This window comes from Tachysurus vachellii, chromosome 3 (genome assembly GCF_030014155.1).
Source record: "Tachysurus vachellii isolate PV-2020 chromosome 3, HZAU_Pvac_v1, whole genome shotgun sequence".
NCBI lineage: Eukaryota > Metazoa > Chordata > Actinopteri > Siluriformes > Bagridae > Tachysurus > Tachysurus vachellii.
Genome location: NC_083462.1, coordinates 3275241 through 3412740, shown reverse-complemented (window position 1 = coordinate 3412740; position 137500 = coordinate 3275241). Strand labels below are relative to the sequence as shown.

At 40.2% G+C, this 137500-nt stretch overlaps 3 protein-coding genes across 6 annotated transcripts; 2 read left to right on the top strand and 1 right to left on the bottom strand.

Moving 5' to 3' along the window:
- Positions 1–63155: 63155 nt before the first annotated feature.
- LOC132842587 (uncharacterized) lies at positions 63156–115152 on the bottom strand. 4 transcript variants are annotated; one of them, XM_060865326.1, is made up of 18 exons: positions 114995–115152; positions 112694–113087; positions 110890–112528; positions 109599–109868; positions 106795–107052; positions 95960–96397; positions 95338–95766; positions 93956–94363; positions 69433–69861; positions 68069–68494; positions 67271–67531; positions 66897–67154; positions 66577–66822; positions 65417–65674; positions 64985–65287; positions 64473–64742; positions 64268–64351; positions 63156–64151 (listed from the first exon to the last, which is right to left on the bottom strand). In XM_060865326.1, the coding sequence occupies exons 2-18, from the start codon at positions 113046–113048 to the stop codon at positions 64085–64087; spliced, it is 6399 nt and encodes a 2132-aa protein (XP_060721309.1). In that variant the 5' UTR covers positions 113049–113087; positions 114995–115152; the 3' UTR covers positions 63156–64084. The 4 variants fall into 4 exon arrangements, with proteins under 4 accessions (XP_060721309.1, XP_060721312.1, XP_060721310.1 ...); XM_060865329.1 differs by lacking the exon at positions 95338–95766 and having other exon boundaries at positions 114995–115151; XM_060865327.1 differs by lacking the exon at positions 106795–107052 and having other exon boundaries at positions 114995–115151.
- A 1030-nt stretch (positions 115153–116182) lies between these two features.
- Positions 116183–123745, top strand: LOC132842586 (ectonucleotide pyrophosphatase/phosphodiesterase family member 7-like). The gene is made up of 7 exons (XM_060865325.1): positions 116183–116469; positions 117651–117778; positions 120907–121052; positions 121507–122139; positions 122356–122590; positions 122758–122890; positions 123413–123745. Exons 1-7 carry the CDS (start codon positions 116351–116353, stop codon positions 123465–123467), a joined length of 1449 nt encoding a protein of 482 aa, XP_060721308.1. The 5' UTR covers positions 116183–116350; the 3' UTR covers positions 123468–123745.
- Positions 123746–128859: 5114 nt separating this feature from the next.
- cbx2 (chromobox homolog 2 (Drosophila Pc class)) lies at positions 128860–134961 on the top strand. The gene is made up of 5 exons (XM_060864822.1): positions 128860–129014; positions 129145–129188; positions 131051–131116; positions 133011–133080; positions 133219–134961. Exons 1-5 carry the CDS (start codon positions 128943–128945, stop codon positions 134518–134520), a joined length of 1554 nt encoding a protein of 517 aa, XP_060720805.1. The 5' UTR covers positions 128860–128942; the 3' UTR covers positions 134521–134961.
- Positions 134962–137500: the final 2539 nt, after the last annotated feature.

Sequence of the window (137500 nt, the reverse complement as noted above, 5' to 3'; positions counted from 1 at the left end):
TGTCTGAGGACTGAAGGGCTCTCATTAAAGTGTATGTATGTGTGTGTGTGTGTGTGTGTGTGTGTGTGTGTGTGTGTGTGTGTGTGTGTGTGTGTGTGTGTGTGTTTCCCTCGTGGGCCCCACTGGGCACTGGACAGCCCACTTAATTATCTCAGTAAGTCATTAGTGAACACACAGAACTCACTTCTGCACTGGGACATCGCTAGACAAGACAAAGAGAGAGAGATGTTGAAGAGAGAGAGAGAGAGAGAGAGAGAGAGAGAGAGAGAGTCTGGAGCCTTGATTAGACACTGCACACTACAAGCTGCTGGACCTCCTGGTGTTTTTTAACACGATTCTAAACACATGAATGTTCCCACAGTGCCACATTAAAAACAGGAAAGACGTGAATAAGCCTGTGTCTGTCTAGTGGAGGACGTCCACCAACACACACACACACACACACACACACACACACACACAGGGTGTAGAGATCACAAGGTAATCTCCATACGATACACTAGCAGCACCATGCTTCACAGCAGCTCTAGTGAGGTGATCTCATGGTGTTGGGTTTCTGTCAAAACACAAAGCAGGAAATCTCATCAAAACCATTTTCCACATGTCTCCAGAACATCATCCAGCTCAGTAGTGTTCCATCAGGTCCAGTCATCACCGTCCTGTGAAGAGCTTCTCCACATCTGACCTGTCGATGTCTCCAGCTCCTCTACAGTCAGAAGATCAGTGAAGCATGGTAGCATCATGCTTGTAGAATGGAGGAAACCATCATTCTGTTCTTCTCCAAAACGTCCAGTGATTTTCACATCATAAACTTCATGTTCTTTCAGTACCATCATCTTTATCCAAGCCAATAACCTAAGAGAAAGGAAAAGATCTCTTTATGATTGAAAATGTAATCCAAAATAAACAGCCTTTTTTTTTAAAGTCTAACTCCAGGCAGTCTCACATGCCTCGTGTTGAACGAAAGTCATCTGAGAATAAGTGAATGCTCTAAAGTTGCTGAAGGTGAGGACATGAAGTTAAAAGGTCAAGACACTGAAGAAACACCTGGAAATAACGCTGGCTTTTAATACAACATTATTTTTCTCTGTGTGGAAAGGACACCCAGTCATGAGTCACCCTGCATTGCTCATCTGTCCTCTCTGCTTTTTGGGCACTTAAGCTGAAAGCAGACGCTAAAAAGAAATCGATTGGTGATGTGTTGGAGGCTCTGTATGTGAAATGAAGCCGGTGACACTTTTCTCCAACATCTCTTGTTTTGTTTTGTCTTTCAGAAGGATTACAACTGTAGCTTCTACGGATTTGGGTTTGAATTCATGAAGCAGATGTTGGGTATTAAACTAGAGCAGTTCAGGAAGGAACAGGCTGCAGTCAGAAGATGTGCAGATCCTTTCCATCTGGATGCTGAAACTGTTCCTGCTGGATTTCTGTTGGAGATAATTGAACTCCGGGGCTCTGCAGGGATGAGGAGAGCTCAGAGACACAACGCTTCCAGAATGTCATCCGTTTCTGTTCCTCAGGACGGCTCCATGTTCCGAGCACTTCATCCTTTAAAACTCCTGCATGCTACTGTACATGTCGCAGCCTGGGAACTAAAATATGTTTCTCATTGGAATGAAATCTGTCTCCATCACAGAAAGTAACAGGAGAACTAAAACTCTGGGCATTGCAGAGTCACTGTTATGACCACGACGTTGATTATTTTCAACTAACCACTTGCCCCTTAGCATTGTTTAAAAACAAGAAGTGATGAGTTTTATCCATTCAAGTTCCTGCTAAGTTCCTCGCTTACACTGTAGCAACAATAAACATCATTCCCTCATCTTGTTCTTCTTTATCTTGAATTTCACTTCAGCATACGATGCTATAACTGACACTTTCCAAGCAGTAACAAGCCGACGTTCAACTGATGTCAGATGGTCCGTGGAAACCTCTCAAGGTTCTGAAGGTCTCTTTTGAAAGATCGTTAAAGATAACAAATATATCAATGTGTAGAAAGTCTACAGCCGTTTCCTCTTTTAGATAATGGTCGATTATTACGCGCGGGTGTAATATTCCACACGTGTGATCCATCAGAATGGGTTATGCAGCTCACGTCTGTCCAACAGACCACGAGCGGGCAGCTTCTGCTTCCTGCTGCAGGTTTTATTCCTTCTCAAAGCCGATGGTTTATTCATGAAGACGTATGCAATAATAAGAGACAATCATAGAACAGCTGCATAGTTTTAATATTGTTTCATTAAAAATGGATTGTGTTTGATTGACCATTGGGCAAATTCCTCAGCTGTAACTGTGAGCTGCTGTAAAACCTGCCCATGTTTTAAATAAAGTAAATCAGCGTATTAACATGCGGTCGACTAAAACTTAGTACAGAAATGATATAGAAAATATTTCATTTCTAGCCACCTCTAGCCCTAACGATTAAGTTTAAAGTCAAGCATTACATCTTTCATCTATACGCTCAACACGAACTCTCTACCAAAAGTACTGGAACATCAGGAAGGTCGAATCTTCTGTGATTTTGGTTCGACACTGATGACCTTTGGGTTTGAATCCAAACCTGAATATGAGACGATAGATGCGAATTTCAGCTTTCATTCCCTTATAATTACATCTTACCTGTCAAGGTGAGCAAAAGTATTGGTACAAATAGTCTAACATGAAGACTATAACACTTCACTTTAGTTTAGTTGTGATAACTACATTCTTCTTCTGTGAAGCTTTGCCAGGTTTGTATCACAGCTTTGTGCAACCAAGGTGTTGTGTGTTTTGTTCAGTCTCAGTCTCCTCTTAAGGAGGTGAAATGTTGCTCAGGTTGGTGATTGGCCAGTTTAAAACTTTTCCCACTTTTCCCCTGATGAAGTCCCCTTTGCTGAGTTGGCAGTGTGTTCTGGATCACCATCTCGCCATATGATGAACTTCCTCCCAATTAGCCTGGATTCATTTCTCTGTAAATTGCCAGACATAATGTTTCTGTTGAATTCTGATTTCCTTCTGCTAATTCCATCGTCAGTAAAGATTAGTGAGAATGTTCCAGAAGCAGCTATTCAAGCCCAAGCCTTGGCACTAGCACCACCATGTTCCACAGATGAGCTTGTATGTCTTGGATCATGAGCAGAGCCATACTTTATCCACACGTTGGCCTTTCCATAACTTCGGAAGAGGTTCATGCTGGTTACAGAACTTCTGTGGCTCATTTCTGTACTTCTTTGTGAATTCTAATCTGTTCTTTTGATTCTTCCTGCTGATGAGAGGTTTGGTTCTCATGGTGTGGCCTCTAACTCTCGGCTCTCAAAGTCTTCTTCAACCTTTAGCTCTGCCTTGTGGAGGTTGTTGGTGATGTCACTGACTGCCGCTTTGCTAATTTGCAAACATGAGTGCATGTAGCCATGATAACACTTTGTAGGAATTGAAACAAGAGATTTTTTTCTTTGTTATTTATTCGGTGAAGTAAGAAAAGCAACAATGAGCCATGTTTGGATATCTATAGTAGCAGAAGACTTTGCACACCTTTATTAATGAAGACATTCTGTACAGACCACATCCTCTGGAATACTGAAGCTCACAGCAAGACCACAGCAGTGATGTACCTTGACCAGTCACAGAGGTAAACTCAAGCATGATGATGATCCTCTTTCAAATTAGCCACTGCTTATTGCTGGTAACTCATCACTAGAGGAGGTTAAGTGCCCTCAGATCCTGCTTCACCTCCCACCCAGGCCAAGACAAGTCCATGTGTTATTCACATTAGATCTAAACCCTTTAATTAAAGTAAAGAGCTACTTTTAAGAAATGTCAAGCAATAAATAATAGACCACTGAAAGACATGCAGAACCACTGAATATATCACAAAGAAGAAACTGTGTGATGACGAACTGTAATTCAATAATAGAAAGAAACAAAATCATTTCAAAAACATTTTGCACCAAGAAGACAGTCATCTGTGTGTCATCTTTATAAATAATCAGGCCTGCGAATGGAAATGACTCACATTGTCAAGGCTAAGGCTAAAGCTAACACTAGGAATGGAAGGAGTTTTGGTGGAGTTTTTATACCTTGAATGTTTAACTTCAGGTGTCTGAATAAACAAATTGTGTGTCTGGTGTGTGGATGGAAGTGAATATTGTTGAAAACATTACACTTTCCATCTCAGGGGAATGTCGACATATCAAGAACTCATCAGCATATTGGGCAAGTGGAAGCTGCAGTGAATGGGCTAACAAGTGGTCACTAATGTACTTAAATAATGTATGGCATGCTAGTTCGCTAGTTATGTGCGTTAATTCACATAAATAAGAAGCAACTGTCCGCTCAAATCTGCTAGCATCTTTCCTTTATCTTGACCAGTTTAACTTTGAGGTGACCGTCTGCAGAAAGCTGGGAGTTATATCAAGGTTTTGATGTGTTTGTGGTGCAAGTGGCAGATTCTCAGCTGATTATTCTCAGCAGCATCGATACGCTTCACACAAGCAGGATGTGAATTCAGTTTAAACATATAAACTAAAGCTAAAGAGCTTCGGCTGAAGGTGTGTTGCGATGACGTCTCAAGATCTCTAAGTCTGCAGAAAATCTACGGCCATTTGGAAAAATGTCCTCCAAATATTGTGAAGTTTGTTTGATTTTGTGTTGAATTTCAGTGATCGTGAACTCCTGGAGGAACTGATGAACAGTCTGGATAAATAAGAAGGCAGCAGCTGAGACACTGGTTTGTAAACAGTGCTTCTTGATATCCTTCCTGTCATTATTACTGGTGACCACAGTAAGATGCACTTAGTTATACATCCTGGTCTATCTACAGTAAGAAGCAGCTTGATCATGCTGAACTTTACCATTTCATACAATAATGCCCCAAAAATAAGCAGCTTCTCTGTCTTGGTACAAGGAGGAACCTTCAGAAACGGAGGATCAGGTATGCCAAGAGCATTGGGGGTGAAATTAGAAATGGAAATGCTGTTTGCTGATACGCACAACATTACTGACCCCACAAGCCTTTTTCCCCCTGTGTTTACAGTTAGCCACAGCAAACGGCAATAATACATTATTCATAGGCCTATGATGAGAACATTTTCTTACTGAATTACTTTCCTGGTCTCAAATTGTTCATTTTGTAGGTCGTGTCTCACATTTTGAACAGTGGCTTGCTTGTTTTGTGACACCACCATCACCTTTTCCTTGCACAGTCTCCGTCTCACTTTAAAAGCGGTTCATTTCACTGCATTTATCTAAATGCTTAATCTTGACCTTTAAGAATCTAAAAATTCTCTCTCTCTCTCTCTCTCTCTCTCTCTCTCTCTCTCTCTCTCTCTCTCTCTCTCTCTCTCTCATGTCTTCCCCATCTCCTAAAGCCACTTGAGCGTGACAAGGATTTTACTGCAGCCGCCTCAAAGTCGTCTCTCCATTGTGCTTTTTGCATCAGTCACTCAAAGGAAACTGCTCATCTTCAGCTGTCTGATTATATCCTCCTCGTCTCTCTGCCTTGATCTCCTTAATCTCTTCCTTGTGTTTTCTGGATCTGAGCTCCCTCAAGTGTTACTCATCTGATAGACTGCCAGCTTGAAGCAAGAGTCATTTTTCTGGCTGTGTCTCATGCTGACGCAGAACAAGGGCGCACCACAAGGCTCTCCGTTTGGCCCATTTTCATTCTCTCCGTAATGTGAAATTATATATTAAGGCGATCTAATGATACTTAATGTGTTAAACGACAACTGTTGCTAATACTGAGGCTCATTCATCAAACTGCATACGAATTCATTTATCTGAGTATTCACACAAGAAATGTGCTGGTCATGAAAATCCTATTATATAAACTCATCAGGGCTTTTCATATGTGAAATATTTCCCCTTGGTCCTAGTAAACGCTGTGTAAAGGGAATCCTGGGTTTATGTAGTATAAGGTTTCACACTGTCCATAAACCATTCTGGAACCTTCTTCCCACTTGTATATTTGCATATCAACATCCCTGATTGGATAAATACAGCATATGACCTCTTTATAACGGCTCGTTTTAGGCTTTCTGGTCTGTGTTTCTGCACCTGAGCAAATTCTGTTATCTTTCACAGCTTTCTCATCTTTTTTGTTCTTGTTAAGTTTGTCCTGTAATCGACCAGGTGTTTGTTTGGCTCTGGGTTGTTGATCGGAAGATCGGGGTTCAAGGCCCAGCACAGCCAAGCTGCCACTGCTGGGACCTTGAGCAAGGCCCTCAACCCTCCCTGCTCCAGGGGTGCTGTATCATAGATGCCCCTGCACTCTGACCCCAACCTCCTCAGTTCGGGTATGTGAAGAAAGAATTCCACTGTGCTGTAATGTATATGTGGCAATAATAAAGGCTTTGATGCCCATTATATTATATCTAGTGTGTCTTTACCAGACTTTTATGACCATAACTCTAAAAATAAAACAATCTGATTGACATTTTTGTTCCCCCTGAACCGCAGAAGCTAATGTTTACATGACACTCAGTGTTACTGAACTACACAAAGCATGTGATATGAGGCTGAAGCGCAGTTCTGTTTCTGATTGGGTTTCTGTTGCTAAGCAACTAGCTGTAACATTGTAAGATCGCATCGTTTCACACTGTCTATGTTTGTCACGGCATTAATAACCCTGCTTCTAAATGACAGGTATGAATCCTTCCTCCACCCGGGGTTTATACACAGGGTTCACAGCGAGTGTTAAGTGCAGTGTGTAAAACTCTTCTGTGCACGTTTTCTGCTTTAATTCGGCTCATGGTGAATGATTCTTGGTGTAATTTAAAGGTAAGACCCTCATTTACACCCCAGAAGACTCCTCCAGCTTACACTAACTTACCTCTAATATCTCCACTGATGATAGCATGATTATTTCTCTAATTATTTCTCTCTTTTTAACCCCTCAGGAAGCATTACTTTGAAGAAGAAGAAAAAAAGAAAGAAATCTACCCCCGGTCTAACACGCCTAGGGTTTCTGCATCATTAACACTTTTAATTTACTTAATACTTGCATTAAATGATTTATTCGCTTGCCTCTTAATTGTGTCTCTGCCATTATTTACGCTTATAAGTCAGTGATAGAGATGAGCAGGGTGTGGTGTGTGCGTGTGTGTGTGTGTGTGTGTATGTGTGTGTGTGTGTGTATTTAGGCTGAATTTTAATTCTAGCTCCAAACGGCTGATTATACTGTAAGTGCTGTGAGCTCTGCAGTGGTCCGTCTTCTACTGCTGCTGAAAGTAATTAAAGACAGGATCAGGTGCAGTGGAGTGATAACAACACGACTAAACGCAGAGCTTACAGGATGTTTATGCTGACATACAGCCAACACTCTCACACCATATTGTCTCTCCATGATGTCTCTCCTCTCCATGATGTCTCTCCTTGATGTCTCTCCTCTTTATGATGTCTCTCCTCTTTATGATGTCTCTCCTCTCCATGATGTCTCTCCTATTTATCATGTCTCTGCTGTCTCTCCTCTTTATGATGTCTCTCCTCTTTATCATGTCTCTCCTCTCCATGATGTCTCTCCTCTTTATGATGTCTCTCCTCTCCATGGTGTCTCTCCTCTTTATGATGTCTCTCCATGATGTCTCTCCTCTTTATCATGTCTCTCCTCTCCATGATGTCTCTCCTCTCCATGATGTCTCTCATGATGAGGAACATGAACTTGTTTTATATATTAATTGGAACAAAATGGATAAAAACGGGTGAAATTTCCTGTTCTTTAATATAAACACATCGTTGTAACTGACGGCACGTTGCAGGACTTGAGGAAGTACGATGCAGATCCTGATTATTATTGACATCTTACATAACGCCGTTTAAAAGGTTCATCCGCGTCATTATTCCAGCAGCCATTAGAGTAGAACAAGTTCTTTAACCCACAGAATCCAGTGTGTGTGTGTGAATGTGCACGGATTGTGAAGTACTTCATGGCTCCTTACCTGCCAGAGTAGCTGTGTTTTAGCCAAGGACAGAGTGTCAGATCCGGTCAAAACATTACATTTCTCTCTTTCTTCCAGGGTGAAAGAGTGAAAGGAAACAGCAAATTGTCTCCTGTAGCCCCTGCTTTTGTCTCAGGCCTTTAATAGGATGTTTGGCATTCAGTCGAGCTCCGGTGTGGATCCTTTCAGACGAGCTCTTCAGGTGTGTGAAGGTCGAGCTTTTATATTCCCCGGTGTAATTCCATTTCTGCTGCTCTCTAAAGGAATATCATGCTTTTTTTTTCCTGGCCGGTCTGCACGCAGTGTTAAAATTTAATGGGCGCTCACATAATATTTGACCTCCTCAACGGAGTGTCGGTGTTCATGGTGGTTATGGGGTAAAAAAGTAAAATAAAAAAATCTCTCCATCGCACACAGCTTTCATAAAAGGCCATCAAAATGCAGAGGAACGGAGACAAAGGCAGCAGAATAGCGGCTGCCAACTTTTCAATTTCAGAAGGATATTCGGTGCTCATTTGGAAAGCGCGATTGTCAGGCGAACGTCTCGCTCCGTCCTGCCTGATCGTGTTGGAAAGCTCCTGCATAGACGTGTGAGGGAGTGTTGTGGAGGATTTGGCTGTGCAGTGATACGTTTGTACGCTGTCATAGAAAGACTTTGCATAACGGAGAGGCGGTGGGTGTCCTGGAGGAAGAGATGTTTTGCCATCATATTATGACTTTTTCAGAGGCTGATTTGGATCAGCAACGCAAACAGGAGCCGGAGTTGACTGTAAATTTAGAGGCGGTTGGTTGTCCATGTTGCTGGTTTGGTCAGACGGAGCGTAGAGACGGCAGACATGAGCTCATGCTCAGATTTAGCCAAACACACAGAAGACACATGATTCATACTGTATGAGAAGTTATGTGAGGGATTTGAAGGCAGGACACATCTCTCTGTGTCTCCTGTTATGTTACTTTAGGTTTGAATACAAAGTTCACATTGTTTAAAGAATATCATCATTTTTTATTTAATGATTTTGAATATCGTTGCTGTCGGGCAGAATCCTCATATCTCCAAAACCATTATTTTTCAGGAAATTAAAAAAAATAAAGTTAAAGTTGTTATTATACCTTATATTGCTATCATATACTGTTGTGTACCAACATTAACACAACATTTTCCCAAAGTCACGTTTTATCTGAGATACAAGCTTTATGACTTGGGAGCAGGGAGATACGAGATTATGATGTCATTGATAAGAACGGTACGGACACAGACGTCGCTGCTGCCAGCAGTGTTCAATAAAGTCTGTGGTCACGTTGAGCCTTTTGACGAGAGAAAAGGCTTCAATAGTTAACTAAAGCTAATGACTGTAGTTACATACATCTTCATAAACTCTATTTTAAAGGTTTAAGAGCTATAAGTGATGCAATACAAAACATGATAAGGTGATTAGGCTGTCTAATAGGTGGAGATTAGTCTAATCTGCTCGCAAACTTACCTTCGTGGCTCACGGGTTTCTTTCTGCACAGAAGCATTACAGCTATCGATTTTTAACAAAACAGACCTACTCAAGTGTATCTAACCTATAACTATTTTTACTTGTTAGTGTCCAAAAAACAGTGTTTTACATGCACAGTGCCAAGAGAGGCATTGTCTATAAGTAGGCTGACTTAAAGTAAAATAATAATAAAAACAATAATTTAATAGTGGTATCCAAAACATTCAATTTAATTCAAATATATTATAAAAAAAACATTTTAAAACGTCAATGAACATGTATAATAAGCAGTAATAAATAGTAATGAATAGATATTTAAAATACATCAATAACACAGATAAACATAGATAAAATCATAGTTAAAGGTATAGTTCACCCAAAAAATAAAATTAATGAAGGTCAAATTATCGTTTCACTACGTTATATGGCATGTTTACGTATAATAACGAGGCAAAAAGCCAGCCAGCTTGCTTAAAGTGATGAGCATGACGGTTGAACATAACGGTTTGCCTTGACACTGTAAGATACAATCCTATCTTATCTGCAGTGCACAGGGTTTAGTCCGCGTTGCAGTGGATTGTCTTGCGCTAAATTCCTGTCCTCAGACGAGCACCAGAACTAGCGGGGGTCAAGATTTTTTTTCTTTGAGCCCCACGAAAATCCCTTTAGATTTCACTTTAAGACGTGTTGATTCGTTGCGACTCTTAATCTTGAGGAGAGATATGTCGTGAAGCTCTCCTGCGGAGTGAAGAAGAGGTGGAGTTACAAGATTTCTCAGACAGTTGAAGTGTCCAATGGAGTTAAGAGATTTGCACTCAAGCTATTTTCAAGACTTTAGATTGGTTAATATCTTGTAAAAATAACAGACCCACGTGGGGACTGACCAATAGCATCGATATGTGAAAAAATATGAAATTGACAAAATTTGGACGTACGAGGTTTCCGCCCGACAGCGGAGATATGTGCATGTTAGTTACAGTTCTCTATAATTCCAGTATGTTTGAGTATAGCGCTGTATACAGAAGTTAATAAAGTGCTCTTTATGATCATGACAATGAACCTGAAAGCCAACAATCATCGTGGATTAAGTCAGTTTTGTTGACCAGGACCAGTCAGTGTTAACACAGAGGGAGCCTTCATCAGAATAAAGGAGAACAAGCCAGGGTCAGAATCAGGCAGCGTTATGAGGAAGAAAGAAGAGGAGCAGATTAGGATTGTTGATGCGAGACAGGACTAGGACAGGAATAAAAGCACACTTCCTGTGTCCATCTGTTGTAACTTTGGGTTCTTCGTTTGCTTCTGGCTGTCTGAAAACCTACCTGTAGGTGTACTGGCTGAAGATAAAGTACCATTAGGTGTGTGTGTGTGTGTGTGTATGTCTGTATGTTAGTGTACTGTATTCCTGCCTCTTGCTCAGCTGGTTGAACCTCACACTGTGCTTAAACTGATAAAGTCTAAGATAATTAAGTCCCTGAAGGAAGGAAGCTACTAATCGTGCCTTGCCTTAGATCTGTAATGGAGGCTGTAGTCATGTACACTCCTTTAGCATTAGCGTTAGCGTTATGCCTGGAAACAGACATCACTGCTAATAGACTGACACTGAAGACCTTCACACACACACAAACACACACACACTCCTCTAACCTCCATCCTCTCAGATACAAACACAATGGAAGCTACATATCTTCAGAGACCGATCATCTGTCCGTCTCACACTCACATATTAGCTACATATACTTCCTAAATAGGCCATTGATCGCTCCAGCTATTGATCGTTAGCAGCAGTGTTTCCGCTGTGCTTGTAAAGGACCAAACACACACAGCTGACCTCAGCACTTTGATTATTGGTTGGAGATCAGATCGCACAGGACGGATGTATGCTCCCGATGCATTGACTATGCTCTGTTTGTACTGGATGATCAGGATCACCATGTCGTTCTCTTCATCCTGTTCTTGTCTCATGATCAGTGATCTTTTGGTTGTATTATTGAATCCATTCTTCTTGTTTGGCGCTTGTAAGGAATGTAATATTTTAATGCACCGGACGCAATTTGGATGAAAAGCATTTTCACCGATCAGCCATATCATTAAAACCACTTGTCTGATATTGTGTAGGTCTCCAAAAAAGTTCTGACTCATCAAAGCCTGGACTCCACACAACCTGCGAAGGTGTGTCGTGGAATCTGGAACCAAGATAGAAGCTGATCCTTTACGCCCTGTAGGTTGTGAGGTGGAGCCTCCATGGATCGGACAGGTTTCTCCAAAACATCCCACAGATGCTCCATGATGTAAAAGAAAATGTGAGGCCTCCTTCGTCCAACTGTCCAACATGATTGTTCTGAGGTTCTGATGCTCACATGTCTATTGTAGGAGCTTCCAGCGGTGTCCTGGAGTCAGCATGGTGACTCTGAGGCTGTGAAGCTGTGATGCTTGGTGTGATCTGACTCATTTCTCTCCTTCATTCCTCACACATCAGTGAGTCTCGGGTGTCCATGACCTTGTCTCTGGGTCACCGGTTGTTCTTCCCGGGATCACATCTGAAGAGACTCAACATCACAGTCTGGCTCTCGGATCCTTACCATTTTTCTCATATCCAACACATCAACCTGAAGAACTGAGTATTCACTTACTATGTAATATATCACACCTCATGACAGGTGACAGGGTAACGAGACAATCAGTGTTATTCACTTCACCTGTCAGTGAGATTAATGTTAGGGCTGATCAGTGTAACATATTTTTATTGAATCTGTCTGAAATGTATTCAGTATTCCTCTCTCGCTCTGTTCTAACATCATGCCAGAGTTTATGCACAAGGACTGAGGTAAGCTTTATTCTATATGGAAATATGAATTACATTTATCCTTCTCTTACCCCTGGTTTCTCATCGCTCTATACCCCACCATTACCCCTGCTCTTACCTCTGGGTTCTCATCTAAACCCCACTCTAACCCTCTAAACTCCACTCTAACCCTATAAACCCCACTCTTACCCCTGGGGTCTCATCGCTCTAAACCTCTCTTACCCCTGGGTTCTCATCGCTCTAAACCTGACACTTACCCCTGGGTTCTCATCGCTCTAAACCTGACTCTTACCCCTGGGTTCTCATCGCTCTAAACCTGACACTTACCCCTGGGTTCTCGTCGCTCTAAACCTGACTCTTACCCCTGGGTTCTCGTCACTCTAAACCCCACTCTTACCCCTGGGTTCTCATTGCTCTAAACCTCTCTTACTCCTGGGTTCTCATCGCTCTAAACCACACTCTTACCCCTGGGTTCTCGTCGCTCTAAACCTGACACTTACCCCTGGGTTCTCGTCGCTCTAAACCTGACTCTTACCCCTGGGTTCTCATCGCTCTAAACCTGACTCTTACCCCTGGGTTCTCGTTGCTCTAAACCCCACTCTTACCCCTGGGTTCTTGTCGCTCTAAACCTGACTCTTACCCCTGGGTTCTCATTGCTCTAAACTTGACTCTTACCCCTGGGTTCTCATCGCTCTAAACCTGACTCTTACCCCTGGGTTCTTGTCGCTCTAAACCTGACTCTTACCCCTGGGTTCTCATTGCTCTAAACTTGACTCTTACCCCTGGGTTCTCATCGCTCTAAACCTGACTCTTACCCCTGGGTTCTCGTTGCTCTAAACCTGACTCTTACCCCTGGGTTCTCATCGCTCTAAACCCCACTCTTACCCCTGGGTTCTTGTCGCTCTAAACCCCACTCTTACCCCTGGTTTCTCGTCGCTCTAAACCCCACTCTTACCCCTGGGTTCTCATTGCTCTAAACCTCTCTTACTCCTGGGTTCTCATCGCTCTAAACCTGACTCTTACCCCTGGGTTCTCGTCGCTCTAAAACTGACTCTTACCCCTGGGTTCTCATCGCTCTAAACCTGACTCTTACCCCTGGGTTCTCGTCGCTCTAAACCCCACTCTTACCCCTGGGTTCTTGTCGCTCTAAACCCCACTCTTACCCCTGGTTTCTCGTCGCTCTAAACCCCACTCTTACCCCTGGGTTCTCATTGCTCTAAACCTCTCTTACTCCTGGGTTCTCATCGCTCTAAACCTGACTCTTACCCCTGGGTTCTCGTCGCTCTAAAACTGACTCTTACCCCTGGGTTCTCGTCACTCTAAACCTGACTCTTACCCCTGGGTTCTCGTCGCTCTAAAACTGACTCTTACCCCACAGAGGTGTGCTGCTGTAGGGAGGAGGAAATACAAGATGCTGACAAATGAGCAGAAGTCAGATATCGAGAAACAAACGTGTGACTTAGTTAAAAACTTCAAAAGAACTAAAAAGATAACAAACCTGCTCGAGTGCAGAGACACAGAGCTGAACTTTTTTCCTCACTGATGTAAAACGAGCCGTTATAAAGAGGTCGTACGCTGGATTTATCCAATCACGGATGTTAATTCGCAAATATGCAAATAAGAAGAAGGTTCCGGAAGGTTTATGGACAGTGTGAAACCTCATACTACATAAACCCAGGATTCCCTTTACACAGAGTTTACTAGGACCCAGGGGAAATATTTCACATATGAAAAGCCCTGATGAGTTTATAGAACAATTGGATTTAGATCAGTTCCTATACAGACACATCGCTCAGTAAAATCCATACCAATGACCGGAACAATCACTGCTAATCATCACTATTAGGGTTAGCGCTAATATTAGAACCAACCTGCTGCAGAGACAGATTAATTAATTGTGTCATTAATTAATACAAAATAGTAATCATTAGTAATCACTGCTGTTCTATAAGAACAAAATACTATAATAAAAAATAATCTCCAGGAACTTAATCACTCAGGGCAAAATCCACGGCTACAAAATGCTAACGCCAACCCTGAGTGCAAGTTTTATTAGCGTATAATAGCATTAATAAAGCAATGACTGGCAGTCTGCTGGGACCAAGAGAGCCCTTGAGAGGCAAATGTGAGCATGTGTGTGTGTGTGTGTGTGAGGACGGCTATGAGAAAAGGTGTCTCCAGGGCAACAATGAGTAATTAGCAGCAATTAATAGCAGTGATCAAGCAGAGTCTCACAGAGAGGGAAGGAGAAACGAAACCCCCGGAGAAACATGCTGCATGTTAAACAGCGCAGACCTGCACCTCGGTAAGCCTCAATGTCACACACACACACACACACACACACACAGTCACACACACACACACACATACACACACAGATTTAGCTCATAAACTTCAACTCAAAAGCATAAAGTAAAAGTTTAAGAACATGCTATCACACTTGTTCAGCAGACTGTAATCAGCCACTGATCATGAAAACAGTAAAAACATCTGAACACACCCAGAATAAGTGAAGACTAAAATGTAGAGTGTGTCACGTGTCCTTCACATTGGTGCTTGAGCTCTGAGGCTGCAGTTATGAATTCGGTCTGTTCACGATCGTGGTTTAAACAGGTTCAAATCCCAGTTATGAATCTGATCTGTGTTTAATGGGAACATTGATAATGGCACTATAAACTTTACAGTCATGGCTCCTCTGGTGGATTTTACCTCATGATGCCTCAGGGATTCACCAGTATAACAATCAACGTCTGCTTTGTGATGATGTTAAAAGTGACATCATGTGCAAAAATGGTGAAAAACAGTAATATATATATTAAAAAAATTAATAATTGATCTTGATGGCAGAAACGACTGGTTTTTACTGAGGGACTGAAGGGTTATTGGACTCTCAGGGAGACGGCGGTCAGTAAACACATGTCATGTGCTTTAAGATCTTTATCACGTCTCTCTCAGTCTGTTTCATTTTGCTGTAGGATACGATAATGTTAGTCATCATTTCCACAGGTGCTGTTTTTTGTGCCATAAACATGACACTTAATTTAATGCATCTGTACAATAAATGTGTAAACTAATACTGTGTATTATATTACACTGTTAAACTCACTTACACATTATTTCTGGGGATTTTTTACGTTACTGAGGGTTTGGAGTCCGGAGTCTGACACACTGGACTGCAAGCGTCTTTAAGATAAAGACCAAACCTGCAGCTATGTCGAGTCACACTGTAGGTCTTTTGTTTGTTTGTCCTTGTAGATACTTGATGATTTGCCCCTCATTGCCTGTATGAACCAGTCACTAATCAGTGAATAAGTGCTGAAGTGTAAGTGTCCACACTCTACACACAGCTCAGAATCCTACACTGAAGCTCTTCATCATGACCCACATGAAGATCAGTAGCATGTCACGCTTCTCTTTTACTGCACAGACGACTCCCTAACGACCCTGGCTCATCCAGCTCGGACTTTACACAACGTTTTATCTTCTAAAGTTAAAAAAGAAATAAATAAAATACTGCTTTCTGTGTTTTTTTTCCTGCCTCAGCCCCATTTCTCTCTCTCTCTCTCTCTCTCTCTCTCTCTCTCTCTCTCTCTCTCTCTCTCTCTCTCTCTCTCTCTCTCTCAGTATGTCTGCTTGTTTAGAACGCCTGAAATGTTTCACACAGGTGCTAGCACTACCATCCTTTCCCTGACCTTTATGCTACAAAGCATCTAGGAAGCCTTGAATCGCAAGTGTGTGTGTGTGAGTGTGTGTGTGTGTATGTGTGTGTGCACTGCTGTGCTTGTGATGATAAACGACAGCCAATGAAAAAAAAACTTTGGGCACAGATCTCATTTCCAATCAAAATAATATCTAAACAATTCTAAAAAATTCAAAAATCTCTCTCTCTTACACACACACACACACACACACACACACACACGCACACACACAGTACTGCTGTTCTGTGAGTGTTGACCTTAGTGCTAATAGCATTGAGCGCCACAAGCTAGCTGCAGAGCAAACACATAGCAATCCTTCATGTATTTTATTCACTGCTTTTGTAGCTCAAACGTTCGATGTTCTGACCTCCAGAAATTCCTGGTGCTAACTGCTGACTTATCTGCTTTATTAGCTTCTAACCACAAACGACCCTCAAGCTTACAACTAATCAATAATGACTTATAGTCATTATATTATAGTTAATAATGATAACTAGATTAAAACACTGAATCTCTGGAAGTCGAGTCACTTGGATTTGAAAGTAATTAACAGCTAATTGTAGTACAGCAATTAAGCGCACCACTAGCATGCTAACTTCATGCTAACAGCCTCGACTCGGATGTGTTAGCGTTCATACACTGTTACTCACGTGTTGGGTAAATGTTCTGTTTGTGTGTTTATTTTTAAGAGAAAGTAGTTTATATCTGATTAAAGGAAGGAGCTAAATGACTATAATGAGGTAAAATCACCTGTTAGTCTACAGATGATCGAGATCTTCCAGTGATCTCGTGATGTTTTAGTTTCTTCCTCAAACAACTTTTCACATTCCAGTGGTTGTTAGCCATGTTAGCAAAAATAAACCTGTTCATGTCATCATTTAAAACACAGACACAGAAAAGTTATACCAAACTCCTGTGAACAGGAATCGAGAGCAGGTTCACCAAACACGGACAGACAGACGGACACACAGACAAACATACAGACGGACAGAACAATCTGGTCCTCTGCCGGGACGCATAGCTTTTAGATCTTTTCTGGACTTTTCTACACAACACCGCACTCCTCCCCCACTTTTCAGTCTGGTTCCTTGTCGCACTTTGTGCAGTTGTGTATTCACTTGAATGAGAAGGTTTGAATTGGTGTAAACAAGTGGAGCAGTAAACGTGTGGCGCTCTGGTCAGTGTGCAGCGTGTTGATGTGTCCGTGGTGGAAGAGGATGAAGATGAAAGGCTCTGTGGGAGGTGGAAGTGTGTGTTGTTTGTCAGTGTGTGATCTGTACTGTAACATGTGCTACACAACATCATTAGCAGCCACTCGGGAGGCGGCATGTGAGACTCTGTACCCCGGGGTGATCAGACACACTACTGGAAATCAGCCCCGAAATAACAAAATCCAAAGCTCAATGATTTCTTCTGTATTTTTATATGCTGGCGATTTCAGTCAGTCGGAGCTCAACTTTATTACATTTTATTTCAGTCGTAAATGAACAATTTATATAGTATCAATTATATAGTATTAATTACAATTATATATATATATATATATATATATATATATATATATATATATATATATACATATATATACATATGTTCATTCATTCATTCATCTTCTACCGCTTATCCGAACTACCTCGGGTCACGGGGAGCCTGTGTCTATCTCAGGCGTCATCGGGCATCAAGGCAGGATACACCCTGGATGGAGTGCCAACCCATCACAGGGCACACACACACTCTCATTCACTCACGCAATCACACACTACGGACAATTTTCCAGAGATGCCAATCAACCTACCATGCATGTCTTTGCACCGGGGGAGGAAACCGGAGTACCCGGAGGAAACCCCCGAGGCACGGGGAGAACATGCAAACTCCACACACACAAGGCGGAGGCGGGAATCGAACCCCGACCCTGGAGGTGTGAGGCGAACGTGCTAACCACTAAGCCAACGTGCCCCCTTATATTTATTTATTTATTTATATATAAAATATAATATAAAATATTTCATACTAAAACATACTAATAATAATCAGAGTTAATGTTTTCAGTGATGTCACAATAAACTCCTCCCATTTGATTGCTTGTTTTTCTTTTGTTTTACTAATAGGCATTCACTAAATTCCAGGGGTTTCGTTACCACGACGTAAAGTCTTTTAAGTTTTTTAAGTCTCTTTAAAAAAAAAGAGCAAACGAAGGAATGAAGGACAAAACAGTCATACAGGTAGATTTTATATTTTATATCTATTATGCTTTATTATCTTACACTTAAGCTATTTTCAAAAACAAATAAACAACCAACAACTAAGGTTAGGATTAGGGTTAGATTATCAAATAGGCCACGCCTACCTGATGACGCAATATCTGTTATGCTGTTCTGAATATAACTGGCAATTAGTGCATATCGTACTAATGTACCTCTGTTTTAGTTCCTGTTCAGTCTCCGCCCCTCTTTCACCTCTGATTTATTTCCTCTTCTGTGTTCATCCTGTGATTCGTTGGGTTATTGATTCCTCGTTGTTTGCTTTCTCTTTGTAAAGTCTTGCCAGTCAGACTGTGTTGTGTTTCTGGAGCATTGTGTTGTGTTTCTGGAGCGTTGTGTTGTTTTGTGTTGTGTTTCTGGAGTGTTATGTTGTTTTGTGTTGGGTTTCTGGAGCATTGTGTTGTATTTCTGGTTTACTGGTGACATCCTGTGTTGTGTTGGAGTTTTTGTGATATTCCCTCTGATCTCTCTCACGCTGCCTCCTGCATTAATCTACTGTATGACACCAGACACTAAATGAAACACCTCGATCATGGCTCTGTGTCGTAGCTTTCAGCTCTGATGCTTTCTATGAGGCCTCAGAGAGGGAATTACCCACCATTCTCTCTCTCTCTCTCTCTCTCTCTCTCTCTCTCTCACACACACACACACACACAATATGATCAAATCATTTACTAAATGATAAATCTCCAGACACTCAGACAAACACTAACAGGACGACAGAATTACATCCTCTACTCCATTAAATCAAATGAATCCATAAAGCTGCAGCGTTCAACAGACTCTATCACCTGATGTAACCTGCACTAATCAGCGGTGTAAAGCCTTATTAACACTGTGGTCCTGCTGTTTTACGCCGTCGCGCTGCATTCGCTTTCATTTTTCTATTTTCCTTTGTAACAGAATCAGTGAGCTGGGAGAGAGAAAGTATTAACTGATGGGTCACTGTGATAATCTGTAACCTTAACAAGCACACACACACACACACACGCACACACACACACACACACACACACACACACACACTGTTTGTTTGTTTACTCATTTATTGCAGAATTTCTTATAAAGTAGAGATATTTGTTTATTTCTAATAAAACAGACAGTTACAGAAATTCGTGTTATTTTGTATGACATTATCTTGGGGTTTCTGTAGTTAACAAAAGGCCCAGACGTCTCACCTGGTATCAGAACTTTTCAGCATTGTGATGGATGTGTCAGTTTTTACATATTAAATTTTCTTTGTGTGTGTCTCAGTGTCTGAGTTTCTCAATGTCAGTGTATGTGTCTTGGTGTCTTAGTATCTCAGTGTCTTAGTGTCTGTTTCCCAGTGTCCCGGTATCTCAGTGTCTGTGTCTCTGTGTCTTGGTGTTTCATTATCTCATTGTCAGTGTCTGTGTCTTAGTGTCTCAGTCCAGGTATCTCAGTGTCTGTGGCTCGATGTCTCAGTCTAAGTGTCTCAGTATCAGTGTCTCTGTGTCTGTGTCTCAGTCTCTGTGTCTCAGTGTTTCAGCACTGAGATCATGAACACTGAGGTAATTTAAGTTCAGAATGATGTCCCAGTGCCAGTGGGGATATTTAAAGACTGTTAAATCAAGCACTTCTGGTGTTGTCAAGCATCAGAATAAACTCTTCTACACTCCTTCCTGCAGGTGGCAGGAATTTTTATTCCTTGTGAGATTTTAATGCACCTTCACGGTCTTTAAGTCATTAAGTCCAGCTGTGTTCATCCTCTAATCCTCTAGTCCCTCTACTCCCCTACAGTACTTGTAGATTTGGGTGACTGTTACAGCTGCTACCTGCCTGATGCTTCATGTCATGTTCTTGTTTCTGTAGCTAGTTCTTGATTTGCTCAGTTTATGAAACTTTCCATGATGGTGTTTGGATTTCTCTGTATTTTATTTCATAAACAAAAGATTGCACTTGAGTTTGATTCATCTGTTATCGGTTTGGCTTGAAATCATCAAAGAGTCAGTTGGTAATATCACAAAATAAATACAAATAAAATCAAATTTAATTAAGTATGGCTTATCTGGAGGAGGTGAAAGACTGGAGAACTGGTGCCAGAAGAACAACCTACTCTAGAAGGAGATTAAGGAGTTGAAGGTAGACTGCAGCACCTGAGGATCAAAAGGATCCCAGTGAGGAGAGAGGACAGTTTCAGGTACCTGGATGTTCACATCACACAAGATCTCTCATGGTTCTGTTACATCAACACTAAGATGAAGAAGAACCCTAAGAGTCTGCACCAGCCTAGACACCTCAGAGATCTGACACTGCGCTCTAAGTTTATGCTTTTCATGCAGGCAAGTGTCAGTCTCTGTGTCTCAGTGTCTCAGTGTCATTGTCTGTGTTTTGTTGTTTTAGTATCTCAGTCCCAGTATCTCAGTGACCCGGTGTCTCAGTGTCAGTGTCAGTGTTTTGGTGTTTTAGTATCTCAGTGTCTCAGGGTCTCAGTGTCTCGGGGTCTCAGTGTCAGTGTCTGTGTTTTGTTGTTTTAGTATCTCGGTGTCTTGGGGTCTCAGTGTCTTGGGGTCTCAGCACTGAGATCATGAACACTGAGGTAATTTAAGTTCAGAATGATGTCCCGGTGCCAGTGGGGATATTTAAAGACTGTTAAATCAAGCACTTCTTATTTTTATGATCTACAGATGATGATGATGATGATGATGATGATGATGAATTGAAAGACAGGAAATGAGGAAACAGTGGAATATAAACAGAAGAATGTTATTTTATCTTCCTTTAATGAAAACACGTAACATAAAGCGCAGATTAAAGCTCAGATTAGCAGATGACACTGAAGAAAACTGATGAAACCGTATATATGAAAATAACAATGTCTTAGCTTGAGGATTGTTTGTTGTTTGTTTTCTTTTCTGACTTAGAGACTGGCTTTTACAACTCATTAAAATACATTTAATTCACTTGTCAAGATGCAAGATACAATTCAGGACCTCAACAGGGACAACACTCGTCTACTAACACTTAGAACCTGGACTCGTTCTGGACTACTCAGTTTGTCTACTCAACAAAACACCAGGAACACACATGAACAAAATAAACACAGATAATCAGGAACACAAAGATTCAGCAAAGAAACATACAGCAGATGCTGAATGAGCAGTCAGGAGAACATGAGGAACATGTGTGTATAGAAGGAGCAGTCAGGAGAACATGAGGAACAGGTGTGTATAGAAGGAGCAGTAAAGAGAACATGAGGAACGTGTGTATAGAAGGAGCAGTCAGGAGAACAATATCTCCAGACAGATAAAAGACACTGATTTCACCGAACATTCGTAGAACGATTGGTTTGGGAAAGGTTCTGTTGGTGAAGGAGAGAACCCCAGTGTTCAATATAGAACCTAAAGGAACCTCTGTTTTCTTTAAGTAGCTGATTATGTGTTGTTAAACCAGGGAAAATGGCTCCAGGGTCGTTCTTCGGAGGCATGATGAGAAAGTTCTCCAGCTTGTTGTTGTGGTTGTTTGTTGTGGTAGCTGCTGACAGCACAGCTTGACCCTGAGAACCTTCTTATTCTTACTAATGCTCAAAAGGTTTCTGTTTAATGAACTGACTCGCTCTGTGTAGTCACTTTAAATCAGGGACAATACAGAGACCGAGAGAATGTTATTACACAGCCGAGGTTCGACTCTGTCAATCTACAGAGAATGGCATTGTTCATGGAAAGCTGTTGATTATACAATTTATATCCATCCAAGCAGATTATACAGAGGTTTGTGTCTATGAAACGTAAAGGAATTTAAAATGAATTTCTGCCTTAAACTGTATCTTTTTTACAAAAGTGGGTGGAGTCAATGCAAATAGACTTATGAATTCATATACATTATTAGAATATGGATATTTCTACCAGGATGGTGTGACAGAGCTACTGTTCCCTGTAACAGGAAGGTCTCCTGAAGCGTTGATTCTTCTACCACAATAAATCTTTGTCCTGAAGATGAGCTGAAAGTTCTGACACTGGAGACTCCTTCCATTAAACATTAATAAAGTTCTCCTCGTGTTAAAACTTATACCAACTGTAACACACCAGGGCCTGTGTGAAGGAGGCGTTAATGCAGTAATACACACCTGAGCGTTGACGTTTGTTGTGTAAATGTCACAGTAACTGAATTCAGTAAATCTTCAACTCTTATTACAACTCGTAGAACTCCACGGCATCATGCTTTCAGTTTCAGTACAATTCTCTCCAAAACGGTGAGGATGTGGAGACGGAGAGAGGGAAAGATAGAGACGTAGGAGGAGGAGTGAAAAAAGAGACAGAAATACAGAGACTGACAGAGAGAGAGAGAGAGAGAGAGAGAGAGAGAGAGAGAGAGAGACGATTGCAAGGCAGAATGAAGGGTCATAAAGACGGCGAGCGATCATTGTTCGGCGTTTCCATGGAGACGGCTCTCTGGGGTGGGGGGAGAAGGGGGATTCTGTGCTTGGCAAGGAGGAGAGTGGCATTTTGGAATGAATGTGAGTTCCCACAGGGCAGGTAATAGCACACCTGAACAATGGAGGCCAGAACAACAGCGCCGGCCACACAAAAGGACGACTTCACCTCCGCAGAGCGAAACAAATCCCCACTTACCGCATCGACCTTCTGGGACACGAGAGCTTTATCATGCAAAGCAAAGTTGATGGAGGTGGAAAAGATGGCCAGCTGAGCGGGAAAATGGCTCTCCGCTCGATGTTAAACACCCGCACCAATGGGATAAAGGCGTGTGCACAGAGGAACGATACACCATCGACACAGTCCTCTGGGAATAAAAGACAAACGAACAAACACAAATAACCAGAGACACATTTATCACCACAATAACACCTCGAGAGACAGGAAGCTAAGATTTAATATCATAACATTTCAAACACATATCCTATCAGTGGCTAAATAAAAATCACACACACACACACAAGAAGATGAATTAATTTAATTAATTAATTCATTCATTCATTCATTCATTCATCTTCTACCGCTTATCCGAACTACCTCGGGTCACGGGGAGCCTGTGCCTATCTCAGGTGTCATTGGGCATCAAGGCAGGATACACCCTGGACGGAGTGCCAACCCATCACAGGGCACACACACACTCTCATTCACTCACACAATCACACACTACGGACAATTTTCCAGAGATGCCAATCAACCTACCATGCATGTCTTTGGACGGGGGAGGAAACCGGAGTACCCGGAGGAAACCCCCGAGGCACGGGGAGAACATGTAAACTCCACACACACAAGGTGGGGGCGGGAATCGAACCCCCAACCCTGGAGGTGTGAGGCGAACGTGCTGACCACTAAGCCACCGAGCCCCCTTTGTCTACTTTAAGTTGTTCATTTAAGTGTTGTAGATCCAGGGGGTGTGTTCACGTGTGTAATCACATGACACATATGTTACTGATTGGCTGAAAGAATCTACTCTCTGGGAGAGACAGAAATCAGCCCTAGATTCACTTCTCACTTCTTCGTGTGTGTGTGTGTGTGTGTGTGTGTGTGCGTGTGTGTGTGTAAATGTTCCGATATAGATGCCAGAAATAAAACCTTTTACTGAGGGACAGACAGAGGAGAGGAGGCGGGGCTTCATACCTCCCACATGTGTAGATCAGACTTTCCCTCAGCCTGAACACACCAGTGGTCTTTAGGAAGAGCTTAATAAAGGAGCTAATGAGCTGAACTGAGTGCTTTTGGTTGTTTCCACATCGACCAGATTGAGCCTTGGAAACAAGCTCAAAAAAAAAGCCCTGGCACTGAGAGATGTGACTTTACCATCCTGGAGGAGACAAAGAGCTCTGTACAGCACAAGGAGGTGTAAAAATGTTAATAATTACATCTCAAAAATGCAGCAAATTTAAAACAAATCATGAGATGTTACTGTAAAGTAATTTGATTCCTAAAATGATTCAATAAAGCTGGAGTTTGATTCATTATTCACAGGGAAATGATATAGAACCGAAATGAATCGACTCTTTCAGTACATCTCCACAACATACGGATTATTGTACCGTTGCCCAGTGGTGAGATGAAGCAGCACACAGTTGATGGTTTTCCTCTAACATCACATCCCAATGTGATTCCTTCATGTTCTTTTAGTAAATAAGACAAAATATCACAGTTAGACGCTGGAGATTAATTCAATACCTGTGACACCAACAGATTTCTCCTGACAGGAAACTTCACCACACCGTATCAACGATACTCAGTCTGCTGTACACGTCACAATGAATGAGCTGTTGCTATAGTAACCGTAACGTATTCGAACGAGCGCATTGATGTAAACCTGCACTAGTGTCAGAGCTGCTGCGATGGAAAACTAACCAATACCTTCTGACCAATCACAGTCCAGAACTTGCTTATGTTTTATTTTTTAGTGAGACGGCCAGCTTTCAGCTCTTCTCACACAGTCACACAAGAGATCATCTTCATTCAGAGAGAGAGAGAGAGAGAGAGAGAGAGAGAGAGAGAGAGAGAGAGAGAGAGAGAGAGAGAGAGAAGATACACTATCCAGACTGACTGACACATCAAACCTTTCCCTCTGAAGAGCCTGGCGCTCTCTTCCCTATGTCTCCTGCCAATTTAGCCCTGTCCTGAGGGAAGCCCTGGTACATACCTCACACACACACACAAACACACACACACACACAGAGAGAAAGAATCAATCTGTGATTAGCCCACAGGCCTGAGCAGGGTGACTGGGAGAAAGATGGAGAACATGAAGGAGAGAGAGATACAGAGCTGAATCCCTCCTTCTCAAAGAAAATAGAAAAAAAAAGGAAAAAAGAAAATAAAAAGAGTCTGAGGAGAGGCTGGCAACGTGTCCATTCGTTTTCCTTTAGCTTTAGATGTGTGTGTGTGTGTGTGTGTGTGTGTGTGTGTGTTTAGAATACATATGAAGTACACAGAGATTAGCTGTATGTAGTAAATGTTGTGGTATATGAGGATTTCCTGTCTTGCTGTTACAGGAAACTAAACAACTCTGTTTCATCACTGATTATTCATTCATTCATTTATTCATTCATTGTTTCCTTTATCCCTTATACAGTACATCTCTGTCCACATCTTCTCATCCACATGCTGTAGAAGTCACACTGGGTTTCTAACTGGATCTGGACACTCGTCATGTGTTGAAGAAAAACTTCCAAAAAAAAAAAACAGTTTCCAAACTGTTCTTTTATAATTGCAAATGACTCAGATTTCACACACACACACACACACACTCGTCATGTCGTGTTTCTCTGCTTGCTCTGAACGTGGACGCTCGGGTGATTTCGGTGATTTACACTTCGTGCGTGGTCGTTAAAAACTGTAATGGAACTCAGAAATGCTTCAGTAAACTAAGAAGCTTCACCAGGTCACAGTGTACACTATAAAACCCTGGCTTTATCTCACACACACACTCACACACACACACACACACACACACACGGTCCCCAGTGCAGACCAACCATTCACACACACTTACAGCTCTCCTTTTCCCTAATTACACACCATCATTACAGAGCCAAGCTGTCAAATTAAAAACTTTCTGACTTCCACTTCCCGAGTCTGTGCTCCTTCTCCCAGCATGCACTGCAGGATAATTGAGGGTATTAACAGACAGGCTGGTGAGCATGAAGGGAGACAGTGACAGCTCTCTGCCTCTCTTTCCTGTCTTTCTCACACCGTCCGAGCACTGGCACAGACTCTCATGTGTGTGTGTGTTTGTGTGATTATCTGAGATCTTCAGCAGGAATTTAAAGCTCTTTACCTTCAGCATGGCTCGATCTCCTCAGAGCTGTAGTTTATCACGCTCTCAGTTTCGTTCCTGTTCTCACTCACATTATACGTCTGTTCCTCCACCAGCCTTTAAAAAAAGACACAGAGCTTGTCGTGTTACCAAGAACTTAATGTTCCAGCTTCACCTCTTAATGTTACGAAGCTCTGACACTGGAGACTCCTTCACACTCCTGTGTGTGAGACATAATAATAATAATAATAATAATAATAATAATAATAATAATAATAATGGGGTCACGGTGGCTTAGTGGTTAGCACGTTCGCCTCACACCTCCAGGGTTGGAGGTTCGATTCCCACCTCCACCTTGTGTGTGTGGAGTTTGCATGTTCTCCCCGTGCCTCGGGGGTTTCCTCCGGGTACTCCGGTTTCCTCGCCCGGTCCAAAGACATGCATGGTAGGTTGATTGGCATCTCTGGAAAATTGTCCGTAGTGTGTGATTGCGTGAGTGAATGAGTGTGTGTGTGTGTGTGTGCCCTGTGATGGGTTGGCACTCCGTCCAGGGTGTATCCTGCCTTGATGCCCGATGACGCCTGAGATAGGCACAGGCTCCCCGTGACTCGAGGTAGTTCGGATAAGTGGTAGAAAATGAATGAATGAATGAATAATAATAATAATAATATATATATATTTATATATATATATATATAAATAATAATTGTAGTGAGGTGATCAGTGCATGAGAGAGGTAACGAATCCACTACATGATGCGTGTCAGGAAACATTTACTGAGGTTTATTAAATATGGAGTCGTAAACAACATCCAAGCATAAATCGAGAAACCAAGACAACAAACAATTCCAAAGCAGAGAAAACGAACCATCAGCTGGTGAGCTGGAGAAGTGACGATACTGAACAACATGGTTAACAGGAAACTGGTTTAAATGTCAGGAAGTGGATTGTGGAAACAGGAAGTGGATTGTAATCAGAATTAAAGTGATGGCTCCCTCTGGTGGAGGGATGAGTGATCCATGAAGTGAGACGTCACAAGAGTAAACAGAGCAAAAGGTAAAGATATAAACCAAGTAACCAGAAGAGGAATGATGAGATAAAGACTCGGTGTCATCAGGAGAGAAACATCTCACACTGCACTGGAGGAACGTGGACCCTTTCAGACGGATGAAGTCCAGCTGTGTGTATCATGTAGGCAGTGGCTGTTAGACTGCTGTGTGTGAGGCCACTGAGGTTTGGGATCAAAACACTGCTTTCTATTTATCACTGAAAGACAGAAGCACACTTTTAATCTCTGTCCTTCAGTTAGACTCATTTTTACATAGTCAGTGCTGAAGGAACGTTCATGTTCATGCTCTGGTGAAATACACCACAGTTCTCCACAGGCTCAGTCCCTAAATGTCCTGCAGCATCATGTTGGTCTTTTATGTCAAGTTTGTAAACAGACACATCTCTCTCTCTCTCTCTCTCTCTCTCTCTCTCTCTCTCTCTCTCTCTCACTCTGACTCTTTCTGTCTCTTTCTATCTCTCTCTCTCTCTCTCTCTCTCTCTCTCTCTCTCTCTCTCTCTCTCTCTCTCTCTCTCTCACTCTGACTCTTTCTGTCTCTTTCTATCTCTGTCTTTCTCTCTCTCTCTCTCTCTCTCTCTCTCTCTCTCTCTCTCACTCTGACTCTTTCTGTCTCTTTCTATCTCTGTCTTTCTCTCTCTCTCTCTCTCTCTCTCTCTCTCTCTCTCTCTCTCTCTCTCTCTCTCTGACTCTTTCTGTCTCTTTCTATCTCTGTCTTTCTCTCTCTCTCTCTCTCTCTCTCTCTCTCTCTCTCTCTCTCTCTCTCTCTCTCACTCTGCCTCTTTCTGTCTCTTTCTATCTCTGTCTCTCTTTCTCTCTCTCCGTCTCTCTCTCTCTCTCTCTCTCTCTCTCTCTCTCTCTCTCTCTCTCTCTCACTCTGACTCTTTCTGTCTCTCTCTCTCTCTCTCTCTCTCTCTCTCTCTCTCACTCTGACTCTTTCTGTCTCTTTCTATCTCTGTCTTTCTCTCTCTCTCTCTCTCTCTCTCTCTCTCTCTCTCTCTCTCTCACTGACTCTTTCTGTCTCTTTCTATCTCTGTCTTTCTCTCTCTCTCTCGCTCTCTCTCTCTCTCTCTCTCTCTCTGACTCTCTCTGTCTCTCCCTCTGACTGTCTCTCTCTCTGTCTCTCTCTCTGACTCTGTATGTACTGACTCTTTCTGTCTCTTTCTATCCCTCTCTCTCTCTCTCTCTCTCTCTCTCTGACTCTCTCTGTCTCTTTCTATCCCTCTCTCTCTTTCTTTCTCTCTCTCTCTCTCTCTCTCTCTCTCTCTCTCTCTCTCTCTCTCTCTCTGACTCTCTCTCGCACTCTTTCTGTCTCTTTCTATCCCTCTGTCTCTCTGTCTCTCTCTCTCTCTCTCTGACTCTCTCTATCTCTCCCTCTGACTGTCTCTCTCTCTGTCTTTCTCTCTGACTCTGTATGTCTCTCTCTCTCTCTCTCTCTCTCTCTCTCTCTCTCTCTCTCTCTCTCTCTCCCTCGCTCATGTCAGAGCGTGGTGGTGTGTGGTTCAAATATTCTTTTGAAATGCTGAACACTTGTAAATACCCCTGGTGTTTAATCACTAGGGTAATATTGGGTTTCTTCTAGGTGAGGGTTGGGGTTAAGGCTAATGTGGTAATGTGTTTAGACTTAAAAGTTTAATCTAGTTGTGGAGCACAGAATTGTACTCAGAAATGAGAGAACAATTGTTTTCCCTTTATGATTCTGAAAAACATTGAGGAAAAGCTAAATGTTGCGATAAAGTTTAAAGTGGACAACTTTGAATACACAATAGTTGCAAGCCAAGTACAAGAAGACAGGCAACACAAATAGGAGCAGTGTTTCAGGATGAGACAGCAGCTACAAATCAGGACGAGGCAGCAGTTCAGGTTAGAGCTGAAACATAGCAAGTGATGGTGACTGAGGTCGGGGCGGAAACTGAAGTGATAGAGGAGAATGTTGAGGGCTCACAGCCACCAGTTAGAATAACTAATGAAGTTAGTCAGTTCAGTATAGATATGCGACAAATTGAAAAAGAGATTAATAAACTGTGTGATGACAGTATTATGGTGCAGGAAGACGGCGCTTTGTTTAAAATGCCACAGACCAAAAGGAAATCAAAACGAGGCGCAAATTCAGGAAAAGCAAAAAAGTGTCTGCTAAATCGGTTGGAAAGGAAAGTTGTGTTTAAGTTTTAAGTTCACACAGTGAGTGTGAATCCTCTGCTTCCTCTGAGAAAGAAGGACTATAGTCTAGAGCATGGAGTTTATGAAGGGGACAAGGATGGGTCCTATGATGTCAACAGCTTTTTTCAAAATCCTGGCAGGAACAGAGTCTAGAGGGCAGGTGGTGGGCTTCAACTCGTGGACAGCTTTTTTGAGGTCCACCAGAGTAACTGCATCAAAGTTCTCTAGCACACATTGTGCCGCACGAGTAGACATGGCAACAACGGGGACTTGTGTAACGGTTTGTCTAACAGACAAAAACTTGTCCAAAAAAAAAAATATATATATTTATAGAATCTGCAAAACATTTGGTGAGACAACAGGGAGTGGATGGACTTCTGCTAACAAAAGTGCAAAGACTGAAGTCACAATATAGCAACCACATGGAAAATTAATAAGCACCCAAAGTGTGATATACCGGTGCTTATAATCCTTCTAATCCTGTTTTTTTTTTCATTTTCTCATGAGTAGCTTTAGGATTGCATCTTTAAACCTTAATGGTGCAAGGGATATAAAAAAAGAGTAGTTTTTTTTATGAAACCATAGAAACAAAGTGTATTGACATTGCTTTTGTGCAGGAAACACACTCGACCAAAGACATAGAGATGGAATGGCAAAGGCAATGGCAAGGAAAGATAATTTACAGTCATAAAATCTCACTCAGTGCACGAGAAGCAATTCTGTTTTCAAAGAATTTTTCCAGATTTCTTTCACATATCGTCGCTGTCACGCGGAATCCTCGTATCTCCAAAACCGTTATTTTTCAGGAAATTAAAAAAACACCGTACCTTATCTGCAGTGCACAGGGTTTAGTCCACATTGCAGTGGATTGTCTTGCGCTAAATTCCTGTCCTCAGACGAGCACCAGAACTAGCGGGGGTCAAGATTTTTTTTCTTTGAGCCCAGTGTTTTGAAGACATTTACCTCAGAAGACGTGTTGATTCGTTGCGACTCTTCTTGAGGAGAAATATGCCGTGAAGCTCTCCCGCGGAGTGAGGAAGAGGTGGACAGTTGAAGTGTCCAATGGAGTTATGAGATTTGCGCTCAATCTATTTTCAAGACTTTAGATTGGTTAATAACTTGTAAAAATAACAGACCCACGTGGGGACTGACCAATAGCATCGATATGTGAAAAAATATGAAATTGACCATATTTGGACATACGAGGTTTCCGCCCGACAGCGAAGATATGAAGAAATTGTTGAAGGTTGTTTACTCAAAGTTTATGCAAAATATGAAAAAGCAAATTTAGTTCTTCTCAATGTTTAAGTGCCAGTTTTACCAAGAGAAAGATGTATTTATTTATTTTTTTTAGAAAAATTAGAGAATTCAGACTCAGGATGTGCTTCCTCTGATTTTTTTTAATAATGGATGGAGACTTTAATTGTACTGTAGAAGATATTGATAGAAATCATCTTGAGCCTCATGTCTACTCAAGAAAACTAATGAAATGTAATATTCAGACTTAGAAACGTATTATTGAGAATGAGCAGATTTCTAGCGATCTAAACACAATAAAGCGAGACAATACTCATGGGCACATGCAGTACTAAAGATAACTTCATTTCATTAGCAGGGCTAGATAGATTTTACTGTTTTCAGCAACAACTTCAGTTTTTTTAAGCATGCTAGTTGTCTTTTCTGATCATTCCTTGTTGACTGGCCAGGTTTTTATAAATGGAATAAAACAAAAAAGTGCATATTGGCATTTCATTTAGAAAATGTTTTAGGCTTTTTTTTGGGAAACATGGCGGGTGAAGAAAGAACATTACAACAGTGGTGGGATGTGGGGAAAATCCAAATTCAGCAATTCTGGAATCAGTACAACCTCAATGTGACTAAAGACATCGACAGATTAATCGAGGAGCTAGGGACTTCAGGTTTTGTTTGAATCCACAGGTGATTGAGGCCACATTCAGGCACTCAAAGACAAAAAAAGGTGGCTTTGGTCAGGTCAAGGTTTCAATACACAACAGAAATGGACACATCCTCCAAGTTCTTCTTCAGTTTGGAAAAGAGGAACGGTCAGAGCAGGCTCACCCATTGTCTTCTCAGCGCTGATGGACAGGAACTGAGTGGTCTGCAGCAGATGATGAAAAGAGCAGTGGACTTCTTTTCAGAACTCTGCGTGTCTGAGTACAACATAGACCTGTCGGCCAAACAACAGATTCTCATTGGACTAACACAAGTTTCACAGGAAGCAATTGAGGAACAAATGACATCACAAAAGCTGGAGGCAGCACTGCAAGAAATATCGAATGGAAAGTCTCCAGGCATCGATGGTCTTCCAGAAGAGTTTTATAAGGCATTCTGGCCCATCCTAGGAGAGGATCTTCTAACTGTGATCAACAACAGCATGACCAGAGAAACATTGCCTGTAAGCTGCAGGAGGGCGGTGCTGACGCTGCTACCAGAATTCTGGTATCTGTGCAAAGTAAAGAACTGGAGACTAGTAAGTCTTCTGTGTACTGATGTGTATAAACTCTTGTCAAAGACGCTGGCAAATAGACTAAGAAATATAATTGACCAAGTGGTGCACAGCAAACAATCATACTGTATTCCTGCCAGATCAATTATGCACAATATTTCATTGATTCGAGACTATTTAGACATCTCCGGTTCTTTGGACATAAAGTATGGTCTGATTTCTCTAGACCAAGAAAAGGAACTTGATCGAGTGGAACACCAATACCTGTGGAATGTTCTTCAGGGTTTTGGGTTCTCCCCTGGTTTCAGGGTTCTTTATTGTGATAATAAGAGTGTACTGAAAATCAACTGTGGTTTAAGTGCACCTTTTTCTGTAAAATGTGGAATAAGGCAAGGCTGTGCAATGTCTGGTATGCTGTACTCTTTGGCAGTAAGAGCCCATGTTATGTCAATTAAGAAAACAGTCAACAGGTGTGAAGCTAGCTAAAGATCTTTTACCCTTACACCTCTCAGCTTATGCTGATGACATCATGGTGGCAATAGATGGAAACAGTGCTGTACAAAAGCTTAAAACATTGTGGGTTGTTTTGGAAAAATCTCATCTTCAAAAGTAAACTGGGTAAAAAGCAATGCATTGTTGGTAGGCAAGTGGGATGGGCGAGAACCAAGTCTACCTGGGGTTCTTAACTGGGCTAGAGATGGCATCAAGTATCTAGGAGTTGTCCTAGGGAATGACCTGACTGTAAAAAGAAATTGGGAAGGAATAGTGGAAAAAACTGAAGGAACTTTAGGAAAATGTCATATAGAGGACATTTATTATTAACAACTTGGTAGCATCAGTTTTATGGCATCGTCTTATGGCTCTAGAGCCTCCAGTAGGTCTTTTACCAAAGTTACAGAGCACTATTCTATTTCTTTTGGGACAGATAGCATTGGTTACCCCAGAGTGTTCTACAGTATATGTACCAAAAGAAGAAGGAGTGCAAGGGGTAACTCATCTGGTGAGCAGAAAAGCTGCTTTTAGACTACAGTTTATACAAAATGTACTGTTGGGTTCATCATCCGTTGTAACTTGGAAACAGGTTGCAGAGTTTATTCTTGGAAAAGTGGGGAACATGAATCTTGGAAGGGACATTTTTAATGTTGATGTATCAGTTTTTAATTCACACTGTATACCATCTGTGTACTAAATGTATGGGCCACAATGGCAAAGAGCAGTCCAGACCTGAGTACCTCTGTCCACTGGCTTTTAAAGGAACCAATTCTAAAGGGTGCACGAATAGAGTTCTCTTTACCTTTGAACATCTTACTACATAAGAAAGTGATCAGGGAACAAAACCTAGTCTTGTGGGGAGCAACTTGGACAACTCGTTGACATTGGCAAGTGTTGCAAATTCGATCTGTTCATATAGTAGAGCAGGTTCTGAGAAGATTCTTGCTGGGCTTTAACAGAAAGAGAAATAGAAATCCTAAAGAAGTGGTCCAATGGACAGGTAACACCTGATGAGCCTGATACTTTTCCCAAACTGTATATCAAACCTAGGATAACAGATAACGAAGGGTTCGTCACATCACTGGGCTTGGGAAATAACAGAGCTTGGACAGAATTGGAATCTGCCCAAGGAAAGAATCTTTACATGTCATGTGTCCAAGCAATAAACCATGAAAAAGTAAAATAATAAACCAGACACACCTTGGAGAGATTATTTTAAGATGGACTCAACAGTAAGTCCAGCATGGGGACTGCTCTATAAACCACCGTAGACAAAGAATGCTGGTGATTTACATTGGAGATTCTGCATGATGTTCTTACAGTGAATGTTTTTGTGTCAATCCTTAACCCCACAGTCTCAGATAAATGCCTTTTCTGTTCATTGAGAGTAACTATTTTTCATTGTTTTCTAAACTGTGGGAGATTGAAGAAATTGTTTGATATCGTCGCTGTCGGGCGGAAACCTCGTATGTCCAAATTTGGTCAATTTCATATTTTTTCACATATCGATGCTATTGGTCAGTCCCCACTTGGGTCTGTTATTTTTACAAGTTATTAACCAATCTAAAGTCTTGAAAATAGCTTGAGCGCAAATCTCATAACTCCATTGGACACTTCAACTGTCCACCTCTTCCTCACTCCGCGGGAGAGCTTCACGGCATATTTCTCCTCAAGAAGAGTCGCAACGAATCAACACGTCTTCTGAGGTAAATGTCTTCAAAACACTGGGCTCAAAGAAAAAAAAATCTTGACCCCCGCTAGTTCTGGTGCTCGTCTGAGGACAGGAATTTAGCGCAAGACAATCCACTGCAACGCGGACTAAACCCTGTGTACTGCAGATAAGGTACGGCGTTTTTTTAATTTCCTGAAAAGTAACGGTTTTGGAGATACGAGGATTCTGCCTGACAGTGATGATATGCTGTATACCTTATCATCTTTTCATTAACATTTTAGTCAACAGATTTTTATTTTTGTTTTTTCATATGGGAAATTGAAAAAGTACAAAGGCCTGTTAATTAATTTTCTCTTTGGACGGCAAACCTGGCTATTTATTTCAGCAGAAAGTAAAAGAAATTTCAAGCTGTGACTGTCAATTTTCAAGTGTTTGGTAAAAGCAAGGATGATGTTGGAATATAAATACTATGGTAAAAGAACGTGGAACGTGAAGAATGTGGAATCATTTACAAATGTATGGGACTTTAATGATGCTTTATTCTCCTTAACTAACGGAGAAATAATCTTTGCAGATATTTTTGTATAAAGATGAGGAAAGAATGCAATAAACTTAGAAAAAACTTTATTAGAAAAATGGTTCTAATAAAGTAATTTTTTAAATCAATCAATCAATCAATCAATCAACCAATCTCTCTCTCTCTCTCTCTCTCTCTCTCTCTCTCTCTCTCTGACGACTCCTCGTATCCAGCCTGGTGTATTTCACGACATAATGTAATTTAACACGGCTAATAAAAGACAGAAAATAAATAAATCCTGACTGGCCGTGTGATTACTCCATTTGTTAGCAGGATATAAATGTCCGGGTCCAGCGTTCACTGAGCCACACCGCAGATGTATGAGGCAGTGTAAGTAGGTGGAGATGCGAGTGTACGATCACTGAGCTCCTGATGACCTCTGCACTGTGAGAGAGCGAACGGAGGGCTGCTGTGCGATCGATAGCAGATGCTATCACAGCTCCCCCCACGGTAAGCTGATCTAATAGAGGTCACATGGCAGGACTGCTCTATTTATTTTACACAGCGGAATGCAGCATGACATCGTTCTAATCAACTGACAAGAGGATCAGATAACCACCAGTCTCTCTCTCTCTCTCTCTCTATGTGTGCGTGTGCTTGTCTCACTTTCATCCTCATTTCTTTCTTTTCTTCCTTCCTTCCATCCCTCCTTCTCTCACCTTTCCCACCAGCAGTGCCCAGGGGTCCTGATCTCCACAGGGTCGTCAGCAAGTTATTTTGATGTCAAACAGACAGAGTCACAGGGTCAGGATCTGAAACCTGTAAAATGGAGCTAGAAAAGTGGATACAAAACCCACTGTTGTTGTGTTCGTGAACCGACGCCAAGTGAGACGACATAATTTAAAAGAATAACAACAGATAAACTCTTGGAGTGTGACTTTATCAATATGATGGATCTAATCACGCTCCACAAGCCTTTACCTGATCTATTTCTATTCTGGCCTCGTTCCACTTCACACCCGTGATGATAAAATCGAACTTTAATCCGTGTTTTGTAATTAATTATTTACACCTGTCTCCAACTTCCCGCTCTGTTGTCAGGATGTGTGGAGCGCCGAGTTCCGATGTTGTGAGCTGGAGTGTTTGATAAAGCATTCTGTTGAGGAGAAGTCAGCAGTTATTAAGGTTCTCTCTCGACGCGGTGGTGGCGGGCTGCACACTGTGCTTGGAGCGAGCTCTCTCTGAGGACGAGTTCAAACACGGCACCTCGACATAAGCTCTCCGACACACAAAAAGAACCTTTCATCTGCTTCCCGAGCAGCTCCTCGTCTCCTCTTTGTGTCTGAGATTTCACAGAGTGCCTCGACTTTGTTTAACCTCAGCCAGGAGGATTCCATTCGACTCGACATCATGCAGAACGATTCGTGATTCTAATATGCGAGAGGGATCTGGGTGATTTTTGTAGATATCTGAGAACCAGAAGAATGACACCTCATATGTATCTCCTTTCCTTCCATTTGGGACACTGTGTCTTTTAGCATGTTAGCATGACTTTGCGTTTTTGATTGTCAGCGCTAACTGGAAGGTTACTGGTAGGTTTCTTTTTTTTTTAAGATTTCTGAACCGGTTTTCTGTCGGAATGGAGAACACGAACGTCAGTAAGACAATTATTGACATGATTAATGAAAATCAGCACCTAAAACATCAGAGATAAGGGACAATGTTGATGAGAAAATGAGACGGAGAGAAGAAAGAAGGTGACCGTCATTTCAGGTGTTCAGAAGTCTCGACAAACACACGGTGATGGCTGATGGTAATTGTGTGGTGTAAATCCTGCCAGGAGACACGGTCCACCAGCGAGGTCGATTACTCAGGCATTAAACTCAATCTGAGCAGGACCTTGAAGGGGAGATTTTCATTATGAGACCAAGAGCATCTGCAGATGAGGACCACAGCAGCAAGGCCAAGCTCTTTACACCTTTTCACACTTTCCACAGCTGCTCCAAGCCTCTGCACAGAGACGGCACACACACACGGCGACGTATTCATCCTCCTCTTTCCTTATATACTTTTATCAGAAAGGCTGAGAAACGACAAGAGAGGGATGAGCTGTAGTCCAGAAATCGAGCAGCGCCGGCCTTGGGAGAGATTTAGAACCAGAGGGAACGGTTTTCTAAAACTCCAGCAGAATGTGGAGGTGTTTGTTGGTGCAGGACCAAGAATACCAGGAACAGGCTCTTCTGACTACACCTACGTATTCATCATGGGGTTTCCATCCACCGGTCTTCATGCAGATTTTGTAAAGACCTCCTACATATCACAGGGTTTTCTGTTTGGCAGAGGTGGAAATGTTGGCGTAGAAATCAAAGAAATTGTGATTCATTTGTGTAGAAAGCAGAATTGACTTAATATTAACCTGTGAATAACGTGTGTCTTCATTCTCCTCAAAGCTGTGATTATCATGTCACACCACAGGGCTGAGGAACCCTGCCTTCTGATTGGACGGAAAGGCGTCGATTTGTTTCATAGAACATGAACTTTCCATCTGATGCTTTATGGTTTCTAACAGCAGCTTATTGGCAGGAAGAGCCGACGACACAAACCTACACAGCTGAACAGACCACGAGGATTACAGCTGAACAGACCACGAGCAAAATACACAAAAGTGTGTAAAAATTAAAAAAAGGGAAGAAGGGAATTTTCTTTATTTGATGATTTTATCCCTCATCTGATGTGTAAATGAGAGGAATCTTGCTGTAAAGGCATCTGTCTAATGTCTTAAATGTACAGGCTCGTGTGTGTCAGTGTACAGTGTGACGTTCAGTTAATTCATGTGTAAAATGTTTATTGTGTGGTGTTAGAGGACTAAAGCACTGTGTCTGATGATATTCCTGATATATTCCTTATGAATTTGCTAATTTGATCTCATACAGCATTGAGCTGCAGTGCTGCGAAGAAAAAAGAAAGAAGCATATTTATTTCTGTGTATATTGATTTTTTCCCCATATACAGTGATTTTGCAGCGTATTTAGCAACAGAGCGTTGTGCCTAATGAACTCCGCTGAGTCTAGACGGGTTTGGAGATGACAGAACTTTGAGTGGGATGTTCATGAAAGTGCACAGGTCACCCAGTTCACACGGAAAAGTTTTGAAACTTTTCTCTCACCGGTTTTAACGATCACACGATGGCAGATTCGCAGGAAACACGCAGGCTGATAAGGAAAGTTTGTTTTCCCCGCAGCTCTGTGCTGATTGGACGATGAGTATAGATCTGCCTCTGAATCTCTGTGATCTGACCCCTGCCTCAAACCCCGACTGCTGCCTTAGACAGAATAAATAAAGTAGCTGTGTGTGTGTGTGTGTGTGTGTGTGTGTGTGTGTGTGTGTGTGTGTGTGTTCCATCTCCCAGTGTGATTAAAAATAGCTCAGAAGGTGGGAAAACACCCAATTTGGCAACACTGAAAGGAAAGTGAACAGATGCTTGCATAGAAATCCTCCAACAGAGACACTGTGTGTGTGTGTGTGTGTGTGTGTGTGTGTGTGTGTGTGTGTGTGTGTGTGTGTGTGTTCTGTCTCCCAGCAGATGGTTGTTAGCATCCACCACTACAGCCATTTAGCTGATTACTCTGTGACTTTGGCTTAATTTAAATAAAAAAAGTTTTCTACTTGAGAATATTCGGTTTTGTAACATTAATATTAATGTGTGTAACTGTAGCTGTAGTGAGACGTCTCTTAATGCTGGAATTGTTGAACTTCCTACATATTTATGAGTTTCAGACATTAACTTGGTAGCATTAAATCACATCTGAAATAAAAAATTGATTTCTCGTGTACTTTTACTTTGTAGCTGATACACTAGACTACAGTAGAAAAGCTGTCCAGTGTTTCTGGATTATTTCTGCTAAGTAATACAAAGCAAATCGTCATTTTCTCGCATTGTGTCATTTTTCTTCCTTTTTTTTAGGTGTTTAACATCTTTAAGAGCTTTTTACAAATTTACAAATAAAAAATTAAAAATTAAAAAAAATTTTTAAAAATTAAAAAAAATTAAAAACATATTTAAGTAAAAAAAAAAACAGGCTTTTAATTCTAAAGAATAATCTAGTTTTCAGCAAACTAAAATAAAGTCATAAAAACATTTAGCCATCTTTAGCCAATGCTTTGGTTTTTCATCAGTCCAATGTTTTTATTTTTACACTTTTCATAAAAACAATTTAAAAAAAGAAGAGCTCTTTGTCCTCATATGTTTTGATCACTTCTGCTTTTTTTTCTTCTTTTCCAAAAATACAAATGAAATAAATAAATAAATAAATAAAGCGGTGAGGAGACGAGTGAGGGAAATGGTGTGGGGGGTGGGGGAGGAAGGCGTCTGGGGAAAAATGAAAGGATGATGTGTCAGTGTTTTGTGATATTGTGCTGTCAGACGTTCGGGTGCTCTCATTTCCTGCAGCAGAGATGATGAGCGAGCTCGCTGACAGACGAACAGATTAGAGAGTCGATCTCTCTTTTCCTCCTGACCGCCATTTCATCTGATTCCAACTGACGTTTATATATTTAATAATGCAGCGATAATTTGGTGTCAAATGACAATTGACAGATGCTGTGACCCGGTGACAGACACAGGAGAGAGAGAGACAGAGAGAGACAAAAAGAGAGAGAGGGACAGAGAGAGAGAGAAAGAGAGTGAGAGAAAGAGACAGAGAGAGACAGAAAGAGAGTGAAAGAAAGAGGGACAGAGAGAGAGAGGGAGAGAAAAACAGAAAGAGAGATAGGGACAGAAAGAGACAAAAAGAGAGAGAGGGACAGAGAGAGAGAAAGAGAGAGAGAGACAGAGAGACAAAAAGAGAGAGAGAAAGAGAGAGAAAGAGACAAAGACAGAGAGAGACAGAAAGAGAGAGAGACAGAGAGAGAGAGAGAGAGAGAGAGGTAGAAAGGCCTTCAGCCGAAGTTTTTACTGCAGCTCTCTTTAAGTTTATTACCCGAGACCTGATTTAAATCACTCGCTCACTCACTGGGGGCGGGGTTTGAGTAACAGGGGGCGGGGATTGAGTAACAGTGGGCGTGTCTCCACTGTGTACATCAGGACTGTGCACCTTATATGATGATGTCTATGTAAAATGTCAGGCTTTATGTTTTGGCTATAAAAACTCGGCTGGATCTCATTTGAGTCCAAGATTAAATACAGAAATACGACATTATTCATTCAATAATATCATCATCATCATCATCATCCACACAAACAGACTAAAGTGCAGCTTCTGATCTCCTTGTGTTTACACCACCTAGCGGTCCAGCCCTCCTGCCCTCCTGACTCTCATATGACCCAATATATGATTCCTGAATCAATCTGAACAAACTACATGTGAATCTTATACACGTGTGTGTTACAGTAAGTGTAGCAGACGACTCGCTTAGCTCATCCCTCATATCATCAGTGTGTACACAACAAAATCACTCCTTATTTTATTAATACTACAAATGAAGAGGAGCACATTAAAAGAGGGATGAAATTCATTACATCCTGCTCACATTGTGCTCGTTCTGTACTACATCCATCTGACTGTCATGTGGATGTGTGGCGTTAATCAGTTCACTCGAAACACTTACAGACAATATTCTGCTCTCGTTTTCTACTCGCTCTCAAAGTTCATCTTTAAATATCAGAGCCACAAAGTCAGAAGGTGAAAGTTGTGATAAAGATAAACAGGCTGATTAGAAAAGACACACACACACACACACACACACACACACACACACACAGAGGTGCATCAATTAGTCCTGATTAGTGCTTAATACAGAACAGGTGGAAATCAGTAGGTGGGAGGAGCCAATCGGCAGGGGGAGCAAAGACAGGTTTGTACCTGTATGAGTTATGTGCTGAGAATTTTCTGCCATCTGAGACTCTGTGTGTGTGTGTGTGTGTGTGTGTGTGTGTGTGTGTGTGTTATAGAAAATGCCAAACAGGAGTCACTTAAACTACAGGATCACATTTCAGCCAGAACGCTGCTAGAAACCTAAAGCTGTGGTTTTATATTTCTGAGCATATAGTAATGTACAGTATAGTAAAGCAAACACACACACACACACACACAAGAACGCACACACACACAGTCCCCGGGATGCCACTCTCCGCCCTCCTCACTTCACCAAATTCAATTAAAACTAGAAATTGTCAATTAGAGTTGTGTTATGATCCTGGAACAATGATCTAATCAGTGATTCATGGGCTGGAGCTTCCACAGGGAGTCTGGAATCTACCTGCGATTTAAAGCTGCACGACTGTCAGAGCTGCTGTTACTGAATAGTCATCAACATCTACTGACCAATCAGAACCCAGAACTCAACAGTGCTGAGGTGTAAAGAATAGGATCAGTGTGTATAATGTCATCGTTACTGTCATCGTTACCTTACTGCATTCTTCAGGAAATAAACTAACTGCAGTACGAACTGTGTGTATGAACATGTGATAAACATGTGGAGGTTTTGTTTCACAAAGACACACACACACACACACATACACGCACCTTGAAATTCAACTCCTTTACTCTGGCCTGTGGCAAGAACACAATGAACTGATACACTTTATGTCTCTCTCTCTCTCTCTCTCTCTCTCACTCTCTCTCTCACAAAACCACACTCACACACAAATATTCAATATGCATTAGCCTCTATTGGTGTATATACAGTCCAAACACACACACACAGGTGCTTAGATGCCCTCGGGCCGATAGTCCACTCTGTAATTCAATTAGTGGGGTTCTGTCTCATTAAGAGAATATTCGTGTGTGTGTGTGTGTGTGTGTATGTGTGTGTGAGAGAGAGAGAGAGAGAGAGAGAGAGAGAGAGAGAGTTTGTTTCAGCTCTGCCCCAGGCACATACTCACATTGAGCAGGGACGGAGAGGTGAATCTGCAGACTGGGAATAACAGTCACTCACAGCAATTTGTCACACATGCGTACACACACACACACACACACACACACACACACACACACACACACACTAAATGAATCACTCCATAAAATGAATCATTCTGTAAACCACACTGTAAGGGAGTCATGGTGTAAATGTAAATGAATCTCATTATAACTAAATTACATTGTGAATCAACTTGTAAACGAATCACACTGTAACGAATCACAGGGTAAATGAATCCCGAAGACAATGTAAAATACGAATGGGTAATAAATAATGTAAATGAGTCATACTGTAAATGAATATCATTGAAACTGAATCATGCAGTAACTGAATTATGTTTAAATAAATAATGCTGCATGACAATGACACTGTCAGTGAATCACATCTAAAATAACTTACACTGTAACTGAATTCAATTTAGATAAATTGATAAAGATACGGGTGGTTAGCACGTTCGCCTCACACTTCCAGGGTTGGGGGTTCGATTCCCGCCTCCACCTTGTGTGTGTGGAGTTTGCATGTTCTCCCCATGCCTCGTGGTTTCCTCTGGGTACTCCGGTTTCCTCCCCCGGTCCAAAGACATGCATGGTAGGTTGATTGGCATCTCTGGAAAATTGTCCGTAGTGTGTGATTGTGTGAGTGAATGAGTGTGTGTGTGTGTGTGTGTGTGTGTGTGTGTGCCCTGCGATGGGTTGGCACTCCGTCCAGGGTGTATCCTGCCTTGATGCCCGATGATGCCTGAGATAGGCACAGGCTCCCCGTGACCCGAGGTAGTTCGGATAAGCGGTAGAAAATGAATGAATGAATGAGAAAGATACACAAATGAACACAGAACGTAATGCTGCACACTGTCAGTTGTGTAAATAAATAAATCACCCTGTAAATGAATCATGCATCAACAAACCTGTATAAATCATTCACACTGTGAAGGAGTCATGTAAATGATTCACACTGTGAAGGAGTCATGTAAATGATTCACACTGTGAAGGAGTCATGTAAATGAATCACTGTAAAACATATGAATTGTTTTTTTGGTTGTGTCATAATAAAAATTGTGATTTTTGAAGGAATTAGACATGGTTGCAATTTAGACTCACAGCTGACATAAAACTAAACAATATCCAGAGTGTGAACTGTATTAATTTGTTGTTTTATGGACTTTGATTTGAAATGAATGAAACTCTGAGGATCTACCAGGGTGAGATCTCAAGGCTCACTCATGGAGCATTTGTGATATAATTATGGAGGAGAGCTCAGTGAGGCCTGGAGCAGTAACCAGGCACTGTCTATACACACACACACACACACACACACACACACACACAGCAGCAGAACACAAACTTTCAGTGTCTCTATTGCTCTGCATTTTTCACTGCACAGACGATGGAACGAGCTGAACTCAGGATTCAGGTTCATCTTCCACCAGCTTGAGATACGGTCGCTATGACAACTGTAAAAGTGACTGCTGCATCCATGACACCGCGGTCAAGTCCAACGTGGAAGAAGTGCTCAGATTAACACTGTTTCTTTGTCTGATTGCTTGTATCACGACTCAGTTTCTTGCAGCAAGACTCAGAGAGAAAGGATTTGGACCATATGAGTCGAGGGGAATAAGACACACGAGACAACACAGAACTAGCTCATGTTTTTATTCTGATAGAGATTTCTTTCCTGGGATTTATAGATAGAAAAGAAAACATGAATTATAAAATAAACGGTGATGCTGAGCTGAAACTGACTCGAGACCACTGTGTGTGAGTGAATCTGTACATTTACTCACTAGATCTCACAGAAAACACAAAACACTGCAGCACAAGTTCACTAGTAGCAGAACTAGAACAGAGAAACACAAAAGAGGGTTAGACTGCCATACGTCTGATAAGAGTCAGTGAGCTTAATTTTAATGTATATGCACAAAGCTGAACTGACTGGAACTCGAGTCTCACTGAGCTTTACAACATCTACTGGGGCTGGTGTCACTTACACCAAAAATACAGTCTAACTATACAACTGTATTCACCAAACATCAACACCAGACAATCAGAATGCTCCATTTTTTAAATTTTTTTCTTAACCAGTAAACCTGTCTGTCTCGCACTCAGTCTGTCTGCCTGTCTCACTCTCAGTCTGTCTGCCTGTCCCACTGTTTGTCTGTCTGTCTGTTTGTCTGTCTCAATCTCAGCCCCTGACTCACTCTCAGTCCTTTTGTCTGCCTGTCTCACTGTCAGTACCTCTGTCTGTCTGTCTCACTCTCAGCGCCTGTCTCACTTTCACTCCCTCTGTCTGCCTGTTTCACTGTCAGTCCCTCTGTCTGTCTGTCTGTCTCACTCTCATTCCCTCTGTCTGTCTCACTTTCAGCCCTTGTCTCACTCTCAGTCCCTCTGTCTGCCTGTTTCACTGTCAGTCCCTCTGTCTGTCTCACTCTCAGCTCCTGTCTCACTATCAGTCCCTCTGTCTGTCTGTCTCACTCTCAGCCCGTCTCACTATCAGTCCCTCTGTCTGCATGTCTGTCTCACTCTCATCCCTGTCTCACTTTCAGTCCCTCTGTCTCACTCTCAGTCCCTCTCTCTGTCTTTTATCTGAATGAATATTTTTGTTTCCTTTATTCATATTTTTGCTATTTTTTATTTCTCTCTCCGTCTGTAAAAGTAAAGTTCTAAGTGGACGCGTCTCACAGGTTCCCTCTCTATCTAATTACTGCCTGTTCTTCTCTGTCCTCTCCATGTATAAAGAGACATCACACTTAAAGGCAGACGTTTGAAGCGGTCTTCAATAAGCTGAGCAAGGCTGAGTCAGTGAAAAAGCTCTCAGACTCTATTCATTACTCTGCAGCAGGCCGATCGGGCAGAGACAAGACGAGATGAGACGAAACTCGTTCACTTTCCTATTCTTCCTCTGAACAGAGACGGAGTGAGAAATAACACAAATCCTGATTGATAGGAGAGTGACACAGATGTAACACAAAGCCACTATCTCTATATTTATTATTGTATTCAGATTTAAGTGGGCGGGGCCTATATCAGAAGGGTTTTATTTATATCCAGTGTGAGTTCTGGCTCTTCATCCACCACTACATCACTTCCCTCTCACGTCTTTGTGTTTATCACATACCTACAATAGCCATAACAAATTTAGTTGGTTTTGTTTTCTCACAGTAATAACAAACCACTATCTTAATTAAACCACCATGATCCTGACCAGGCAGTTGGTGCATCACACAGTTGGGATGTTGGTGCATCACACAGCACACCACATGGTCTCTTATCGTTCCATGAGCTTCATATGCGATGCTCATGAATTTAAAAACCTCCTAAAAGCCTCCTGTGATTCCTGTCTGCTCAGCCTGATGCCCCGTGGGGGAAATCTGTCTTCTCTGCAGCTCTTATTCATTTTTGTATCTATTTTGTTTAACTATTTCTTCTAAACAATGTATTTGAACATGAAAATATCCAGTGATGAGGGATGATGCTGTCTAAGAGCTTCTGAATACACTGTGTGGTGTAAAATGCTACAAGATTTCTGTCTTTCAGTTTATACATTTGATGACACATACAGGAGAATTTCTTTCATTTATTCAACTCTGGTTGAATATGTCACTATATCACACACACACACACACACACACACACAAACACACACACACACACACAAACACACACAAACACACACACACACAAACACACACCTACCTACCTACCTACCTACCTACCTACCTACCAGCAAGGATTCATGATGTGGGTGAGAACCAGAGAACCCAGAGGAAACCCACACAGGCATTAGGAACAGTGGACTATGAATCTGCCCGCTGCCCCATCATGGCATCATGCTTTAATAAGAAACCTGTTCAAGAACCTCCTAATTTCACAAAAAGCCAAACACAAAAACAAGACATTATTGCATTATTCTGTAAACTTTCTCTCTCTCTCTCTCTCTCTCTCTCTCTCTCTCTCTCTCTCTCTCTCTCTCTCTCTCTCTCTCTCTCTCACACACACACACACACACACACACACACACAGGTCTCTTAAGACTCTTTCTCAGCAGACACAGAGGTGGCACAAAAGGCATGTGTGCATTATTTGTCAAGTGCTCTCATACACTGGAAAACCACACAGAGTGACATTTAGAGTGTGTGTGTGTGTGTGTGTGTGTATGTGTGTGTGTGAAAGAGAGAGAGAGAAATAAAGACTGAAGTTCCCTGTCTCTCTCAGAGGAAACAGTATGAGATGTCCACCTGCTCCCCCTGCAGGATACACAGCAGCAATGCAGCAAAATGTATTAACTTTGTTCTGTAAAAAATAAAAAAGCATGTGTTGCAGTTATGGTGTTGATTAGTTTCCTGGTTCCAAGATTTGTGTGTTTTTTTTTTTTATACCACAGCAATTTGCCAACGATTCTAATTAATTACAGAATGACACCTGAGAGTAAGATGTGTGTAATGTTGTGTAGTGTCTGTAAAACACGTCAGTCCCTGTTCTCTTTTACACTACAGCAGCTTCTCTTGTCTTTTCTTAAACTTAATGAGATAAAACACAGATGATCGTGTTACAGAGAACCACAAAGCATAAACTCCTCTGTCCTGAAAATGTCAGAAAAGTTATAGCGTTAGACTGTTATAAAGCAATGAGAGTGAAGGGTGTATTTGTGTGTGTGTGCCAAGGTCAGGAGGAAGAGCAAGGCTAACGAGGTGTAAAGGAAAGAGCGTGTCTTCAGCACCTGGGGACACACAGCCCTCTCCTCTACCTCTCACACACACACACACACACACACACACACACACTCACACACACACATTCACAATGAATGAAAATGGTGTATGACTTATGATCATGTAATTCTTGTTACTGAAAATAATAAAGTAATTAGAGTCTATAGCATAAGAGGGGCATAAATAGAAAAATAAATATTTACAATAATTTTATTATTATTGTGGAAAACTGTCCTCTTGATAGGAGACCAACACATTTGTCAATTATAAATAATACAGATAATGAATAAATGCTGCATATTAGAAAAGTGCAGATTTTTAAAGACAGAAAGGTTTCACCCTGTAATAGATAATAAATATTCCAGTTGCCTCATCACCTACATACATAAATATACTGTAAGCTGTTGTACATGTAGGACTAATTCTAGTTACTAACGTTATGTTTTAAGCTCTATTCTGGCATGATTTATTTTGCATGTGGAGGTGTAGAGGTAGGTTGATTTCAGTCCTGTCCGTGTGCACATGTCTAGAAAGATTCCTCTGTATTTCACCTTTCTATAAAGTTCACAGTAATTGACATGGAGGTAAAGATATGCTCAGTATAAAGATAGCCCACCTTTACAGGATGTGCCATACCTACATACAGTTATCTAATCGACCAATCATGTGGCAGTGGCACAATACATATCATCATAAATAATTTTGGGACGTTGTGTCACAGCCACATGATTGGCTAATTAGATAACTGCATGAATGTGCTGGTGTTCCTAATAAAGTGGAAAGTGAGTGTATATATTATGGTCATGTCACCTAGTAATGATCAACTTGTACACCCATGCAAACATGAGCGAGACGTTTCCACAGCCAGTAATATGAATATATTAGTAACTGAAAGTGATTACTGATGCAGTAAAACTACAACACAGTACATTACACTTTTACTTTCTCCTCTTGTTACATTTGTGTTCTCCAGAAACATTCAGCCATGCACTTAATCCTACTAGTGAACTCACAGTTTTATGACCCCAATCAGGGTTCAGGTGAGAAAAGCTCCATCCACATGCCAGCAGTATGAATTTCCATAACCAGTGTAGCGTGCAGGCCATTTTGGAGCTGTGAATGATTGACAGATTGTGAGCGCAGGCATATTGTGAGTGATTAGACACAGGTAAGCAGTTCTGGTGATGAATATTCAGCAGCACCTGTTACGAACCAAGCTCTGTCTTAGAAAAAGGTACATGAATGAAGCTCAGAGAGACAGCGAGAGAGAGACAGAGGAAGCAAAGAGAATCCCAGTATTTTTTCCCAGAAGAGCAGTCAGACACAGGAAACAATCTGTCTGAGAGAAGCTCTCTGATGTACCACATTCATCTGGTCTTCAGCAATTGCCTTTTGTCTAATCACTCCATCTCCCTCTGCAAGGCTGCTGCTGCTGGTGATGGTGATGATGATGATGATGATGATGATGATGATTTTCCTCTGCTGCCATTCTCAGTTTGAAACTGGTGTAATATTTGAAGATAGATGACACCTGAAGAACTCAGAACGAGTTTCATTTCCTAACATTCAAAATTGTCTTTTTTTTTGTTTCAAAACCGAAGGAAATATTTTTAATAATTTCTATATAGCAGAGTGAAGCGTTCATTCTAAAATATTGTTTCCATAGTAACATCTCATTTACAGGGAATAGTACAGCAGGAGCGCAACATAAACCAAAGTTGTTATGGTGAAGTTTCCTTTCTGCAAGGTTTGAGAATCATGTCTGGAAGGAGTCTCCAGTGTCAGCACTTTGGAACAGTCACAAGTTTGTGTGCAAACTGAGACAATCGTGTTTCTTCAGTTCACTCAGTACAGAAATACATTAGTCCTTTTCCCCCTGGCAGCCTCATCCTTCTGTTCTCTGCCTTTCTTTATTACCCATTTTTCCTCCTTCTTTCACGATTTAAGTTTTTTAACATCTTTATCAAGCTTTCTAATTTTTCGAATCCGTTTGGCTTTGTATTTCTCTATCCATGTTTTTTATCCTTACTCTCTCTCTCTCTCTCTCTCTCTCTCTCTCTCTCTCTATTGACTTTTGTATGGTCTCTGAGTGCTGTAATAGAGTCTGGCAGCCACAGGGTTACGTTTCCAAATGAACATGCTCTGAGAATGAAGTGTTCCTGTTTTTTTTGAGCAAAAACTCTGGCAGTTTATTATCTCCATATTGTAATCCAATATGTTTGAAATATTTTGTGCCTATTTCAGTTTGCTATTTAATTAAAGGTCTGGAGGGGGAAACAGACCTAAACACGGTGCTGAAATTAGCACACGTCTAATAAAAGGCTCCTTTAGAGGCCAAATTAGGAACATTGTTATCCAAGACACAGATCACATACTCTTACTCTCTAGTGCTTCCAACAGTATAGATTTATTACATATTAAAGTATTTTAAGATTATTAATCTAGCCACAGGGGTTGCAAGCCTTGATTTCTGTGCTGGTTCCAAGCTCAAATAAATAGAGAGGGTTGCGTCAGGAAAGACATCATGCGTAAAACATGCCAAACTTGAACATGTGAGTCGTCAGTGTGAATTGCATACAGGATCTGTCGAGGCCCTGGTTTACAACGACAGCCACCAGCACTGTCGACCTACAGGGTGCTGGTGGAAATTGGGCTACTGTTGTTTGAGGATGGAGAGGAGGGAGAAGGGTTCGTAGACAGAGAGAAGAGGAAAGACAGGAGTATAGTTCTGAGAATAGGGACTGTTATCTTTGGTACAAAGTTTTGTAGCTGTCCTCTTATCGGTCGCAGGGATTCTTTTGCACTTTTCCTGCCCCCCTCACCACAGCGTGCACGCTTGCTATCCATAACAAACGCGGTGCTGAACCATCGATGTCCGTTCAGCACCGCCGCAGTAGTAGTAGGACAAGAAGCAGAAAATAGCTGTTGTAAGGTGGTGTTCTGGGCCGTGCAGTCACAAGGGGTAATGTTTAATGTTGTCAATGGTTATGCTGCTCAAGTAGGCTGTGAAGTTAGAAGAGAAGGAGAGATTCTGTAGTCAGTTAGATGAGGTGATGGAGAGTATTCCCAAATGGGAGAGAGAATTTATTGGAGCAGACTTCAACAGGCATGGGGAACAGAGGTGATGGGCAGGTTTAGTGTTAAGGAAAGGAGCCTAGAAGGACAGATGGTGGTTGATGTTGCTAAGCGGATAGAAATGGCTTATTCCCAGCAAAAGTAAGAAACATAGAGTCACATATAAGAGTGCAGGTAGGAGTACGCAGGTAGACTAAATTCTATATAGATGAGGAAATCTGAGATGGATTAGTGATTGCAAAGAGGTGGTAGGAGATAGTGTAGTCCAGACAGCGTCGCATAGTGATGTGTAAGATGTCTCTGGTGGTCAGGAAGAAGAGGAAAGGAAAGGTAAAATGACCAAGTGGTGGAAGTTGAAAAAGGAAGAATGTTGTGAGGAATACTGACAAAAGCTGAGACAGGCATTGGGTGGTCAGGAAGAGATTCCAGATGACTGGAAATCTACAGCAGAAGTGATCAGGGAGACAGGTAGGAGGGTGCTAAGAGTGTCATCTGGAAGGAGAAAAGAAGATAAGGAAACATGGTGGTGGAACAAGGAAGTACAGGACAGCATTCAGAGGAAGAGGCTAGCTAAAAATAAGTGAGACATAGAAAGGACTGAAGAAAGTAGACAGGATTACAAGGAATAGCAGAGTGAAGAGGGACGTGGCAAAGGCCAAACAGAAAGCATATGATGAGTTATACACCAGGTTAGACATGAGGGAAGGCAAGGACTTGTACAGATTAGCAGAGAGATAGAGAGGGGAAGGATGTGCAACAGATAAGGGTGAGTAAAGATAGAGAGGGAAAGGTGCTAACAGGCAAGGAGAGTGTGCAGAGAAGATGGAAGGTGTATTTTGATTAGCTGATGAATGAGAAAAATGAGGGAAAGATGGGAGGAAGAGATGAAAATTGTAGAGCAGGAACTAGCAAAGATTAGAAAGGATAAGGTGAGGAAGAATCTGAGGAGAATCAAGAGTGTAAAGGCTGTTGGTCCAGATGACATAACTGTGGAAGTGTCTAGAAGAGACAGCAGTGGAGTTTCTATCTAGATTGTTTAAAAAAACAGGATTTTAAAGCGTGAGAAGATGCCTGAGGAATGGAGCAGTGTTCTAGTGCTGATCTTTAAGAACAAGGGTGATGTGCTGAGTTGTACAGAGGTGATGTGCTGAGTTGTACAACTACAGCGGTGTAAAGTCGATGAGCCACACAATGAAGCTATGAGAAAGAGTAGTTAAGCTAGGCTAAGAAAGGAAGTGGATATTTGTGAGCAGCAGTATTGCTTCATGCCCACAAAGAGCACAACCAATGCTATTTATGATCAGAATGAGCTGCACTGCGTCTTTGTGGATTTAGAGAAACCGTATGACAGGGTGATGAGAGAGGAGGTATGGTACTGTATGAGGGTGTCAGGAGTGGTAGAGAAGTATGTCAGAGTAGTTCAGGATATTTATGAGAGGAGTATCACAGCAGTGAGATGTGCTGTAGGTCAGAGAGAGGAGGTGAAGGTGGAGGTGGGGATACATCAAGGATCGGCTTTAAGTCCCTTCTTGTTTGCTATTTTGATGGACAGGTACTTTGATGTCCAAAATCAGACAGGAATCTTCATGGACAATGATGTTTGCAGATGACATTGTGATCTGTAGTGAAAGTAGGGAGCAGGTGGAGGGACATCTGGACCTGGAAAGGTGCTGTCCAGTGTGATGGTGAATGTGGAAAAGAGGTAAAGATGTGAGTGCAAGCGGGTTGTAGTGGGTGGAGAAAAGTGAAGTGTAAGCAAGAATCAAAGGAAAGGTGTAGAAGACAGTAGTGAGACCAGCTCTGCTTTATAGGTTAGAGACTGTAGCAGTGAGGAAAAGACATGAGGCAGAGATGGAGGTAGCAGAGATAAGGATGTTGAGGTTCTATTTAGGAGTGTTGAGGATGGACAGGATTAGGAAAGAGCACATCAGAGGGACAGCTCATGTTGGCTGTTTTGGGGACTAGAACAGAGGATAGATTGAGATAGTTTAGACATGCACAGAGGAGGGAGATGGTTATATTGATAGAAGGATGTTGGAGATGGAGCTGCCAGCTAAGTGGTCAAGAGGAAGGACAAAGAGGAGATGTATGGATGTGTTAAAGGAGGACATGAGTTAGGTGGAAACAGATGATTCGCTGTGGCAACCCCTAACTGGAAAAGCCGAAAGTAGAAGGAGAAAGTCTTTTAAGAAAAAAGAGACCAATAACATTAAGCTGATTGAATTCTATAACAGACAGTGTGATGTTTTCTCTCCATGTCAGATTATACAAAGATGATACTCTAACCATAGATCTGTAATTAAAGATAATTAGTCAGTGTGACCCGTAAGCCAAGTTTGCATAAACCTCCATTAGAGTGACCTTTTATGTCCATTATTCTTTATCATTAATAGTGTATTTGTATCTGTCCAGTGAGCTTGGCATCATTCTAGATTGACCTCCTGTTGGTTGCATGAGGATCATAGCAGAGCTCACACTCAGATTTTAATCAGAACTTTCTCACACTGCCAGAACTGTCAGAAACAAAAATTTGACTATAATGCCCTCCTGGCTGGCTCGCCACTTACTGTAGCCGGTAACACTATCAATAAGAATGCGGTTTTGGCCGCATTCCTCTGAGCTAGCTTGTAGCTCTCCTGAAGGTGAGCTTTTAATGACTGCACATATTGTGAATGGAACTTCACGGGACTGTCATGGTTCACTGTGGTGTTGAAAATCAAGTCTACTGGCAGTCTTGGCTGCCGTCCGAACATAAGTTCATATGGTGGGAAACCAGTTGTCTCGTGCTTCGTGCAGTTATAAGCATGCACAAGGGGTTTAACAATGTCTTTCCAGCGAGTTTTATTCTGAGCTTTTAAGGTTCCAAACATTCCCAACAGTGTGTGGTTGAAACGCTCAACTGGGTTCCCTCTTGGATGGTACGGTGTGGTTCGGACCTTTTTAATTCCAGCAATGTCCCAGAGTTCTTTAATGGTTTTGGACTCAAAATCAGGTCCTTGGTCACTGTGGAGCTTTTCAGGCACACCATAATGAACTATAAAGTTCTCCCACAGGCTCTTGGCGACTGTTCTGGCTTTCTGATTTGGAGTTGGAACCGCAGTTATGGAGTTGGAAGTCAGTTATCACCAAGACGTCTTTGGTGTTACTCCGGTCGGGTTCCAATGACAAAAAGTCCATGCACACTAACTCTAGTGGCCAGGTAACTTGAATGTTCACTAAGGGTGCTGCTCTTTCTGGCAAAGCTTTTCTACATACACAACGACTGCAAGTCTTGTTTTTGTTTTCAACATCAGTAGCCATCCTGGGCCAATAGAATCGGTACCAGATGATATTAAGGGTCCGTTCAATTCCCATGTGACCCATGTTGTCGTGCAGGCTTTCCATGGTCATGGCTCTCAACTCAGTTGGAAGGACGAGTTGGTAAGTTTTACAATCTCCAACAGTTCTTTTACGATAGAGAACACCATCCTTTAACTCAAGTTTTCTCCATTCTCTCAACATTAAAGCAAGTTCTGGAAGCTCATGTCTCAGTGCAGGTAGGACAGCGTCTCCTGATTCCAAGTGAAAAATTACTTCTCGCATGGCTGGATCATTTCTCTGTTTTTCCTTTAACTCCTGTTCTGACATACAAGGAACAACTGAAGATCCTTCCATTAGCTCATAATCTTTGGGAATCGCTTCTGGGCACATAGAGAGTGACTCAACAAGAGTGATACAACTGTTGTCACCAACTTGACATAATGAGTGCTTGTCGCAGATTGCTTGGATTACGTCAGTGGGAACCAGGGTGGAATTTGCCGCTTCAGGTGAGTGGTATAGGGTGAACTGCCGTATGTGATCTTGCTCCTTTTGCAATACAGAATCATTCACCAGATCACCATGAGGTTGTCTTGAGAGTGCATCTGCATCGAGATTGTTCTTCCCGGGACAATACTGTAGAGTAAAGGAGAAAGTGGACAAGGCAGACAGCAACCTGTAGCTTGGCTGACATTAAAACATAAGTGAGGGGGTTTCTGTCGGTGATCACTTTAAAACTGCTTCCCAGTTTAAAGGTAATCCCAAAACTTTTCGGTAACTGCCCACTTCAGAGCAAGGAATTCCAGCTTGTGGGCAGGATATCGGGCCTCGCTCTGTGACAAACCTCGACTATGCGATTACTTGTAGCACTCCCTCTTGCTCCTGATAGAGTGCTGCACCTAGTCCAGTAGTGCTCGCATCTGTATACAGCGCATATGGCAAACCAGGATCTGCAAATCCTAATACTGGTTCTTCTGTAAGTTTCATAATGAGTGTTTTAAATGCTCGCTGGCAGTCCATCGCCCTCCAGAAGGCTCTTTGGGATCAAAATAGGTCTTTTCCTTACTTTGCACCTTGTGACTCCTCTGAAGAGGAGGATACCCCACAGTCAGCTCATTCAATGGTTTCACCAGCTTTGCATAGTCTTTAATAAATCGTCGGTAATAACCGGAGAAACCCAGAAAGGAACGTAACTCTTTCAGGTTCCTTGGATTTGGCCAGGTCTTAATGGCTTCTATTTTTTTGATCTGTCTCCACACCATTTTCTGAGACAATGTGATCAAGAGATTTCACTGACTGTTGGAAAAACTTGCACTTTTCCAATAAAAGCTTTAGCCCATAGTCTCTCAAACATGCCAGAACATGAAGAAGACCTCGCTCATGCTCTTCTAGAGTATCTGAAAAGACAATTAAATCATCCAAGAACACTAAGACTTCTGAAAGGTTGATGTCACCCATGCACTTTTCCATCAGCCTTTGGAATGTGCTGGGAGCATTAGTGATGTCTTGCGGCATCCTATTAAACTCCCAAAAGCCCAAAAGGCATACAAAGGCAGTTTGGGTTTGTCTTTCTCTTCTAGTTCGATCTGGTAATACCCAGATTTGAGATCGAGCACTGAGAACCATTTTGAACCTCGAAATGCTGAAAAGGTTTCCTGCAAGTTGAGTAAGGCATATCGTCTTTAATGGTCTGCATATTCAACTTGCGATAATTAATGCAAAGCCTTATATCACCATTCTTCTTCCTTACTACAACGATAGGGGAAGAGAAGGATGATTCTGACTCACGAATGATACCGGCTTCAAGCAATTCCTCCAGATTTCGGCGGACAGCTTCAAGATCTTTGAGATGGATTGGTCTGGCTTTATGCTTGAAGGGGGTTTTGTCGTGTAACTTGATGCTGTGTTTTACTTTGTCTGTCCAACATCCATGTCGTGCAATGCAAAAACTTTGGGCATAGCGCACAGTTTCTGAGTGATTCTCCTCTTCCATTCCTCTGGCAGACGGGAATCACCGAAGTCAAAACAGAGGTCTTCTACAGATTTTACACGGACACTTTTGCACTGAGCAATCAGATTGCACAACGTTGTGCGACATCATTTTGTGCAAAGCATGAATGTCTGCAATTACACTCTTGCCAGGGATGATGATGTCATGCTTGGTCTCATTCTTTACCACCACTGAAACTTTCCGTGATGGATTCTGAGGTAGGTTTAGTAAACAACTGGCAACTAACAGCCCTCCAGGAAAAGGTGAACACAGAGGATGTTCCATCACAGCCCTCTCTATGCTACTTGTCCTTTTACACTCACCATTCCTTCAAGAACGACATTTTGACGGCCAGGAACAACAACAGGGTCAGCACCAGGCAGCCTAACAATTCCTATGATAGTTTTCTTTCTGTTGGCGCCTGTGTTCGATGGTCTGAATCACAGCTCTGTAGCCAAATGGGATGGCTTGACAGACTGAACTGTTGGCTTCAAGATATTTGTCATATGCAAGATCCAAGGTGTTTGTGCCTATTAGCACCTTTGGCTGGGCAGTACCACCAGTCTCTGGAATTACTAAAGCAAGGGTCAAGACTTCAACATCAGACCTAAGGAAGTCTCTGGGAAATGTGACATTCACCTCAACATGTAAGATGCAACAATGCAACAGGTAAGGTACTGATTGGCCATTGGCTGCTTCTACCTCCAACAGATTATCCAAGGAGATTATGATTAATCCAGGCAAATTTTGCTCATGAAAAGACTGGGAAATCGTCATTACTTGGAACCCTGTGTCAAGTAGACAAGAACAATTGTTCCCTTTAATGTTCACTTGAGCAGTGCACTTCGTGCCAATTAATCCTTTGGGTAGGCCAACTGAATTGCATTTTCCATAGGATTTGATATAGCTCACGTTTTTTGACTTCTTGAGACTTGCTTGACAATTCACAGCCCTTGTACGTCTCGCTCCAAGGACTGGCTGGCATTTAAAGCTTCTGAAACACTCGGGCCATGCTGAATGTCCCACAGGCTTTGGCGCTCTTTCAACTGCTTCCTCTTATCAGCTACCAGGAACGGATTTGGATCATTTTCGCAAATTGAAGCAACATGCCCATCCTCACCACATTGAAAACAATAGCCTGGCCTGGGCCTGTGATGCAACTTGTGGTCAACTATAGGGGGGGTCTCTCTGGCAGATTTTATGGTTGTGTGCTTCATTTTGCTTGGATTGCCCTTTGGCTCTGGGTTCTTTTCCACTTTTAGCTTAGACATTTGACTCTGGAGCTCTGTGACTTGCTGCTTGAGCTCAAGGACAGCGTTAGTTGACTGCAACACGCTTTGTCCTGTGTTTACTCCTTTGCTTAGCAAGCTGGCTCTGAAGCTTGGCAACTTGCTGTTTTAATTCTGTGACCTCAGTTCTGTCTAAAATTTCATTCTCACTTTGGTCAAGAAGGTTAGCAGTGAAAATATGCAAATGTATCTATGAACATGACCAAACTTCTTTAGGAATTCAGTCAGGTCTTCATCAATTTCTGTGCTTGTCAGTCTGCTAATTATCACTGAGTTTTCAATTATGATATTTTCAAGCTCATGTTGACACTATTTGCACCACTTTAAAATTTTAAGTTATTCTAGTGGTCTCATGTCTTTAAGGTTTCTAAAAAAATTTACTATAATGCCCTCCTGGCTGGCTCACCACTTACTGTAGCCGGTAACGCTATCAATGTGTTAGGATACATGGTTATGGACCAGATTGCTAGGTTCGCTAAGGAGGGCAAGGAAAAGAGAATGCACAATAACAAATTAGACAGACCAGGAAAATGACTTTCACCAAGATGGTTTTGATTGACTTATAAAGAAAAAGGTTTAAATGCATGTAAATGTGGAATGTAAACAATAAAATTGTAATGAACACGGAACAGAGACGTGATGAGAAACGTAAACAAGCGCACGTGGCCAGAACAGACACGTGATGAGAAACGTAAACAAGCGCACGTGGCCAGAGTCCGGGCAGAGTCCTTACAATAAAATAAAATAACAATGAAACAATAAAAATAACACAAAAAAATATTTTATCCCTTCTTTCGTTTAAAGAACTTTAAAGATCCTGAGCTCCTTTGTAGTTACTTGACCTAGTTATATTGTGTTTTGTTTATATTGCTGTTATAATTGCTATATTGGATATCAATTTGCATTTAAATTAATTCAAGCTTAACGTTGCTTTATAATCTCTTATTTTTATTTATTTTTTTTTTGGAGCTTTGTTTCCTATGAAATTGGTTAAATTAGAACCTTTAACCCACAAAGAAATATACAAGTTCAGATACACAAACAGATTACATCAAGTAAAATAAAGATATACATGAAAATAATTCAAACTGGTCAAAAGTGTACCATAAATGAACAGTTCTCAGCCCATGGAACAAGTAAATATGTATGTGTGTAAGGAAAATAGTACTGAATTCAAATGACAAATCCATTGAATGAAAAAGTCTTGGTATGATGTGTGCAATTGTTTGTGGTGTAAATATTCAATAGTGCAACAATCAGTTCTGTGCAATGAGGTAATTAGTGAGAAATACCAACAAAGGTTTAGGAATACCACTCGTGAGAGCAGATAAGGCACGGATCACTTGATGAATCATGAATTCTCTTCTCTTTCGTCTCTCTTAGGGTTCTCAAACTGGGAGGCTCGCCACCTCAGGATCACAACTTTTCCTAGCTCTCACAAAAAAACCTGACCAAATCCGGGGGGTTTTAACACAATTAATCAATCACATCGGATGCTCCTGGGTCCACAATTGACTATCATCCACTTCAATCTCACCAATCATCACACTTTTAATCCGCTTTGAAACACCCGCGACTTGCCAAGCGTGTGCTCTCCGTGCAATTACTTCGTCTCACCTCTGTGACATCATGCACAGTGCCCGTCATAATAAAATATCACGTTAGCGGTTTTTTATTTATTTATTTATTTGTAACTATTTTTCTTCGTTCATAGTATAACAGAACAACTTTTATAACACATTATATTACTTTTTTAGTGTTTTAAGTGAAAATATAATTATTGCAAATTACAGCTCAATTCTGACCTGTGTTACATAACGCTACCTTTATCCAGACGTTTGTGTGAGCTGTACTCGCAGTAGTCCCTAGCTGCAGGCCTTTGACCCAAATAAGGACATACCCATGAGAGAAACAGAGCAAAAAGTAGAGAAGACAGAAATGTAGAGGAAGAAAAAAAAAACTGATTCTCAGTGCCACGTTAAACTGCTTCTTTCTGACAGTTTCCATAACAACTATTAAAGCTGCTGCTACATCCATCACTAAAGTGTATCTAAGATCATTAACTGAGGACTGCTCATATTCCAATGAGGCAGGAGGAAGTGCAGGACTATTTACTGCATAGTTTATATTTTTAAGAAGCATTTTTTGTTTTTTTACTTATAGAGAGAGAAAGAGGCTGGTGCTTTGCTCTGGATCTTTCAGAGATTAGCAACTATAAATTGGTATAATCTTTCTCTTTTCTTTCTTAAATCCTTAAATTAACTGTTTGAAATCAACTGTCTCTATCTTGCTCAGATAAACCTCCAAGATCCCAACCACCAAGCGGCACATTCCTCAGAAACCGCCGCTTTGGCTGTCACTGAGAAACTACATGGAGCTATATCAACCAAACTGTCATCTGTCCTCATCTTCTTTATCTTCCACAAAAATGCCCAATCTATTCTAATCCCAATCCCTCACAGTCCACCTCTGAGCAAGTCGATCAGCCTTCTTATGCTGAGTGTTCCAAAGAACTCTAACCAAAATTTATACTTCTGAAGATACTGATGAGGTCTATTTAATCTTTCAGTGCTGATTAACTCTGGAGTGACTAGCAACTTCATTGACAGCTCATTCATCTCAAGATTGATTCTGCCACCTCTGCATCTCTGCAACCCCATGCACATCTATGCTTTTGGAGATTTCCTATTTTGTTGGGATTTTCCTGGATGCACATATATGACTCAAAGAGTTTCTGATATAAGAGAGAAATCATCCACCGGCCACCACACAGCCTTAACCACACTCTACAGGCCCCTATCCTCCTTGCAGTGTCAACATCATTTGAGAGTATTAGAACAAGCAAGTTTTCAGCAAAAAAGGCTCCCTTCTAACCAGATCTATCCCTTTTCAGCTATAGACACTCAAGCCATGGAGCAATAAAGCACAAAAGCACTGAATCAAGAGTACACTGTTCCTGCCAAAACACTCAATTAACCTCAGGAAAGGTGTGCTTTGATCTTCTAAATGTATCTCACCCTTTCCTATTTCTCAGGATCACCTAAATAGACTCCCTCTCACACTTGTATAGTACCCCTCACAAGCAGGACACAGAAAAGCAAATTTTGGCACCTATTAAAAGTGGTACCCACCACACCTGCCACAGGACACCCACAAGACCCATCACATCATGCTCACTCATTCTAAGTGCACATCTTCCTGTAGCTTATGTGCTCAAGCCAAGATATCTAGGACCCTCCCAGCTGGTAAACTCTTTCCATTGCCTGCTCCACAGTGATCACCTAATACTGTTATTGACTTCACCATAGTTCTTCCTCTGTCTCTAGGTAACATGCCTGTCATGAATAATTTCTCTTCCCAGTCTCTCCTTGTCCTTAAAACGTCTAAGCTAATCTTCACTGATGTATGCCTTCTTCGAGAACATAAGTAGTAATCAGGAATCCAGTTCACTCCTCTCAGTATCTTTCTGCCTCACACCTAGAGCTCACCTGCAAGCAAATGTCTAGATAAAGAGAATAACCAAGAAATGGTCTACTTCCTAGCAAAATGTGCCAATAATCAGGTTGAGGAGAAGATACCCAAAATCCCTTCTGTCACCCAACCATGCAACTCCGATCAACTCATCTGCAGTAAATGAATGGTTTAAGAGAGCAATTGTGGCAGGTTACACACCAAAACCTGGAACAAATGGCAAAGGAACAAAAAATTCAGAAAGACATTGAGGTACAATATTGCAATAAGAACCTGACATGTGGCTCTCTACTGAGGCATGAATCTCTACTAAATATTAAATGATAGCAAAAAGCTGACACCCCACTACATCAGCCCATACAGAGCTCTCCAGAACTCTGCCCTGCACCATCATTTCATGTTTCCAAAGTCAAAACTATCACCCCAGTCACCGTAGGGTTGAAAGCATCTCTCCCTCCACACCCACGGATCTTCTACACATTGAAGGGCAGCCAGCCTTCATTATCAAAGAAATCCTCTGCTTCTGTGGAATGGACCTGGGAAAAGGTGCTGGATCCCAGTATGTGACATTTTTGACCCACTTCTGTGCCAAGAATATCATGCCAAACACCCTAAGCATCTTTTTGTCATGGACATTTCATGGTGGTATAAAAGAGAATAAAACAATTGTATGCAGTATTATACAAAAATAATCTATAATAAAATACTCATCTGGGTTTCATGTGGTAACAGGAACAAACACTGATTATTTAGCTAAAATACTATGTTTTATTACTTATTTGTGACTATCGATGCAGGCAATAACCTAGATGATATTTAATTAGAGAAACAAAGTGACAAAGAACACAAAGAGTCGAAGTAAGAAAAGAACTTTGTGGAAAGGTTAAAGAGGGAGGTGACACTGTTATTGTAATCAGGACTGTGTGACTCTATCATTTGGAATAATTAGTGACATGTTCATCGCTGCTGGCTGCTGAGCCATTTTCACCTTGAGAGATAGAAAATAAGAGGGCCCTTGTGACTAGAGACTGGACCTCCTCCATCTTTCCTATAGTCTTTGTGTTCTTTTTTTTTTTACAATGCATGCCTGGAGGGCTATAACCCTGCGAATACTCGCTTCAAGTTACAAAGTCACCATTATTACATTATTACACTGGGCCATACCATAAACCTTTATCAGCATGCAGCTCTGGGACATACCATAACTGTCCTTCCTCACCTCTCTGGGGGCATCAAACAACACACCATTTAAAAATGGAACATTTTACCAGCCATTCGACAGTGACCTTGTAAGAAAGTCAAGCCCTCACACACTTTCATCCCGTGATTGTTTGTGTTATTGTGTTATTACATGAGAAGAAAGAGCAGAGAGTCACATCCTATTTTTGCTGAATATTGCAAAGAATAAAGTTGATTTGAGGCTCATACAGTACAGTCTGCAGTTCCTGAAAGAAAGTGAATATACTCAGCTGATATTGACTATAAATTATTTAACATATTATTACCTTTAACTTTTATGTTGACGTGTGTTACTTGAACATCATTAGGATCTTTTTGAAATGTATCACAAAAAATGTTGTACTTTTGATATTAAAAGAAGAAATTCTCTATCAGAGTTACTTCTAATGCGTTTTATAGAATACTATTTCTTTGATATGATTAATATCCTAAGTAGATTGTAAAATGTAAAACTAAGATCATAACTAGTTGGGCTCAAGGTTAGACTCAACGGAACACCACTGAGTCTTATAATAAAGAGGATTCCAGGATTTCATTGCTAAAACAGTTGTTAGACTTTATTGTTCCTACCAGAATTCGGTGTGATGAGATTACAGAGCGCTTCATTAGGGTCAAACACACACTTGGAACAACCCCATGTTCAGGTTCTTTATCTGAGAGCAATGTATGTAAAATGTAAAACAATGGATTTCAAGAACATCATGAAAGTATGTCAATATTTTTATAATTACTTTATTTAATATTTATTTATTACTTTATTTAATCTAAATCCTCAACTCTGTTTATGGCCCTGTGAAGAAGAAGAGACTCACAGGCTAAACTGCTGAGATGCTAATAAACCACCAAACTGTTGGTTTCCTCTAAGGAGAGTGTGGTTTAGGGAATAATGGTTATATATAAATATTAGACAGTTTTATGTTACATAATTATACACAAGAGGACGTACACAAAGTAAACATTTGTGCTAATGCTTCATTTGTTGGACTCCCGTGTGGCACTGTGAAGATTTTTTCCGTCAGTTTCCTAGAGTTGTTATCAGAATGGATAATATCATACTTCCTCTGTCTATATTCCTATTACAGTTTTTCAGTTAATCCTCATGACAGAACAAGGATGATCTGCAAACCCTACAAATCAGAAAGTATTCTCATCTGCCCTTTGATCACATTTATTTTTCTCCTTCTGTACATTCTCCTCTTCAGTTGATTGAGCAAATTCAACTCACTTCTAGTCCGGCCATCTGTGAGCAGTTCCCCAGGTATTTCCTGTCACCTTTTACCTCCCTTCTGCTCGGCTGCGTCCTCGTATTCCGCACATCGGGTAAATGTCTTGCATGTGTTTATCTCTTTCTCCTTTATTTGAGGTCACACTGTTGTTAAAGGAAATCCCTATCACCCTTCGCCTCACTTGTGCCCTTTACGCAAACAGATCGATCACTACGTTTTCCTCACGGTCACCTTTTCAAGACCTCGGCTAAAAATAAAGCTTCAGAACCTTGTTCACTCTAGTTCACAGAGGACTAGAAAACCAAGTTGAACTGAAAAGTATGACTTCCTATGTAGACGATCTCTTTCTTCCAATGTGACTGATTTTCCAGCAGGAAAACTGAGGAGATGATCAACACACTTTAAAATCTCAATAAGTGTTACTTATCGCTTATAGTATATCAAAGCACTAAAATATTGATTGACAGAGAAAGTGTGGCTTTACAAATAATCTAACTTAACTTTCAAAACATTAACTGTGAAGACTGCAGTGTGAATGAAAAAGAAAAAGTATTGTGTACTATTGATAGTTACACCAAAGTAGTGATCGTCTCAGTTTCTATAACTGCATGACTGTGATACGGTGATGGTTACTGAGGTTTATATTGAGGTTTCGTTATATTGAGGTTATATGATCATTCTAATATACTGTCATTTCTGTAGTAACCTTCAAGACTTTCAAATAAAGTGTATAGATAGTGTGAATCACCTATATGTTAAATGTTAAATGATTCTACAATGAATTGCTGAAATTCATAATAATAATTTTGTTCATTGACACACTCTTCTCTACAGACAGGGTGCCCATAGTATGAATGATAAACTAGATCTTTAATTAGTCTCAAATATGACATTCTAATGTTTTGTAATGCATTTTCTGCCAAAACATAAAACATTTCAGTGTGACATTGTGGTTACATCAAACAAGAAGTTTAAGTTCAGAAAGTGTGTGTGTGTGTGTGTGTGTGTGTGTGTGTGTGTGTATGTACAGTATATACCCACTTTGAGTAAGGATAATAAATAGAAAGCATAGAGCAATTATTAGACGTAGAGAGAGGGGGGTGAGAGAGGTGTGTAAATGAAACACCAGGGAAGGAGAGGAGAGAGAGGAAGAGAGAGGGAAGGAGAGAGAGAGAGAGAGAGAGAGAGAGAGAGAGAGAGAGAGAGAGTGAGAGAAGGAGAGAGAGAGAAAGAGAAAGAAAGAAAGAAAGAAAGAAAGAAAGAAAGAAAGAAAGAAAGAAAGAAAGACAGAGAGAGATATTATTCTGCTCAATCACATGGCAGCTTCAGCAAACATTGTTATTATCAGATTACAATGAGACGGGTCCACACTCACACACTACTCACTTACTCACTCACATTGAGGGGAAGGACAGCTGGAGAATAAACTGTGACCTCGTTACCTTCACCTGACAAACACATCATCATTATAACCTTTACACTCTCACTCTCTCTCTCTCTCTCTCACAAAACACACAACAATACAATGACACAATCATTATAGCCTTTACACTTACACACACAGGAATTTTGTTTGTTTTCTTGACATCCTTTATTAGGCATATAACCATATTTTTTTTTAAATAAACAAATAATAAATAAACAAACAATAAATAAATAATAATTGAATAAATATGTGAATAAATAAACAAGTGTATTATTATTTTTTTTTTTTTTCATTTGTCAAATGTGTCTGCTAGTTGAGCCGAGCTTGAGAGGCAGCTGGAGATGCAGTGGACTAAATACAACAATGTCTCTGCTGTATTCGTTGCTGGTGGAGACGTTTGCTCTGCTCTTCTCATTTAACTCATTGTTTCTGCTGTTTGGTGCCATCGATCACCCACACGTAGCATGTGCTTTACACACCTCTACTGAGGTCTCAAAAAATGTCTTTAAAAATAGAAACCCCTATAATCATTGTACAAGTTTTTTTATCATCCCTCATTGTTATTAAAAGAAAATCTTGACAACATATTAAACAGAAATTATAATTAAAATAAACTATAATTAAAACCAAATCTAAATACAGATACAGAGATTATTTTCCATAAGTCATCCAAAGGCAGTAACAGTATTTAAGCTTTGTACCCAAGTTTAAAAGGTCTTTCAAAATTGCTGTAACACTGACAAAAGGCATGTTTCAATTTATTTCTGTTTCTTTGCTGCCACCTTGTGTTCATTTGGCGGTAAAAGTAAAATAAGAGTAAAACATTTCTGAACTATTGATTATACAGAAAAGTTTACTTTGAGGAACAACTTTTCATGGATAAAATGAAAAAAAAAAACCCTTGAAGTTAGATGTATGTGTATCAGATTTAAATCAGAGGTTCCCAAGCAAGGAGTCAGATTAATATCTGATGTCTGCATGACATGGATCTTCTGGCTCATATACTTTACTTTGAAATCATGATTTCAAACACAAACATGAAGATAAAATAGACATACATCATGCCATGAAACTTCAAACTCATTGGACACAATAATTAAATAATTAAGACAAGAGAATAATGATGTCTCTCATGTTGACTTGTTTATACATGGTTCTTTATGCTTTGTACTGAGAACAGGCCACAGTCATCACCAGATCTCAAAGCGCTTGTCTTTTTGGAAAGGCTCTTTATCAGTAATTCTGTTGTTGAAGAGTCTGAACACACAAAAAAATATATATTCAAACTTTAATTAAAAGGACACATTTATATACATATCTATCTAGTGTACAGTGTGTGTGTAGAAACACCACAGAAACATGAACAAACCTACCGAACTGTCTGTATGTTGCTGCTGGTGGAAACAACTGTGTAGATTCTTCCTGCTAAACAGTTGTCTATGTCATTGTGACTCAGACTAAGGAGAAGAACAAACATATACATACAATGAGTACAGTGTAGATAACACACACACACACACACACACAGATAACACACACACACACACACACACACACACACACACAGTGTATACTCACTCCAGGACCTCCACTTTATGCAGATGTGGTAACAGCAGCTCCAGGCCCTGATCAGTGAGCTTGCAGTGACTGAGGTCCAGTTCTGACAGACCTTCAGAAAACTCCAGAAACAATGCTAACGATCTACAGGCACCGAGATCCAGAGGGGTCTCGCTGAGGTCCATATCTCCATTCAGAGCCTTTGAGAGGGACATAACATGCCTCACACAGTCTGACTGATTCACCACACGGAGAGGAGCCAGGAACCGGAGCAACAAAGATTTACTACAGCTGAGTACAAGAGAGAGAGAGAGAGAGAGAGAGAGAGAGAGAGAGAGAGAGACAGCGAGAGAGACAGAGAGAGAGAAAGTGAAAAAGAGAGTGAGAGAGAGAGAGAGAAAGAGAGAGAGGGAGAGAGAGAGAGAGTTAGACCATGGCCAGTTAGAGTGTTAAAACTTTTAATGTCACACACAGTGTACATTTCAGTTTGTCCCCCAGTCCTGAAAGTCCTTTGTCCTGTATGTGTGTCTCACCGTAGTGTCACAGTATGTAGAATGAGTAAGAACACGTCCACTCCAGTGTCCTCCAGCTCACAGTCCTCTAGAATGAGCTCTGTACGTTGCTGGGATTTCTGGATGGCAGTGCTGATGTCTCTGCAGTCCTCGGTGCTCAGATGCAGAGTTTTATCCTGTGTTTCTGAGCTCAGATCCAAACCAGTGCTACAGGAGAAGTCCAGTCTGTTCTGCAGAGCAGAGAAAACAGCTGCTGCTGCCCCCTGTTGGAGCTCAGAGATACTGCAACAGTGGAGTAACTTGAGCAACAGAAACCTGTCAACACTGAGAGCAAAGAAAAGAAGCATTTTGACTGTTGTAAATATTTATGTATTAGTAAATATTACTGCAGTTTCTATTACTGAAACATGTAGATTTATTTCCCAGGTATTGTCCATGTGAACACTGAGTTACCTGAGCTGAGAAAGTCTGTTGAACAGAGGTAGAATCTTCACCAGCTCCCCGTCTGGTATGGAGGTCCACATCAGGCTCAGAGAGACAGATGTACAGTGTTGGAGGGTGAAGCACAGGGCAGTACAGTGGTATGAGTCCAGATCTGTATTGTTCAGGTTAATACAGTTGTGTGTTGACTTTAACAGACTGGACACATAGTGAGCAGAGTCAGTCTCATAGATCTCTCTGATGATTGACAGCAGAACACTGGGGTTCAATCTGTGAAGGTTACAAACACCCTTTTATTAATCCTCTGGCACATTGTATTTGTTCTGACCATTTGAGTAGTTATTAATTTGGGGTTTATTTCATTGTCTATCAGCTGTTTTACTGTTTATTTCACATCAGCTGTGAAGCGGCTGCAGATGTCTTTCTGATAAAAGATATATTCTGTTATTTCAGGCCAAAGAGGCCACTGTCTAAGTTCATTTATTTGTTTAATATTATCTTTGTTAAAAATTCTTAAAAAAAGAACATACATGTATGTTCAAGAAAGATTAAATCTACTATATCTTTCATATATTAACGCTGGAATGTGTTTCTTTATATATATATATATATATATATATATATATATATATATATATATATATATATATTTTTTTTTTTTTTTTTTTTTTTAACTTTATATACGGTGTATTCGTATTTTAGCTTCACTAGAATGACTGGCTTCAAGATTTCAAAGTAAATCACAGACAAGAACTCTTAATTTTGACTTTTCCTTTGACCCTCATCACGTTTAACCATCTGTCGAGGTGCAACGTATTTGCAGAAGGGACAGAATAGTATTAATTAGAACTTGCGAATATGAGCCTAAATACAACATAAAATTAATATTTCAAAATAGATAATAATGGAACTTAATTCCAGTCTCTGCAACTGGATTATCACGATGTATTCACAATAGTACATTAGTATTAATGGTCAAAATCATTTTTATGGACAAAGTAAATAAACTTTACATGACAAAACATTCATATTCATATAAAATAATCTCAATTGGAAAACAGATCTTAGTAACTTAGTATCTTAGTAACTTCTGAAGATGAAATAAATGGTTTTATTATAATAAAAGATGAATCTGGATGTTATAGTTACACTTTACATTTCTTCCTTCTTACCGTTTAAACTGAATTTCAGACAGTAGAGGAAGAATCTCTCTGGTGTGTTTATGAGTGATTTTGTTCTTTCTGATGTTCACACCAATGCAGCAAACTCGCTGCTGGAGAAGATAGATAAGCTCCTCCCAGCTGAGAGAACAGGAAGTCAGGTCTCCTCCCACCTTCTCCAGGAAAAAGCGAGTCAGTTCCCCATCCTGAGCTTCATACAGCAGATCAGTAAACTGCTGGAGAGTCGATTTCGATAATCTACACACAGACACAAGTTTATAAACAATAATATAGACATTTTTGTATAATAAAGATGTAAACTGGAAACTGACCTGATCTTTAAAAGCCCAGGATGACACATGAGGCTGAGGAGAGAGTGAGCCTCCATCCTGCACTCAGTGAGGTTCACACAGTGAACAGTCCAGAGGTTCAGGAGGGAAGACAAACTGCTCAGAAATCTGAAGATCTTTGGGTTTATGATGTTAAAATCCAGACAGAGCTCCTGAATGACCCACCGGCTCTCACTGCTCCTGAATGACCCACCGGCTCTCACTGCTCGGATCATCCTCACTAACACACGCTCACTCAGGCTGAAAAACGTTCACACAAACTCAGTCATCAAAGTGAATTTCACTAAAGCATGTTAAACCTTAATGATGTTACACAGACTGGTGTAAACATGAAGAAAGTGATTATTAACATGTACCAGAGTTTCTGTAGGTGTGTGATGTGTCTGAAGAGAAGTCTGGCTCCTCTGAGAGAGATGGCTTGTGGTTTCAGAGTGAGTTTGAATCTGGAGTCTGAGAGATTGAGTAATTTCCTCACAGCCCTGCACTCACGAGTAGTTAAAACCCAATCTATAATGAGGACGAAGTCCATAGCAGCAAAGAAAGCTCTCACCAGCTCTGTATCTTCTGCATGGTCAACAACTGCTTTACTTAAACGTGGAATTAACCAAGAGTCACATCTAAAACAGACAGGTTTAATGTACTGTTATTGTTTTTAATGTAATGTAATTGTTTGTAAAAGTCCATAAATAACATGTTGGAGCTGATACTGTATTAGTCACAAAATAAATATGTACTTAAATAAGTTCAACTGCAAACAACAGAAGAAATTAAGATTTAGTTTCCTAATAATCAGAACTAAGATTATCCTGAACTTTCCTGAAGACTTTAAAGTTTCTTAATCTCAAATCAGCTCTTGCAATTTTAAGTTTATATATTAAATATGTTGTACGACTATAAAACATGAGATTAATAACATTTTGATTCATTTTCAACTTGAAATATAATCAGTTACAAATAATATACAACAATGTTAATGACTAATCAATCAGAATTAGAAAATAAATTACTTTTCATGATGAATAAGACAGAAAATAGGAACAGATTATTCATCTTCCACAGTAATAGACATCTAACTCTCTGTGTAATAACATAAAAAACCCCAGAATGATCGTGTGTTGGAGTTGGTGTGTGAACATGCAGCATTCAGATCAAACCTGAGGTGTGAGATGTAGGGCAGACACTGAAGGAAACTCCTCACTTCACTCTCTTCATCTGAACAGTCTCTCAGCTCCACTGGTATCTTCTGTGTTTGGAGTTTCAGCACTTCTAGGAGGACGGAGACTTTTCTCTCTGAGAGATTTATGGACCAAACAGGAAGTGACTGGTAAACTGTCAGCAATGCTGGAAGGACAGTCCTGTGTGTTTTACTCTCATACTGCTTCACATGTGAGAACAGATCCAGCAGGAATTCACTCTGTTTTTCATGGAATCCATGAACCTCTTGTCTAAAAGGGAATGTGTTGTAGCTGCACACTGACACCAGCAGCTCAGTAAAACTCTCTCCTTTATCTGATTGACAGTCGACTGCTGCGATGATCAGATTCACCATAAACTGGACGGATGCAGATACTGAATAAAACCTGTTTGTAAGAAAATATATAAGTTATGAGGAAGAATCTCACAGACAGTGAAAAAGATTCACCTAAAGCTCAGAGCAAACACATAAATGAGGCTAATAATAAAGGCTAATATTCAGTTAGTGTAGAGAACATCAGACTATCAGTCTGTTCATATCAAGGAAGATAAAAATGAACAGTTTCTTCTTGTAGCCATGGACAGGAGCATCACCTGACACTGTTTACTGGGGCTTGTGCAAAATAGCTATTAATTTCACTTAAAATACATATTGATCTGATTCCTGAGTTACAAACAACCTGCTGTTTTATAGCCACATTAACTGTCCCAGTCCAACTTATAATCACAGTGGTAAAGTTACACATACACACACACACACACACACACACACACACACACACACACACACACAAAATGCTGTTTAGTGATGATCAGTACAGTCACATGTGAGAGTTTCCCTCATGTCTGATATAGAAAGTGATGATGTAATGAACATAGTAACTTTGATAACTGATCAAATTATCTAGATATTTAGCTGTGAGTCAATCAGACCTAGACTTGTAGTGTCTAGTTAGAAAAAGGATTAAGATCCATTAGTTAAAAGGTTAATAATCATTATCTAGCTAAATCAGATGGCAGTGTATTTAGTATAGAGAAGTTTTGTATAAAAGATACTGTTGATTTTTTAAAAATTAAATGTAAAGTTTATTTAAACTCAAATTTCATTAACTTTATGTAGAAGTGTTTTAATTTCTAACATTAAGTGAACAATCAGTGTTAGCAGGTTCGAGGTAAAGTAGCTACTGAACAAGAACAGTTCAGATCAGTAAAAGGGTGAAATCTATACAGGAACTTTAAACTTACTCATTAAACATGAGCTCTGAGATCTTCAGCTGTGGAGCACAAACACTAAAGAAAGTCTGAGAAATCTGTAATAACTTACTCATTAAAGCTGAGCTGTGAGATGTAGGGCAGACACTGAAGGAAACTCCTCACTTCACTCTCTTCACCTGAACAGTCTCTCAGCTCCACTGGTATCTTCTGTGTTTGGAGTTTCAGCATTTCTAGGAGGTCGGAGACTTTTCTCTCTGAGAGATTTATGGACCAAACAGGAAGTGACTGGTAAACTGGCAGCAATGCTGGAAGGACAGTCCTGTGTGTTTTACTCTCATACTGCTTCACATGTGAGAACAGATCCAGCAGGAATTCACTGTTATAATCTGTAGAGTTTTCTCCATAAGGAAAAGATGTGTGATTACACACTGATGCTAACAGCTCCAGTGATTTTCCCCCTGTGTGTCTGTCACTTTCTGTAGTGTGATGGAAGAGATTCATCAGGAAATCTGTGTGTTTCTGCCTCTGGGAATAAAGACTAAAAATAAATAAATAACATTAGAAATATGAACCCAAACACTTTATATTGTTAATAATTTTTGGAGAAACAAAGATTCATCTTCCATCATAGTGATTGCTTTTATCCAACATCATGATAATTGTCAGTTATAACAGATCCACAAACTCCACTTCCCAACATGCACCACAGCCTACAGTCATGTCTGCACCAGACTCCACTTCTTACACTGTACATTCACTTCCTCATTCAGTCACCTGACTTCTGATCACACACCTGTTCTCAGTCACACCTGCACTCGGTCTACACGTCTTATAAAGATACACACACACACACACACACACACACACACACACCTGCACTCGGTTTACACATCTTATAGAGATTCACACACACACACACACACACACTCGGTCTACACATCTTATAGAGATTCACACACACACACACACCTAGACACACATAAACAACCCCTATCGTTGTAGTAAGCAAGAAGAACGGCGACGTAAGGCTTTGCATTGATTATCGGAAGCTGAATATGCAAACCATCAAAGACGCATATGCCTTACCCAATTTAGAAGAAAACTTTTCAGCACTTTGAGGTTCAAAATGGTTCTCAGTGCTCGATCTCAAATCTGGGTATTACCAGATTGAACTAGAAGAGAAAGACAGACCCAAGACTGCCTTCGTATGCCCGCTGGGTTTTTGGGAGTTTAATAGGATGCCACAGGGCATAACTAATGCTCCCAGCACATTCCAAAGGCTGATGGAGAAGTGCATGGGTGACATCAACCTTTCAGAAGTCCCAGTGTTCTTGGACAATTTAATTGTCTTTTCAGATACCCTAGAAGAGCATGAGCGATGTCTTCATGTTCTGGGACGTTTGAAAGACTATGGGCTAAAGCTTTCGTTGGAAAAGTGCAAGTTTTTCCAGCAGTCAGTGAAATATCTTGGTCACATTGTCTCAGAAAATGGTGTGGAGACAGATCCTCAAAAAATAGAAGCCATTAAGACCTGGCCAAATCCAAGGAACCTGAAAGAGTTGTGTTCCTTTCTGGGTTTCTCCGGTTACTATCGACGATTTATTGAGGACTATGCGAAGCTGGTGAAACCGCTGAACGAGCTGACTGTGGGGTATCCTCCTCTTCAGAGGAGTTGCAAGGTGCAAAGAAAGGAAAAGACCTACTTTGATCCCAAAGAGCCTTTTGGAGGGCGATGGACAGCTGACTGCCAGCAAGCATTTGAAACACTCATTACGAAACTTACAGAAGCGCCGATATTCAATTCAATTCAAGTTTATTTGTATAGCGCTTTTTTACAATGGACATTGTCTCAAAGTAGCTTTACAGAACGTAAACATAGAGCAGAAGATAAGCATAAGGAGTAATATAGAGAATTAATATAATAAAAATTCAAAATATATAGTTCACGGTGTGTGTGTACGTGTGTATGTATGTGTGTTTATCCCCAATGAGCAAGTGTGAGGTGACTCAGGCAGCAGTGGCAAGGAAAAACTCCCTTAGATTAGTAAAGGAAGAAACCTTGAGAGGAACCAGACTCAAAGGGGAACCCATCCTCATATGGGTGACACTAGATGGTGTGATTCCAAATATACAATCAGACAAATGTTGTATTGGTGTAGGGATCACATGGAGTTCAGATCTCCTCTTAGTATCACAGAGTCCAACTGGAGCTGGTAGATCTGTAGATGTTTTCTTCAGGATTCTCGCAGAGTCGGCCTCATCTAAGCGGAAACCAAAAACTTCATCGCACGGAAGACGATCGGAGCTGGTACAATGTCTGGGTGTCTCGGCATGGGTTGAAAAAGAGAAGAGCAGTGCAAAGGGATTAACATATCTGCTGTTCATAAAAATGTGCAGGTCTAGTGTAATAGTGCACAATATAATATAACGGGATGTGTTATGTGTACGCCTGACTAAAGAGATGGGTTTTTAATCTACATTTAAACTGGGAAAGTGTGTCTGAGCCCCGAACACTATCAGGAAGACTATTCCAGAGTTTGGGCGCTAAATAAGAAAACGCTCTACCACCTTTAGTAGACTTAGATATTCTGGGAACTACCAGAAGTCCTGAGTTTTGTGATCTCAGAGAGCGTGAAGGATTGTAACGTGTTAGAAGACTAGTTAGATACATGGGAGCTAAACCATTAAGAGCCTTGTACGTAAGTAGCAGCAGTTTGTAATGAATTCTAAACTTAACAGGTAGTCAGTGTAGAGATGATAAAATTGGGGTTATATGGTCATACTTTATTGTCCTAGTGAGAACTCTGGCAGCTGCATTTTGGACTAACTGTAGCCTATTTATTAAAGATGCAGGACAACCACCTAGTAATGCATTACAATAGTTCAGTCTAGAGGTCATGAAAGCGTGAACTAGTTTCTCAGTATCAGGTAGAGACAGGATGTTTCTCAGCTTGGCAATATTTCTAAGGTGAAAGAAGGCTGTTTTTGTGGTTTGGGCGACATGATTATCAAAGGACAAGTTGCTGTCTAATATAACACCCAGGTCTTTCACTGTCGAGCTTCTAGCAACAGTACATCCCTCTAATTGGAAGTTAAATTGTGAGAGTTTCTGTGTACTTGTTTTTGGACCTATAATTAGTATTTCTGTCTTATCAGAGTTTAATAACAGAAAGTTACAGCTCATCCAGTCTTTTATATCTCTAAGGCACTGAGTTAATTTGGACAATTTAGCTATTTCATCTGGTTTTGATGAGATATATAACTGTGTGTCATCAGCATAGCAATGGAAACTAATCCCATGTCTTCTAATGATGTTCCTTATTGGAAGCATGTATATTGAGAAGAGTAGAGGTCCTAGAACTGATCCTTGAGGGACCCCATAATTAACTGGTAGTAAACTGGAGGGTTCAACATCTAATTCTACAAAATGGTATCGGTCAGACAGGTAGGATCTAAACCAACTTAAAGCTTGTCCATGAATACCTGTGTAATTTTGTAGACGATCTAGGAGAATGTTGTGATCTATAGTGTCGAATGCAGCACTAAGGTCAAGTAGGACTAATAGGGACATACAGTCTTGGTCCGAAGCTAAGAACAGGTCATTTGTGACTTTCACAAGTGCAGTTTCTGTGCTATGGTGGGGCCTGAAACCTGACTGAAACTCTTCAAGGATATTGTTCTCCTGTAAGAAGGAGCTCATTTGAACAGACACAACCTTTTCAAGTATTTTAGACATAAATGGGAGGTGTGAAATAGGTCTGTAATTTGATAGTTCATTTGAATCTAAATTGGGGTTTTTGATGAGTGGCCTAATAACTGCAAACTTGAAAGACTTAGGGACGTAATCTAAAGATAGTGAGGAGTTAATAATATTAAGAAGAGGCTCACCAGCTTTATTTAACACTTCTTTCAGTAGTTTAGTTGGAATGGGGTCTAGTGAACAAGTTGTTGATATAGGTCACTGGAAGCTCTCATATGTTGAGTGTCACCTATTTTACTCCTGATACTTTCGATTTTATCAGTGAAGAATCTCATAAAATCCTCACTACTGAACTGTGGTGGAATAGTGTGTTCAGATTTCTGGTGTTTTGTTAATCTAGCCACTGTGCTAAATAAAAACCTGGGATTGTTCTGGTTATTTTCTATGAGTTTGCTCAGGTGCTCGACCCTGGCAGCTTTTAGAGCCTGTCTATAGCTGGACATACTTACCTTATATGCAATTCTAAAAACCTCTAATTTAGTTTTCTCCACTTTCGCTCGAGGTTACGGGTCTCTCTCTTGAGGGTGTGAGTATGACTATTATACCATGGTGCAAGCGTTTTATCTCTAACCTTCTTTAATCTGATTGGGGCAACAGTGTCTAATGTGCGAGTGAATATAGCGCCTATGCTGTTAGTAATTTTATCTAGATTGTCTGTGTTTAAGGGTGCAGTAAGAAGTCCAGACAGATCAGGTAGGTTATTTGTGAATCTGTCTTTAGTGGTTGAAATAATAGTTCTACCGAGTCGATAACGTGGTGAGACACAGTTAGTCTGTTCTACAGGTAGTGTGTACAGTATGAGGTAATGGTCTGTGATGTCATCACTTTGAGAAATGATATCTATATCAGTGACATCTGTTCTGTGTGATATTATTAAATCTAGTGTATGATTACGACGGTGAGTTGCTCTAGTGACGTTTTGTTTAAGCCCAAGTGAGTTTAGTAAGTCCATGAATGTGAGTCCTAATGCATCATTTGTGTCATCAACGTGAATGTTAAAGTCTCCTAAAATTAATGCTTTATCAAAGCTAACCAATAGGTCTGACAGAAAATCTGTGAATTCTCTAAGAAAATCGGTGTAGGGCCCTGGTGGACTATACACGTTCGCTAGCGCAAGAGACGTCTGGGATTTTTTCGCGTGCATGTGCGATATTGTAACATTGAGGACGAGCACTTCAAAAGAATTAAATCTATACTGTGTTCTCTGTGTAACAGTAAGGTGATCACTTAAAATAGTGGCAACACCACCTCCATATATTAGGATTTGCAGACCCTGGATTGCCATTTGTGCTGCATACAGATGCGAGCACTACCCGGCTTGGTGCAGCACTCTATCAGGAGCAAGAGGGAGTGCTTCGAGTAATCGCATATGCTAGTCGAGGGTTGTCAAAGAGCGAGGCCCGATATCCTGCCCACAAGCTGGAATTCCTTGCTCTGAAGTGGGCAGTTACTGAAAAGTTTTGTGATTACCTTTATGGAAGCAGTTTTAAAGTGATCACCGACAGCAACCCCCTCACTTATGTTTTAACATCAGCCAAGCTGGATGCAACCAGCTACAGGTGGCTGTCTGCTTTGTCCACTTTCTCCTTTACCCTCCAGTATTGCCCTGGGAAGAGCAATCTCGACGCAGATGCACTCTCAAGACGACCTCATGGTGATCTGGTGAATGATTCTGTATCGCAAAAGGAGCAAGATCGCATACGGCAGTTCACCTTATACCATTCATCTGAAGCAGCTATCCTACCTGCACTGAGACATGAGCTCCCAGAACTTACTTTCCTGTTGAGAGAATGGAGAAAACTTGAATTGAAGGATGGTGTTCTCTATCGTAAAAGAACTGTTGGAGATTGTACAACTTACCAACTCGTCCTTCCACCTGAGTTGAGAGCCATGACCATGGAAAGCCTGCATGACAACATGGGTCACATGGGAATAGAACGGACCCTTGATCTCATCCGGTCCCGATTCTATTGGCCCAGGATGGCTACTGATGTTGAAAACAAAATCAAGACTTGCAGTCGTTGTGTATGTAGAAAAGCTTTGCCAGAAAGAGTAGCACCCCTAGTGAACATCCAAGTTACCCGGCCACTAGAGCTAATGTGCATGGACTTTTTGTCATTGGAACCCGACCGGAGCAACACCAAAGACGTCTTGGTGATAACTGACTATTTCACCAAGTATGCGGTTGCGGTTCCAACTCCAAATCAGAAAGCTAGAACAGTCGCCAAGAGCCTGTGGGAGAATTTTATAGCTCATTATGGTGTGCCTGAAAAGCTCCACAGTGATCAAGGACCTGATTTTGAGTCCAAAACCATTAAAGAACTCTGTGACATTGCTGGAATTAAAAAGGTCCGAACCACACCGTACCACCCAAGAGGGAACCCAGTTGAGCGTTTCAACCGCACACTGTTGGGAATGCTTGGTACTTTAAAAGCTCACGATAAAGCTCACTGGAAAGACTTTGTTAAACCCCTTGTGCATGCTTATAACTGCACGAAGCACAAGACAACGGGTTTCACACCATACGAACTTATGTTCGAACGCCAGCCAAGACTGCCGGTAGACTTGATTTTCAACACCACGATGAACCGTGACAGTCCTAAGTTCCATTCTCAATATGTTCAGTCATTAAAAAGTCACCTACAGGAGAGCTACAAGCTAGCTCAGAAGAATGCGGCCAAAACCGCAGAAAGAAACAAAGTCCGTTTTGATCGCAGAGTGACTGAGTCGTCTCTTGAGAAAGGTGACCGTGTGCTGGTCAGAAATGTGAGGTTACGTGGAAAACATAAACTGGCTGACAGGTGGGATCCTGTAGTGCACATTGTAGTAGGTCGTGCTGGTGAACTACCTGTCTATACAGTGAAACCTGAGAAACAAGAAGGTCCATTACGAACATTGCACAGAGATTTATTGTTACCTTCTGGGTTTTTGCCTTCATTTCCAGAAGATGAGGTCGGCATGACGAAACCTCAGGAAAAACGTTTAACCAGACGAAGCAGAGTTGAGGACACTGATGAATGTCTAGAGAACTGAGTCAAAGCTCTGATGAGGATGACTATGCACCTCAAATCTCTGTAGTTCCAACCATTACCTCAGAAAAGTTCATTCGGGAGTACAATGTTATAAGGAAACCTATAGAGGTTCCTCTTAACTGGGATCCTGCAAACCGAATCTCACCTAACGTAGCACTTGTCCCGAGTGATGATTCAGAGCCTGTGAATGCAGGAGATGTGTCGTTGGGGAATCCATCTGAACCTGAATACTTTCCCGGCACTGAATGCTCACCTGAAATGCAGAACTTACCAGAAGTTGAATCCTCATACAGTCCTGCAGAACCTGTAAAGGAAAACATGAAAGAAAGAAAGCAAGTACCTCAAGTAGAAGAGCAGACACTTGATGTACTTAATGAAAACCAAAGGAAACAAGACAATGAAACACATTTGCAAACTGAAGAAACTACACCCGATGTTTCAGCCCAGAAAAGCAGACTGAGTTCACCTGAACCTGATGAGGATGAAACAGATCAAGATGAGAGTGAGGATGAAAGTCATCTAAGAAGGTCTAAAAGAGTGAAGCAGAAGTCAAAAAGACTAACTTATCCAGAGTTGGGAAACCCAATGATATCAATCATTCAGTCTTTGCTCCAGGGGTTGAACACTGCTTTCATCGAATCACTTACAGAACAACGCAGATCAATTAGACACTCCAAACCCTAAAACTTTAGGTTACAGCCATGCAAAGGGACTTGCATAGACTAAGAGGGGAGGGTGTAACACAGGTCAGAGTTGAACTGCTGATGGAAAATAAAATGTAATTTGCATTAATTATATTTTCAATTAAAACACTAACAAAAGTAATATAATTTATTATAAAAGTTGTTCTGTTGCACTATTAACAAAGGAAAAATAGTTTAAAAATAAATAAATAAATAAACAAATAAATAAATAAATAAATAAATAAGGAAAAAAAAAAACGCTAACGTTATATTCTATTATGACTGGCGCCGTGCATGACGTCACAGAGGTGAGACGGAGGTAATTACACGGAGAGCACACGCATCGCAGGTCGCAGGTGTTTCAATGCGGATTAAAAGGCAAATATATCAATCATCCTTGATTAATATGTATAGATAATGTTATATGATGTTGCAACTCCTTGTATAAAACCTATTTGGATTATTTTAGTGTGATGATTGACAAGATTGAAGTGGATGATAGTTGGTTGTGGACCGAGTAGCATCCGATGTGATTTAGTGAAATTTCCCGGATTTGGTGAGTTTCAAAATATGATGTTTAGTTCTCTGAAAGGAATTGTTTGAGTTTATTCATGTTCAAAAGAGGTTTATGTGAGTTTTATGCATTTATTTGTCTAGTTGGAATGTGTAGTGTATTCTAACTATGCATTGCAATTCTAAGAGCATTACAATGCTTTTTCAAATGATTATCATTTATTTAAATGATTGCTTATACATTGAGTGACAAAGTGCTAAAATAGTGTTTTGCACATGGTTAAGGTAATGTATTTCAGATCTGTTGAGTTTGAAAGACATTAATTGTCTACTATGTTCATGGTACTGTTCATATGAACCGGTCAGGTTTTTTTGAAGACTAGGAAAAGCTGTGATCCTGAGATGGTGAGCCTCCCAGTTTGAGAACCCTAATAAAGGCAAAAAAAGAAGAGAATTCAAGATTCATCAAGTGATCCGTGCCTTATATGCTCTTATGAGGGGTATTCACGCTTTGTTGGTATTTCTCAGTAATTACCTCATTGCACAGAACTGATTGTTGCACTATTGAACATTTACACCATCAATAATTGCACACATTATACCAAGACTTTTGCACTTGTTGGATTTATTTATTTGTTTACATTCCAGATTATATCCATTTAAACTTTTTTCTTTAAGTAAATCAAACCATCTTGGTGAAAGTAATTTTCCTGGTCTGTCTGTCTTTGTGATTTGCATTCACATTTCCTTGCCCTCCTTAGCGAACCTAGCAATCTGGCCTATAACTGTGTAATCCTAACATTGATAGCGTTACCGCCTACAAGAGACTTAAAATCTGCGCATGTTGGTGCTGTTCTTATATAGGGTGATAACTTGTTCCATAACTGTGGAGCAGCCACTGAAAAGGCGCGATCACCTTTCGATTTCAGTCGAGTCCTAGGAACAGTCAACTGAAGACTAAGAGTTGCCCGAAGTTCCCTAGAGAAATTACATTGTAACAGAAGGAGATCAGAGATATAGGATGGAGCCAATCCATAGAGACCCTTATAGACAAAAAGCAGTGTCTTAAAATGAATACGGAATTTAACTGGAAGCCAGTGAAGAGGGATCATCACTGGTGAAATATGTTCCCTCTTCCTTGTTCCAGTTAACAATCGAGCAGCAGCATTTTGGACAAGTTGAAGACGAGACAATAGAGACTGTGAAACACCCATGTACAGTACATTACAATAATCTAATCTGGATTAAATAAAAGCATGTATTACTGTCTCCATGTCTTTTGATGTTAAGAATGACTTCATCTTTGCAATGTTCTTTAGCTGATAAAAACAACTTCTAACCACAGCACTGATCTGTTTATCAAAAGTCAAGGCAGAATCAAAAGTAATGCCTAAGTTTCTAGCATGTGAATGATGATTATTAGATAGAGGTCCCAGTTTACTAGCCACTACCTCCGTAGAAGCAGGGGAGCCAAAGTTTAAGACCTCAGTGTTAGACTTATTTAACTGAAGGAAGTTGGCAGACATCCACTCTTTGACCTCTCTCAGACAGACAGACAGACACTGTAAACTGGAGATGTCCTTTGGGTGCACGGGAACATAACACTGAGTATCATCTGCAAAGGAAGCATGTATAAAGAAAATAGAGCAGGACCCAAAATTGAGCCCTGCGGGACCCCATACAAAACTGGTGCACAAGACGATGAATATTTACCAGTCTCTACAGAGAGGGTTCGATCCTTTAAGTAGGATACAAACAAATCTAAAACACGTCCTTGAATCCCAATTTGCTGTAAGCGGCTTAAAATAATGCCATGATCGTGTGTGTCAAATGCCGCACTAAGGTCCAGCAGGATTAAAACCACACAATTTCCAGAATCAACAAACAATAAGTCATTTAAACTTTCAGCAATGCAGATTCCGTACTGTGATGAGGTCTGTGTTGAGACTGATATTTATTGAAATCACCATTTTCCTGTAGAAAGAAAGAAAGCTGATTAAACACAACCTTCTCCAAAACTTTTCATAAAAACGGTAATTTAGAAATGAGACGGTAATTATTTAGATCTGTTGAATCAAGATTTTAAGTAGTGGCTGTACTACTGCTTAGAATAGCACATTTTCAGTGGCTTTCAGTTTGAGAGAAATTGTTTATAATTAGGGCCTGAGCACCGAATGGTGCGAAGCCCTATTGTTTTTCCTCGGGAGTATTTTTTTTTTTTTCCCACACATTGGCCAATTGGGGTCCCTTAACATGCTCGAAGACTCTTGAAATTTGGCACACACGTCAGAGTCGCGCGACACTAGGATTGGACAAAGGTTGGAATACGGGCGTGGCAGGGGGGCTCTGTAGCGCCCCCTGTAATGCAAAAACAAACATTGGTGCACAGATCGGGCAATTATGTACGCACATGTACGAGAGTTGGTATGCATATAGATCTCATCGACCCGAACAACTTTCGCGCTCTAAACTATGAGCTCCGCCCAACAGGAAGTCGGCCATTTTGGATTGTTTTATAAGTGCATGCAGTGAACTTTTAAATACTCCTCCTAGGGAATTCATGCGATTGACATCAAACGTTGTGAACATGATGCCGAGACATTGCACTTGCTAAATTGCAAAGGGATTTTTGATATCTCGAACGGTGCTGCCATGGCGAGGCGAGAAAATTATGGCGAATTCAGAGAAACAGGAAGTGTCTAATATCTAAAGCAAAAAATGTCTTATTGGGATGACACGCGGTGTGTATGTTCGGTCAAGGATTCCGATCGCATCGATGTGCCTATTGTGAATTTCGGACATAGCGCCACCAACAGGCACCAGGAAGTGTCAGTCCCAACAGTTGCATGTGGTGAACTTTTAAATACTCCTCCTAGGACATTCATGCGATTGACACCAAAAGTGGTCAACATGATGCCGAGACATTGCACTTGCTAAATTGCGAAGGGATTTTTGATATCTCGAACGGTGCTGCCATGGCGAGGCGACAAAGTTATGGCGAATTCAGAGAAACAGAAAGTGTCTAATATCTAAAGCAAAAAATGTCTTATTGTGATGACACGCGGTGTGTATGTTCGGCCAAGGATTCCGATCGCATCGATGTGCTTATTGTGAGTCCCGGGTATAGCGCCACCAACAGGCCCCAGGAAGTGTGTCAGTCACAAAGGTGGATTTTTTGTCAGCTTCATGCGGTAAACTTTTAAATACTCCTCCTAGGGGATTCATGCAATTGAAACCAGACTTGGCCACCATGAAGCAGAGATATTGCAGATGCGAAATTGCGAACGGATTTTTGATATCTCAAACACTGTTGCCATGGCATCGTGTCAAAGTTTACTTTTATTTCAGGCATATTTAAGGCTTTTGGCATGCTTAGATTAACTTGAAATTTGACACATACATCACATTTGTCGGCTGTTAAGTGTGGACAAAAAGGTCAGACAAAGGTGTGTCTCTTAAGTGGCTCACTAGCGCCCCCATTTCTCTAAAATGTGGGGTTTCATTTACCTACAGTCCCCAAATGGGTCAGTAACAACATAAAATAGTCCACTGATATTTACCCACTTGATGCACTTGCCCACCGTGCATTGTTTTCTGGAAGGCACCGTATAGCGATGACAAAACGTGCGAAGGCCCGTCATCGCTGCTTGCAGCTATATTTAGGGCCTGAGCACCGAATGGTGCGAAGCCCTATTGTTTTTCCTCGGGAGTATTTTTTTTTTTTTTTTTTTTCCCCCACACATTGGCCAATTGGGGTCCCTTAACATGCTCGAAAACTCTTGAAATTTGGCACACACGTCAGAGTCGCACTAGGATTGGACAAAGGTTGGAATACGGGCGTGGCAGAGGGGCTCTGTAGCGCCCCCTGTAATGCAAAAACAAACATTGGTGCACAGATCGGGCAATTATGTACGCACATGTACGAGAGTTGGTACGCATATAGATTTCATCGACCCGAACAACTTTCGCGCTCTAAACTATGAGCTCCGCCCAACAGGAAGTCGGCCATTTTGGATTGTTTTATAAGTGCATGCGGTGAACTTTTAAATACTCCTCCTAGGGAATTCATGCGATTGACATCAAACGTTGTGAACATGATGCCGAGACATTGCACTTGCTAAATTGCAAAGGGATTTTTGATATCTCGAACGGTGCTGCCATGGCGAGGCGAGAAAATTATGGCGAATTCAGAGAAACAGGAAGTGTCTAATATCTAAAGCAAAAAATGTCTTATTGGGATGACACGCGGTGTGTATGTTCGGTCAAGGATTCCGATCGCATCGATGTGCCTATTGTGAATTTCGGACATAGCGCCACCAACAGGCACCAGGAAGTGTCAGTCCCAACAGTTGCATGTGGTGAACTTTTAAATACTCCTCCTAGGACATTCATGCGATTGACACCAAAAGTGGTCAACATGATGCCGAGACATTGCACTTGCTAAATTGCGAAGGAATTTTTGATATCTCGAACGGTGCTGCCATGGCGAGGCGACAAAGTTATGGCGAATTCAGAGAAACAGAAAGTGTCTAATATCTAAAGCAAAAAATGTCTTATTGTGATGACACGCGGTGTGTATGTTCGGCCAAGGATTCCGATCGCATCGATGTGCTTATTGTGAGTCCCGGGTATAGCGCCACCAACAGGCCCCAAGAAGTGTGTCAGTCACAAAGGTGGATTTTTTCACAGTTGCATGCAATGAACTTTTAAATACTCCTCCTAGAGGATTCATGCGAATGACACCAAAAGTGGTCAACATGATGCAGAGACGTTGTAGATGATAAATTGCGAAGGGATTTTTGATATCTCGAACGCTCTTCCCATGGCAACGCGTCAAACTTTACTTTCTTTTTCAGGCATATTTAAGCTCTTGGCATGCACTTTGGGTGCCTTAAAATGCTCGAAAACACCGGAAATTTGGCACAGACGTCAAAGTCGTCTGCCATTAGGACCGGGCAAAGGCTGGAACATAGGCGTGGCAGTAGGGCTCTGTAGCGCCCCCTGAATTGGAAAAATAAATATTGGTGCACAGATCGGCCAAACATGTACGCACATGTACGAGAGTTGGTATGTATATACTGTAGATCTCATCGACCCGAACAAATTTCACAATCAAACCTATTAGCTCCGCCCAACAGGAAGTCGGCCATTTTGGATGGTTTCAAAAGTGCCTGTGGTGAACTTTTAAATACTCCTTCTAGGACATTTATGCGATTGACATCAAACGTGGTGAACATGATGCCGAGACATTGCACTTGCTAAATTGCGAAGTGAGTTTTGATATCTTGAACGGTGCTGCCATGGCGAGGCGACAAAGTTATGGCGAATTCAGAGAAACAGGAAATGTCTAATATCTAAAGCAAAAAATGTCTTATTGGGATGACACGTGGTGTGTATGTTCGGCCAAGGGTTCCGATCGCATCGATGTGCCTATTGTGAGTCCCGGGTATAGCGCCACCAACAGGCCCCAGGAAGTGTGTCAGTCACAAAGGTGGATTTTTTGTCAGCTGCATGCGGTAAACTTTGAAATACTCCTCCTAGGGGATTCATGCAATTGAGACCAGACTTGGCCACCATGATGCAGAGATATTGCAGTTGCGAAATTGCAAACGGATTTTTGATATCTCAAACATTGTTGCCATGGCATCGTGTCAAAGTTTACTTTTATTTCAGGCATATTTAAGGCTTTTGGCGTGCTTAGATTAACTTGAAATTTGACACATACATCACATTTGTTGGCTGTTAAGTGTGGACAAAAAGGTCAGACAAAGGTGTGTCTCTAAGTGGCTCACTAGCGCCCCCGTTTGTCTACAATGTGGGGTTTCATTCACCTACAGCCCCCAAATGGGTCATTAACAACATAAAATAGTCCACTGATATTTACCCACTTGATGCACTTGCCCACCGTGCATTGTTTTCTGGAAGGCACCGTATAGCGATGAACAAACGTGCGAAGGCCCGTCATCGCTGCTTGCAGCTATATTTAGGGCCTGAGCACCGAATGGTGCGAAGCCCTATTGTTTTTCCTCGGGAGTATTATTTATTTATTTTTTTTTTTTCCCCACACATTGGCCAATTGGGGTCCCTTAACATGCTCGAAAACTCTTGAAATTTGGCACACACGTCAGAGTCGTGCGACACTAGGATTGGGCAAAGGCTGGAATACGGGCGTGGAAGGGGGGCTCTGTAGCGCCCCCTGTAATGCAAAAACAAACATTGGTGCACAGATCGGGCAATTATGTACGCACATGTACGAGAGTTGGTACGCATATAGATCTCATCGACCCGAACAACTTTCGCGCTCTAAACTATGAGCGCCGCCCAACAGGAAGTCGGCCATTTTGGATTGTTTTATAAGTGCATGCGGTGAACTTTTAAATACTCCTCCTAGGGAATTCATGCGATTGACATCAAACGTTGTGAACATGATGCCGAGACATTGCACTTGCTAAATTGCGAAGGGATTTTTGATATCTCGAACGGTGCTGCCATGGCGAGGCGACAAAGTTATGGCGAATTCAGAGAAACAGAAAGTGTCTAATATCTAAAGCAAAAAATGTCTTATTGTGATGACACGCGGTGTGTATGTTCGGCCAAGGATTCCGATCGCATCGATGTGCTTATTGTGAGTCCCGGGTATAGCGCCAGCAACAGGCCCCAGGAAGTGTGTCAGTCACAAAGGTGGATTTTTTGTCAGCTTCATGCGGTAAACTTTTAAATACTCCTCCTAGGGGATTCATGCAATTGAGACCAGACTTGGCCACCATGATGCAGAGATATTGCAGATGCGAAATTGCAAACGGATTTTTGATATCTCAAACACTGTTGCCATGGCATCGTGTCAAAGTTTACTTTTATTTCAGGCATATTTAAGGCTTTTGGCGTGCTTGGATTAACTTGAAATTTGACACATACATCACATTTGTCGGCTGTTAAGTGTGGACAAAAAGGTCAGACAAAGGTGTGTCTCTTAAGTGGCTCACTAGCGCCCCCGTTTGTCTAAAATGTGGGGTTTCATTTACCTACAGTCCCCAAATGGGTCAGTAACAACATAAAATAGTCCACTGATATTTACCCACTTGATGCACTTGCCCACCGTGCATTGTTTTCTGGAAGGCACCGTATAGCGATGACAAAACGTGCGAAGGCCCGTCATCGCTGCTTGCAGCTATATTTAATTTTATTATTTTATTGAATTTTTTTTTGCACACATTGGCCAATTGGGGTTTCTTAACATGCTCGAAAACTCTTGAAATTTGGCATACACGTCAGAGTCGTGCGATACTAGGCTCAGGCAAAGGCTGGAATACGGGCGTGGCAGGGGGGCTCTGTAGCGCCCCCTGTAATGCAAAAACAAACATTGGTGCACAGATCGGGCAATTATGTACGCACATGTACGAGAGTTGGTATGCATATAGATCTCATCGACCCGAACAACTTTCGTGCCTAAACTATGAGCTCCGCCCAACAAGAAGTTGGCCATTTTGTATTGTTTTATAAGAGCATGCGGTGAACTTTTAAATACTCCTCCTAGGGAATTCATGCGATTGACATCAAACGTGGTGAACATGATGGCGAGACATTGCACTTGCTAAATTGCGAAGGGATTTTTGATATCTCGAACGGTGTTGCCATGGCGAGGCTACTAAATTATGACGAATTCAGAGAAACAGGAAGTGTCTAATATCTAAAGCAAAAAATGTATTATTGGGATGACACGTGGTGTGTATGTTCGGCCAAGGGTTCCGATCGCATCGATGTGCCTATTGTGAATCTCGGACATAGCACCACCAACAGGCGCCAGGAGGTGTGTCAGTCACAACAGTTGCATGTGGTGAACTTTTAAAATGTGGTGTTTCATTTCCCTACAGTCCCCAAATGGGTCAGTAACAACATAAAATAGTCTACTGATATTTACCCACTTGATGCACTTGCCCACCGTGCATTGTTTTCTGGGAGGCACCGTATAGCGATAAAAAAACATTCTAGGGCCCGCCATCGCTGCTTGCAGCTATATTTTCTTTTTGCATTTGCTATAGTTGCAGTTACAATTACCTCCTGTATTGTTTTAATGAATACATCACAACCTATGAGTTGGATGTTTTCGGAATTATTTTTTTGAAGACCACATAAACACAACAGGTAGATGAATGCTTAAAATTCTCTCTGTTATTTAATGTTAAATTTATGACATTTGAAGTGTTCTGTTAATTAATTCATGTGAATCCTTGTCTTCAGGCTACGAACAGGAAATGGCATCGCTTCTCTTACTGATACATCTCCTTCCACCACCAGGAGGACAGAATTCTCAGAAAATTAGTGCATGTATTGCTGCTGAAAGACTTGTAGTGTTTCATAAGGTAATGACAATTTAGTAATGTCTTGTGTTGATCAAACAAGAATGAGATTTGCTTCATATACATTCCCATATTTTCTAGCTATTTAGTCATTGTTTGAACAATCACCTTTATAATGTTGCTTTCTCTGTGACTGCACATTGTTTGTGTCTAATGTTCAGTGTTAATGCTGTAGTTTGGAGGAAAACCTCAGCAATAACCAGCGTCAGCATCCGTACCTCCTTGCTGTCGTCAGAAAAGCAAGATTAACATCTTCTACATTGCCTTGGATAAGCATCTCATCCCATGCCAGGCAAACTCCCTTGGAGCATTTGATGAACTTTTTAAGGCACATTTTGTGTTCAAGCTGTCATATGATAGTGACTTTGTTAACTTTTACACATTCCTCCAGACAACGTTGTACAACATCAATGTGGGGGAAATGAAAGAGTCACTTGACTAGACTTGACTAGACAACTTAACCAGACAGTAACCTTAACTTAAAGTCTGGGCAATATGATTCTGAGAGAATGCTGATCTGTTTTATTTGTCAGAAACAGCACCTCAACAGTCAACAGTTGATTTCACATATAAGAGGTGAACATAGTTACTACTGTATCCTGGTTCTTTCTATTAATTCTGGCACTTGATTCCTGACCACCTCAAATAATTTAAGTACTTGTATCCCTGTATGGCGTTTTCAGCAGCAGCAGAGTTTTCAGCAGCAGCAGCGTTTTCAGCAGCAGCAGCGTTTTCAACAGCAGCGGATTTGGAGCTCTCGCTTTCATTTGTTTGCTTGGGCGAACACATCTGCAATACTTCTTAAAACCTAGAATAATCGCACGATATACATTTCGATATCGTTACATCCTATTTATTTGTTTTCCCAGCGTCCGCCTCTAGCCGGCTAGCATAACTAGCCTGTTAGCCGAGTACCGCTAGTACACCTTTCACATCAATTATCTCTGTTGCTCTTACTATATAACACCATGTCGGTTACGTCTCTGCCTTTGAGTGCAGGTGAGGACACGTTCGAGCTGCACTCGGTGGAACTGGAGCTGGAGGCTGTGGAGAAGCAGATCCGTGACCTACAGGTGAAGCAGGCCGAGCTGCGGGAGCGGAAAGCAGCGCTGGAAGCCCCCCGGTCTCAGGTAAACTCCCGGCATTTAATTACTACTCCTTCCACCTCTACTCCGTGTGTTTCTCTGTCTAGGCCCAACGCACCCTGGAAGTGGCCTGGCCAGGGGCAGTTCACTCCAGCGCCGGGGCACCGCGGATCCTGGGTGCAGCAGCGGAGGACACGTGCCGGGCCCCGGTCGAGGACCTCTCCCCCTCCACCACCGCCGGTCTTCGAGATCCCCACCCGGAACCGCTTCGCCCCCCTTCGTGAGACGTGAGAGGCGACACTGTGATCATCGGAGACTCCATCGTCCGCCACGTCCGTGCTACTGTGGCTAAAGGTAAGGCTCGCACTCACTGCTTACCTGGTGCCCGTGTTCTTGATGTCGCTGCACAGGTACCTAGGGTCATGAGCAGAAACACCGGAGCTGTGGTTCTTCACGCCGGCTCGAACGACACCAGCCTGAGGCAGTCGGAGATCCTGAAGAGAGACTTCAAGACCCTGGTGGAGACGGTTCGCAGCACAGCGCCGACGGCGAGGATCATCGTGTCCAGACCACTTCCAACGTACCAGCGAGGAATTGAAAGGTTTAGTAGACTTTTTGCTTTTAATGAATGGCTTCAGTCATGGTGTCCGGCTCAGAATCTACACTTTATTGATAACTGGAATGTTTTCTGGGAGCGTCCTAGGCTGTTCCGCGCTGACGGCCTGCACCCCAGCAGAGTTGGAGCGGAGATCCTCTCGGACCACATCTCCAGGGCGCTGCACACCTTCTGACTGGTAAACTACGCCTTAAATTTAAATTTCAATAGCCATCCTTCACCTCAACACATCGATACAAATGCACACATACCTCTCCCCATAGAAACTGTGTCTGTTCCCCAAGCAGTGAGATTAAAAAGTAATTATGTAAGACGATCTCGAAATAATCTTACTGTAATTAGACCAGAAAAATGCCAAAGAAACAAACAAAAACAGTTCCTAAAATTTGGGCTTCTGAACATTAGATCACTTACACCCAAAGCACTTATCGTAAATGAAATAATCTCAGACAATAGCCTTACTGCATTCTGCCTCACCGAAACCTGGATTAAACCAAATGACTACATCGGTCTAAATGAGTCTACACCATCAGGTTATATCTATAAGCACGAGCCTCGACAGACTGGTCGTGGAGGTGGTGTCGCCACTATCTTTAATGATTGCCTTACTGTTACCCAGAGAACACAGTATAGATTTAAGTCTTTTGAAGTGCTTGTCCTTAATGTTACACTATCGCACACGCACACGAAAAAATCCCTGATGTCTCTTGCGCTAGCGACCGTGTATAGACCCCCAGGGCCCTACACCGATTTTCTTAGAGAATTCACAGATTTTCTTTCTGACCTACTGGCTAACTGCGTTTCACCACATTATCGTCTCGGTAGAACTATTATTCCGACCACTAAAGACAGATTCACAAATAACCTACCTGATCTGTCTGGACTTCTTGCTGCACCCTTAAACACAGACGATCTAGATGAAATTACTAACAACATAGGCGCTATATTCACTAGCACACTAGACACTGTTGCCCCAATCAGATTACAGAAGGTTAGAGATAAAACGCTTGCACCGTGGTATAATAGTCATACTCACACCCTCAAGAGAGAGACCCGTAACCTCGAGCGAATGTGGAGAAAAACTAAATTAGAGGTTTTTAGAATTGCATATAAGGAAAGTATGTCCAGCTATAGACAGGCTCTAAAAGCAGCCAGGGCTGAGCACCTGAGCAAACTCATAGAAAATAACCAGAACAATCCCAGGTTTTTATTTAGCACAGTGGCTAGACTAACAATTTAGTGATTTTATGAGATTCTTCACTGATAAAATCGAAAGTATCAGGAATAAAATAGGTGACGCTCAACACATAAGAGCAACTAGCATCCCGGTCTCACCTAAGGTTCTAAACACACAACTACATTGCTTTACAAGTACAGGTCAGGAAGAGTTAGTTAAACTTATTACTACAGCTAAATCAACAACTTGTTCACTAGACCCCATTCCAACTAAACTACTGAAAGAAGTGTTACATAAAGCCGGTGAGCCTCTTCTTAATATTATTAACTCCTCGTTATCTTTAGGTCACATCCCTAAATCCTTCAAGTTGGCAGTTATTAGGCCACTCATTAAGAAACCTAATTTAGATCCTAATGGACTTTCAAATTACAGACCGATTTCACACCTTCCGTTTATGTCTAAAATACTAGAAAAGGTTGTGTCTGTTCAACTGAGCTCCTTCTTACAGGAGAACAATATCCTCGAAGAGTTTCAGTCAGGTTTCAGGCCCCATCATAGCACAGAAACTGCACTTGTGAAAGTTACAAATGACTTGTTCTTAGCTTCGGACAAAGACTGTATGTCACTATTAGTTCTACTTGACCTTAGTGCTGCATTCGACACTATAGATCACAACATTCTCCTAGATCGCTTACAAAATTACACAGGTATTCATGGACAGGCTTTAAGTTGGTTTAGATCCTACCTGTCTGATCGATACCATTTTGTAGAATTAAATGGTGAATCCTCCAGTTTATTACCAGTTAATTATGGGGTCCCTCAAGGATCAGTTCTAGGACCTCTGCTCTTCTCGATATACATGCTTCCATTAGGGAACATTATTAGAAGACATGGGATTAGCTTCCATTGCTATGCTGACGACACACAGTTATACATCTCATCAAAACCAGATGAAATAACTAAATTGTCGAAATTAACTCAATGCCTTAGAGAGATAAAAGACTGGATGAGCTGTAACTTTCTGTTGTTAAACTAAGACAGAAACACTACTTATAGGCCCAAAAACTAGTACACAGAAACTCTCACAACTTAATTTCCAATTAGAGGGATGTACTGTTACTAGTAGCTAGACAGTGAAAGACCTGGGTGTTATATTAGACAGTAACTTGTCTTTTGAAAATCACGTCGCCCAAACCACAAAAACAGCCTTCTTCCACCTCAGAAATATTGCCAAGCTGAGAAACAGCCTGTCTGTATCTGATGCTGAGAAGCTAGTTCATGCTTTCATGACCTCTAGACTGGACTATTGTAATGCATTACTAGGTGGTTGTCCTGCATCTTTAATAAATAGGCTACAGTTAGTCCAAAATGCAGCTGCCAGAGTTCTCACTAGGACAAGAAAGTATGATCATATAACCCCAATTTTATCATCTCTACACTGGCTACCTGTTAAGTAGCCATTGATTACAAACTGCTGCTACTTACGTACAAGGCTCTTAATGGTTTAGCTCCCATGTATCTAACTAGTCTTCTAACACGTTACAATCCTTCACGCTCTCTGAGATCACAAAACTCAGGACTCCTGGTAGTTCCCAGAATATCTAAGTCTACTAAAGGTGGTAGAGCGTTTTCTTATTTAGCTCCCAAACTCTGGAATAGTCTTCCTGATAGTGTTCGGGGCTCAGACACACTTTCACAGTTTAAATGTAGATTAAAAACTCATCTCTTTAGTCAGGCGTACACATAATACATCCCATAAATATTGTGCACTATCTCACTAGACTTGCACATTCTTATGAACAGCAGATATTTTAATCCCTATGCACTGCTCTTCTCTTCTCTTTTTCTACCCATGCTGAGACACCCATGCTATGATCGTCTTCCGTGCGTTGAAATTTTTGGACCTCCACTGAGACAAGGCTGACTCTGTGAGAACCCTGAGACATCTACAGATCTACCAGCTCCAGTTGGACTCTGTGATACTTGTATATTTGTAACCACACCATCTAGTGTCACCCATATGAGGATGGGTTCCCCTTGAGTCTGGTTCCTCTCAAGGTTTCTTCCTTTACCAATCTAAGGGAGTTTTTCCTTGCCACTGTTGCCTGAGCCCTCAGACTTGCTCATTGGGGACAAATACACATACACACATACATACATACATTCACACTGTGAACTGTATATATCTTGAATTTTTATATATTAATTCTTTATACTTCTCCTTATGTTTATCTTTTGTTTTATGTTTATGTTCTGTAAAGCTGCTTTGTGACAATGTCCATTGTAAAAAGCGCTATACAAATAAACTTGAATTGAAAAACTTGAATTGAATAGATAAAAATAATTTCATGATTCATTACCCATCTTCTATGAGGAAAATTGGCCACTTATTATAAATGTGGTCTATAATATTCAAAGCCAAACATAAGGTGTTCAAAGTTTTTTTTAAATTTCAAAAACATAAAATCATTTTCTAAAAATCATCAGATGGCAATCCCTTTTCATTGGGAAACCTTCACACTCAAACATAAGGAGTTTGGCCCAATGAAACCTTTTTTAATTACAGAAGAGAATGTGGTCAGCAATGAAACCTGTGAAATGTCTAAATATGTTTTATCAGCCAGCTGGGTTAAAGTTGATGATTTAGAACAGTGGTCCCCAACCTTTTTATCGCCGTGGACCGGTCAACGTTTGATAATTTTACCGTTGCCCGCTGAGGGGGGGGGGCTTTTTTCATGACTTCAAAATAAAATACAGTTACACCAAAAAATGAATATAAAGTGATTTAACATTTTAACTCACTAGAACACTATATCAATGAGAACCCTGAGCTTGTTTCTTTGCAACGAGACGGTTCCGGTTAATAGGAGACAATGACACCCGAAGTGTGTTGCTTATGTCCACTTTATTCCGTTGTTTTGTTTTGTTTGCTGTCACTGCAGAAAACCCTGCTTCACACAGATCAGATGTCGGAAATGGCAATAGGGATTTAAGTGATTTAAGTTCCTTTCCCAAGAAAACTTTCTAACGACGTCTGTTTCGTACTCATTTTGCTCATTTGTGGGTTGAATTTAAGTGACGTGACATCTTAAAGTGACGTGACATACGGCGAAGTACGGTGACCCATATTCAGAATTTGTTCTTTGCATTTAACCCATCCAAAGTGCACACACACAGCAGTGAACACACACCCAGAGCAGCCATTTATGCTGCGGTGCCCGGGGAGCAGTTGGGGGGTTCGCTACCTTGCTCAAGGGCACCTCAGTCGTGGCCGGCCCGAGACCCGAACCCACAACATTAGGATTACGAGTCAGACTCTCTAACCATTAGGCCACGACTTGCCCAACACAATAGACACATACACCAAGCAACATGTTACATCTCTGTTAAACATGAGAAAGTACCAGTGAACAGAGAGAAGAGCGATACACACCTTCTCTCCACCAAAGCTACAACACCACTGCCGCTTGCAGCCGCACAGTTCCAGACGACACCTAAATCCACCCCAATATTTTGCGCATGCGCGGTATTGGTGCGGCTTTAGGTGATGTCTCTCATCTCCCGGTTAACCTCTCGTCCATTTAAAGTTGCACAAACTCGAGAGAAATACACCACAGTAAATATAATGGAAATAATTTAACGTTCCTTGGGCGGCCTGGTACCATTTGATCCACGGACCGGTGGCGGTCCGTGGCTTGGGGTTTGGGGACTACTAGTTTAGATTATAGAGCTGGACGTGTTGTTTGCAGTGCAATGGAAAGTAAAATTCCAGTCTGCTGTTAAATAAGTGATATACTTTTGATTAATAATTGCATTAATATTTTGGCAAACAAACTATTTACAGAGAATTTTGAAGAACATCTTCATGCATTCAGAGTACACTGAAGTGAGGAAAGGTGTTTTATACAAATGTCAGATATTACAGTTTGTAAGCTATTTGATATTCAAAGCTCATACAGTGTCATGGATGAAAGTTTGTACATCAAACCTTCTTTTGTAATGTATTAATTCATGTGGAAATTGTACTGCAATGAGAGCTAAAAATAAACAAGTTGATGGAAGTTATTTAGTGTGATGTGGTTTATTTAACTGTTTTCACTTCACTTCATAGTACTTTGTGTATCTTTTGAGGCTTTACAGAGTGAAACTAATTCTAACCTCCTAAAACACACAACTCTGAACAGTGTTTATCTGAATCCCTTTTAGTGTCATTTTAACACTTTTTCAGAGTCAAATAATGAACTGTGGCACAGTGTAAAATGTTTAACTGTCTTAAAGTGTTCATTTAACTCTAGAGCGTGTGGAGCTACATAAACTCTAATAAAGTGTTAAAATCAACTCTGTGAGAGTTAATTCAACACTGGACTTTTTTCTGTGTAGCTTCTAATCACAGTGGCAAAGACACACACACAATGCTGTTTAGTGATGATCAGTAAAGTCACATTTGAGAGTTTCCCTCATGTCTGATATAGAAAGTGATGATGTAATGAACACAGTAACTTCGATAACTGATCAAATTATCTAGATATTTAGCTGTGAGTCAATCAGACCTAGACTTGTAGTGTCTAGTTAGAAAAAGGATTAAGATCCATTAGTTAAGAGGTTAATATTCATTATCTAGCTAAATCAGATGGCAGTGTATTTAGTATAGAGAAGTTTTGTGTAAAATACTGTTGATTTTTCAAAAGTAAATGTAAACTTTATTAAAACTGATTGATTTTTCAATCAAAAAAAAAACTCTGCAAACACACAGACACACATACCTGTTCTCAATCACACCTGCACTCAGTCTACACATCTTATAGTCACACCCACCAACACACAATGTCATTCCTGAAGGAATCACACAGTTCACACTAATAAACAATGAGTCATATATGATCAATGTAACACTGAGCAAATCAAAGCACCAGTTTAAAGAAAGTATTGAATTTGGATGAGCTACAATATTTATTCAAAAATATTCCACTATTCCAATATATATTCCAATTAAATATGTTTTACATCTTTTGATTAATTTAGGTCCCAGCAATTCCCCCTCGGCCCTTGCCTACAGTCATGTGGGATGTGGAGGTTTAGTGGTTAAGTTCTTGGACTACAGATTTGTAGGTTGTGAGTTCAAATCCCAGTGTCCACCAGACTGCCACTGCTGGGCCCCTGAGCAAGGCCCTTAACCCTCAGTTGCTCAGTTGTATAAAAAATATGATCAAAAGTCTGGGATGTTTTTGTAAGAAAAACATGAAGATTGTTTAGATTTCACTACTGAAAAAAATCATATATTAATTTAAAACTGAGTTCAGGATGAGTCACATTTATTTGCAGAAATATTTCCTTAAAAATAAAAGAGTTCTTTTATCAGCTGTGGAGCACAAACACTAAAGAAAGTCTGAGAAATCTGTAATAACTTACACATTAAAGCTGAGGTGTGAGATGTAGGGCAGACACTGAAGGAAACTCCTCACTTCACTCTCTTCATCTGAACAGTATCTCAGCTCCACTGGTATCTTCTGTGTTTGGAGTTTCAGCACTTCTAGGAGGACGGAGACTTTTCTCTCTGAGAGATTTATGGACCAAACAGGAAGTGACTGGTAAACTGCCAGCAATGCTGGAAGGACAGTCCTGTGTGTTTTACTCTCATACTGCTTCACATGTGAGAACAGATCCAGCAGGAATTCACTCTGTTCTTCATAATAATCTGTAATAACTTTCTCCACTGTCTCCTGGATGTTTTGTGGTTGGTGTAGAGCTGTTTGCAGACACAAATCCAGTAGAAATTTTCTCCATCTCTTTTCTTTCTCTTCATCTATAAAGTCAGACCTGGAGAAAAGTGAAAGATTCACATTATTACAGTAAACACAGAGAGAACTCTCACACATACAGTACAGAAAGAAACATATAGAAGAAATAAAGTTTTTCCACTTTACTTACTTTTGTTTTTGTAAATATTTTATAATCATTGGAATAATCCTAGAACTACAAGAGCTACAGAATCCCTACAGAAAATCACGCCCCCTCTGACAATAAATTGTTTGTACAATCACCTTCATAATGTTGCTTTCTCTGTGACTGCACATTATTTTTGTGTCTAATGTTCAGTGTTCATGCTGTAGTTTGGAGGAAAACCTCAGCAATAACCAGCGTCAGCATCCGTACCTCCTTGCTGTTGTCAGAAAAGCAAGATTAACATCTTCTACATTGCCTTGGATAAGCATCTCATCCCATGCCAGGCAAACTCCCTTGGAGCATTTGATGAACTTTTTAAGGCACATTTTGTGTTTAAAAAGAATGAGAGAATGCTGCTCTGTTTTATTTGTCAGAAACAGCACCTCAACAGTTGATTTCACATATAAGAGGTGAACATAGTTACTATCCTGGTTCTTTTTATTAATTCTGGCACCTGATCCCTGACCACCTCAAATTATTTACGTACTTGTATCATAAAAATCATCATTTTATAATTCATTACCCCTCTTCTATAAGGAAAATTGGCCACTTATTATATATGTGGTCTATAATATTCTATACAGTAAGCCAAACAGAAGATGTTCAACGTTTTTTAAAAATTTCAAAAACATAGCGAAAATCAGATGGCAGTGTATATAGTACAGAGAAGTTTTGTATAAAATACTGTTGATTGTAAAGTAAATGCAAATATAAAAAAGTAAATGTAAAGTTTATCAAAACTGATTGATTGATTTTTCAGTTAAAACTCTGCAAACACACACACACACACAATGTCAATCCTGAAGTATACACACAGTTTCTGCTTTGAGAAATCTGTAATAACTTACCCATTAAAGCTGAGGTGTGAGATGTAGGGCAGACACTGAAGGAAACTCCTCACTTCACTCTCTTCATCTGAACAGTCTCTCAGCTCCACTGGTATCTTCTGTGTTTGGAGTTTCAGCACTTCTAGGAGGACGGAGACTTTTCTCTCTGAGAGATTTATGGACCAAACAGGAAGTGACTGGTAAACTGGCAGCAATGCTGGAAGGACAGTCCTGTGTGTTTTACTCTCATACTGCTTCACATGTGAGAACAGATCCAGCAGGAAGTCACTGTTATAATCTGTAGAGTTTTCTCCATAAGGAAAAGATGTGTGATTACACACTGATGCTAACAGCTCCAGTGATTTTCCCCCTGTGTGTCTGTCACTTTCTGTAGTGTGATGGAAGAGATTCATCAGGAAATCTGTGTGTTTCTGCCTCTGGGAATAATGACTAAAAATAAATAAATAACATGAAATGATTGTTTAGATTTCACTCCTGAAAAAAAATCATATATTAATTTAAAACTGAGTTCAGGATGAGTCACATTTATTTGCAGAAATATTTACTTAAAAATAAAAGAGTTCTTTTATCAGCTGTGGAGCACAAACACTAAAGAAAGTCTGAGAAATCTGTAATAACTTACACATTAAAGCTGAGGTGTGAGATGTAGGGCAGACACTGAAGGAAACTCCTCACTTCACTCTCTTCATCTGAACAGTCTCTCAGCTCCACTGGTATCTTCTGTGTTTGGAGTTTCAGCACTTCTAGGAGGACGGAGACTTTTCTCTCTGAGAGATTTATGGACCAAACAGGAAGTGACTGGTAAACTGGCAGCAATGCTGGAAGGACAGTCCTGTGTGTTTTACTCTCATACTGCTTCACATGTGAGAACAGATCCAGCAGGAAATCACTCTGTTCTTCATAATAATAATCTTCATCTTCCTCATATTCTTCAATATCTGGCATCACTTTCTTCACTGTCTCCTGGATGTTTTGTGGTTGGTGTAGAGCTGTTTGCAGACACAAATCAAGTAGAAATTTTCTCCATCTCTTCTTTTTCTCTCTGTCTGTAAAGTAAAACCTGGAGAAAAGTGAAAGATTCACATTATTACAGTAAACACAGAGAGAACTCTCACACATACAGAGAGAAAAATACAGAAGAAATAAAGTTTTTCCACTTTACTGACTTTTGTTTTTGTTAATATTTTTGAATTATTGGAATAATCCTAGAACTACAAGAGTTACAGAATCCCTACAGAAAGACACGCCCCTCCTGGCCACGCCCCCTTTGACATCTTCTTCTTCTTCTTTCGGCTTTTCCCTTCAGGGGTCTCCACAGCGAATCATCTCTCTCCACCTATCCCTATCTTCTGCATCCTCAACACTTGCACCCACTAGCTTCATATCCTCATTAATTACATCCATATACCTCCTCTTTGGCCTTCCTCTTTGCCTCCTGCCTGGCAGCTCCATGTCCAACATTCTCCTACCAATATACTCACTCTCCCTCCTCTGAACATGTCCAAACCATCTTAATCTTGCCTCCCTAACTTTGTCCCCCAAACGTCCAACATGGGCTATCCCTCTGATGTACTCATTCCTAATTCTGTCCAATCTTGTCACTCCCAAAGAGAACCTCAACATCTTCAGCTCGGCTACCTCTAGCTCCGACTCCTGTCTCTTCTTCAGTGACACTGTCTCTAAACCATACAGCATGGCCGGTCTCACCACTGTCCTGTACACCTTCCCCTTAATTCTTGCTGATATTTTCCTATCACACAGAACTCCTGACACCTTTCTCCACCCACTCCAACCTGCCTGCACTCGCTTCTTTACTTCTTTCCCACTCTCTCCATTACTCTGGACTGTTGACCCCAAGTACTTAAACTCCTGTACCTTCTTCACCTCTTCACCCTGTAACCTTACTGTTCCACTTCCCTCCCTTTCATTCACACACATGTACTCAGTCTTACTACGACTGACTTTTATTCCTCTTCTCTCCAGCGCAAACCTCCACCTCTCCAGGTTTTCCTCCACCTGCTCCCTGCTCTCACTACAGATCACAATGTCATCTGCAAACATCATCGTCCAAGGAGACTCCTGTCTGACCTCCTCTGACAACTGGTCCATCACTATAGCAAACAGGAAGGGGCTCAGAGCCGATCCCTGATGCAGTCCCACCTCCACTGTGAACTCCTCTGTCTGACCTACAGCACACCTCACCAATGTCCTGCTCCTCTCATACATGTCCTGCACCACTCTGACATACAGTACTTCTCTGCTACTCCTGACTTCCTCATACAGTACCACAGCTCTTCTCTTGGCACCCTGTCATACGCTTTCTCTAAGTCTACAAACACACAGTGCAACTCCCTCTGACAATCCCTATACTTCTCCATCAACATTCTCAGAGCAAAAATTGCATCTGTTGTGCTCTTTCTGGGCATGAAGCCATACTGCTGCTCACAAATTTCCACCACCTTCCTTAACCTAGCTTCCACTACTCTTTCCCACAACTTCATTGTATGGCTCATCAACTTTATCCCCCTATAGTTGCTGCAACTCTGCACGTCACCCTTATTCTTAAAGATGGGCACTAACACACTCCTTCTCCAGTCCTCAGGCATCCTCTCACTTTCTAAAACCCTGTTGAACAAACTAGTTAAAAATTCCACTGCTGCCTCTCCTAGACACTTCCAGACCTCTACCAGGATGTCGTCAGGACCAACTGCCTTTCCACTTTTCATCCTCTTCAAAACCTCCCTGACCATCCTTTCTAATCTTATCTACTTCCTGTTCCACAGAGTTCACCCCCTCTACTCTTTTTTCCCTCTGATTTTCCTCATTCATCAGCTCCTCAAAGTATTCCTTCCATCTCCTCTGTACACTCTCCTCACTTGTGAGCACCCTTCCATCTCTATCCTTAATAATTCTAACTTGCTGCACATCCTTCCCATCTCGACCCCTCTGCCTAGCTAACCTGTACAAGTCCTTCTCTCCTTCCCTAATGTCTAACAAGTCCTTCTCTCCTTCCCTATGCCTTCTGCTTGGCCTTAGACACCTCCCTCTTCACTCTGCGTGTGAAGCGTGTGAACTCCCTGTATTCCTGTCTATTCTCTTCCGTCCTGTCCATATCCCAGTTCTTCTTGGCTAATCTCTTCCTCTGGATACTATCCTGAACTTCCTCATTCCACCACCAAGTCTCCTTATCTTCTTGCCTCCTTCCAGATGACACACCCAGCACCTTTCTCCCTGTCTCCCTGATCACTTCTGCTGTAGTTTCCCAGTCATCTGGCAGCACTACCTGACCAACCAGAGCCTGCCTCAACTTCTGTCTAAATTCCTCACAACATTCCTCCTTTTTCAGCTTCCACCACTTAGTTTTCTTCTCTATCTTTGACCTCTTCCTCTTACAGACCATCAGAGTCATCCTACACACCACCATCCTATGCTGTCTGGCTACACTCTCTCCCACTACCACTTTACAGTCACTAATCTCGTTCAGATTGCCTCTTCTACAAAGGATGTAGTCTACCTGTGTTCTCCTACCTCCACTCTTGTAAGTCACTCTATGTTCCTCCCTCTTCTGAAAATAAGTGTTAACCACAGCCATGTCCATCCTCTTAGCAAAGTCTACTACCATCTGTCCTTCAAGGTTCCTTTCCTTAACTCCAAACTTGCCCATCACCTCCTCATCACCTGTGTTCCCCTCACCAACATGTCCATTAAAATCCGCTCCTATCACCACTCTCTCACCCTTGGGAATACTCTCCATCACCTCATCTAATTCACACCAGAATCTCTCTTTCTCCTCTAACTCACAACCTACAGTACCTGCGGGGCATAACCACTAACAGCATTCAACATCACCCCTTCAATCTCTAACTTCAGACTCATCACCCTGTCTGACACTCTATTCACCTCCAGAACATTCCTCACAAACCCCTCCTTCAGGACCACACCTACCCCATTTCTCTTACTATCCACACCATAATAAAACAGCTTGAATCCTGCTCCTATACTACGAGCCTTGCTACCCTTCCACTTGGTCTCCTGTACACACAGTATATCCACCTTCCTTCTCTCCATCATATCAGCCAGCTCTCTACCTTTCCCTGTCATAGTACCAATATTCAGAGTTCCTATTCTCAGTCCTACACTCTTACCTTTCCTCTTCTCTCTCTGTCTGTGCACTCTCCTCCCTCTTCTACTTCTTCGACCAACAGTAGCCCAATTTCCACCGGCGCCCTGTAGGTCAACGGCGCCGATGGCAGTCGTTGTTAACCCGGGCCTCGACCGATCCGGTATGAAATTCGTACTGACAACTCGCATGGTTAGATTTGGCAATGTTTTATGCCAGATGCCCTTCCTGACGCAACCCTCTCTATTTATCTGGGCTTGGGACCGGCACAGAAGTCACTGGACTGTGACCCCCATGGCTAGATTACGCCCCCTCTGACATAAGATGAACAAACTCTCTCATATACTGGTTACTGAAACATATTTGTTTTATTTTTTAATCCCACTCAGTGATGAAGAGAACACTGACACAACAGACTGGATGTAAATCCACCAAAAGAAGAAAAGAACAGAGTCTCGTTTACTCTCCAGTTTTCTTCATTATTAACCCTGATGTTATGTTATATTTCAAATGTGTTTGACGGTCCTTTGACAAGCATTCAAATAAATTATAAATTGTACCTTCGAAGGGGTGATATGGATGGATGGATGGTAGGCAGGCGGTTAGGATAGCAGATAGGTAGGCAAGCAGACAGGCAGGCAGGCAAGCAGGCAAGGTGGCAAACATGAATAAACAAGGATGCTCCAATGGCTTAGAAATGATTAGCAGGCAAGATGATTAAAGTGGTACAAAGTATATCCAATGAGAGATCAAAACAAACAAAAATATCTCCAACATCCAAAAGTCTTGCAAAGAACTATATGCCTCAACATCTTCCCTTTGTTTGACTGGGGGCATTCGTGGTCTAAAGGTTAGAGAGTCTGACTCGTAACCCGAAGGTTGTGGGTTCGAGTCTTGGGCCGGCCACGACTGAGGTGCCCTTGAGCAAGGCACCGAATCCCCCTAACTGCTCCCCGGGCGCCACACCACATAAATGGTGCCCACTGCTCCGGGTGTGTGTTTATGGTGTGTGTGTTCACTGCTGTGTGTGTGCACTTTGGATGGGTTAAATGCAGAGAACGAATTCTGAGTATGGGTCACCGTACTTAGCCATATGTCACTTCACTTCACTTCTTCTTCTTCTTTGGATTTATTGGCGGGTCGCATACCAACTTTATGGTGCATACCGCCACCACCTGTGCTGGAGTGTGAAGTGATTTCAGTCTAGCAGTATGTCACAAGATGTCTATATTCTATTTCTAAGACCACTATGCTTAATGTATTTTAAAACTAGCCTTATAATTTTCCCGGATCCAGGCTTTATGTTTAAAAGACTATTGATTGTAAATACTTTGCAACCTATTCCCTGTAGCTCTCTTATTAACTCATTCCTTTCCAGATCATACTTGGGGCAGAAAACCAGCACATGTTCAACTGTTTCCGTTACTTGACATAATTCACACAGTCCCGTGCCATGTTTCCCTATAATGTAAAGTGTAGAATTGAGTTTAGTATGTCCCATCCTTAGTCTTGATAAAATAACCTGATCCTCTCTACTTAAATTTAGTATCATATTTCTTTGTCTTACGGTTTTATGTATATTATATAAATGCCTTCCCGTTTTACACTCATTCCAATTTATTTGCCATTTCTGGTTACAAGCTTCTTTAATGATACTTTTCCCTTCCATCCTACTTGATGCTACAGTAATGTTGGGGAAGTTCAGTTTAAGTGACTCCTTTGCCATTCTATCCGATCTTTCATTTCCTGGTATATCTGCGTGAGCTGGTACCCACACAAATTTAATTATTACTCCAATTTGCTTTAGTCTATACAAAATATTCAATATTTCTACATAAATATCAGGTCTAACTGTTTGATAAGTTAGTAGGCTTATAAGTGATGCCATTGAATATGAACAAATCACAACTTTGTTTGGCATCACCTCTTCCACCCAACTACAGTAAGTGCCATCTGAATTGCCACCAGTTCAGCAGTATATACTGAGGTCCCATCAGTCAGTCTCCCATATTTTCCTATTTTAAATCCAGGAACATAAAATGCTGATCCGGTATGACCTATCTCTGGGTTTCTCGATCCATCTGTGTAAATTGGAAGAAATGTATAATAGACTGTTCTAATATATTCAATTGTATAGTTCCTAATATCAATATTTCCTTTTTTAACACTCTCATGAATTAATAAATCAACTTCCGGTTGGCTAAAAAAACACGGGGGTATTGGGGAAATAGTTGCCGTTAATGAAAATGGTATGTTATCTAGCGACATTCCTGAAGCCCACTCCTTTGCTTTCCAAGCAAAACCATTTCCTGTTAGGTTTATAGTCTCCCAACACCCCTCAATATTTGCCTTAATATAATGTTCATGTTTATGCCCTTGTAAACTGATCCAGTAAGCGACAGCTAATTTTTGGCGTCTTAATTCTAACAGGTACTCTCCTGTTTCCACTTGCAATGCTGAGATTGGAGTTGTTTTACTTGGTCCTGTAATACATCTCAGTGCTCGTGCCTGAATTAAGTCTAACCTTTTAAGCATACTATCTGATGCAGATCCATATATCATGCATCCATAATCCAAAACGGATCTTAAGAGAGTACAATATATGTTAATCATAGATTGTTTGTCAGTTCCCCATTCCTGGCCTACTATATATCTCATTAAATTCAGTACTTTGCTAATTTCTCTTCAATATATTTGACATGAATTTTCCATGTTAATTTGGAGTCAAACCATAAACCTAAATATTTAAAATTTGATACTCTCACTAGTGGCTGTTTATACAAATAAAGTTTAATTTTTTCTGCAATCCTCTTTTTAGTAAAAAACTGACAACACGTTTTGGATATAGAAAATCCGAATCCCCATTCTAATGACCACTTCTCTACTATCTCAATTGTTTCTTGAATTTTTTCCACTACATATTTCACATTTCTTCCCCTCTTCCACATTGCTCCATCATCTGCGTATAAAGCTGTTTTAATACCTGGATGAATTCCTTCGAATACATCATTAATCATTATGTTAAATAATAAAGGACTAATGGCACTTCCCTGTGGTGTTCCATTTCCTACCTCCACCATCTCAGAAACTCCTACCTTGACTTGTATTGATCGTCCGAATAAGAAACTTAACACCCAGTTATAAAATCTTTTATAAAATCTATAAAATCAACTTTAGCAGCACTCCTTCTCTCCACATCATATCGTATGCTTTTTCGATGTCAAAGTATACTGCCACTAACACCTCTTTCATTGCTAGCGCCTTTTTAACATCAGTTTCTAATCTAATTAGTGCATCTAGGGTGGATCTACCTGGTCGAAAGCCATACTGATAAGGAGCCATTAATCCTTTGCTTTCCAGTACATAATATAGTCGATTAACAATCATTTTTTCCATTATTTTACAGAGGTTAGACATCAGAGCTATCAGCCTATAATTTCCTGCTATAGTAGCATCTTTCCCTGGTTTGTGAATCGGAATTACCATTGCTTGTTTCCATGATAGCGGTAAATGTCCTTCCCTCCAAATTTTGTTAAACAGATCTAATAGTACTTTAAGTATTACATCATCCATCTGTTTAATCATAATATAGCAGATTCTATCTTTCCCGGGAGCAGTACTTCTAACCCTCATTAAAACTCTTTTAAGTTTCCATAAATTAAAAGCAGCATCCAAAGATGTTTTACTGGCTGTTTTTTTATTATAAATATCTCGATTTTGCTTAATTATTTCTTCTCTCCGTCTCTCATAGTTTATTCCTAGGTTATCTGAGCTATGTGCCTTTTGAAAGGTGGAAGCTAACATTTCGGCTTTATCTTCTTGCGTCACTGCTGTTTTCCCTTCATCTACTAGTACTGGTATATTCTGAGTTCTGTAAACCCCAAACATTTTTTTTGAGGACACCCCATAACTCTCCTATTAGGGTTTCCCTTCCTATTGTGGAGCAGAATGACTGCCAATACTTCCTTTTAGCTTGCTTTATTATCTTCCTTGCCTGAGCCCGTTTCTTCTGATAACTAATTAAAGTTATAGGTATTAAGGTTTTCTTAAGCTATCTAAAAGCCTTATTTCTATCTTTAACAGCTTTAGTGCATTCATCATTCCACCATGGAACAATTTTCAGTCTTACCTTACCTTCCGCTTTAGGAATGGATTCTTCAGCTGCATTTATAATAATCGTAGTTAATCGATCAGAGCACACATCTATATCATCATCTAAGCTATGATTCACCATTCCATCAATGCATAATCTATTAAATTTATCCCAATTGGCTTTATCAAATCTCCATCTACTTGGCATTGTTTTACTTTGTTGATAAATGTCCAATCCCACATTCCATAAAATTGGATAATGATCACTTACCAATGTAGATTGCTCTAGTACTTCCCATTTACATTTTAAAGCTATAGTTCCAGAGACTATTGTCAGATCAATACATGACATTGAAGAATCCCTTATATTGAATCTAGTACCCTTCCCGTTGTTTAAACAGACTAAAGCATGTTTCTCCATAAACTCTTCTACTACCGTACCATTTTTATCAGTGCAAGTACTACCCCAGAGTGAATTATGTGCATTAAAATCACCACACCATATCAAATTTCCTCCAGCTTTGATTCTTATCATATTTAAATCCTCTAGAATTAGTTGATTACAAGGATTTTAAAAGTTTACCACCTTTAATCCCCCTCCCTGAGTCCACACCTCAACAACAACACATTCCCATAAGACATCTATTATTATTTCTCTATAAGTCACCCCATCTTTAACAAATGTCCCACATCCTCCTCCATTTGTACCAACTCTATCCTTTCTAACCAATTTGTAGCCCAGAATACAAAAGTTCAACTGCGGACGAAGCCAAGTCTCCTGAATACATATAATGTCTGGTAAAACTGCTAGCTCGTAGACAAATCTTTTAAGTTCTTGCCCATTCGCAATCAAACTTCGAGCATTACACTGCAATATTTTCATATCTTACTTTTACTACTCTGACTACCCACAGGATCACCCTTCCCTACTGTTCCTTCAGTTTGTCCTAGTATCGTTTGCATCTGTTCCACTGACACTTCAGTAATACCAAGATACCGAGCCGCTGCAGATATAACAATTTTCAGCTTTTTAGTTCTTTTGTCTGTTTGAGCTGAGCAATTAATGACTTCGGCTATAAATGCCACAAAATTAATTTTGTTTACCACAAGCAAATTTCCATCCTCAAGACATTTATGACTGCAGGTGTCTTTAGACTGATTTACTATATTTTCCCTCAGATTTCCATTTGTCGCTTGTACTTGCTTGACTGCTTGAGCATATGATATATTCTGTACTGTTTTGAGTTTCATTGCTTCCGTTGCTTGCTTTTGGGCTTTACAGCCTATATACGCTGCACTGTGTGGCCCTCCACAATTACAACATTTAGGCTCTCCACATTTTCCATAATCATGTTCTCCGCCACATCTGCAACATCTTTTTTTCCCCCTTACAGACAGAAGCAACATGCCCCAATCTTTGACAATTAAAACATCTCAATGCTGGTCTAACAAATGGTCGTACCGAATAACACACATATCTAATTTAACATGTTCCGGTAAGTTTTTACAACTGAAAGTTAGTACAACAGTAGTACTTCCCTCTTTTTTACCATTTCTGCTGGAAAGCAGACACTTCACATCTGTCACCATTTCATTTGCAATCTGTGCCTTTAAAACGTCATCAGATAAGAATACAGGTACCCCCATAATCACTCCTTTAAGTTCCCCCGGTATATAACAGTTGACTGCTTTACCTCCAAGCTCTTTGATCTTCAGTGCAATCTCTTGCTGCTTTTTGTCAACCCAAAAAAGGAGGATACGGTTATTTGACAGATATCTTGCCGATTTAATATATCCAACTGATTTTTTTGATTATTTTTGTAAGTTTCATTGCATTATTGATGATTTCAACTGTTCCAGAAAATGCAACCATTACTTTGTATTCTAAGTCAATTTTCCTTACTTTGTTTATTTCTACTCTAGTATTGTTGTCATCTGACGCAGAATCTCAAGTTTTCCTTTTGTTTGTTGAATCCGTAATCTGTGACCATCCCTCACTATCAATTACTGAAGAATCATCTTCATCATCCATTGATGCTATCCCGCTGCACGACTATCAACCCTTTGCTGGTACTTGTCGCGCACTCCAAAACAAAATCCACACCAGACCAACCACCCTCTGTTTTCCTTCGACACTGTGCCTCACTTCACTTCACTTCTCTAGATTGAACTAAAAGGGTGAGCGGCAGCCATCTTATCTTTAAGGCCCTCTCAAGCTCTATCAAACTAAAAGTCCTATTAAAAAATAAAATATCAAATAAAGGGTATGGGTGCTCCTACAGCACATATTACCATTTTACCAAAAAACAAAAAGGCTCTTACACCTGATTTTACTGCAGTCTAATAGTTATGATTACAAAACTGTTGTTAATAAATAAATAAATAAATAAATAAATAAATAAATACAGTGAACGCACCAAATTTTTTGGTCACTGTTTCTGCTTTGTTCCTGTCTGTACCGAGTCTTTTGGTCACTGTTTCTGCTCTCCTGGTTTCAGCTAGTTTCTGGACCTTGTTCCGTTTCTTATTGCCTTGATCAGTCTGTTCTGTTTACTGATCATCTGACCTGTGTCTGTGTTTCTGACCATCAATTTGTTAGTAATTTAGTTTCATTAAAGCTGTTTCACCTGCATTTGTGTTTGTCTCAGGATCTCAATCATCATGATAATTAGCTAGATAATATTAAAAGGAGTTATATCTAATAAAAACTTATGTTTTTGTTTGTAACTATAAAGAATAAAAAGGCCACATGACTGAACCTGTGTGTGTTTGTAACTCTCCCATTTTCACAACTTAAACCAATAAACACAAGTCAAATATGATCAATGTAACACTGAGCAAATCAAAGCACCAGTTTAAAGAAAGTACTGAATTTGGATGAGATACAATATTTATTCAAAAATATTCCACTCACTGGGACAGAAAATTAAATGTTTCACAGCTTTCGATTACTTTGATTACTTTGATTAAGGTCCCAACATTTCCCCCTCGGCCCTGGGCTACAGTCATGTGGGATGTGGAGGTCTAGTGGTTAAGGTGTTGGACTACTGAGTTGTAGGTTGTGAGTTCAAATCCCAGGTCCACCAGGCTGACCAGTACTAATAAATTCATATATTAATTTAAAAATTGAGTTCAGGATGAGTCACATTTATTTGCAGAAATATTTCCTTAAAAATAGAACAGTTCTTTTATCAGCTGTGGAGCACAAACACTAAAGAAAGTCTGAGAAATCTGTAATAACTTACTCTTTAAAGCTGAGCTGTGAGATGTAGGGCAGACACTGAAGGAAACTCCTCACTTTACTCTCATACTGCTTCACATGTGAGAACAAATCCAGCAGGAATTCACTTTGTTCTTTACAAATATTTGACATTATTTTCTCTACTGTTATCCAGATATTTTCTTCTCTTTTGTACAGAAATGCTTGTAAACACAAATCCAGTTTAAATGGCATACATTTCTGTTGACAATTTTCCTTTGATTCTCCCTGTGTAGAAGTAAAACTGTGGGGGAAAAAACATTTTAACACATAATTGCAAACAGTTTTCTCAGTACTGTGATGAAGCCTAACTAAAAATGTCATAAAAACCATGTGTATATAACTAGGTTATGAATGGTGCTAAAACAATTTTGAGAACCAGGTCTAAGGTTTGTATTGAAAACCCAATACACTGCACTCAGATTTACTAGATTTATATTTCTAAGCCTGGTCTGATGCACAGAAAATGGTGTCAACAGAAAAGACCACAGAATAATGACACAATGTAAATACTCTTTCCATCTGCAGTGGATGTAATGAAAACTTTATCCAAACTTAACCAAAGTGAAGCTGCTAGTCCAGACAACCTACCTGACCAGGAGCTCAGGGAATGTGCTGAGCACCTTTGTGAAAGACTAGCATCATCCCTGTGCTACACTGTCACCCCACTACACTGGATCTGTTTTAGTATCTCATTCATTGGTATTTGGTAGACTCCCTTATCCAGAGCAACTTGAAATGCTTTTTTTTATACATACAATACATACTGTGTACTGGTTAACTAGGTCAGAGACCAATAATACCCTCAGTCTAAAGACTATGTTGGGGAGGCAGTTTATCAAGAAAATCACACAGAAATTAGATTTTAAATAAATAAATAAATAAAAATTTATAACAGAAGATTGTGAGTTTGAGTCCCAGGTCCACCAGGCAGCCACTGCTGCGCCCCTGAGCAATGCCCTTAACTCTCAATTGCTCGGTTGTAAAGAATTAGATAAAATGTAATTTACTCTGGATAAGGATGTCTTTTAAAGTCTGGAAATGTAATGTAATGTGTTCAAAGACTGCCAGTTTGTCAGATATCAAAAGGACGTTATTTTTGTCAAAGCAGAGAATAATCTTGATGTATGCTGCAGAATGGTGGGACCAGTCAAGCAGGTTTAGAGAATATGAGGGCGCATAGAGCCATATTGTGTCATATTTTAAGCTAGAAGAATGCTGGACTGGTTTTGGCTTCATAGGAAAGCACCAATACTTTTAAATTTAATGGGGACGGCTACAGGATGCCATTAAAGGGAGCTTAGCATAGACTGAGTTGAGTATCATCTGCATAGCTGTGGTATGAAAAGTCCCCAAGTGATCAAGTATAGAAGACAGAAGAGGACAACCTACTCAGCCTTGTTTGACAGTAGTAGAGAGTCTGCAGGTATGCAATAATTCTGTCGGTACATTCCCAAATGTTATGGAGCTATTAATGATAATAGTGATGATGGACAGGAGCTCTTGTGAGATGATCTGAAGTACTGTAGAAGGAAATTCATCCAGATGTGTGTAGAGTGATTTATACCACTGTCTTTCTGCTGTACAACTAATTCTCTCCAGTTGCTGCACAACATTTCTGACAGCCAAGAAAGAGGGCAGGAACTCTTCCTGGGCTTGGAAGAAAGAATTTCATGGATAAAGGGAAATAGCCGGTGGAGAGATGAAAGGAGTCAGGGTCTGGAAGGGATGTTAGTTTCCAGAAAGCTACAAAGGACAGAGTGGAAGAGAAACGCACCCTGCTAGATAGTTGTAAACAGGACAGGGAGAGTGATGGAGATGGATACCAAGTGACAATCCAAGATGTGTAGTGGGGAAGCACTGATGTCTGTATGTGGCAAATGAAGATCAGGTCCAGTACATTTCCAGTCTTGTGTTTGGGACAGCAGATGTTAAATGTCAGGGAGAAGGAACGCAAAACGGAGAACGCAAGAGGAATGGATTTTGTTGTAGAGGATGTTGAAGTCTCAAAGGACAGTGAGAGAGGTATCTATTTTCAATATCCTCAACATCTTCAAGAAAGTCACCTAGGGGACCAGGGGGTTGGAAGATGACAATGATGTGAAGGTTGATCAGAGAGGAAACTGTATGAAATTTGAAGGATGAAATGATGAGACAAAAAAGAGGTGTGAAACAGTTCCAAACCTTCAAACACCAACCCTGCCAGTTTCTTAAAAAGTGAGAGTTCACAGCAGACTGACAGTTCCATCTTTCATCACTGTTTAAGACTGAGAGTGGAGTTTAGTGGAGGGTAGATCAGATTACTTGTAGTTTGGCCTCTGGTTTGTGGGAAAACACATCTGTGTTCAGAGTCAGGAGTGAGGCCAATTTAAGTTTAAGTAGGGTAGAGAGGGTTAGGGTTATACTGGTAACACTAACCGAACAAGAAACCACTACTAAACTTAACACATTCTAACTGAATTTATGCTTCTAACTGTTACAGAATTTGATTCTGACCAGTAGAGGATAATATTCAATTTATCTTAGCACGAATCAGGTGTTATGGTTCTCATTAAGATTAAATGGGTTAATATTAAATGTGCTTGTTATAGAACATCATTTGTTCTATAGTAATGGCTCATATACAGGGGCTTGTACAGCAAAGGCTCCTCATGACGTAAAACTAATCAATGAGTTGTTTAACAATTATATTTTTATAATCAGTGATGTTTTTGTTAAAATACATTTATTTGACTCTCATGCATTTGGGACATAAAGTTTAGCAGAGATCTTTTTTCATGAGTTACTCACTTGAGAGAGCTGATGTGTGGCAGCCATGAGAACACTGTGCTTAAGAAAAGATCTGTGAGCTGTTGTGGGTCTTTATCACAGTGCAGATGGAGATTTGGTTGCTCTGCATATCGGGTTATAAATTTTCCAGCTTGCTCAAGCACATCTCTATGACTGCTCATTGGGATGTGAATCTCATTCCTACATAACTGTAGCAGATTTATCAGATAATTACGTTCCTCACACTTCAAGGCATTTGTCCAGATCTGACTTAGTGTTGTTGAAAAATCCCTGAAAACAGGGGGAAAAAAAAACACATTCATAATATACAGTATATTTAAAAACAGCAGGTAAAATAATTATTGACTACATCACCATTTTTCTCAGTAAATATATTTCTAAAGTTGTAAAACAACCCAGGTAATCCATAATTACAGAAAAAAACAAAAACTGTTCAGGAATTAAATTATGTGTAATAAAATGGAATGACACAGGGAAAATGTTGAACATATGAAGAAAGGGATGTGCAAAAAGCCATGAAAAGCCACCAGCTGAGATCTGTCAGTACCTAGAAAATAATCTGCCCCTTGTCAGTGGAAAGTAATATCAGATGGTTCAGTCCCAACTTATTACCAAAGTGTTACAGAAGAAACAGCTCATGATGGTTAAAAGCAAAGAGCTCTTTCAAGACCTTTGCAAAAAAAAAATACTGATGGCATTGATTACAGAGGGATTTCTAAACTTCTGAATGCTCCAGTGAGCACTGTTGAAGTAAAATCCAGAAGTGTGGGCATTTCAGCAAGGCAATGATCCCAAACACACATCCAAGGAAACTCTCAATTGGTTTTGGAGAAAGATAATAAAGCGACTAGAATAGCGCAGCCAATCACCTGACTTATATCTAATAGAAAATCTATGGAAAGAACTAAAGACCAGTTCATAGAAGTCGTCCACTGAACCTTAAAGATTTAAAATATAAATATAAAAAAATATATGAATGCAATTTGCAATTGTGCTGAAACCTGCCCAGAGTTGCAAAGGTTTTGCCAGAGGGTGAATGTTTAACCTTTTTTTATCCAATCTAACGTACAGTTTTGTTTCAGTATACACTGCATAGACTCTATGCCATAGAGACTGAATGGTGACACACCGTCAGTCCTTATTACATTTCAGTGACTGTACTTTTATAATCCTGCTTTAGTCAATTGAATATATTGAGGTAATATAAATTTATGCACAACCACATAATATCACATTCAAAATATCTGTATTGTTACACCCAAAAAAAGCATATAATATGAATATATAATACCTTAGATAATGTGAATGTTTGAGAATTATCTTCAGTCCTGAGAGGGACACAGCACTGTTCTCCAAATCAAGATGAACCTGTGTGTTTGTGGATTGGTTGGTTACATAGGACACAGCACAGCATGTGTAAGGGTCAAGATGTTCATCACTCAAATCTAGATGATAGTTTATTCTCTCTAGAAATGAGCAGCAGTGCGTTTTAGGTGACTGAAATTCATACAGACACTGACATATGAAGGCAGTGTTTTCATCATCTGGTTGTTCTCCAATGAAAGTGTTTAAGACCTTCTCAAAAAACACATCAATATTGTCCTTGATCTTGTTCAATGGAAAGAGACACTTCAGATGATCAGTGATGGTTTGTGATTGAAGCCCACAGAGAAAAGGAATTATATGTTTCATGTGTTCACTGTCTTCATTCTGACACAGATGGAGAACCTCATCAAGTATTTCTGATTGTTCTAGAAGCCAGAGAGCAGAAAAGAATTCCTGCGTTGTGTTGTGAGAAAATGTACAAAATGTCTTGGCACATGCTGGTGACACAACAGAGACAGTCTTCAGGAAAGCACCAGAAATGCCTCTCTCATCATAATCAAACTCCAGGTTGATAGTTTTTAACTTGGTGGCATTGAAAGCACTCTCTGCTAAAGACAGGACCATGTCTCTGCAGTGTTTAATGTGTCCATCTAAATCCAGCAATTTCTTATTTCCGTGTCTCTGTAGACAGTGACGAAATATTCGTACATACAGCTCAGTAGCTGTGAAGTGTTTCTGTGCTTCTTCAGAAGTGTAGTATGAAATACAGGCTGCCACCATAAAAGCATGCATAGGGACGTGGCAGAGACTGAAGAGTGCTGGATTGTTTATCACAATGTCTACCAACTCTGGTTCATTATCTGTCATCTTCCTAAAAAAATCATAAATTGACTCTTCACTGAAACCTTGAACATAAACTTTACATGTTGTCCAGTCAGAGAACTCATACTCTACTTCAGGCCTGCATGTTACCACTATCTTTGCTTCAGGCAGAAGTTCATGTTCCATGATCTCCAGCAAAAACCTGTTCTCCTGAAAATCTCTGATTCCATCAAAAACAATAGTCACACTGTCAGAATATTCTTGTAGATACTGCAGGATTTCTTCAGCATTTTCTTTAAGCTGTGGATTTAACATTAAATATGTGTTCAGTAGAAGATTTTCTAAGCTCTCTGTAGTTGAGATGTTTGACAGTGTGTTTTCATCAAAGTAAAACATGAAGTCAAGGTTTCTGTCACTTCTCTCTGCCCAGTGATGTAACATTTGTTGAACAACTGTCGTCTTCCCATTTCCAGGTTTTCCTACTATTAGGATACTTTTCTCACTGCTATTCAGTAAATCTTCAGGGGATTTTCTCTGTGTGTCCTTTGGTATGTAGGACTTCATCTTTTTTGAACGGGACTTTTTACATTTCTTGCTCTTCAGTGTGATTTTGTTACTGGGTTTATTATTTTCTGTCTCTGTGTCCAACACCAGAGGAATAAAAGTGAAGTTTTGTTGTAGTCTCCCTCCATAGAACTGCAGACTCTGTCTCCACCTTTGTAAAATAATTTCGTTTGTTTTTGTCTTCAAATAATTTAGCAGCTGATGACATGAGACAGGTCCTAAAATTACAGACAGAATAAAAACATTAATAATGGGAATAACAAGCTTTATTTTAATTGCAAAAGTAATCTTTACCACAATATGTAAGATATTTCTTGTATCATGTATTTTGTGCATAGAGTCAATTTCTAACTTATTCCTGTGCACATATCAGGCAGTCTTACCTTTAATGTAGTCATCTTCATCCTCATCTCTAAAGGAGAACAAGGAGATCCATGTATGTAAATCAAGAGTTTGACTAGTAGAATCTGCTTTTGGCAAGACCAATTTCCTCTCACGATCCAGTATTCTGAGAAAGTTATAGCAGGCCTTCTCGCCCTTGTTTAAGACCCAGTCCAATATCCTCCTGGTTTTGTTGTACTTTTCTGGTTCTGCCTCAATTTCACTGACTTCATTGATATTGAAAACATTCTGTTGGTGAAGTTTTTCAACAATAACAGGAAGGTTTTGTAGACGTCCAACCAGTTTTTCACGAGCATTTCTGACATATTCTTTCGCAGACTCATTTGATGAAGCCATGATGTGGTCACTTTTTCAGCCTCATGAAAACATCCATCACTGAAATGACAAGAATATTATATATATATATATCTGACAACACACGCAAATACATATGATCAGTTTTCACAATTTAACATTAACAAAAGCAAGCCATGCATATGATATAAACTTGTCCCTTAACATGTAGATAGTCAACACCTAAAATAATTTAGAAATGTGTCTTATGTTGGGGATTTGTTTTATTAATTGCAAAAGTGAAAGAAAAACACAACCAATGCAATAAACTGAATTTTAAATTTTCACAAGTTAAAGACTTTGCATGTTTAATTAATTAAGTAAGTTATATTCCTATTTGTGATGTATAAAAATTGTTCATAACTCTGTTTTAACCTGAAATGTGGTATTTGTGAAAATCCTGTAAACTCTGAGACTTTTATATCCAACTCCTGTGTGTGTAAATTTAATAACTATATTATATTATACAATATTATATTGATTTATAATTAGATTTTTTGTCTTTGCACATGCTGTCTCACATTTCAGTTGATTCAGTTTGTTTTGCACAATACTTTACATTATCTCATGTAACTGCTGCTATAACACTGTGTTTATTCCAGTATTTCTGCACATGTAATATTGTTAAACATACAGTATTTACACTGGCACTGTTTCTGTTTATTGTCTTTTGTGTAATGTCTTGTATTGTTTGTTTGCTAGGACTAACTTACTAAGTCTTTATCCCTGTCTTTGTGTTATGTAGCACCCTGATCCTGTAGAAACGTTGTCTCATGTCACTGTGTACTGTAACTGCTATATATGGTTGAAATGACAATAAAAGCTTTTTGACTTGACTTGATTGACTTCAAATCATATAAGCTACATGATTTTTTAATATCCAGTATAGATAGATGGTAGCAATATAATTCTGAAATAAATAACATTAATTACTTCAGGGAGGAAACCATGTAAATTAGAGACCGAATATATATTCAACACATTTTCTTTCTTGGCCATTAGAAGGCGCTGTAAAATGCGGTCGATTGTGACTGACGTCACTTCCTATTACAAACACAGCACATCGTATAAAGTATTCAAATCCCAAACACTGACAGGTTTCTGTGCTACGGAAATACAGATGCAAAAAGGAACCGCGATTTCACATGGAATTTTGGCTCCATAGGCGATGTTGTTGACGTGAAATAACAAATAGAGTAACTGAGATTTCTATTTCTATGTGACATTGGGACAGAACACAAGATATGAGAATTACAATTCCATGTTAACTTTAAATGTTACGTTATATTTGAATATGATGCGTCAAAATCCATTTGTCTCTCTAAGTCACATTTCTGTCTTGTGCACTGGGCCCCAATGTGTGAAAAATACAATACATAGGTGCATTTAATGCCACTGAAAATAAAATAACTTGTGTTTGTACTTGTCACTAATCACTTATATATTCAGCATTGATACTGAATTCAGTGTATTTTGAGTGTATTTTCAGTGTATTGATGAGTTCAGCTTCTTAAACAGCTCCGACATTGATCTGTGACATTAATAACATTTCACAAGCTTTAACATGCTTTACATCTCATCAACGTTTTATAGGCTTAAAAATAAGCATTTCCGCCTGTAAACGAAAACGAAAGTAAAACTCGAATTTATTCAATGAACCACAAAAGAACAAATAAATGTAATAAATAAATAAACAAAATAAATAACTAGATAACGACTGGGTTTGAGGAATTAAGTAAAAAGAAGTTCGTTTTATAGTTATTTTATAATGAAAAACTTGTGGAAATCTTTCCTGGATATATTGGCAAAAAAAAAAAAAAAAACGAAAATATAAGCCGTCAGTATTCATTACTAAACACACGGAGTTTACAGTATAACACCTGCACACTTTGTTCAGCTTAGTTCAGCTATTTCAGATAAATCTATACATTAAAATGTTAAGACTGTACCTTCTAGAAATCCGGAAACACTGGTGAAGGCGAGGTTCCTGTGACTGTATGTGTCGTGTGTGTTCACCATTGTGGTGAAACAGGTTTGAGTAAATGTCATGGATGTGTAAATGCAATTTAACTCTAGCTACATGTCTAACAATAAAGCTGGAAAATAATGTCAGGGTCTTTGTTTCATATCTCCATAAATTATTCCTGTAGATTGTATGTGGCATTAATCTACTTAACTAAGATAAATCAAGGTTAAGACATATAAATCTACATAGGAAAAAAATCATGTCTCATGTGATAAGTTCTTCACAAAAATTATCATGAGTCAGCAGGGGGCGCCATTGACATAATGCAATAATGAGACATTCGCAATCTTACACACACACACAAAAAAGGTTTTATATGTAAGGTAGAGATACTCAAACACTTTGGATGTAATTGTGCTGGAGTTTAGGAATTTTGTCACAAGGCATCACTGGAGAAAACTTTTAAGTCTACCTTAATGGATATTCAGTTGTAGTTCTTGGGGAATCATTAAAGGTTCTGTCTATCAAAGGGTTCCATATCATTCTTGAGGATTTCTTCCATCCCTCCATACTGGGAGATAAATACTTATTTATTTCATGACACACAGCCACAAAAACACGTACCAGAAAAACTTCAGCATAACCTTTTTTAAATCCTAGACATTTCTCTGGAACTGTCCGTAAGGCCAAAGTGAAGAGATAAATTGAAATTTTGGCCTTGATCAGGAATGAAGAAACAGCTTAATAACCGAGACAGAGTGGGTGACCGTTACTTTAGTGTTTACCTGTTTTTGTATTGATTATATTGGTTTATAACATAATCCGACTAAATTCTAGATTCTGACTGGGGTGACAGGTTGATCAATAGCACAGCTACAATTCACAGGTTTATATGAATGAATTTGTTCTGTGTTACTGTTTCTATTGTAACATTTCATACAAAAACAGACAAAAAGACTAAAAAAATATTCATATGGTTTTCTCTAAGGAGTTTATAGTTTATAGTTTACACCCACCCTAAAAGTGTGTCATTCCTTTTACTGCTTATAATTCTAAACAGGGTTAGGGGTCTGGTAAACCTTTCTCTCTTTTAACATTCACAATGATGGCCAAAGTTTGCTCTTATCTTAACCGATATATATCGGTTAAGATAAGAGCAAACTTTGGCCATCATTGTGAATGTTAAAAGAGAGAAAGGTTTACCAGACGTGACAATAGGAAACACACTGAGAAGGTGATCAGGATTTCATGAGGGAAAATCTAAACGACTAAACTTAAAAGTTAAGATCATCCCTAAGCTGGATTACAGTTGATCTCGATAAAAGAAGACTGAAGAATCATGTGGAATTTGTGTGTGTGTCTTTGTGTGTTTGCAAGCTCCCTGCAAGCCAAGCCTCTTGGTAATAATAGCTGCTTAGGTCACAGCAAGGTGCTGCTGGTTTCTTTTGATGGCTTCAGGTGAGACAATGTCTGGACATTTATATTTTATATAAATATGTGTAACATTATTTTATAAATTTCCTATTAGTAAAATGTATTTGTTTTACCAAATTAGCATATATACAGTAAAAACCATAATTATATTATATACCCCAAACATTCTGACTTGAAAATAACAAATGTGCTAGAGCTTTTTAAATATGTACAGTATAAATCTAGCTCTCTGTTACCAATAGCATTTTTAGACATGTAAAGTGCATAACCTTTATAAAAAATGTACAGATTTATTACGTCACACAAGTAAATGTTTGAAAGAAAACTTATTTACTTCGTTCTTTGGTCTAATGATTAACGTTTACATCAAAATCATGACTCAGTACCTAATCAGAATGTTAATAATCTCCTATAATTTATATTCATTTTTCCAAACTGAAAAACATGTGTGCGTATGCTATGTCAGCCATAACCACAGTGAGATATACAAGGCAGTGAACAGTCAATTATCAAACTTGATGTGTTAGAAGCAGAAAAAAGCTTAAGGGACTGAGTGACTGGGACATGGTTCAAATTGTGATGGTCAGACGACTGGGACTGAGCAGCTCCAAACGCTCTTGTCAGACATTCCCTATATGCATTGGTTAGTGCCTGCCGAAGGTGGTCCAAGGAAATGCAACCGGTAAACTGGTAACAGGGTGATGGTGTTAAATAAAACGTTCTTATGAGTGTCTGGGTGTACATGCGTTGCTTACCCGGGGAAGAGACGGAACCAGGATGCACTATGGGATGAAGAACAGATGGCAGACACACTGTGATGCTCTCCGTAATATTTTGATGGAAAACCTTGGGTTCTAGTATTCATGTCCGTGTTAGTTGAGCTTTTTGATCTATTTTAATGTTTTAATGACAAATACCACAGCACTCCCTTAGAGAACTTTAGAAGACCATACACACAAAGAGAGAGTGTGAGCGAGAGGGATGGAGGGGAGAGAGAGACAGACAGACAGACACAGAGAGAGATATTCTAACTTACATGGCTTTGGATTTTTTTTTGTTCTGAACGCACAAACCTGCCACTGTGTACACGTGCATGTCAGAAGTATTTTAGATCTTAATTAAATAGGTAAGTTAATAAATAAATATTACTTCTACTGCTGCTAGTATGTAAGTATTTACCGGTGTAAATATTGCTGCAATTTCAGGTGGGATTATGACAGGACTGTGGTTACGCCTCACCTTGACCAAATGGCTGAAGATGGGGTCAAAGCCCCTTACGTAACTCCAGCCTTCGTTACCATGACCAGTCCTACTCACTTCACAATACTTACAGGTAACAACACACAACCATAAGTGCATTTTAATGGGATCATTAAAGGATCTGTGTGTCCTTCACTATCTCATGACCTCCTGATAATTTAAACCATATACATGCAACCTCTAAGCAATAAAAGTGCTTTCATATTATCAAGACAGTTATCCTATCAGGCAACATCTAAAACTTTACGTTTGTACCATAAAGATGCTGTCATAAAGACAGTACTGTTGCTCATTCTTAATCTATACCTGGATCTCTGTAAAGCTTTCTGCAAGGCTGGGTCTAATGTTAACAGAAACAAATAACATTTAATTGCATTGCTGAGAATAATCCACCACCTAAATAACATCCACTTATAAACAGTCTATAAAGTCGCACATAGCACCAGATGTTATATGTACAAAGATGATACCCATTAAAATTCCCAGAGGATACACCACTCTTTAATTTGTTCAAATTGTTTTAATCATGTTTAATTTCTGGATCCTGATTGGTAAGAAGGTGTTGATTAACTTGAACACCTCTGAGAGTCGGTGTAGCTGATCTCACAAGTTTATATTAATACAATTTATATTAAGCCATTTTTTTATTTTTTAAGCTTGCCTTTAAACAAAGACTGGTCAGTGATAGCACATTACTTAGATGGGAGGGTATTCCAAAGTTTAGGACATGGTGAAAGAACAATCACCCAGTTGTTTACACCTCGACCGAGGGAACTCTAGAAAGTTTTGGTCAGCAGAATGTAAATCTCTACTTTGTTGGTAAAAACATACACCATCACATAGGTAAGAAGGTGTCAGGCCTGTAATTGCACTACAAACATCATAGCCAGTGGAGGGAATCCAGGATTGGTGTGATGTGATCATGTTTGCAAGTCAGCATACAAGCTGCAGCATTTTGCACAAGTTGCAGATGATGCAGACAAGCTTGATTGACTCCAACATAAAGAGTTTTGCAATAATCTAGCTGTGAGCTAATAAAAGCATGAATGGCTTTCTTTTTTGACCTTCGCAAGTAGGTGAAGATGGAAAAATCCTGCCTTGTCAACAGAATCAATGTGTGTCTGAAAGTTTAGTCTGTTGTCTAAAGTCACCCCTAAATTTTTGACTGCTTGGTTAAAAAGAGGGGCCGAGAAAATCATGACCAGCAACAACAAAACTGGGAAGGTTGGAGGTGACAAACAATATATTTTTTAGATGGAATGAAACATTGTGCTTTGAAATAATCAACCCTAGTGGCAGCGTGTACAGAGAAAATGGAACAGGGCACAAAAGGAAACCCTGTGGTACACCAGTGGTCAAAGGGGCTGGGGAGGAAGTCCTTATTTGTTAAAAATGACCTAAACTATTGCAGTACCTGACCTTGAAGTCCAACTTGTTGTGCCAGACGCGTCAGGAGAATTGATTGGTCAACAATATCAATTGCTGCAGCGAGATCCAACATTACAAGCAGTACAGGATTTTTTTAAAACAAGGGACAAGAGAATGTCATTCTGTACCTTCAGGAGAGCAGATTCAGTGCTATGATGTGTTCTAAAGATGGATTGGAATTTCATTAGAATATTATTTCTTTCCAAAACAGAGTGCAATTGGATAAAAACAACCTTTTCTAAAATCTTAGATAAAAAAAGATAACAGACACTGGTCTAAAGTTAGACAATACTGCAGGAACAGGATTGGGTTTCTTAGGAAGAGGCCTGACCCTGAACTAAGGCAGCTGTTAATAAAAGAGATAAGACAAATGCTCACTGTGTTAAAAACCTGTTTCCTGCTGGACCGCCTCAGAGAGGACAGATAGGGACAGTGGCTCAAACATATTAAATGTAGACAAGGGCATAGAAAAAGAGCATATATCCTGACAATTAGAAGTAATGTTAATGTTCTGCCTAACAGATGCCACCTTGTGAACAAAATGATTTTCTCAATCATCGCAAGTTGACCTTAATTCATGTTTCAGGACATTGCAAGATGGATTTGTAACACTGAATTATATTAAATAACACCTTAGGATGATTACAGCTGATGGAAATTACATTTGACAAGTACATACATTCAGCTTCTTTAAGGGCATTTTGACAGTCTGAAAGACTATCACGCAGTATACCCAATAATACATGTAGCTTGTTCTTCTTCCACCTGTGCTCGGCTTGTCTGCAGCGCTGCCTGAGAGCACGAGTAGTATCATTAAGCCAAGGGTCAGGTCTGGCTCTCATAGTTTTGTCCTTGAAAGGTGCAATGGAGTCCAAAATCTCTGAGCAGGTGGAGTAGAGGGCAGAGATGAAATCCTTTGGGCACAGGGGATAAACTAGCCTGTCCTGAATGTGAAAACTAGTGCTCATGAATGGAGCACCAAACTCTCCAGCTGTGGTGGAAGTAATGGTATAGTGGCAGCAGGCTGGAGTAGGGGATTTCATAGTAGATTGTGGAGCAGCAAATAAAAAAATAACAGTGAAGTGGTTCAAAATGCAAATGTCCATTATTTCTAAAATGGGTACTGGAAGTCCTTGTGAAATTATAACGTCAAGTGTGTGGCCATGCTGATGTGTGCAGTCATTTACTGATTGTGTCAGATCAAAGAAGTTCAAAAGACTTTGAAACTCATTTAGCAGTTATCATTGATTCAGAAAGTAACTCTGAAGATTCACTTGTATACATCCCCGTGCCTGGATCCTCAACAGACAAACAGACAAACAAGATACTGTATGTAGAAAGGCAGAGACACTAGAAAAAGTGGCAGTGTTGTTGAATGTCCACTGTTAATACAATCAGGCGAGTTGTTCATAGCACAGATTGGTTGAGTTGGTCACTAGCACAGCTAACACATCGCAAAAGATGAACAAAATAAACACAGCAATTAATAAAAAGCATGATAGAGTAGGATGGCGGTGGTGCCACAGTGGTGCCATCTTGACAACTTAAACCAGGGGTGTTGAATGACTAAGCTTGCTGCTCTAAAATCGTGTTATAAAAGAAAAAACTGTGTTTTAAAAGAAAAAACACTTGGGGATGTGCTATTATAGGAAAATAATCATCTTCAGGGCAGTATCAGTAACTCCTCACAACACCTCTTAATTGTTTGACTGTATCACCACAGTGTAAAGTGTCTCTTATCAGTCTCTTATCTTACCCTAAACTAATCTGCAGGTAAATATATTGAAAATCATGGTGTGATACACAACATGTGGTTCAACACCAGCACGTCGGAGAAGAAGCCATACTACCAAACTCAGTTTGTGAACGAGTGGTGGGATAATGGCAGCCTGCCCATCTGGATCACTGCTCAAAGACAGGTACAAAAACACAAACCTGGATCTTGTTATACAGTTTTGATTTTTTTTTAATGTTTATGGCAACTTTCTACTCACACGATAATACAAAAAAAACACTTGCATGGTCAAATGGACTTTTTGTGGACTGTTATATAACAAAAATATTTAACTGGCCTACATTGTACAGCAAAGATAAGAAATATCTTATCTATTATCTGTTTGGAGAACGGCAATATGACACACAGCAGATTGTGCCGGCATGATTACCCTTTAGATTTAGAGACATTATAATTGTTGCTGGCCTGAGGTAATAAGTCAAAGGGCCTGGATTTCTAAATACAAAGACATTACTACAACCAAGAGATACAGTCTTTTAGTATTAATACGCAATTAAGTGCCCTGGATGATTATATTCACATTATATTCACATTTTGTGCTGCATCCTGACGTGTTTCTATTTCTCCCCAACATTCAGGGTCTCCGGGCCGGCTCACTTCACTTCCCTGGCACGGCTTCAACGTATGATGGTGAAAAAGCACTAATGTCTGAAGTGGAGCCTCGCTTCTATAACTATAGCAATGAGACAGCGTGGCGCCAGAACATTGACAAGATCTTGGGTGACTGGTTTGGGGAAAAAGACCTGGACTTTGTCTCCTTGTATTTTGGAGAGCCAGACAGCACAGGCCACAAATATGGTCCAGACTCTGAGGAGGTAAAGGAGATGGTGAGACAGGTGGACCGAACTGTGGGCTATCTGAGAGACTCTGTTGACCGCAACGGCCTCACACAGTGCCTTAATATTATCATCACTGCAGACCATGGCATGACCACAGTGTTACGTAATGGTGCAGTGAATGAGATTGTACTTTCTAAGATCCCAGGATTCTCGTTTCAAGATCTAGACTTCACTCTGGTGGACTATGGGCCAAGTGGTTTGCTCCTCCCTAAAACTGGAAGGCTTGAAAAAGTGTACAATGCCCTGAAGGGTGCTCATCCTCACCTCCATGTCTACAAGAAAGAGGAAATGCCCCCCAGGCTGCACTTTGCCCAGAATAACCGCATACTGCCCATCATCCTATGGGCCGACTTGGGATATGTAATTAATGGAGTGAGTAACTTGACCATTTAACCAGTTAAAAGGAATTAAATACCAGTAATATTTTAGTGCTAATGAATGAAGTATTCTGATTGGATAGAGTTCTTTTTTATTACAGCAGCTTTGACAAGTGTGCAGCTGTAAATTACTGAGATAGAGGTAAATTTGGTTGGCTGTGAAAAAGACAAATGCTTCAAAAAAGATGCTCTTGTGAAACTTTACTTGCAGTTATTACCAGTGCAGTTCAATAAAGGAGAACATGGCTTTGACAATGACTATATGGACATGAAGCCATTCTTCCGTGCAGTGGGACCTGCCTTCCGGAAGAACTTTACGGTGGAGCCATTTGAGACAGTACACATATATTCACTGATGTGCCACCTGCTGGGCATCACACCCGAACCCAATGACGGACACCTGAACGCAACGCGTGCCATGCTGGTCTCCTCTGTGCAACCAGAGGGTTAGCAAATTATCAAAATCCTAATGTCATCAAGCGTGGAAAAATCCATCCATTATAACTTACTAATATTTAGAATTAACATATAAACTTACAATATAAAATTACAATTGAAATGGCATGTAAAACGTCACCACTCTCTCACACTTTTCCCCTCCATCACTGTGCAGGTTCTACAGAAAAAACCTCATCTGTTATATCCGGAGCGTTCATTGGGCTTGGTGCTGTGGCAGGTTTGCTGCTGATCATGTTTGTTGTGGTGGTGACCTACAGTGTCCTTAACCGAAGGGGGGAAAAACAGAGGTATGTGGAAAATAAAATGCACTTAAAAAAATTAGAACGATAAATTAGTATAATTACATTATGCACGGTTAATTAAATACATTAATTTAATTAAGAGAAATCATTTAAAAAATATTTAATCAACATTTAATTGAATCAATGTGTCCAATAATTAATATAAATAATTAACCCTTTTTACCAGTACACTCAACCTATTGGCCTTTTTCAATCAGTACACACAAATGAATCATTTTATCCCTTCAAGTCTGATATTAAAATTTGTCAGGACTTGATTCGTCACCAGAAATACTTAGGGCTTTAAGAATGTGTAGCTTTTCATGAGGGTCTGTTTTCATATGAGCTTCATATTAACCAACACTCTGTGCCATGAGAAAGACATTCAGTGTTCAACACTGGAACAAAACAGGTGGAAATTCTGAGTTTGGCCTCTGGTAAAAAGGAGATAATGTATTTAAACCAGCATTATGATGATTTAACTAAGCACGTATTTGCCATAAAAAAATTGTTTTTCTTCTTTCTTAGAGCTGGTAGTTTTGAAAATGCTGAAGGTGAAGACACTAAACAAACATCATTTTAGACAGCTGTTGCATCCGTTCCTTTCTTTGCCCGGGCCATTAGGCAGGAAATTATAAATATCAGTCTATGTATTAAAACATCTATAAAAACTACACACTTATTGTGTATATTATTTAAATAATACAAAGTTTTAAAATAATTATTTATTTAAAACTGTAATTGTCAAAGTTCCCTTACTGACCAATATGTTTTTAAATGTTCATATAAAGCTAAATATAGATGTTTAAACACTTTCTATATCAACATTCATGTCAATAGTTTTTAAATATCCGAAGAATTGCAATTTCAATGTATATTATGTTTTTGTTATTTGAGGATCCATTTGAATCTTTGTGGAATATGTGAAATAAAAAGAATTTTCTAATTTTACTTGAGTGTTTATATCTCTTCAGTAATGGATATCAAGTAAGGTGTGTACACAAAAATATATATTTGACGATATACAATACAAATGGCTTTACTATCTGGAGATCATGAATTCAAATCCTCATGATGCCCATCATTCATGACCAGAAGCCTGAAGAGTTTATTTGGTGAGTCTGTCATGTTCATTCATTCATTCATTCATTCATCTTCTACCGCTTATCCGAACTACCTCGGGTCACTGTGCCTATCTCAGGCGTCATCGGGCATCAAGGCAGGATACACCCTGGACGGAGTGCCAACCCATCACAGGGCACACACACTCTCATTCACTCACACAATCACACACTAGGGACAATTTTTCCAGAGATGCCAATCAACCTACCATGCATGTCTTTGGACCAGGGGAGGAACCCGGAGTACCCGGAGGAGCACGGAGCACGGGGAGAACATGCAAACTCCACACACACAAGGTGGAGGCGGGAATCGAACCCCGACCCTGGAGGTGTGAGGCGAACCTGCTAACCACTAAGCCACCGTGCAACCAGTCTGTCATGTTATGATATTTAAATAAGATTTTATTTATTTAGTGGTCGCATGTCTTAGGCTTTGGTTTGTTGATCAGAAGGTTGGGGTTCAAGCCCCCGTATCTCTAAGCTGCCACCATTGTGTCTTTACCCTCTATGCTCCAGAGGCTGTATCATGGCTGACCCTGTGCCCAACTTCCTAAGCTGGGATATTTGAAGAAAAGTATTTCACTGTGCAGTAATGTGTAAGTGAAAAAATGAGTAAGTTTTATTTTTAAAATCACAACACAGAAAAACTGAAAACTTTTTTTATTTAAAACTGAATGGCAAATAATAATAAAATCAACAGTAAAAAAAGAAAGAAAAAAAAAAATAATAATAATAATAATAATAATAAAAAGATTAGGCGATTTTAGCGCATCATTACCAGTAAAACTCCTTTCATAGTATATATTTTTGCTCCTTTTGTAGTCTAAACAACATCATAACTCTGACAAAAAACAGATGGCTTTCTTCTAAATACTGATCTTAACTTTCACAATACTTACAAATATGTTGGCATTGGGCAGACGCTCTAATCCAGAGCAACTTACATTTATCTCATTTACACAACTGAGCGGTTGGGGTTTAATGCCTTCCTGTCTCTTTCCCTCTCAGATCCTTTAACACAAAGATGTGATTTACGCAACACACAAATACAAAAAAACACATCTGGTACATTGCACTTCCACAGAAACTATTCAGGTTTACTGACAGATGGGCATCTATGATAAAAAAACATCCGGTATTAAAACAAATACCGTCTAGATAAACAGCAGAAAACTAGTTCTTCTTATTAGTGCATCGTATTAAATTATGCTTATTATATCACCCTTGGTTTATTTATTTGCGTTCAAATTTAGTATAGAGGTGTAAACATCACAGATTTGAATATCGATGCATTGGTTAATAAAAAAAAATCCAAATTTAACAAAAAGGATGTATTAATAAGCAAATGTATGTTAGTGGTTTTAAACAAACAAGTAAATCAGAGTATACTATGTTAGTACTCCTAAGTGGGGTGTAATGAAACTTCCTGCTATCCTTTTTGCCTTTTTCCTTCTGTGTGGCTCGGTCTTGAGATCAGAGGTGACGTTTCCCTTCAGTCACTTCATTCTGGCAGAAGAACAGGTTTCTTTTGGAGAAAGAGAACATCCATAGATACGGACAGAACTTATTCCCACATCACCAAGCTGAACTGATAGATTAGCTGCATTCGACAGCGTAATTAACAAGACTCAAGATACAGTGTATTTATTATACCAAAATGTGGAATTAATGAACAAAAATGAACAAACTGTACTGTCTTGTAAACAGCAAAAAATAAATATATAAAAACTGCATATACGACTCTCCAAACAGTTAATAAGCACAGTGTTATAATGTGCAGTAGTGTTATATATAATACAGATTAACACGAGTCCAGCAAGTCTGGTAAGAACATATAAGGTCTCAAATCTGAAAATCCTAACTTTATGTAACTGCAGTAATAAGGATAAAATTGTTATTTATTCGTATTAAACATTACCGTCCTGTCAAAAAGCTCGGCTTAGCATCGACTAGATACGAATGAACGCAGCTTTTCTTCATTAGACCTTTCAGAAATTGCACAACAAATTCAATAAAGAGCTTATTTTCTGTTTTTGGTAAGAAATATTTCTGTGTTAAATGGTGGAAATGTTCATTCTGGTGACCAAAAAAAAAAAAAAACTCACAACGAGTAAAGCAGGAGTGATGGCGCCGGTGTACCTCAGAGAACATGAGCACGCATCTTGTGTAACTAACAAGTTGAGCGTCATCTAGCATTATGCTAGTGCTAATATGTTCACTAAAAAATAGAAAGTAATAATTAAAAAGATGAAACTGTGATTTAAAGCCAACAAATTGTCATGAATCTGTTAAACGCACCACAGATGCAAATCGAAAATGCAGGCTGTGCTAAAGTACACTAAATTTTCAGTAGTGTTAGCTAGCTTTTTGTAGCATTAGCTAGAAGGCTATCTTTTTATTAGCATTAGCTATAAGGCTAACTTTTCATTAGAATTAGCTAGAAGGCTAACTTTTATTAGCATTACCTAGAAGTCTAACTTTTTATTAGCATTAGCTAGAAAGCAAACTTTTTATTAGCATTAGTTAGAAAGCTAACTTTTTAGTAGCGTTAGCTAGAAGGCTAACTTTTTAGTAGCCTTAGCTATAAGGCTAACTTTTTATTAGCATTAGCTAGAAAGCAAACTTTTTATTAGCATTAGTTAGAAAGCTAACTTTTTAGTAGCGACTTTTTAGTAGCGTTAGCTAGAAGGCTAACTTTTTAGTAGCCTTAGCTAGAAGGCTAACTTTTTAGTAGCGTTAGCTAGAAGGCTAACTTTTTAGTAGCGTTAGCTAGAAGGCTGACTTTTTAGTAGCGTTAGCTAGAAGGCTAACTTTTTTGTAGCGTTAGCTAGAAGGCTGACTTTTTAGTAGCATTAGCTAGAAGGCTAACTTTTTTGTAGCGTTAGCTAGAAGGCTAACTTTTTAGTAGCCTTAGTTAGAAGGCTAACATTTTAGTAGCGTTAGCTAGAAGGCTAACTTTTTAGTAGCGTTAGTTAGAAGGCTGACTTTTTAGTAGCGTTAGCTAGAAGGCTAACTTTTTTATAGCGTTAGCTAGAAGGCTAACTTTTTAGCGTGAATTTTGTGTCAAATTAAAAAACGTCCAGAGGAAAAAGTAAACCTTGCATTGTATGTTTACTCTGAAGTGTTACATTTTACTCCAAAAAGTAGACTTAATCTTAGAGCTAAGTGGCTATGTTAGCTTGTTAGCAGTCATGTTCACTTGTGTAAATAGAAATCTTTTTAATGTTTAAAATTTGATCAAACTACAGAACAGATTTTAACAGTAAAGATAAGCTGAGGGGAAAAACACAATCAACCTTAGTAAAGTAGACTAGTGTTGATTTGGTCTCCTGCTGATCTCCTCAGGTGAGTCTGTGAGAGAACGAACTAAGATGGCGGGAAAAGACGTTCACTTGTTTTCCCTGTGGGAGAAGGGCAACTCTCACTCAGCTCCTCACGTGTCACGTCACATATTTATCTTTAATAGTTATTTTATTTATTTATTTTTAATATTATCTTTACATAAAAGAAAAAAGTAGACATTTCAAGTTCATTTGAAATCTTCTCACTCTCCAGTAAAAATAAAGAAGATAATAACAAACATTATACTAGCCCACCTGAGCCTACCTGAGCCCACCTGAGCCTACCTGAGCCCACCTGAGCCCACCTGAGCCCACCTGAGCCTACCTGAGCCCACCTGAGCCTACCTGAGCCCACCTGAGCCTACCTGAGCCCACCTGAGCCTACCTGAGCCCACCTGAGCCCACCTGAGCCTACCTGAGCCCACCTGAGCCTACCTGAGCCTACCTGAGCCCACCTGAGCCCACCTGAGCCTACCTGAGCCCACCTGAGCCTACCTGAGGTCACCTGAGCCCACCTGATCCCACCTGAGGCCACCTGTTAGACATCATAAGACTGACCAATTTTTAATTGGTGTTCTGGCATGTGGTTTGATATCAAACCTGACTGAAAGTTAATCATTTTTTTTAATCATGTATGCTGATTACAATGATATACATCATATCAAGTGAAGCCACAGCACTGCTGAGGTGCCACTGTTGGGCCCTTAACCATCTCTGCTCCATGATCTTCGCATCATAACTAACCCTCTGCCTGCTAAAAAGTTCCAATACCAGTACCAATTGGAAGGTTGTAAATTTGAAGCCCAGGTCCACTAGGCTGCCACTGCTGGGCCCCTGAGTAAGGCCCTTAATCCTCCATTGTTTAGTTGTATAAAATGTGAGTTACTCTGGATAAGGGTGTCTGCTAAATGTAGAATTTTGGTGTTCTTGGTCTGTGACCTTGTTAGGATGTATTCAGTGATAGAGACTATAAGTGCTGCGAGTGATCAACTCCCTTTCAGTTACATTATTATACTTGCTCTGTGTAATGATCAGTATACTGGGAACACTGGGCGTTAGGTGGAAATACACCCTGAATGTGATCACAGCCCATCATAGGGTGTAATTGGTGCACGTGTTCATTAACCCCATGTGCTTTCCTCTGGGGTCTCCAGTTTCTTCCTCTCATACAGTAACAATCTTCACACTGACTGAACCCAAGCCCAGGAAAATAACTGGTTCATTTGAATATAATTAACATTGATATTGATGTGTATTAATGAGTCTAACATCTTTAATCCTGGCCGGTGAACCTCAGTAATGAATTTGGATTTGTTGACAAACGTTTTGATTCCAGCTTTTTAATTATTGCACCTAATTATGTAATGAAGTCCTCCAAAAGGAACCAGGATGTGGAGAGCAGGACTATGACGTCATCGCCGACGGTGGCCGCGTAGGGCCAAAACCTTTTTCAGGGTATTTTGATGAGTTTTTCACCTTGTCTTTCCTCTTCCCTCCCCCTCGTGGTTCCTTGTGTTTCAGTGGAGGAGGAGGAGGAGGAGAAAGAGGAGGAGGAGGAGGAGAAAGAGGAGGAGGAAAGCTGCTGCTGTAGCAGACATGGAGGAGTTAAGCGCTGTAGGAGAGCAGGTTTTCGATGCCGAGTGTATTCTCAGTAAAAGACTGCGAAAGGTGACATTACACTGGAATTTCTTTATAATCTAATGTATATGCGCCTTTGTGCGTTGGTGTGTGTTGTTGCATTGTGTGACCTCGTGTTGCATTGTGTGTGTGTGTGTGTGTGTGTGTGTGTTTTGCACAGGGAAAGTTGGAGTATCTGGTGAAGTGGAGAGGTTGGTCGTCTAAGTAAGTCCCAGTAGAAACAATAAAACCAACATGTCGCAACAGTGCAACAGTTAATGTAACGGCGCATGGAATAATCTGTAATAATCTGTAATAATCTGTAATAATCCGGGATTAGTAGCACATTAGTTTGTTTCTCGTTACTGTTTCAGCTCTTTTTTTGTGCGGTTTATTTTACACGGAGATCCTTTGCACTGTTACACAAGCTTTCTGTGTGTGTGTTTGTGTTTCTCTGTAGCGTTGTGTTTAATCACCGCCTGTTTAATGTTTATATCCGTTTGTCCGTCCGTCTGTCTGTCCGTCCGTCTGTCCGTCCCACAGAGCTGTAAATATTCACTCTTTTCTTAACAGTGAGAGCAAATATTTTAACATCCGCCGTTTCTTGGTTTTTCTTTTGTTTTCAACCGTTTTTGGCTTTGTGCCGTCTTTCATAAGCAACTGCAGCTGCCCTCACACACACACACACACACACACACACACACACGCGCGCGCGTTTCCCTTTTTACACCATACACTCTTTGTTGTTTCTCTTTTTTTTACTGAAGACTTTATTTTGTCAATAATAATAATAATAGCATGTTGCTAAAGTTCTGTACAGAGAAAAACAAACATCTAATATAAACTTGCAAAATGTATATATCTGTTCTCTTACTACTTATTATGGAATTATACTGTATGTATGTATGTATATATATATATATATATATTTTTTTTTTTTAACGTACAAAGGAAAAAGGTAAAAAATGTTTAAATATAAATAAATAAATAAATGAAATACTAGTTTATTTACAAAAACAATAAAAGGTAAACTAAAAACAGACAGTGATGAAGAATCAGCAAAATGAAACTGTAATATAAATTAAATAATATAAAATTTAATACAAATAAAACTAAAGGACTGTTTGTTTCTTGTCTATTTACATGTTTCTCTTTTTGTCTGTTGTTTTTGTCTAATCTCAGTTTCCTTTAGCAGTTATAGTTTTAATTACTTTTTCTGTTAGTCTTCTCTCTCTCTCTCTCTCTCTCTCTCTCTCTATTGTCACTCTTTAATCCTATGGCACTGTGTATCTTATCTGTCAATCACACTCAGTTTTTTCCCCACTGCTCCATCTGCTTCCACTTGCTTGGTGGCTATTGATTATTTTAATCACCTGCTTTTAACATGTGTGTGTCCTCCTTTGTGCTGCTCCAGAGCTCATTTCTCTCTTTCCCTCTTTTGCACAAATCTGTTACGCTGTAATTTAAAAGTAAGCAACAGTGGCTTTGGTTACAGAAAACTCTCCTCGATGTTTAAACATGTTTTATTGGCGAAGGGATGAAGAGTCTGATTATTAACTACGTTATTTATGTGGCTCATAAAAAATATAATGACTTTTTTCTTTACCAGACTCTGTACAGATCGACCTCGGGTTAAGATTTGTGGACTATCCACGATGTTCAGATCTCAAACAGTTCCTTGTTTTCCATGTTGTGTAGTCTTGACGTGTTTTGCTATACTTTTGTGAAAATGTGTCTCTTGCATGATCAGCAACCTGGAGAAAAGGATATAGATCCCAATTTATCTTCTTATTTGTTTCCAGCTGAAACTGTTTTGTTCTAATCCATAACACAACAAACTTTATTTTTGTGGCGCCATTTAATATTTTATTTACTTCTTTCTTTCTTTCTTTCTTTCTTTCTTTCTTTCTTTCTCTCTTAGTCTCTTTATCTCTGTGACAGTATGTTGGCTGTTTAAGATCTTGATAAACTCTGCTTTTGTGTTTTAAACCCCGGCGTTATGGCGTGGCGTTTGCGTGTACTCTCACTGGATTGGGTGTGCAGATGGAACTGACTAACAGCTCTAATTTGTGTTTTTGTGTTTTCAGGCACAATAGCTGGGAGCCTCAGGAGAACCTGCTGGACCCGCGACTGCTGGCTGCATTTAATAAGAGGTGAGGGGGGGGTCGGGGCTCGTGGAAGAAAACGCTCCTCCTGCTTTGAATGTAAACAATACGGACTGAAACGCTCCAGTGGGCGTGAGTTCAGCACCGTTTGTAGTCTTTCACCTCTGCTGACATGCAGATAGGGCTTTAGTGGTGCCAATGGGGCTCGTTTACAGAGACGTTACACACCCCAGACGCAAACTGTTGCTTTATTTCTTTTTATTTAATCTCAAAATTGATCATGAAAAAGACAAAATAGCAGCAGGTGAATTCTGTAGAAATCCCAGTGCCATAGAGCAGCAGTGAGCAGTGTGGCATGAGGAAACATTATTACTCGATTAAATGATTACATCAGCTGTAATAACAGTGATAAGAGTAAAGCACTCGTGCATTTTAAACATGTGCCTGATAGCCAGATAAAGAGTAATGTGATTAAATCCTAATACACAGCATATAAAAATCTGTAATGAGTGTTATATTAACCAGCCACAAGTAAACATTTGGAACTATCGTAAAATATTTAAGGGAGATTTAATCCTGAGCTTCACCCATTTTTTTTTACAAGTCCACTGCTAACACCTTCATCATAAAACCAGCAAAAATCCCTTCAAAAGGTTTCTTTATGTTTCCTGACTGTAGTAATGACTGCAGTGAGAGTTTTCACTTCTCTTTTCATGGGACACAAGATGTTGTGATCCGATTAGTCAGTAATGTAAGTGGAGCCGCTATGGGGTGTTTGAGGAGCAGTAAAAGTTATGAATACGTGGAGATCGTTAACGTGCACAAAAACCCTGCATTAAAAAGCCTTAACTTCATGTTTTATTATAACTCATAAAATAGACGATGGAACAAAATGGCACTTCTGGTCAATTTTGCTGAATTTTAATCTCAAAGTTATTAACTTGCTTAAAATTTGACTAAGACACAGAGGATAAAAACGCTCGTATTGTGGTTATAAGACAGAAGAATAGAGAAAAGCAAGTCTGTCTAATTTAACGTTCCTGCAGTGAGGCCTCAGTAAGGGAGGAAGTGTGGAGGCGATGGTTTTAACTCAGAAAGAAAAACAGGAACTAGATTTCTCAACCCAGGTTTGTGGCACAATGAAGATGGGGCTTTTTTTATTTTAGACTTGGATCCACTCTTGTGACGAACAGGTGGTTAAACACATACTGATCTGAGCTCAGAGGTTTGCAAACAAGAAAATGCATCATTTTGTTTTTTAGCCTCTGCAAATTTAGAGGGAATTTAATTCGGAGGGAAATTTTAGAGCGGAAAAATTAAAACCTCCACATGTGTAAATCCGAGGAGGAAGAAAGTTGTGTAAAGTGTATAGGGCTGAAACAGGCCTTAGTTCACTGGTGATAATATGGTGATGAAAGATGTTAAACAAAACTTTATCAAGTGTCTGAAAAGAAAAGAAGAAAAATCTCATGACTGAAAATCTCAAATACCAAATAAATGGTTAAATAACTATATAAAACTCGAGTATTTTTTATTTATTTATTTATTTATTTTAATGATGTTTTCCTCTTGTTTTGTCTTCTAAATCTTCATAGCTTAGAATTTCTGCAGCCCTACAGTTCTAATGTTTTCTACAACTCAAACACACGGCATATTTAGTTCATTTTCTGCATTTAAGTTAACATTAGAACTCGGGTCCCTCGTTACAGCAGCAGCGCTCAGCCACAAGTAGCACTAAATGCTAAACAGTACAGTAAAAAAAAAGCTTTTATACGTTAGATCCGCCTGTCCGGAACATTTAAATAAATATTAATGCTTGTGGTTTTCTTAATTAGTTCGACCTCAATTACTTCGTGGTATCCAGAAGGTTCTCACCAGCAGTTTTATTTCATTGACTATTCTGTGGTGGCATTTCTGACTTTTGCTGTTTCGTTACGTCCAGGGAGCAGGAAAGAGAGCTACTGATTCGGAAACGAGGGAAACGACCACGTGGAAGACCTCGGAAAATCATGGTGAGGACCTCATATCAGATTCTAATGCGTGTGTCCCTGGTCTTCAGTGTGCCAGAAAAATTCTTATATTTTTCCCAAATAATAGATGACTTTATCCACCAGTAAGTGATTTCATTTCACCTTTTGTCTCTTCAACAGGATCCCGTTCAGCCAGCCTTAAAGTCAAGCAGCTCCTCGTCATCTTCATCTTCTTCTGATTCATCATCATCTTCATCCTCCTCGTCTTCTTCGTCGGAGGAGGAGGAGGATGATGATGATGACCAGGATGTCAGCAACAGAAAGGCAAAGCCAAGCCCACGAGTGCGGGAGCTGCACCCTGTCCCGCAGAAGAAGGCTCAGATCGTGCTGGCCAAACCAGATCCTCCAAAGAAAAAGAAGCGAGGCAGGAAACCTCTTGCTCCAGAGCTGAGGGCCTTGAAGCAGAATCAGGCTAAAAATCCACGCAAAATTCTGAAGCCACCTCTAAAAGATTCTCTCTCAGATCTGCATAGCAGCATCAAGAAACCCCTGATGCCAGCCAGTTTCACCTACACAGGCCTGAATCGAGCTGCCAACAGGGAGACGATGGTCATGCAGAACCGAGGAGCTTTTAGTGCCAATGAATCGCCAAAGAACACGCTGGGATCTGCCCAGTCCCAAGGAAAACCTGTGACGGATTTTAAGCTCTCAGTCTCAGACATGGGTAATGCCGGTAGTCTGGATTTAAAAAACTCATCTTCTAAGTCTCCAGGTGTGGCTTCTCTCAGTTTGCACAGTTCAAAACTTACCACCAGTACCAATGGACAGGCAGCAGGTGGAGCTCCTAATTGGACAAAAAAGCAGGAAACCCCAGTTCTGCAGCGACCAGTGAACATGAAACCTTCTGCTTCCTCTCTCTCCTCAGTGAAAAGCCCCAGTACTCAGGTCTCCAGCTTGTCTAGTGTCAACAAAAAACAGCTCTGTGTCAGTTCTTCTCCAAAAGATGTCTCTAACCTTAGGGGTCCTGGGACCATAGTGAAAAAAGCTCCAGTGCAGGAAAAAAGCGCTCCGGCCGAAGGAGGGATTTTGGGTCGACCAGGACCCCGGGATTTCAGCATACCACAGGGGGTAGAAAAAGTGAAAATGGAGGATCCGTTAGAGAGATTGGGGAAAACACCTCTGGGAAGACAGAGGAAGGTCCCGACATTTGCTGGCACAAAAGATGGCGGCAAAACCACAAAGCCGCTAAGCGAGATGAGCACGGGTGAGGAGGGGAGCAGCTCGGATTCGGAGCAGGACTCGCCGTTCACTGGGGAAAGCCAGGAATTGTCATTGGAAGTGCAGTCAGAATGCAAGGACTGGAGGCCAACACGAAGCCTCATTGAACATGTCTTCGTTACTGATGTCACTGCTAATCTGGTCACTGTAACTGTTAAAGAATCGCCGACTAGCGTGGGTTTCTTTAGCATCCGGAATTACTGAGAGCGTCGGACAACAGATTCTTTATGTACCTATTGATATTGGGTATCGTAGAAAAGTGTTGTAGACCCACAAAGTTACACACACACAAAGTCTGTTCTGGAAGCTTCTTCTTTGTGGAAGAACAAGAGGATAACTGAGAAAGGCAACAATCTGAAGGACTGACGAAAGAATGGTAACCATTTGGTGCTTAATAACTGCTCAGTTTTCTACATAACCTCAGATTCAGGTATTTAGCCCCCTGGTTTTTTTTTTTTTTTTTTTTTTTTTTTTTTCTCCATTTCATTAAACCATCAGTGTCTTATAGTAAGACTGGATTTTCTGGGAACTGCTGGAAGCCTAGAAGAACAAAACCTGAGACATGACCTTTACACAAGGAGTGAACCATTTGGTGCTTGGAGATCAAACGAAGTCTGACGATTTGTCCATGTCAGTGGAGTATGGGAGCCATATCTGGGGAGGGGTGGGGAGGGGAGGGGGTGTGTGTCTGATTTATTCTTATTTTTTATTGTTATGGTGGAGGGTTTTTGTTTTTTTAATTCACCCCTGACCCATACAGCGTATTGAGGTTATAAAATACACTCTTAATGTTCTTAGAGTTTCGGCTGCTCGACTTTACATCTGGTGTTAGAAGGTTGAGGAACAAGAAGCCCTAATAAATATAAAAAGATTAGATATCTTAAGATATTTGATAAAAGCCTAATATTTAAAAAGCTGGATTATGTTCATCATATGATGTTCTGTGGAGGTTTGTGAAGTTTATTTTAAAGATAAATTGATCCTCAGCTCCAAAATGTTTAACAACCATCTGATCCGAGCGACACCAGAGTCCAGCGTTCATAATGGAATATATGATACTCAGGCAGGGAAAAGGGATTTACATGCCATGTTCAGGAAATAGGGGAAAAAGTGTTCCTGCTATTCTGTTCTTAAACAGTGTTTATGGAAGTGTAAAATCTACAGCAGGAAGAAAATGCATCATAATGCATCGTTGTTGTTTATTTTTATCTGAACTCTTTTTTTATTTTTTTATAAATTGTTCCGTTTTAGAGATAACGAACCCTTTGCCTTATTATACACAGCAGCGTAGAACACGTGGCCTTCTCTCTGATAGAACACAATATTTCTGTCCTAATTTATTTCTTACTGTCTTTATCTTTTAGATGATGTGCAAAAAGTTTGTTTTGTAAAAAAAAAAAAAAGAAAAAAAAAATGACTAGCAGCTCATTTTAAGTCTGAAAATTTGAATTAAACTTTTAATGAGTGAGTTTAAATGAGGATGTCAAACATTCATCTGTTGACTTTTGTGAAAGGTATCACCACCAGCACACACATATACACACACACACACAAAATCACTGTAAAGCACATTGTGGTGTTTGTTTAAATTGGTATGTATTCATTTCAGAATCCATGCTCTCCAGGATCCCACATCAGTAACTCCAACATGTTTGTGTGATTTTGTATTAAATAATACAGCACATGGTGATTGTAGAACTTTACTTATTTGTAATACGATGAACTCGTCCTCTATAGATATCTACTCTAGTTGTGTGTCTATAAATCCTGGGCTAAATGACCCATTTTCATTGCAGTTCGTTATATTACACCAGTTATATTCTGGTTGTTCAAAAAAAAAAAAAAACAGTTCAACACAAATTGTGGCGATATAACTATATGGCTAAAAGTATGTGCACCCCTGGCAATCACACACACACACACGTGGTTCCCCCACAAAGTCTGAAGCACACAGTTGTACAGAATGTCTCTGTGTGTGTGTAGATTTATAATTACACTGGCACTAAGAGTCCAAACCCTGCTCCATCATTATAATGTCCCTGTGCACAAAGCAGCTCCATGAAGACATGGTGTGGAGGTGAAGGTTGGAGTAAAGAACTCGAGTGTCCTGCACTGAGCCCTGACTGACTCAACACCACTGAACACCTTTAGGATGAATGGAACTGGAGTCTCCTTAACATCGGAACATCTGCGAGTCTGATCTCACTGATGCTCTTGTAGTTGAATGAACACAAATCCACACAGACACAAACATCTAATGAAAAACCTTCTAGAAGAGAAGATTGTTTTTTTTTGGAGATTATTATAACACAAGAGAGACTTAAATTTGGAATGTGTATAACAAGCTCATAATGAGTGACATGGCCTTTTGTCCTATAAGACAAATTCCCTCGGTTTTACAATCCTACTTACTGGGAAAAGGTTTATTTACCTTTATACTTCTCCGAAAAGTTCAAAAATATATATTTTCTGTCTCCTCTCCTCAAAGTCTCTCTGAGCTGTGAACACGCTGTGAAGGCGAGACCAGCACACGAGGGTTAAACCACTGTTTTAACTGTAACACCATGAACGTAACTGTGAAACGGTCTTATTTTGAGAGTGTTCCTGCTATCAGTGCTGCTCTGATCCCTCACTAGGTGAAAGAGAGGGCTGTCTTTCAGTTCTGCTCTCACAGATAAACCAGCTACGCCTGCTTTATTTCTCACTGCCTCTCGTCCCACAACAAACATGAGACGGCAGAACAGCCAGCAGATTTTACGTGGTTTTCTTATCTAAGAACCGTGAGTGTAATGTCACTGATAACACTGCAATAAAGAGTAAACACGTACAGTACACGAGTATACAGCTACAACTGAAACACCACAGTGTGAATTCTGGACTTTTGCTGGACTTGAACTCTCTAACAACAGCACAGCTGTTCACATGGACGGAATTGATTTTCTTGGTAACGTGACAAGCTGCTGTTTAGTTTAGTTTAGTCTTATTAACTAAAACAGAGGCTGGTGAGTGAACAACTGATTATAAGCTTCTATAGCGTAAAAGCAACAAAAGCATTTAATCTACATCCAAATGAATAAAAACGATTTTAAACTCTATTTAATAACAAAGACTTGTAATTGTTGACAAATTGATGTGGTTTAAGGAGAATAAAACACTTCAGGATGCGCTGTTATGGGAAATGAAT

Bases quoted from the DNA above. Each gene is read 5' to 3' on its own strand.
- LOC132842587 (XM_060865326.1), bottom strand. From the start codon at position 113,048: ATGGCTTCATCAAATGAGTCTGCGAAAGAATATGTCAGAAATGCTCGT. The intron at 68,495-69,432 runs GTAAGTTATTAC...TCTTACAAACAG, and splicing joins TCACAGCTCAGCTTTAATGA to GTTTTATTCAGTATCTGCAT. The intron at 64,743-64,984 runs GTGAGACACACA...TCTTGTACTCAG, and splicing joins CTACATACTGTGACACTACG to CTGTAGTAAATCTTTGTTGC.
- LOC132842586 (XM_060865325.1), top strand. From the start codon at position 116,351: ATGTGGAATTTGTGTGTGTGTCTTTGTGTGTTTGCAAGCTCCCTGCAA. The intron at 116,470-117,650 runs GTGAGACAATGT...CTGCAATTTCAG, and splicing joins GTTTCTTTTGATGGCTTCAG to GTGGGATTATGACAGGACTG. The intron at 122,140-122,355 runs GTGAGTAACTTG...CTTTACTTGCAG, and splicing joins TGGGATATGTAATTAATGGA to TTATTACCAGTGCAGTTCAA.
- cbx2 (XM_060864822.1), top strand. From the start codon at position 128,943: ATGGAGGAGTTAAGCGCTGTAGGAGAGCAGGTTTTCGATGCCGAGTGT. The intron at 129,015-129,144 runs GTGACATTACAC...TGTTTTGCACAG, and splicing joins TCAGTAAAAGACTGCGAAAG to GGAAAGTTGGAGTATCTGGT. The intron at 133,081-133,218 runs GTGAGGACCTCA...TCTCTTCAACAG, and splicing joins GAAGACCTCGGAAAATCATG to GATCCCGTTCAGCCAGCCTT.